This window comes from Sorex fumeus, unplaced genomic scaffold (assembly GCF_029834395.1).
Source record: "Sorex fumeus unplaced genomic scaffold, SorFum_2.1 ptg000001l, whole genome shotgun sequence".
Lineage (NCBI taxonomy): Eukaryota > Metazoa > Chordata > Mammalia > Eulipotyphla > Soricidae > Sorex > Sorex fumeus.
The window spans coordinates 1,120,450-1,258,718 of NW_026606058.1; the positions used below are offsets into that span (position 1 = coordinate 1,120,450).

The 138,269-nt window shown below is 53.0% G+C and overlaps 11 protein-coding genes across 12 annotated transcripts; 5 read left to right on the forward strand and 6 right to left on the reverse strand.

Annotated features, from left to right (window-relative positions):
* Positions 1-5,212: 5,212 nt before the first annotated feature.
* On the reverse strand, positions 5,213-5,646 carry LOC130030012 (histone H2B type 1-C/E/F/G/I-like). Its single transcript, XM_056121119.1, has one exon. It carries the CDS (start codon positions 5,644-5,646, stop codon positions 5,266-5,268), a length of 381 nt encoding a protein of 126 aa, XP_055977094.1. The 3' UTR covers positions 5,213-5,265.
* Positions 5,647-5,993: 347 nt separating this feature from the next.
* On the forward strand, positions 5,994-6,391 carry LOC130019368 (histone H2A type 1). Its single transcript, XM_056110266.1, has one exon. The coding sequence runs from the start codon at positions 5,994-5,996 to the stop codon at positions 6,384-6,386; it is 393 nt and encodes a 130-aa protein (XP_055966241.1). The 3' UTR covers positions 6,387-6,391.
* Positions 6,392-7,162: 771 nt separating this feature from the next.
* Positions 7,163-7,573, forward strand: LOC130043296 (histone H3). The gene has a single exon (XM_056106524.1). It carries the CDS (start codon positions 7,163-7,165, stop codon positions 7,571-7,573), a length of 411 nt encoding a protein of 136 aa, XP_055962499.1.
* Positions 7,574-20,186: 12,613 nt separating this feature from the next.
* LOC130028068 (histone H2B type 2-E-like) lies at positions 20,187-21,931 on the reverse strand. The gene is made up of 2 exons (XM_056118830.1): positions 21,562-21,931; positions 20,187-20,639 (listed from the first exon to the last, which is right to left on the reverse strand). Exons 1-2 carry the CDS (start codon positions 21,923-21,925, stop codon positions 20,269-20,271), a joined length of 735 nt encoding a protein of 244 aa, XP_055974805.1. The 5' UTR covers positions 21,926-21,931; the 3' UTR covers positions 20,187-20,268.
* On the forward strand, positions 20,956-21,360 carry LOC130028177 (histone H2A type 2-C). The gene has a single exon (XM_056118915.1). It carries the CDS (start codon positions 20,971-20,973, stop codon positions 21,358-21,360), a length of 390 nt encoding a protein of 129 aa, XP_055974890.1. The 5' UTR covers positions 20,956-20,970.
* Positions 21,932-33,392: 11,461 nt separating the features above from the next.
* Positions 33,393-34,208, forward strand: BOLA1 (bolA family member 1). The gene is made up of 2 exons (XM_056122588.1): positions 33,393-33,427; positions 33,704-34,208. The coding sequence occupies exon 2, from the start codon at positions 33,709-33,711 to the stop codon at positions 34,102-34,104; it is 396 nt and encodes a 131-aa protein (XP_055978563.1). The 5' UTR covers positions 33,393-33,427; positions 33,704-33,708; the 3' UTR covers positions 34,105-34,208.
* A 2,942-nt stretch (positions 34,209-37,150) lies between these two features.
* SV2A (synaptic vesicle glycoprotein 2A) lies at positions 37,151-45,456 on the reverse strand. Its single transcript, XM_056111201.1, has 12 exons — positions 44,814-45,456; positions 43,489-43,669; positions 42,769-42,920; positions 42,547-42,680; positions 41,928-42,017; positions 41,603-41,713; positions 41,395-41,483; positions 40,870-41,034; positions 40,593-40,726; positions 38,660-38,866; positions 37,623-37,782; positions 37,151-37,460 (listed from the first exon to the last, which is right to left on the reverse strand). The coding sequence occupies exons 1-12, from the start codon at positions 45,433-45,435 to the stop codon at positions 37,277-37,279; spliced, it is 2,229 nt and encodes a 742-aa protein (XP_055967176.1). The 5' UTR covers positions 45,436-45,456; the 3' UTR covers positions 37,151-37,276.
* Positions 45,457-56,153: 10,697 nt separating this feature from the next.
* On the reverse strand, positions 56,154-59,334 carry SF3B4 (splicing factor 3b subunit 4). Its single transcript, XM_056121248.1, is given in 7 exon segments — positions 56,154-56,461; positions 56,794-56,967; positions 57,972-58,062; positions 58,064-58,179; positions 58,307-58,849; positions 58,940-59,068; positions 59,256-59,334. Coding segments are annotated over 7 exon segments (1,275 nt in total). The 5' UTR covers positions 59,290-59,334; the 3' UTR covers positions 56,154-56,273.
* Positions 59,335-60,653: 1,319 nt separating this feature from the next.
* Positions 60,654-68,688, reverse strand: MTMR11 (myotubularin related protein 11). The gene is made up of 17 exons (XM_056112939.1): positions 68,595-68,688; positions 68,282-68,372; positions 67,852-67,973; positions 67,626-67,686; positions 67,333-67,475; positions 66,248-66,326; positions 66,031-66,157; positions 65,781-65,868; positions 65,570-65,658; positions 65,365-65,489; positions 64,336-64,402; positions 64,074-64,144; positions 63,416-63,582; positions 62,760-62,933; positions 61,998-62,180; positions 61,309-61,602; positions 60,654-60,779 (listed from the first exon to the last, which is right to left on the reverse strand). The coding sequence occupies exons 1-17, from the start codon at positions 68,658-68,660 to the stop codon at positions 60,654-60,656; spliced, it is 2,073 nt and encodes a 690-aa protein (XP_055968914.1). The 5' UTR covers positions 68,661-68,688.
* Positions 68,689-70,792: 2,104 nt separating this feature from the next.
* On the reverse strand, positions 70,793-95,212 carry OTUD7B (OTU deubiquitinase 7B). 2 transcript variants are annotated; one of them, XM_056125652.1, is made up of 11 exons: positions 94,919-95,212; positions 90,322-90,513; positions 88,047-88,274; positions 87,298-87,399; positions 85,919-86,046; positions 81,873-81,985; positions 78,627-78,754; positions 78,074-78,223; positions 77,419-77,533; positions 75,842-75,926; positions 70,793-74,374 (listed from the first exon to the last, which is right to left on the reverse strand). In XM_056125652.1, exons 1-11 carry the CDS (start codon positions 95,001-95,003, stop codon positions 73,169-73,171), a joined length of 2,532 nt encoding a protein of 843 aa, XP_055981627.1. In that variant the 5' UTR covers positions 95,004-95,212; the 3' UTR covers positions 70,793-73,168. The 2 variants fall into 2 exon arrangements, with proteins under 2 accessions (XP_055981627.1, XP_055982282.1); XM_056126307.1 differs by lacking the exon at positions 87,298-87,399.
* A 27,869-nt stretch (positions 95,213-123,081) lies between these two features.
* On the forward strand, positions 123,082-127,716 carry LOC130022246 (translation initiation factor IF-2-like). The gene is made up of 4 exons (XM_056113030.1): positions 123,082-123,145; positions 125,646-126,097; positions 126,671-126,908; positions 127,658-127,716. The coding sequence occupies exons 1-4, from the start codon at positions 123,082-123,084 to the stop codon at positions 127,714-127,716; spliced, it is 813 nt and encodes a 270-aa protein (XP_055969005.1).
* The last annotated feature ends 10,553 nt before the right edge of the window (positions 127,717-138,269 follow it).

Here is a 138,269-nt window from a genome sequence, read left to right on the forward strand (position 1 = left end):
TTTTAAAAGGCACAATTCTGGTAGACTTCATACTATCGGGCTGACATCTGAGATTAACCCTCTATTAGCCCTTTACTAAGTAGCTCTAGAAATTTAAGTTACCAAAGATCTCAGAGATCAAATAAAACACTGGCAGGGTGAAAGTTTTGCAACCAATTTTATAACTCTAGAAACTCACGTTTTAAACTAAACCATTATTCTTTAAACATGTTTTTATATATCACAATAATTTCAACTCAGAATTTTTTTAGGTCAGATATTCTAATAAGAAAACCGTTTAACCATCAATTTTTATGAAGAACAAGAAAACCTTCTTTGGCTTAAATGTCAACACATCTTGTACCTTAGGTATTTCAAACCATGAGCTTTCTACAGCTAATCATTTAACAATTCCTTACAGGGGTGAAAAAAACATACTCTTTCAGACACAGAAAAAGGCCCTTGGTTCTTACCAAACTTTTAGATATCAGCATAAGAAGACACTTGAACTGCCAATATTTATGAAAACATGAGAAAATTTTCCTATTCAAGTGTACCACTGATAGACAAACTGATCACAAACATCACATACGTGTGCACACATATACAGTTGATTGATCAATTTGACCCTTAAGGAATGTCAGGGAGAAAACTGAGGGACTGAGAAAGGAAGGGGCAGTCCCCAGGGCCAAATTAGTCCTGTCAGCTGATTTGGAACCTTGTCCCCTGTTTCCCAGCCTGATGAGCCTGTTTTCTGCTTGTTAAAATGGGTCAAGAAAGCACTTTTGTTAATATAAAGCAGGCAAACGCAATCTTGGCAAAGTTGTCAGCTGTACAGAAGCACAACACAAAACACTAAGGACCAACTATTTCCTCATGGGGAGACGAGAGCCGGCACAAAAGACAAGCCCAGGAAAGACAGAAATGTAGAAATTCCCAAGAAAGTTCCAGACACCAGTCTTCTCCTGAGGACCTCCTGGTGTGAGAGGCGTCCCTCACTCACCCCAGCCTTGTGAGAGAGCAATACTGCGTCCAGTTTCTCTCTCTTTAGGCCTACCTAAGGGGCCCCTTCTCAGACAGACAAAGCCTACCTTCAGAGGAATCGAAGACTTCCAACTTGTCGACTGTGATGTGCCCAGACTATTGAATTCTGGAAAACTCTTCGGAACCCAGGATTCTAGAAAATTCTTCGTTCGGAGTCCAAGTAATCTTTCAGGACTCCTGAGACTCTTTGGGGTCCAGGTAATCTTTCGGATCCTGGATGAGCCCCCAAATGTTAGGGTCCGGTGTCTGAAAGACCACATGAAGCAATAAACTCTGGAGTATAAGATTTTATTTGGCACAAGTCAAACAAGTCTGGAGTTTAGAAAGCTGACCAGTCAGGGCCCTCTCCTTTAGTAGGAGAAGGACCCCTCCCCTTGTTTCCAGAGTCTTTTTATGTAGGAGGGGAGTAGGCCTTCACATTCCAATCTTGCTGTGTTTATGCAAAAGAACAAGCCAGGTATGTTAAGCCACTGGGCAAACTTGAGGTGAAAGTGAAGAGAAAACTATGTTTTTGTACCTTGCCCTCTGTAGAAATCAGACTCAGTCCTATAGAGTGATTGAACAAATGTATTCTAATGAGCTCAATTAAAAAAGGGTTTAACAAGCCTAATAGTTGGTTTGTGCCCCATTGGTGGGCCACTAATTTTAATAAGGGTATCTTTTAACTCAGCTTCTGTCTGTTTCACCCTGACACCTGAAATTCTTCCAGGCATGGGTATGGAAAATTTCCAGAACCACCATCAATCAATTGCTCCTCTACCCGTACTCCCAGTGTTTACCTGCCAATGGGTCTTTGCACTTGTTATTTAAATAATTTTCCCACTATATTCTATGACTCATTGTCTCTATTCAAGTCTCTGATTAAATATTAACTGATGAGTCTGTCAATCACTCCTCAAAACCTCACCATACACTTTTCATAGCACTCCTGAAAGATACCATTACAGATCTCTCTCTCTCTCTCTCTCTCTCTCTCTCTCTCTCTCTCTCTCTCTCTCTCACACACACACACACACACACACACACACACACACACACTTTTTTCAAGCAGAATATAGCTTCTTGTGGACAAGGGCTTTCTCTAGTCTACTTAATACTGTATACCCAGCATGTTTTATTTTTACCCTGGAGCAAAATATGACGCTTTGCACAGCTGTACTGAAAAAGTTCATAAATGCTCTAAAGAAGCCCGAGTAAGTTGTCAGTGTTGCTCTAACACCACATTGAAAGTCCTGGTGTGAAGGACCTTCTGTCCAGAACAGTCTTCCCATCTATATCACCTGGGCGTGTTTGATCTGAGGTTCTCTACCGACACCTGTCAGTGACACAGTCCCCAGAATCCTTCTCTGTACTGCTAAACATTGTCACAAGTCAGCCTACTCTCCTGGATACCCAAGTGACGTGGAGATCTTATTTTCTCCTAAAGAGCTGGCAGTAGGCTCAGGTGAAATTGGGTGTTGCTTTGTTTAGTTTCCAGGGGGCACTGAGTGACTTTGGGGGGGGGGGGGCTATAATACCAACTATGCTCAGGGCTTATGCCTGGCTCTGAGCTCAGGGATCATTCCTGGTTGTGCTAGAGGAGGGGGTTATATGGGCTGCTGGAAATCAAATCCAAATCAGTCACATGAAAAACAAGTGACTTTTATCTTGTCACCGATTATTTGCCCCTGAAAAGGGTGTAGGCCAAATCCACATGGAAATCTCATCTCTGTTCCATTTTTTCAGCTTACAAAGAGACTCCTCCAATTTTGTCCGTTTCCCCTACAATGACAGTGATGTAAATTCTACAGAAATATATAACGAAGTTTGTTCCTTTGCTCCTACTCATCTGCCTGATATTAATCTGTTTGCTTCACCAGACTGAGAAGGAATCCAAGGGCTTTATTTCGTACCCTCCAGGGTTCTAAAGAGAACTCAGAGAATAAGTTACTGATGCCTAATTTTTTTTTCTTTTTTGGGGTCACACCCGGCAATGCACAGGAGTTACTCCTGGTTCATGCACTCAGGAATTACTCCTGGCGGTGCTTGGGGGACCTTATGGGATGATGGGAATCGAACCCAGGTCAGCTGTGTGCAAGGCAAACGCCCTACCCGCTGTGCTATTGCTCCAGCCCCATGATGCCTAATGGTTTTAAATCAAGTCACTTTCTCTGCTTTTAAAGATTATCTGGCTTCTTTTTATCCAGCCCTGTTAGTCTGTGTTTAGAATGTTGATCCTGGGACTGACCATTCCTTTCACCATATGTAAGTTTACCCCAAATCCTTAAAGTTTCTTCATCTGGGGGACAGGGAAAGAGAAACGGTGGTAAACATCCAGATTGTTTAGGAATCACTCCTGCTGAATTTCAGAGGACCCTATGGGGTGCTTGCATTCAATTCAGATTGACTGCAAGGCAAATGCTATACCGTCTCTTTGGTCCCAATTCCTAAGATGTTTTATTATTTCACTTCTGTGTAATCCCATCAACGGTCACGACCCAGAGACTATAAAACCCAGCTCCTGGAGAAGAACAACGCAGAGTCTCCTGCCCCCGCGCCCGGCTGTCCTCACCAGGGCCCCTTGGAGGGAGCGGGTTGAGTTTCCCTCCCTGCCCTGACCAGGGCTCCGGCAGCCAAAGACCTCCAGAATCAGCCACCACCATGCTGAGACCACTCTCCGCACACATGAAGGTACCGGCAGAGGAACAAAGGCATGCAGGTCCTGGGGCTGAGATCTCCAAGCCTGCTCGGATCTGAGCATCCTCCACCCAGATCCTCCACCTTCCAGTAGGCAGGGGTCACACCCACCAACTGGCCCCCTGGCGCCGTGTAATCCCATCAACAGCCAAGACCCAGAGACTATAAAACCCAGCTCCTGGACATCTTATTATCTCATTCTTACTTTGGACAAAATGGCAGGCTACCGAATGTAACCTGCCCACACAGCAGAGTCTGGCAAACTCCCCAGGGCGTACCCAATATGCCAAATACCAGTAACAATGATGGGTCTCATTCTCCTAAGCCTGAAAGAGCCTTTAATATGACACTTTTTAAAAAAATCTCAGGGCTAGGACGAAGGAGACGTTACTGGGGCCTGCTCGAGGCAATCAACGAACAACAGGATGGTCATGATCATGATCGTGACTTCTGTGGCCAGAGAGCTAGGACAGGAATTAAGGTGCTTGTCTTGCACACAGCAGAACTTGGTCTGACCCTAAGAACCTCATATGATAGGCTGACCACAACCAGGAGTGATCCGTGAGCAGAATCAGGAGTGAACTACTGGGTGTAGCATACAAACAAAATGAAATTCCTACTGAAAATCACCTTCAGTTTAAGCAACAACTACATATTGATGTGGGGTAACTGAAGAGTACCAAACTAAAGACAATGATCAAAGGATCAACTTCAGAATCAAAGATTCAAAGAAAAGTATACATACACAGGCTGAGCGGGACGATATGTGCACATAGCTTCCCTCTATTACCTAATTCCATTTCCTCATTTTTGTTTTGGCCACACAGGGCAGTACTCGGGGTTTACTCATGGTGCTGAGGGGTCACTCCTGAAAGCACTGGTGGGGGCAACACGGGTGACCGGTGCTCAAGGCAAGAGCCAGACACGCTATACTCTGTGACCCTCTAATGTTTAGAGTTAAGGGTACCAAGTACAAGACAAAAGGCAAATGTGCAATCAACTTTTAAGTTCCTAAAATCCATTCTGTAAGAAAGCTTCTACAATGACAATCTAACAGCATCCATCATTGGAGAACGTGCGCAAGCATATTAATTTCTCTTCTCAAAAGTAAATGAACTGGGCCCAGGATGGAAGATGCATGCTGAAAGTAGACTATAGACTGAGCATGCTTGCCACTCAATTCCTCTTTTGCAAACCACAGCACCCAAAAGGAGAAAGAGAACAAATGGGAGTGCCCTGCCACAGAGGCAGGGTGGGATGGGGGGATGGGAGGTGGGAAGGATACTGGGATTGGTGGGGGTGGAGCATGGGCACTGGTGGAGGGACGGGTACTTGATCGCTGTATAACTGATACCAAAGCACAAAAATTTGTAAGTCTACAACTGTACTTCTGTTTCACTAATAAAAATTTAAAAAAAGAAAAAATAAAAGACTTTAAATATATATATATATAAAAAAATTAAAATAAGCTGGAAACTTTGGCATTTAAGGGTCCCATGCCAGCTCCTTTGAACGCGGGTGGGGTGGCTCTGAAAAGAGCCTTTGGGGCCTCGTCCCCGCAGGGCCTCACTTGGAGCTGGTGTACTTGGTGACGGCCTTGGTGCCCTCGGACACGGCGTGCTTGGCCAGCTCGCCGGGCAGCAGCAGGCGCACGGCCGTCTGGATCTCCCGCGACGTGATGGTCGAGCGCTTGTTGTAGTGCGCCAGGCGGGACGCCTCGCCGGCGATGCGCTCGAAGATGTCGTTGACGAACGAGTTCATGATGCCCATGGCCTTGGACGAGATGCCCGTGTCGGGGTGCACCTGCTTGAGCACCTTGTACACGTAGACGGAGTAGCTCTCCTTGCGGCCGCGCTTGCGCCTCTTGCCGTCCTTCTTCTGCGCCTTGGTCACGGCCTTCTTGGAGCCCTTCTTGGGCGCCGGGGCGGCCTTGGCGGGCTCGGGCATGGCGGGGGCCGCGCGGGCAGCGGGCGGGCAGCGGGCGGGCAGCGGGCGGGCAGCGGGCGGGAGGCGGACGCGAGCGCAGCGCAGGACCGAGGCCGCCCGCCGGGCTCGCGACTTACGGCGGCCGCATGCAAATGAGGGCCTGGCGGCCGCGCGCCGCGATTGGCCGGTTCCCCGCAGCCCGCGCGAGGGGCGGGGTTATGCAAAGGAGCGGCTCGCGGCCGCACCGCCCCATTGGTCGCCGGGGCCGGGCTCAGCGGGCCAATCGCGGCGCTCGGCGGCCGGGCGCGCTCCTGCCTATAAAAGGGCGAAGCGGCGGCGGCCCGCGAGCGGCGAGCGGGGTCGGGGCCATGTCGGGCCGCGGCAAGCAGGGCGGCAAGGCGCGCGCCAAGGCCAAGTCGCGCTCGTCGCGCGCGGGGCTGCAGTTCCCCGTGGGCCGCGTGCACCGGCTGCTGCGCAAGGGCAACTACGCGGAGCGCGTGGGCGCCGGCGCGCCCGTCTACCTGGCGGCCGTGCTCGAGTACCTGACGGCCGAGATCCTGGAGCTGGCGGGCAACGCGGCGCGCGACAACAAGAAGACGCGCATCATCCCGCGCCACCTGCAGCTGGCCATCCGCAACGACGAGGAGCTCAACAAGCTGCTGGGCAAGGTCACCATCGCGCAGGGCGGCGTGCTGCCCAACATCCAGGCCGTGCTGCTGCCCAAGAAGACCGAGAGCCACCACAAGGCCAAGGGCAAGTGAGGCCGCGCGCGCCGCGCGCCAGCCCGCCCGCCCCCAAAGGCTCTTTTCAGAGCCACCCACGGTGCCAGGGAAGGAGCTGTCCGCTCGGGTCGCGTCCGGGGGCGGGTGGGGAAAGGTCAGTCCCGGGGACCGGCCGCCGCGGGCTCTGGTCCCCAGGCACCTCGCGGGGCGGGTGGGGAGGGGTGTCTGCTGCAGACGCCCGCGGCCAGTCTTTGGACAAAGTGGACAAACTCCGGGACCCGGGACTCGGTCCGCTCGGTGGCTCCCCAGGTCTCCGGGGAAGTTGGTCCCGAGGGGTCGTTCTGCTGGGCGAGCCCGCAGCTCCCGGTCGCAGCGTGGAGCGCCGGGGGCGGGGCGTGGCGGGGCCCGAGCGGGTTCCGCGGGTTCGGCCCCTGGTCCAGGCTGCCAACAGCCAGAGCGCCTTAGCAGCGGGCGCGGGGTCCGCACCGGCTTCCGAGATCGGGGTCGCGGCGGCCCATCCGCGCCCCCTCGCCGGGGACTCCGGCACGCCCCGCCGGGCAGAGACGTCCGGGTGGTCGGGGGGCGGGGCAGGGAGGCAGGAGGGAGAGGAAGAGAGACAGAGGCGGGAGGGCGCGCCGCGGGGAGGCGGGTCCGGCGCGTCGGGCGCGGCCAACCGGTGCCCGCGGGCGCGTGACGTCAGGGCCAATGGGCGGCCAGCGCGGGCCCTTCGCTCGCCGCCCGGCTGCCCAATGGGGCGGAGGGCGCCCCTATAAAGCGAGGCGCGGCCGCCCGGGCCTCCCCCTCGCGCCCTCGCCATGGCCCGCACCAAGCAGACCGCGCGCAAGTCCACCGGCGGCAAGGCGCCGCGCAAGCAGCTGGCCACCAAGGCGGCCCGCAAGAGCGCGCCGGCCACGGGCGGCGTCAAGAAGCCGCACCGCTACCGGCCGGGCACCGTGGCGCTGCGCGAGATCCGCCGCTACCAGAAGTCCACGGAGCTGCTGATCCGCAAGCTGCCGTTCCAGCGGCTGGTGCGCGAGATCGCGCAGGACTTCAAGACCGACCTGCGCTTCCAGAGCTCGGCCGTGATGGCGCTGCAGGAGGCCAGCGAGGCCTACCTGGTGGGGCTCTTCGAGGACACCAACCTGTGCGCCATCCACGCCAAGCGCGTCACCATCATGCCCAAGGACATCCAGCTGGCGCGCCGCATCCGCGGGGAGCGGGCCTGAGCGGGCGCGCGCCTCGGCCGCCGCCCGGACCTTCATCGCGGCGCCGCACCCAAAGGCTCTTTTCAGAGCCACCCACCCGTGCACCCGGAGGAGCTGTGCCGCTGGTCCCCGCGCCGGGTCGGGTGGGCTGGGAGGGTCGCTGGCTGGCGCGCCTTCCCGTCCCCTTCCCCGTGGCACAGCGCCACGGAGAGCGGGTGGTCGCTGCTGGCGCTATCTCGGGGTTGTCTCTGCCCACGGCAGGAAGGACGGGCTCCATCGGAGTGGACGCAGCTCTAGGGCTCCTCCACGCGTGATTCGGGAGCTGCCGAGGGGACTGCGCGGGTTTCCGCTCGCTCCCCTCGTGGCTGCAGGGGCCGTCCCTGTCCCCACCCCGCACCCGCGGCAGTGCCTGGCGCTCTCGCGGACGCCAGTGCCCACGTGTTCCCCGGAGCGGAATTCGCGACCTGGGGGCCCTTTCCCGGATGTACCCCGAGCGGACGGTTCCCCAGTCACGACGCAGGGAAAGTAAGGGCTGGCTTTCGGGGGGTGGTTGCAAGGGCGGTGTCCCGTCCTGACATTCGCCTCTAGTTCGGGCGAGCCGTGGTTTCGAGTGGGGGTGGGGAGGGGGCGCTTCGCCCTCGCAGGCGTCGGGGCCCAGGCCTCTAGGTCCAGGCCCCGGGGGACACTGACTGCTCCAGCCGGTGGGGCAGGTCGCCCAGGAAGCGCGTCCAGCGGCCCGCCCGGCTCCCGCTGGAGTGGGACCGTCCGGTCCAGGCGGAATCCGGACTTCCCTGAGTATCCCGTCCGGCGAGCAAGGATGCTGCTCGTGGGGCGTCACGGAAACCAGAGCATGGTCCGTGTGTGGTGGAGGGGGAACGGCGCAGCGAGCACCCCGAGGTTCCGTGACACCCTTCTTGGAGAGACACTTGGGGACGAGTCTCCACCCTGCCAGGCGCTCCCAAACGGGAACCTTCTGCAGGCCCGAGTGCCCAGCGCTGGAAAGACCTGGCCGCTAGGTGCTTCACGGAGGGCCTTGACGGTCCCCAGCCGACCTGGGGGTGGGGGGAACGTCCCCTCATCTGGGAGGACCTTCGGCCAAGTGTCGCCGGTGGGCAGGACCGAGGGTCCCGGGCCGGACGTCTGCCGCTCAGTCCGGGGAGGTCGCGGGGAGCGCGCTGCCCACAGCCGCCCCCAGCGCCCGACCAGGGCAGCCCGCGACTCGGCTCTTGCGGGACCCCGCGGTGGCCCGGGAAGGGCCTTCGGGGGGAGCCACGTCCGCGGAGCCGCGGCTCGGCCCCGAGGCCGTAGAGGGCGCGGCCCTGGCGCACGAGCCCGTACGCCGCGTCCGTGGCCGTGGCCGTGGCCGGCTCGCGCTTGGGTGCTCCGGGCAGGTGCCGCTGTCGCGAGTCACGACCTCCAGGAGCACCTTGAGCACCCGCGGGTGTCCTCGCAGACGCGCCCCGAGATGCGCTTCCCGCCTGATGCCCTGGAGGTGGCCCGGCCACCCACCCCTGGCGGTGCCGCTGGGCGCCGCCCTTGCCCAGCCCCTTCCCGCCCTTGCCCGGGCGACGAGCGCCTGCCCCTGCCCCCGCGGCCCCGCGCACGGACCGGAGTGAGAACCGCGGCGCGCGGGAAACGCCCGCCCGGCCCCGCCCGCCGGGTCCGACTCTTCCGGGACTGGCCGCGGCCGCCCCCGCCGCCCCCCGCCCGCCGGACTGGCCACGCCCGGGCCGCCCCTCTGCCTTGCGCTTGGCGGGGAGGGGGCGGCCTGGTGGCGGAAACCAGGAACCGGGGTGCAGTCCCGCCCCGAGGACCCCGATCCTCGGGCGACCGAGCACCCCGGGTCATCGGGGCAGCCCCACGGGCTCTGCGTGTGTCTTCGTCTTGGGGGAGGAGGGGGGACGTGGCGACGGCGACCCCGGCCCCCGAGGGCAGCCCGACGGGATGTGCGTGTGTCTGCGGGAGAGACGGGACAGCGACACTGGTCCCGCGCCCTGGCCGAGCCTTGTGCAGCCGGGGACCACCCCCAGCCCCCCTCGGTGCTGTCCTCTAGGGCATGAGCAGAAAACCGCTTCAGCGAAAGAGAGGGACCTTACTCTTTGGGGGTCACACCCAGCGCCGTTCAGGGGTTACTCCTGGCTCTTCACTCATTAATTATTCCTGGCGGCTTGGGGGACCCTGTGGGATGCCGGGGATTGAACACGGGTCGGCCACATGCAAGGCAAACGCCCTCCGCACTGTACTATCGCTCCAGCAGGCCCCATTAGTTTTGAGGGTTTTGGACCAGTGTCCAGGTTGTTTCCCCAAAAGACTGGACCGGGTCACATTCCCAAAAGCTGTGAATGAAAGTCCCTTTTCCCCACATCCTCACCAGCATCGGTTGTGGTTGTTCTTTGTGATGTGTGTCAGTCTCTCTGGTGTGAGATGACGTCTCATCATCATTTTGATTTGCATCTCCCTGATGATAAGTGATATGACGCATTTTGCTCTGTGCTTTTTGGCCTCCTGTTTGGCTTTGAACAAGTTTCTGTTCATCTTTGCCCCATTTTTATTAAAGGGATTGTTGTTGGGGGAGGTGGTGGTGTCATGGTGGTGATGTTGGATTCTACTAGTGCATGATATATCTTGGATATTAACCCTTTATAACATGGGTGGTGAGTGAATATTCTCTCCCAGTCTGCGGGTGTCTCTTTTTCTGGCCATTATTTCCTCGGCAATGCAGAAGCTTCTTGGTTTGCTATCGTCCCGTTTCCGTTATCTTGTTTCCGTTAGTCTTGCCAGTGGTTTTGAATCATTGAAGGTAGCTCTAGTTTCAAGTGTTCTACCTATGTTTACTTCGGTATAATGATGGATTCGAGTCTCCATTTTGATTTGGCTTTTGTGAGTAGTGTTCCGATTGATTTCTTTTTCTTTCTTTTTTTCTTTTGTCTTTTGGTCTGTGGCTGACCAGTTCTTCCAGCACCAGGTTGAAGAGGCTTTCTGGCTCCAGTTATGTATTTATTTATTTATTTATTTATTTATTTATTGCTCGGTTATCAAAGATGTATTGTCCATCTACCTATGACTCTATCTCTGGACTAGCAATTCACTTTCCTTGATCTGAGACTGTGGTCTTATTCTCGTACCATACTGCTTTAAGAGGGGCACCTTTTCTCTTGCCCCTTCCCAGGTAGCAAATACAATTCTGCTGCCAATGCCCACTATATATTATTGCCGTTGTCATCACTATTGCGTTTTCACAGTGCCAGTGGATCGAGCTCAGGGCCTCACACTCAGAAGGCATGTGCTCCACCATGGTGTTCCATCTTCAGTCCTCCACTGACTTTTTTTTTTTTGGCCCATTCGTCAGTTTCACTTCCCTATACTGCACACAAGTGAAACCATTCAATATTTGTCTTTCCCTTTCTGACTAGAGCTTCTTATTTATCCAAAATCTGCAAATGGGCGTTTTGGTTGATTCCATGGCTTAACTATTGCAATTAATGCTGCACTAAACACTGGCGGGGATATAATTTTTGGAGTTCAGTTTGTGTTCCTCAGATAGGCTCCCAGAAGTGGGACTCCTGGATCGCAGAGTCCTTCAATTTTTGATTCCTGAGAACCTCCGTACTGATTTCAGACAAGGTTGCATCAGTTGCGCCTCTGCTAATAGTATGGGGAAGCCTCCTGGACAAAGCCTTTTGACTTGACGAGTCTTCCTTGTTCCTATTTTTTTCCAGTTTTCCCTTGACTCGGGGCTGAGCCTCCTGCTCTAAACATCTTGGGCAAGGAGAAAGAGAAGTCGTGTGGCATTGCCTTTCGCATGCAATGTTTTCGATGTGATATGTTTTATAGTTATGTTTCATATGTCATGGGTTTTTGTTTTTAAATCCAAAGTAAGGGGGCTAATTTAAAACACAGACTGGGGAGGCAGAAGGAACTGAGTGTTGAAAGTAGGTGAAAGGAAATACCTGATAACCATTCATTATCTATATTGTAAACCATAATGCCCAAAAGGAAAGAGAGGAGGTAGGGGAGAGGGTGAGACAGAGAGAGACAGAGAGAGAGAGAGAGAGAGGAAAAGTGCCTGCCATAGAGGCAGGCAGGGGGAGGGGGGACGGGAGGGTAACTGGGGACATTGTTGGTGGTGGGAAATGTACACTGGTAAAGGGATGGGCGTTTCAAAATTAAAAATAAAATTAAAAGAATAAAATGCAGTGTGTGTTTAGTCTCAGACATCAAGGGCACCCAGGGTCCACGGATTGGTCAGGTTACGTGCCACGTTCATTGTCAGAGATGAACCCTAACTTCTTTAGGCTTCATCAGTGAATTGCCCCTTTTCCTCCTTCCAGGGAAGCTCACAGTGCTCTTGTGAGCATCCCTAATCCCCTGAGTTTGTCTTGAACCTTTCCTTTGTGTTTTACACCTCATTGTCACAGTTCCCCAAGTCAATCTTGGTTACTAATAAGCCAAAACTTCCTGGTTATTCTGGGGTTTGTATTTGTAGTGAATTACTTGCTTTTCCTGTTTCCCCTACAGCCTTTTCACATTTTACTGTCGAGCAATGTTCTTTGCGTCAACACAGAAAGGCCTTAATGCTGTGCTCCTAGTATTTGGGAGTTGTTTGTCTCTGAAATATATCTACTCCTGGGCATAATTACTTGGTCATCATTACTTGACTCGGGCTTCAGTTGCTGTAGCTCCTAGCACCCCAAAAGGACTGGGATGGACCCGGGGCAAGTTCCAAAGCTATCCCGCATCGAAATGGGACATAAACCCATGATCTTGATGCAAGCTGTTACGACTTAAGGGACAGGACCCCCGCGGGGAAGGACAAGCTGAACTCACCTGAGGACTTAGTCTGGGACTTGTTGTATAAGTCTCACTTGCTCTCAGAGCCCAGAGAACTTAGTTTGGGGATCTTTATCTCTTACTGTGATAAGAGATAAGTATTGGTCAATCAGCTAATCAGTGGCTGAATAAATAGCAGTACTCCTACATAAAAAAAAAAAGAGATAATTATTGGTAAAAAGTGGAAATAATTGTTTGACTTAATTGTTTGATGTATATGTCTAGAAAGAAAGAGAGAAGCAGTATAGATGTCCCTGGGAGACAGTATCTCCTTGAGATTATGTCTCCCCAAGAATTGCCTCTGGTGAAATGTTTTCCCTCTGTAAATCACACAGACACGCAGCACTACACCTCTGACCCTTCTGATGTACTCTAAGTATGCTAGCAGCTCTGCATTAAATGCATCATTTTCACCATCAGGCTGTGGTCCCCGTCAGTCTGTCTCTGCTGGGGAGGCCTGGGGAGGACGGGAGGCGGATCTTGGCCATGGAATGCACATGTGTCGTCTCAGCACCTGCACATCGCTTTGTGAACTCACAGGTGTGCAACCCTTAATGAATCAACGACTCTAAGCATTAAGTATTAATAACTACTGTTATCACAAAAACAGAAGGAACTAAACATTATAAGTCTCCTGATAAGAAAAAAAAAGTAATTGTCATGCCAAAGTGAACAAAGGTAAAGGTAAAGGCCCTCCCGTTGATCGTCGATTTGCTCGAGCGGGCCCAGTAACGTCTCCATTGGAGACTTTGTTGTTACTGTGTCTGGCATATCGAATACTCTCGGTAGCTTGCCGGGCTCTCCGAGAGGGGCGGAGGAATCGAACTCGGGTCGGCCATGTTGGCCGCTTGTAAGGCGAACGCCCTACCCACTGTGCTATAGCAAAGTGAACAAAAAGACCCTAAATCTAATCAAGCCTCTAATCTAATATAAAGGGGGGTGTGGTGTGGGAAGGAAAGGGAGAAATGGAAAACTGTCTGGGAAAAACAAGCTAGTTTCTTCAACAAAGCTATTACAAGAAACCAGATAGCTTAATGGGCTGAGCACCTGGTGGAGGGATGGTTGCTTGATCATTGTATAACTGACTGAAACCCAAGCACAAAAATTTGTAAGTCTATAACTGTACCTTGTGGTGTTTCACTAAAAAATAAATAAATAATTTTTTTTTAAAAATGGGCTGAGCGCCTACTTTGCATGTTGGACGCCAGAACTCAACACCTGCACTGCTTGTCCTGCAAGCACCACTGGATGTGACCCAAAACATAAGAAGGCATTTCACCCAATGTGTATGTATGTTTCGATTCAGATTCAAGATATATAGATATAGATCTTTAGATGTATCTTTTTTTTTCCTTTTTGGGTCACACCCAGCATTACACAGGGGTGGTTACTCATACACTCAGGAATTACTCCTGGCGGTGCTCAGGGAATGCTGGGAATCGAACCCAGGTGGGCTGCATGCAAGGCAAACGCCCTACCCGCTGTGCTATCGCTCCAGTCCCAAGATATATATCATTTTTATTTGATTAAAGAACCATGACTTACAAAGTTATTGATAGTTGAGTTGTTTTAGGCATATAATATTTCAACATCAGTGTCAACTTCCCTCCAGCATTGTTCCCGTATTCCATCTCACCCCCACCCCACCCCCGTTCCCTCCCTCCCGCATCATCTTTGTGTCCCCCTCTCCACACCACCACCCCATCTTTCACCTTGATAGACACATACATTATAAAGTCCCACTGGTTGCAGCTTAGATCTCATGTCGTTGAGTCTGTGTTTGGGGCCTACACCTCTACCACTCTCCCACATCACCGGCATAACTGAAGCCCCAACCCTTGTTTATCCATTACTTCTCTTTCTCTTCTTCCTCCTTCCCTCCTTGATTTCTTTCCTTCTCTCCTCTTCTTCCCTAAACGCTGGGGCCAAGGGTCATCTAGGCATCCCCCCTTCACTATAATACATTTCCTCACCCAATTATTCTATAAACCACAGACAGTGAGATCATCTTATGGTGTTTTTGTTCTTCTTTTTCTTCTGGCTTGCTTCACTCTACATGATACCATCCAGTTCTAACCAGGTTGCAGCCAATTGCATGATTTCATTATTCCTTGCAGCTGCATAGTACTCCATTGTGTGTATATACCATATCTTCATAATCAACTCACCTGTTGTTGGACACCTAGGTTGATTCCATATCTTAGCTACTGTACTGAATGCAGCAATGAATAAGGGTGTGAGATTCAAGGCACTTTCAAGAGATCAGGTAGACTAAAACTGAACATTTGAACACTAGATATTTGATTAAGGAGTTATAATTAATTGAGGATGTGATTTGGTATTGTGGTTTCTATATTCGTGGGATACATAAAGAAATACCAATGGGGGAAATAATGATGTCTGGGATTTGTTTCAAAAAGGTATAGAAGACCAGAGTGATAGCACAGCAGATAGGGTATTTGCCTTGCACGCGACTGATCTGGGTTCAATCCCTGGTGTGTCATATGGTCCCCCTGAGCCAGGAGTGATTCCTGAGTACAGAGCCAGGAGCATCCCCTAAGCAACGCCAGGAGTGAGTCCAAAAGTCAAAAAAGAAAAAAAAAAGGTATAGAATGGTTTTGACTTGGTCATTGATTTCATTAATATGATATATATTTACATTTTAAACAAAAATTAATAATACATTTGTGTTTTGTTTCAGGGCCATACCCAGCTGTGCTCAGGACTTACTCAAGGCTTTGCACCAAGGAATCATTCCTGGTGGGGCTCAGGAGACCATATGGGATTGAACCTGGGTCAGCCACTTTCAATGGGAGCACATTATCCTCTGTACTATCTCTTCAGGCCAACAGTATATTTCTTAAAAGATGAAGAATTTGGTTCAGTAACAGAACATTTCACTCGCATGAGTCAGGTCCTGGGTTAAGACCCTCGCCCTGCTACAAATTGGAGAGTTAAGAGGCAGAGCTCTGTTTATTCACACATGTGAACTCAGCCTGGCTAGTGACAGAAAGGGTTGAGTCTCAAATCCAGTTTATCCAGAGTTTTTTTTTTTTCTTTTTGGGTCTGGGTAGGGCATTTGCCTTGCAGGGGGTAGGGCGTTTGCCTTGCACGAGGCTGACCCGGGTTCAATTCCTCCACCGCCCTCAGAGAGCCCGGCAAGCTACCAACAGTATCCCTCCCATACGGCAAAGCCTGGCAAGCTACCCATGACGTATTCGATATGCCAAAAACAGTCACAAGTCTCACAATGGCGACATTACTGGTGCCTGCTCGAGCAAATTGATGAACAACAGGAGGACAGTACTACAGTGCTTCTTCTTGGGTCACACCCGACAATGTACAGGGGTTACTCCTTACTCATGCACTCAGGAATTACTCCTGGCAGTGCTCAGGAGACCATATGGGATGCTGGGAATCGAACCCGGGCTGGCCATGTGCAAGGCGAATGCCCTACCCCCTGTGCTCTCGCTCCAGCCCCTACCCAGAGTTTAAACACTAGTTACAGGCTACGTGGTTTCTCAGGGGAACATTTTTCATTGAAAATATGCAATGGTTGCAAACATGGTTGCTAACACGTACAATAATTGGTACAATCAGGGATTAATAAATTAAAGTTTCATGTAGACTGTTTCTGTCACTCTGTCGCTGATCAGATTTGCTCACTTGTTCTCTTCTTGTGATAGCTTTGTGGCTTATACCTATTAGAATAGGTCATGCAGGGCTGGAGTGATAGCACAGCGGGTAGGGCGTTTGCCTTGCACGCGGCTGACCCGGGTTCGATTCCCAGCATCCCATATGGCCCCCTGAGCACCGCCAGGGGTAATTCCTGAGCGCAGAGCCAGGAGTGACCCCTGTGCATTGCCGGGTGTGACCCAAAAAGAAAAAAAAATAGAACAGGTCATGCAGAGGCACAACCCACAAAAAATAGTATTTTGTGAGCTGTTTGCCATCCCTGCACAATTATGTCATGGCTTTATGGCTTGTGTGCTTATATAAAAAGGCAATTTTTATATTTATTGTTAAAATGATAAATTTAACAGATAAGTGTACAATACAGTCTTCTCCCACTCATGGTACATAGGAGCACCCTATTTCTCCAACCCTAACCAGCACTGGATACTAGCATACTTTTACTACTGGCTAATGTATAATTTGATTATTATTCTCGGTAACCTTCAAAGTAAAAAGTAAAGACCCTCCCGTTGTTTGTCGATTTGCTCGAGCGGGCCCAGTAACGTCTCCATTGGAGACTTTGTTGTTACTGTGTTTGGCATATCGAATACGTCACGGGGAGCTTGCCAGGCTCTGCCGTGCATTGAGATACTCTCGGTAGCTTGCCGGGCTCTCCGAGAGGGGCGGAGGAATCGAACTCTGGTTGGCCATGCTGGCTGCGTGCAAGGCAAACGCCCTACCGCTGTGCTATCTCAATAACCTCCAAAATCTCTTTTCTGAGCGAACAGTTGTCTCCTGCTTTCTCCCCACTTTGGAATGTAGGGAGGTACTTGTCTCTATATTTGACACCAGTGTGCAGAGGTGGGAAAAAAAGACTTAAGTTCTCACCCAAATCCTCAGGCCTAACTCACTTCATTCCATTTACTTGTCTTTGGCTCTATGGGCTCAAAGTCCATTTGGTGCAAGTTGATGGGTAAGGGCCCATGGCAATGAAATTCCTAGGTAAAGGTAAAGGTAAAGGCCCTCCCGTTGATCGTTGATTTGCTCGAGCGGGCCCAGTAACGTCTCCATTGGAGACTTTGTTGTTACTGTGTCTGGCATATCGAATACTCTCGGTAGCTTGCCAGGCTCTCCGAGAGGGGCGGAGGAATCGAACTCGGGTCGGCCATGTTGGCCGCGTGTAAGGCGAACGCCCTACCCGCTGTGCTATCGCTCCAGCCCTCTCGGAGAGCCCAGCAAGCTCCCCGTGACGTATCCGATATGCCAGACACAGTAAAAACAAAGTCTCCAATGGAGATGTTACTGGGCCCACTCGAGCAAATCGACGATCAATGGGAGGGCCTTTTGAATTAAAATTGAATTAATGAAATTCCTAAAAATAATAAAACCACCTAGCCTTAAGTTCATCAGTACCCACCTTGTGCACATAGGAACTAAAGCCAACGATAGACCCAGAAAAGGCTGGTGGAACCCCCCTCTCTGAGAGAAACTCCAGCCAGAAGAAAAGACCAGGAAGGGAATTTCGAAGAAGGCCACCAAACACTCCCAACTCAACCCCCGGGCAACAGCCCTAGCAAAGGGTTTTTACCTTGCTCAAGTCCCACATAGGGGCAGGTTGGAAAAACCCTATAAAAGCCACCTTGAGCAAAGAAAAGGCGCACACATGCTGCCCAGCTTATGTGCTGCTTGTGCCAAGCACACGTGGCACCCACATCTCCTCTGCTGAGATGTCCACTTTCATATCTACTGCTGGGATGTGTGTAAGGGGCTCTCTACGCCTTTGGAGAAGCTCTCGCTCTCTCTTGAGCACTTTGGTCTGCTCTCTCCCTCCTCCCCTTCCTAAAAATCCTCCTAAGTAAAACCTGTTTTGCTTCACTGCTTGTCTACTCCTGAAATTCTTGTCAGGAAGGCAAAGCAAGAACCTAATAACCCTGGGTAAGGCCTAGCACTGACTTTTCTTTTCTGCAAAGAGCAAATCCTCGCTCCAAATTGAGTCCGTGGCTCTCAGAGAAATCAGGTGGTAGGGATCAACTGCCTTACTTAGAAGACCAAGCGGACATCAGGTATGGATTGAGGGCCACCTAGAGGGGCTGGTGGGGTTCTGGTCCAAGCTGTGCTGACTTTTTCAGCCCTACTCTGCCCAGTTGGTTTGAGGTGGCAGAGGCAGATCTGGGGAAAGTGACTGTTTCTCCTTCCCACCTCAAATAAGCCACCCCTGGGGGCCCACTGACTTCACGTTTTGTGGGGAATCAGGGACAGAGGGCTCTATCTTAATCCCTCTGACCTGGCTCTCAGGAGAGATGACAACCTTCTCAAGTCTTAATCAGGACACCAGGGACATTACCAAGTGCTTGTTTGTGGTGCTTGGACCCTGCATCCTCCCATGAGGCTGGCACAGAGGTACTCTTCGCCCACTTACTGAGCAGTAATGGTGTCTTCAGAACTGGTAAGCTAATATGTGTTAACTTCAATTAGTTGGAAAACATAATAAGAACCCATGGGGCTGGAGGTGCCTGCCTTGCACATGGCGGGTCCAGGTTTGATCTCTAACATCCCAGATTTTTCCCTGAGCACTGCCAGGAGTGATTCCTGAGTGCAAATCCCCCTGAGAATCCCCAGGTGTGACCCCCCCCCCCCAAAAATCCAGCCATTTCAAATGCTGTGGTAATTTTATTAGTCACAACAGCATCTACACACGTTTGAAAACACACCCTAATACCACCCATCATCTGTGATAATGTCACATCCGTTTGGACTCACAAACCACCTGTGACCACAATCCCTTAGCCTAAAGCAGAGCTCTTGGGTCAGGCCATCATTATCTTGATCAACAAGATCATTACCTTGATCCACAAAATCAAGACTTGGACAGAAAGAGTCAACATCCTGTACGTATATAACAAACAAAACGCAAACACAGTATGTCTTGTGGCACGGGGCTAGTTGTTAAGGAGTGTAGGTAGCCCCTGGGGGGTGAGGGGTGGGAGTGTGTGCATAATAGAAAAATGGGACAGTGATGGTGAACGTGTGTGGGAAGACCTTTCCTGTTATCAATCTCTGAATTAATGAAAACCTCACAGGCTTTGTGCTATACTGAGCCCAAAGGGAGGAAAAGGTGCCACTCTGGTGAGAAGGCATCTGAAGGGGGTGGGGGGATAGGGGAGTCTCCTCCTGACTAGTGCCCAGGAGATCCAGCTGGGAAAGCTGAAAGGCAATTTGCGTTTTCATCTCGTATTCACATTCAACTTGAGCAAATGAGCCGCCAAGGGACAGGAGAGAAGTAATTCAACAAATGCTTAAGTAAATGCCTCAGCATCCAGTGTGTCAAGGGCAGATTGGAGCGGAGGATCTAGCGGGGAAAACAGACCCTCACAGTGAAGAGCTCCAAGAAAAAGAGCATTAAAATGAAAAATTAAAAAACAAAACCGAACAAACCAGTTTCTGACAACACCTGTTGGGACGAAGGTAGGAAAATGATGCAGCAGGACCAGAGAAATGCGAGGCGCAGTCCTGAGGTTTCGAATTTGGAAAAGTCTGAAGTGACTTTTGAGCCCAAACTTGAATGACATTAGAATGAGCTGCCGTCAGAACGGTACCAGGGAAAAACCAAATGCAAAACTGGCCCATAAATATTAAGAAACGGGATTTCAAAGCCCGAGAGGCACAGAAAACAGAAGTATTCGTTTAGGAGGGGCGCGGGGTTTTGAAAATTGATGCTGTCCACTCAGGGAAAGCCCCAAGTGCCTGGTGTCCATGGACATCTCCGGAAAGAACTGCGGAGCCAGTGCCCAAGGAGCAGCCTCGCGCCCGGGAATGTTCTGGACAGTGCTCAGGGGACTCAGTCGTTGGGTCCCCAAGTCCTTCCATTCGATGACCAGGACCGGTTTTAGAACTCAAAGCCCGACAAAGCTACTGGGACAGAAGAGCCTGGGATTAAGGCTACCAGTACCCGGACCTAAAAATGACGGGGTCTAAGCAAGACGGCAGAGGTTTAGGATGCCCCTTGGCTCGGAAGCAAAGCCAGTCCCGTGCCAGAACCTTCGCAGGAAGGTTTGCAAGCTACACGTATGTCCCCTCTCCCACACCTCTCACTCTGCAAGGCCTAGAGAGCAAGTGGACAGCGCTTTCCTGGTGATTCGGTGGTGGCTCTAAAAAGAGCCTTTGGAATAAAGCGGCCGGCGCCTGCAACCCCGCCTCGTCCCCGCAGGGCCTCACTTGGAGCTGGTGTACTTGGTGACGGCCTTGGTGCCCTCGGACACGGCGTGCTTGGCCAGCTCGCCGGGCAGCAGCAGGCGCACGGCCGTCTGGATCTCCCGCGACGTGATGGTCGAGCGCTTGTTGTAGTGCGCCAGGCGGGACGCCTCGCCGGCGATGCGCTCGAAGATGTCGTTGACGAACGAGTTCATGATGCCCATGGCCTTGGACGAGATGCCCGTGTCGGGGTGCACCTGCTTGAGCACCTTGTACACGTAGATGGAGTAGCTCTCCTTGCGGCTGCGCTTGCGCTTCTTGCCGTCCTTCTTCTGCGCCTTGGTCACGGCCTTCTTGGAGCCCTTCTTGGGCGCCGGGGCGGACTTGGCGGGCTCGGGCATGGCAGAGGGCAGCGCAGGACAGCGGAGGAAGGAATGACATAACGGGCGAGCCCGCCCTTTTATAACCGCGGTATGCAAACGAGGACTCCAAAAGCCCTTCGTTCTGATTGGGCCGTCCCGGGAACGTGCGTCATCCTCCTGCTTGCGCAACGGCACCGATCCTCTCCTTTCATTGGCTGTTTCTGCAGCCGCTAGAGGACCAGTGAGAGCCTCGCTCCGGACCCCACCCCGAGGGAAGCTTATAAAAGCTTTCCACTTGCGCGCCCCTTAAGCTCGTTCTGGGTTTCCGACCTCCCGAGGGCGGCAGTCTAGTCCCTAGCCATGTCGGGCCGCGGCAAGCAGGGCGGCAAGGCGCGCGCCAAGGCCAAGTCGCGCTCGTCGCGCGCGGGGCTGCAGTTCCCCGTGGGCCGCGTGCACCGGCTGCTGCGCAAGGGCAACTACGCGGAGCGCGTGGGCGCCGGCGCGCCCGTCTACCTGGCGGCCGTGCTCGAGTACCTGACGGCCGAGATCCTGGAGCTGGCGGGCAACGCGGCGCGCGACAACAAGAAGACGCGCATCATCCCGCGCCACCTGCAGCTGGCCATCCGCAACGACGAGGAGCTCAACAAGCTGCTGGGCAAGGTCACCATCGCGCAGGGCGGCGTGCTGCCCAACATCCAGGCCGTGCTGCTGCCCAAGAAGACCGAGAGCCACAAGGCCAAGAGCAAATGAGTCCGGCAGAGGCAAAACCCAAGACCAAACGGCTCTTTTTAGAGCCACCCACGTCCTCAAAAAAAAAGAGCTACCGCGCTGCATCGTGACCAGCCTTTCGCTTGAGACTTTTTGGTGGCTCTGAAAAGAGCCTTTGGGGGGAGCGAGTGCAGGTGTCAAGCCACGCGGTGGTTTATTTGCTCTTGCCAGGCTTGTGGCTCTCGGTCTTCTTGGGCAGCAGCACGGCCTGGATGTTGGGCAGCACGCCGCCCTGCGCGATGGTGACACCCCCGAGCAACTTGTTGAGCTCCTCGTCGTTCCTCACGGCCAGCTGCAGGTGGCGCGGGATGATGCGCGTCTTCTTGTTGTCGCGCGCCGCGTTGCCCGCCAGCTCCAGGATCTCGGCCGTCAGGTACTCGAGCACGGCCGCCAGGTAGACGGGCGCGCCGGCGCCCACGCGCTCCGCGTAGTTGCCCTTGCGCAGCAGCCGGTGCACGCGGCCCACGGGGAACTGCAGCCCCGCGCGCGACGAACGCGACTTGGCCTTGGCGCGCGCCTTGCCGCCCTGCTTGCCGCGTCCGGACATGACGGCCTGGGAAAGGGTCGTTACAGCTTCCTTTTCCAGGAGGATGTGCCGGGACCAGCCACTCGGGGTGATTTATAGGAGCTACCGGGAGGGGTGACGGGAAGGCGTTTCATTGGCTGAGAGCGGGGCCCGGTCGGCCAATAGGAGAGCAGGATACAGGCCTCGTTTGCATCCTCCGGGTCGGGAGGGACCGGCCGGGACGTGTCCGCCAATCGCTGGGAGCCACCTGCGAGCCCCTCGTTTACAGATCGCGGTCTTGGCAGGGAAACGGTTTGCAGACCGAACTTAAAGGGCGCTTTTGTTTCCGAGGCTTCATTTCCGCCCCAAGGTGCAAGGTTAAGCGAACGTGATTACTCCCGCCGACGGGGACGGGACTCTGACGGGCTCCGCAGCCTGCTGTGTCCCCACAGCCGTCGGCCCCTTGCAGGACCTCGGACCGGCTCCCTCCCCGCCGGGCCCCACCCGCCTGCGCGCTCCGAAGCCGCGTGACCCACGACTGGGACGGATTCTTCATCCTCCGCGTCACCTCTGGGAGGCGTCCTTTGCCCCTTTGGCTTTTAAAGTGTCCCCACCGGCTTTGCTGCTCCGGATCGCGCATTTCCCTGCGTCAGTTTCCCCGGAGTCTCTCGTTGGCCGGCTGCCTCCTTACCCATTCGAATTTGTAGTCCGACGTCTCCTATGCTTTCGTTTTTGTTTTTGTTTTTGTTTTTGTTTTTGTTTTGCTTTTTGGGTCACACCTGGCAATGCATAGGGGTTACTCCTGGCTCTGCACTCAGGAATCACCCCTTGCAGGGCTTAGGGGACCATATGGGATGCTGGGAGTCGAACCCGGGTGGGCCGCGTGCAAAGCAAACGCCCTACCCGCTGTGCTATTGCTCCAGTCCCCCACCCCCCCCCTCCCCGTGTTCGTTTTAGAAGCTCAGACCCATAGACTGATTAATTGGCTACATCAATAATCCGTTTGTCCCAACAACTCGACCTCAGCAAATGCAAACTTACCTTACCATCCTTTTTCTTCTCTCTTTTCTGATTCTGAATTGCATCAACCGTCTTTCAAGTAAATCCGGTCATCCAAAAAATACACTTCTGAGAGGCAGACGTTTGGCAGACAGACAAGAGCCTAGGTCATGAGTTTTTGGGATATCATAAAATCAAAATTGCTATCTAAAAAAAAAAAGAAATTGCTCTTTTTGTCAGCCAAAATGTGTGAAGGCTGGACCTCCCCCCAACACACACGCGCACACACCGTTCCCCACCCTCTGGATATGTGGGAACAGAGGGGGGCTTGTTACAACCAGAGAGATAGAGCAGCTAGAACGCTTGCCTTGCATACATTTGACCTGGGTTGGATCCCTAGCACCCCAGAGCCCCTCCAGGCCTCCAGGAGTGATCCCTGAGCGTGGAGCAGTGCCAGGTCTGGATCAAAACCAAAAACAAACAAAATATGGAAACCAGACATTGAACTTGAGAAGCCTGAACTGAGATCAGGATTCACTTTCCTGTTCCTGCAAAGAGCAGCTCTGAAAAGACACCAAACCCAAACGGTCCTGCATGCCTTGGGCTGGGAGCTGATGCCACAATACTCAGATGAAGCGGGTCTCTGGAAGCGAGTGAGACGTGAGTGTCCAGACCCTTGAGGTGTGTGTCCCTGTCCTGATCCCACCCTGCATTTCACTGTGGGGTAGCACTTTGTTTAGCCACAGCTATTCCCCGTTGCTTGACTCCCCACCTACCTGCTTCTCAACAGTCCTCCTCTTCATCCTCCTCCTCCTCCTCTGCCCCTTCTTCCCACATGCTCTTGTTCACCCCTTTATACTTCTTGGACTCAGCAACAGCCCTTGCAAACTCATTTGCTAATCCTCCACTGCCTTCTACAGAAATCTTTAATGCAAGTGATATTCCTTTCTCCTTGTCCCTGGAAATTCGATTTTCATACTCTCCTGAATAACCCATTCAGATAGAAGATGGAATACTATGGAGAAAAGAATAGATTAAAGTTCTATTCTCTGAGCCCTTTTCTGATGTTCTCTCTTATCCTTGCCTCTTCAACTGACAGTCACCTCCTACCTCCCAGGCCCGGGGTACACAGATAGATGGAACTAGTACGAAGGATTCTGGGATGCCATGAGTCTAGGAAAGAGAGGCATCTGGTGAGCTCTGTAAAGTAAGAGATTCCCAATACCTGTCAAGATTCCTTCTGTTAAGAGCACTGCCTAGGATTATGAAATACCCAATTCCAGTCTAAGGTGATAGGGACAGTCACCTCAACAGTGGTTGTAGTTACCCCAATTGATGATATATCATTCTAGAGATAGATCTGCTAATAGAACCATGTGGCTCAGAGCTGGAGAGATAGTACAATGGGAAAGGCCACTTGTCTTTCATGTAGCCGACCCAGATTCCATGCCCAGCACCACCTATGGTCCTCCGTGTATTCAGGAGTAAGCCCTGAATACAAATAACTGGGGATTTGCAGGGGTAAGGTGGGGGGCAGGGATTAAAATTAATTTCAATTTGAAACATTTAAATTTAAAACATTTAAACAAATAAATTTAGAACATTTAAACATTTTTTTCTAAATGTTTAGTGGGGGCGATGTAGGCAGGCAGATGCAGAAGACCCCCTCCCAAGGCAATGGCAGTAAATTTCCGGGAAGTTAGGATGTAGGTGGACCTCACAGGGGGCTCACATGAGTCAGGGAGGAGAGAAAGTCGGGCACCTTCTCCCAATTGCCTCTGCCAACCGGGACCCAGGGCTGCTTGGGTTCTTGTCTTGCCTCCCAGAAAAGAATTTCAGAAGAAGATGAGCAGTGAAGTCTTTTTATTTGGAGGAGAGAGAGAGAGAGTAACACCCTCCAGGGAGAACGTGGGCTTCTCCAAGGGCGGAGAGAGCCTTGAATCGGCTTTTATATGGTTCTTCTCAGGTTGTCTCAGTCTGGACTGTTCTGGAGTCTTCTCTGGGTTGAACTGCTAACGTTAATCGGATTAAGGGAGGTGTCGGAAGGTATTCGAGGAATTTCCTTCCTGGGCAGAGGTCCAATCTCCTCAGGGTCTGCTGCTGAAGGTCTTATCAGGTCTTATTTTCTGTACACACAAGGTGGGTCAACCTTAGAACTTTCCTTCCCAGAAATTTCATTGACCTAGGTTTCATTGCCGAGGGACTCTCCCTGTCTACCTGCCTATATCAGTAATAGCCCTGACCTTGCAGAGAACCCGGAGCTAAGGCATGATAAGACCCCTCCTGGTGCCAGTTCAGTCATGGACTCTGAGGATGTTGGAGCCCTCCTAGGACAGAAGCTCCAGCAGGAACAAAAGACCAGGGAAGAAATTTCAAAGAAGACCATCACCACTCCCAACCCTACCTTAGCAAGGACTTTGACCTAGGTAGAAGCCCCACGTGGGGGGAGGTTGAAGAAACCCTCTAGAAAGGCCACCTTGAACAGAGGAAGGGCATGTATGCTGCCCCAGCCCATGTGCTGCTTGGGCCCACGCGGCCCAGCACTTGTAGTGCCTGAGCACATGTGTTGCCCACATCTCCCCTCTTGAGATGTGGACTCTCATGCTTTCATGCCTAATGCTGCGATGTGTGTAGGGGCTCTCTCTGCCCTCGGAGAACCCTGGGTTCTCTCTTGAGCAAGTTACTCTCCACTCCCTCCCACTTTCTCTTCCTCCTTCTCTTCAAAACCTCCAAATAAAATCTGTTTCACTTCATTGCTCGTCTGTGTACTCCTGAAATTCTTTTCTGCAAAGTGAGACAAGAATCCAGTAACCCTGGGTCCCTGGTGGCAGAGGCGGATGGGGAGAAAGTGACTGTCTTTTTCCTCCCTCCTTCACGTAAGCCACGTGTGGGGCCCACCAATATCAGAGGGATACCTCTTGCAGGAGTCAGAGCGATAGTAAAGCAGTTGCTAGCCTTGTGTGTGACTCACCTCAGTTCAATCCCCGGCACAGTGTGTGGTTCCCCAAGCCAGACCTGAGCATACTAAATGCAGTCCAAAAACCAAAAATTGTTTGTGTTTGGGGGGCAGGGGAGGTGGTACTAGTGCACATGATTTGCATGCAAGAAACCCATCTTCAAACCCTTGTGTTGTGTGAACCCGTGAGTAATGACTGAGCATGGAATTGTCCCTCAGAACCACTGGATATGAACCCCTCAGAAGAAAACAATTAAGAGTCACACAACCACTTTACTGAAACTTGATTCATGGATGCAGAGAAAACATTTCACAAGATCCAAGACCCACGAATGATTTTTAAAAACACTCAATGAAACCTTGATTAGAGGGGCCCGAGTAAGAAGAGGATAGGCTATAAGCTGCTGCATGTGTGCTGTCCACCTGGTTCAACCCCCACACCACATATGGAGACTCTGAACACCACTGGATAAGCAAAACAAATCAACCCAAACTTGGCTAGGGAACTGGAGCGATACGACAGCTGGTAGGGATCTTGCTTGGCATGAGATCGACCAGGTTCCATCCTCAGCACCTCACAGGGTCCCTGGCAGGCCAGGAGTGATCCCTGACCACAGAGCCAGGAGTGATTCCCGAGCGCAGAGCCAGGAGAAGCCCTGACCACCTGCCAGGTGTGCGCCAAAAGAAAAAACAAAATAGTAATACTGGATTGGAACTCAGGTCTGCCCAACTCAAAGATTGCGTTCTTTCTCCTTTCACTCACAGGACTGCACTAACATTACCCAGCATCATTTGTCGAGGAGGGCAGCCGCGGGAGGGAAACAGAGCCTGAACTAGCCTCACTAGATTATATTTCACCATAGTATAAAATATTACGTTAGTTCAGATAGGCTAATAGCCTACAAATTCCATCTGACTAAATTACTCTCTATTGCTCCCCAGAGTTCACTTCCCAAACAGTCTTAGCAGAGCTATTAAAAATAAACACAATCATTCTTAAAAGCACACACGTCCTCAAACAGATCGGATCTTATTTCCTTGAATACCTCAGAGATCTTTAACCAAAGGCAGCGAGAATCTTCCAAAAGACCATCTCAGGTATTCTTTATCTTGCATTGTAGCTCCATGCAGTCATTCCAACCAAGCCCACGTCTTCCCTGTGCCCCCTTCTCTCCCTGTCTCCTCATCAGATACACTCGGTGGGCCCATCACGCCTGCCTGCCCGGGGCAGCGTCACCAGGGCCTTTGGCCAGACCAGTTTATCCTTCTTTCAGGAAAAACGCTCACAGGTCTGGTTCCAGCCCCAGAGTCACCTCCTCCCACACCCGACTCTCATGTCCTACTGCTGGCACTGGACCTGGCTGGAACATTGGTCTCATGCTCTGTGCCCAGCTCAGGGTGAGAACATTCTTCCTTTCTGTGTCAGGTGTGTTTCATTTCTCTTTAGAGAGGCATCAAACTTCTGGAGTGTGAATAAATGAAAACCTCAAAACTTAGTTCCGGTGCGCGTCACACTCCTGTCTGCTTTATCTCACAGCTCAGCTTGTGAGATATCTGAAGTTAGGGTTTGCTCCATTTGGGGCCACCCGCACCCCAACTCTGGCTCTGTCATCTCCATCAGGGCAGCCCGTCTTCTTCTTTGGATCACAAATTTCCAACTTTCTGACTTTCCCCAAACAACCCCCTCTCAATTTGGGGGCCACGCGTGGAGATGCTCAGGGCTTAATAATGGCTCTGCACTCAGGGAGCGAATCCTCCTGGTGGAGCTTGGGAAACCCTATGGGGTGCTGGTGATCCAACCCAACGTGGCTGCATGCTAGGCAAGCCCTCTCCTACATGCAGTGTCTTCTGTCCTAATATGTTCCACTTTAATATATTCCTCCATCCCTCTCGGAGAGCCCGGCAAGCTACCGAGAGTATTTGATATGCCAGACACAGTAACAACAAAGTCTCCAATGGAGACGTTACTGGGCCCGCTCGAGCAAATATATGGGAAGGGAGGGAGAGAATTGTTGGTTTCATTTGCTTTTTTGTCTCATTTTTCATTCATTTTTGGCAGCGCCAAATGGTTTTCCTACTTCCACTCTTACCTTCCCTGTATTTCTCCATGCTGCAGCCAGAGATCTCTGTAAGATACAAATTTAAATTCAGATAAATGATGCTCGAGGTAGAGGCCCTCCCGTTGATCATCGATTTGCTCGAGCGGGCCCAGTAACGTCTCCATTGGAGACTTTGTTGTTACTGTGTTTGGCATCTCGAGTACGTCACGGGGAGCTTGCCAGACTCTGCCGTGCGGGCGAGATACTCTCGGTAGCTTGCCGGGCTCTCCAAGAGGGGCGGAGGAATCGAACCCAGCTTAGCTGGACTGGCTGTGCGCAAGGCAAACGCCCTACCGTTGTGCTATTGCTCCAGCCCATAAATGATGATCCTTGATTGACTTTTTTGTTGGTTTTTGTTTTGATGCCACAGCTGGCAGTGCTCAGGCCTTAGTCCTGATTGTGCTCAGTAATCACTCCTGGCAGAGCTCTGGGGACCATGGAGTGTGTGGTGGGGGGGAGGGGGGGCAGTGTTGTGTGTGTGGGGGTGAGGGTGGGACCAAATCCAGCTTGGCCACGTGTAAGGTAAATGCCCTACCCGCTGTACTATTGCTCTAGCCCTCGATGGGCTTTCTAAAAATAAAAGTAAAGTAAGTAAAGGCCCTCCCGTTGATCATCGATTTGCTCGAGCGGGCCCAGTAACGTCTCCATTGGAGACTTTGTTGTTACTGTGTCTGGCATATCGAATACTCTCGGTAGCTTGCCGGGCTCTCCGAGAGGGGCGGAGGAATCGAACTCGGGTCGGCCATGTTGGCCGCTTGTAAGGCGAACGCCCTACTGCCTTTGGCATATCTAAAAATAAAATTATAAATAAATGAGGCTAGGGGCTGGAGCGATAGCCCCAGTGGGTAGGGTGTTTGCCTTACTCCAGGACGACCAGGATCCCATGTGGTCCCCAAAGCACCGGGGGAGTAATTCCTGAGTGAAGAGCCAGGAGTAACCCCTGTGCATCGCCGGGTGTGACCCAAAAAGCAAAAGAAAGAAAGAAAGAAAGAAAGAAAGGAAGGAAGGAAGGAAGGAAGGAAGGAAGGAAGGAAGGAAGGAAGGAGGCTTTTGGGAAATTTTGAGTCTCACCTTCTATTAGGTCATTTAATCATATGAATGTTGGTGTATGTAGTATGATATATAGAGTCCCTGGGACCACCCCTGATAAACAGTGCTGAAGGGGTGAGGGATTAAGAAAACAAGACAGAAATAAGAGGGAAAAGGATGGGTGGGGTTAGGGGGCAATTCTGGCAAAATGTCAGTGATTCTAGGTTAGGGTTAAGAGAGGTGAAAATTGTACTGATCTTGCAACTTTTCTCAAATTTCAAAAAGTAAGGAGTGGATTGGGCCATGTCCATCAATGCTCCAGGCCTATTCCCAGCTCCTGGAGGTACTGAGGGTACTGTGCAATACTGGGGATGAGCCCCTGGACTCCCGCATGTGCTCAGATATTTGGGCTGTCCTTCAAAGCTTTTAACTTTGTTCTGTTTTGTTTGCAGGCCACCCCCAGCAGTGCTCAGACCTTATTCCTGCACTCAGGGGTCACTCTGGGCAGTGCTAGGGAACCATATGGGCGTCAGGAATTGAAGCTGGGTCAGCTGCATGTAAGGCAAGCACCCGACCCACTGTACTATCACTCTGGGGCCCATCCCTCGAAGTTTTTATCTCTTTTTAAGGGTCAGGATAAATATTGAAGGGGATTGGAGTTCTCTTGGACCCAGGCTCAGAGGGGCTTTGGCAGCAGACTGGTAACGAATGCTTAGACTAGAACAAAGTCAAGGTTGTCTAGAGAGGGCACAGTCAGAGGGGCACAGCACCTCTCTCAAGGGAGTCTGTAGAACATGGCCGTATCTGATGCAAAGGTGACTAAGGTGGCCCTTGTTTGCCACCTGGTGAGCAGGGTGGAAGCAGAGTGGCCAGCAGTGGAGTAGGGGTGCATGGGATCCAAGCATCTCTGGGTTTGTGACTGTTTCCATGACTCAAATTGGAACAGACACAGGGGGGGATTGTTCCCATGGGAGTTAAGTCTGCACTGCACTGTCCTACCATTCGATTTGCTCGAGCGGGCCCAGTAGCGACTCCATTGTGAGGCTTTTTGTTACTGTGTTTGGCATATTTAGTCAAATGGGTAAATGCCATTATGTTAAACTTTTCAAGTGTGGTAAGAGAGTAATGGCTATAAGGGCCTGAGCAATAAAGTAGCAGGTAGGGCACTTGCCTTGCACACAGCTATGTAAGGCAAGTTTGATCCTCAGCATACCTTTGGTCCCCCAGGTGCACCTGGAGTTATCACTGAGCTCAGAGTCAGTAATAAGCCCTGAGATGCATGGGGTGTGGCCCACAAACAAACAAAACAAAAGAGAGTAATATTACATAGGAAAATATTCTTGTTATTAGGAGAGACACGTCAGGATAGTTAGGGGCGAATGTCACGCTACTTATTTTCAAATGCAAATGTTTCAGAAAAAAAAAGTAGATAACTATAGCATAAGAATATACCAAATTTTAAAGTCTATGAATTTATCATAAAAGTATATCAGTATATACATGGAAAGTATCATGCTAAGCGAAATGAGTCAGAAAGAAAGGGATAGACATAGAAAGATTGCATTCATCTGGGGAACATAAAGTAACAAAATAGGAGACTAACACCCAAGAATGGCCGAGATTAGTACCAGGAATTTTACTCCATGGCTTGGAGGCCAGCCACACATGCTAGGGGAAAAGGGAGCTCAGATAGAGAAGGGAGCACCAAATAAAAAGTGTTGAGAGGATCCTCCCAGGCTGGGAGAAGCATGCTGAAAGTAGACTATAGACCAAACATGATTGCCACTCAATGCCTCTTTTGCAAACCACAACACCCACAAGGAGAGAGAGAACAGAGGGGAATGCCCTGTCACAGAGGCAGGGTGGGAGGAGGGAATGGGGGGTGGGAGGGATACTGGGATCCGTGGTGGTGGGAAATGGGCACTGGTGGAGGGATGGATATTTGATCATTGTATAATTGAAACCCAAGCACAAAAATTTGTAAGTCTACAACTGTACCTCATGGTGTCTCACTAATAAAATTTTTTTTTAAATTTTAAAAAAAAGTATATCAGTATAGGTCCTGGAAGATAGCACAAAGGGTGGTATGCATGCTTTGCAGGCAGGACGTATGGTTCTATCTTCAATACTGTATGATCCCCAGGGCTATTGCTTTAGCAGGAAGGGTGCTCACCTTGCACTCAGCCACCCAGGTTCCATCCTTAGCGCTCCATATGGTCTCCAAGCGCCACCAGGAGTGATTCCTGAGCACAGAGCCAGGAGTAAGTCCTGAGAACCGCAGGATGTGGCCCCCAAACATATACTGTATGGTCCCCTCAGCATTTCTAGGACTGACCCTCGAGCACAGAGCCAGAAATAAATCTAGAGCACAAAAAGGCATGGGTACCTCACCCCAAAATATATGAATAAAGGGCTTAAGTATCAGTATGTATCACTGTATCACTACCCTCCCGTTATTCATCGATTTGCTCGAGCGGGCTCCAGTAACGTCTCCATTGTGAGACTTGTTCTGTTTTTGGCATATCGAATATGCCACGGGGATCTTGCCAGGCACTGAAAAGCTACATATCCTTCTAGAAATCATCCCATCACATCCCGACTCAGGGAGCTCCACTGCCTTCCCATTGCCCCTTGGATGCAGACAAACCACCAATCAGGTTTAGAGGCCCAGGACTGCGGGGTCATTGGGCCCTACATCTGGTCGCTCCGGTGTTGTCCCATTTTCTCTCTCCCGGGCTCCAATCATATTTCTTAGGGTCCCCATATTTTCTGTCTTTGTGTACCAGTATTACCTAACTTCTCTTTTTGTTTGTTTTTTGGACCCCACCGGGCTGTGCTCAGGGCTTGTTTCTGGCTCTGTGCTTGGGGGTTGCTCCTGGCAGCGCTCCAGGGACCATAGAGGGTACGGGAGATGGAATCCAGCTGGACCGCTTACAAGGTCTTACTTTCTGTACTTCTGGGACCCCACTCCTCTAACTCTGAGGGACAGAGAAAGAAATTGTCCTATTGCCTCTTCTATACTACTCTAAAACCCCCCAAAAGTTTTCTCCATGGCTCCCAGTTCTGGGTAACATGCCTCTCTGGCTGGCACCCTATTCTTTTTTTTTTTCGTTTTGGGTCACACCTGGCGATGCACAGGGGTTCCTCCTGGCTCTGCACTCAGGAGTTACTTCTAGCAGTGCTCAGGGAGCCATCTGGGATGCTGGGAATCGAACCCGGGTCAGCCATGTGCAAGGCAAAACGCCCTACCCGCTGTGCTATCGCTCCAGCCCCTGGCACCCGATTCTGAGTCACATGAGAGCACTAAGCAGATGATGTTGCCATTCCTCTCCTCCTGCCTCATTTCCCCCCTCCCCCGCTCCCTACACCCTCACTTGTCCATTCTCTGCTTTCTGTCCTGCGAGCACGCCTTGCCTTATTTCCTGGCCTCCAGAATTGGCCTAAGATAACCATACACTCAATAATCTCGTAGAACTTCCGTTTTCTTCTGTCAAATAAAGGATCGGCTAGGTTTCATGCAAAGTTTCTTTGCAATAAAATGGATTGAAGGGGCTGGAGCAATAGCACAGCGGGTAGGGCGTTTGCCTTGCACCTAGCCGACCTAGGTTCGATTCCCAGCATCCCATAGGGTCCCGTGAGCACCGCCAGGAGTGATTCCTGAGTGCATGAACCAGGAGTAACTCCTGAGCATCGCCGGGTGTGACCCACTTAATCACTTAACTTCCCGTTAGTCGTCAATTTGCTCGAGCGGGCGCCAGTAACGTCTCCATCTGTCCCTGTCGCGTGCTAGTGTAGCCCAATGGCATCTCTTCACTCCGGGAACATGAAGGGCCTCAAACCGATCGTTCATGATCTTGACGAAGAAGTCTGACCATCTGGTAGGTGGGCGGCCACGTGGTCTTTTGACATCCCATGGAATCCAGTCAGTAACAGCTCTAGTCCAGCGGTCGTCTTTAAGTCTCATTACGTGACCATCTGGTAGGTGGGCGGCCACGCGGTCTTTTGACATCCCGTGGAATCCAGTCGGTAACAGCTCTAGTCCAGCGGTCGTCTTTAAGTCTCATTAGGTGACCAGCCCATCTGATTTTCGACACCTTGGCAAATGAGACAGCGTCCCTGATCCTCGATCGTCGACGGATGTCAGAACTCCGGATTCGTTCTCTCATTTGAGTGAACCGTGATATTCCAAGCATAGCTCTTTCTATTCTTCTTTGGGAGACCTGAATAGCGTTCTCATCTTGGGTGTGACCCAAAAAGAAAAAAAAAAAAGGATTGAAAACCGTATGATCCGTTGCGCAGGGATTTGCGTTTTCTTGGAATTCCTGCGGCTCAGGGCTCGGGGCCAGCGTCCTGAGACTACAACTCCCGTGAGCCTCCGCGCCGGCGACTACATCTCCCAGGGTGCCTCGCGGCACGGAGCGTCTCCCGCTGCCGCTGCGGCCGCCGAGCGCGTGGTTGCAGGTACGAAGGTTGCCCGCGCCGGGGTTCGGAGGGTCGCGGGGCGGTCTCGTCCGGCCTGGGGGTCCGAGGGTCGCCGGGCTGGCTCGTCCGTGCTGTTGCACGCTTCTGATCGCTCCTCCCCTCGCTGCCCGCGACCCCCCGGCCGCTTGCTTCTGCACGGGCGGGCGTGCAAGGGGACCGGGCAGCTGTGCCCTGGGCTGGGCTCCGGCGGGTGGAGCGGACGGGGCCGGGGCGCGGCGGGCCCGGGCTGACCGCGCCGCCCTCCGGCCCCCGCAGTGCCGATGCTGAGTGGACAGCTGCTGGGCCGCGCGCGCTCCATGGCCAGCGGCGCGTGCGGGCCCCGGGGTGCCGCGGGCCCCGTGGAGGCGACCATCCGCAGGAAGCTCGAGCAGGCCCTGGAGCCCGACGTGCTGGACGTGCGCAACGAGAGCGGCGGCCACTCGGTGCCGCCGGGCAGCGAGACGCATTTCCGCGTGGCCGTGGTGAGCGCCCGCTTCGAGGGCTTGAACCCCGTGCAGCGGCACCGGCTGGTGCACGCGGCGCTGTCCGAGGAGCTGGCGGGGCCGGTGCACGCGCTGGCCATCCAGGCCCGGACCCCGGCGCAGTGGCGGGAGAACCCTCGGCTGGACACGAGCCCTCCCTGCCTGGGCGGCAGCAAGAAACGAGGCGCCCCCTGAGCCCCGGGGAGAGCGAGTCCCGCGGCCCCCCAGCCGGACTGCTGGGAACACTGCCCAGCCGGCTTGGAATTCCATGATCCGATGCATTAAACGAACTGACCCGATGGAGTGCACTGCTGTCCTTTATGGCCACTGCGACAATGTCCCTGGAAGAAAGGCCCCCGTGGGGCCGGCAGGAGGCTTCTGAGAAGGGATCCCGGTGGGTCCTGACACGGAAGCACAGACCTGAGCTGGACAGACAAGCCAGGACGAGCAAAGGCAGGGGCAGGGCAGGGCACAGAGTACGTGAGCCGGACAGGTCACTAGAGTGTGTGCCTGTCTTTACCAGCCAGTCCGTTTCCAACAGGATTTGCTTGATTTGAGAAAAATCTTTGAGGAACGGGCTGGAGCCGTAATACAGCCCAAAAGGTGCTTCCTTGCATGCAGCCAACCCAGGTTTGAGCCCTAGTACCACATGTGGTCCCCCAGTCCCCACCAGAAGTGATCTGAGCACCGGATAGGAAGGAATTGATTGGGGAGCTATCCACAAAAGTCAGCAAACTGATTAGAATGGAGAGCACGAGGACGCCCCTAAGTAGTGGACTGCTGGGCCCCCCAGAAGAAGAGTTCCCAGACTGGGCTGTGGAGGGGTTTATTTAGTTTGGTTGGTTTGGGGGCTACACCCAGCGGTACTCAGGGATTCCACCAGGCTCTGCACCCCTGGCAGTACTCAGGGGACCATACCCAATGCCGGGGATAGAACCCAGGTCAGCCACGGGCCAGGCAAATGCCTGTCACTTGGGCCCCATGTGGGGATGTAAGCACTTGACTCTCTGATCCCCAGGATCACCACTGTGGCCCCCTTCATTTTCTGCTCCCTGTAGCCCCTGGCAACCATTTCTCTGTAAATTTGACTGAACTCTTCCATGGTCTTGTGGCATTTCTCTCTCTGATGAGCTTACTACTCATAGAATATTAATGTCCTCCTACTTCTCCATGTTGTCACATCATGCAGAACTTCCCATTCGAAAGCTGAATAGTCTTCTGTTGTGTGTGTATACCACATTATCTTTGTCTGATAGACACATAGATTGTTTCCATATCTGGATACTCAGAAATGGGACTGCTGAATCCTACAAATTTGTTTTCAAACACACCGAGCAGTGCTCAAGGCTTCCCCTTAGCTTTGTGCTAACAAATCACTCCTGGAGGGCTTGGGGGACCACATGGGGGTGCTGGGGGTCAAATCCTGGTCAGCCACATGCAAGGAAACACCCTACCCACAGTACTATCACTCTGGGCCATAGTATTAACTTTTTGAAGTACCTCATACTCTTCTAAAATAGCCACACCATTTTGCACGCATGGATTTATCAATTCTCTCATCTCTCTTCAACTCTTAATGGTTTTGATTTGAATTCCCCAAACGATCAGTGATAGCTTTGGGTGCTGGGGGAGGTTGCTGGCCACACCCACCCACCAGTGGTCAGGGATCACTTCCGGCAGTACTTGGGAGGCTATATGAGGTGCCAAGGATCGTCGTGGCACCTCACAGTCTCCCGAGGGTCAACCACATGTGCGGCAAACACCAGAACCCCCCTGGCCAAGTACTGGCATTTTACCTAACCCTGATTCATTTCTAATCTTTGAAGAGATAGCTATGCAAATCCTTGGTCCATTTTAAAATCCTATTGTTCACCTTTTTGATACTGAAATGTAGGACGCTGGGAATGAGATTAGACATGGATGTAAGGCATCCGACTGGCCGTCTTTGGGGGAAGAGTTTCCCTGCCACTGACCCATCTTCGGGTCCCTCTACCCCATCGGGCCGTGGACAGCACATGCAGCCATTCTGAATTTGAAGGATGGTTCCTTTTTATTTTTCATCAATACTTTTCATTTTCACATCAACAGTTATATTTAGGGTTCCCCAGGAGAGCAAGGGGCATGGGGGGTTCCCCTGAGGGCTGCAGGAAAAGGCTGCGTCCAGCGGGAAGGGGGCACACGCGTACACAGGGCACTGGGAGCAAGGCTGTCCTGGGAACTGAGGTCAGACAGTCACCACCGGTGGCCACAAAATGGGTGTGGCCATGAGCTCAGGACGCTGGACACAGCAGAGGAAGGTGAATTTGGATTTTCCTTTTGTGTGGTTGTTTGCACTTTTTCCTTTTAACTTTTTTTTTTTTAAACACTTACAAACAGCTAAAAACTACAACACATCACAGCTACAGTGGGGAGGGGGCACCAGAGAAAGCGGCCACGGGGGAGGAGGGGCAGCATGGTGGGCAGCTGAGCCTACAGGGCAGAACTGTGGAGGGGAGCTGGGGGTGCAGGCCTGGCTCCAGCTCCAGGGTCCCTGGCCGACTCCCAACCCGCCCCCTTCCGAGGGGTCTCCAGGGGCCCCTGCCACAGCTCTTGTGCTTCTATCAGCTGATTGGCGCTGGGCCAGCCCCCGCTGGCACAAGGAAAAGACCCTAGGGGGACCCTCTGGCCTTGTCACGGCCGGCCCCGGGCGCCCCCTTCCTAGCTAGGCCTAACACAGAAACAGGCTGTGGGAGCCCCAGGAGGCAGCAGCCTGGGTGTCTGACAGTCCAGTGATACCCTGCCCCTTGGCACATGCACGCAGGCGCGCGTGCACACACACACTTACACACACATCCACACACATTCGCACGGTCCTGCAGAGCTGCCTCAATTCACTTGAGAAACCAAGAGCTGGAACGCTCCTCTCAAAAGTGTGGCCTAGCAGAAAGAGGTGGAGGTCAGAGGGTTATTGCGGCTCCCGGGTCCAGCAGGAGGGGGAGGGTGCCCACCACCAGCCTGACTCCCAAAGTCTTTTGGTCCCTGGGGTCTGCAGGATCTACAGCAAGTGCTGGCCCTCCATAGCCTGAGGTTCAGCAGGGCCCAGAGGGGCAGTTGGACAGAGGAGGCGGGAAGCTGGTCTAGAGCCGAGAAGAGCAAGGGCCCCCTCACTAACGGGAAGAAGCATGGGCCGAGCCTTCTCTTTTGCAAAGGGTGGCAGAAAGTCGGTGAAGAGTGCACCCCAGACCCTGCCCCGGGCCACACACACAGACACACACACGCTCCCATGGCTCAGACACCAACACGGGGGGCTTGGGGGCACAGGGCAGGAGCAGGGAGGAGGAACTGTTGGTCTCACAGTGTGCCCGCCGCCTCGGAGCCCCAGGGCCCCTCACTGCAGCACCTGCCCTCGGGTCTCGGGCAGCTTCAGGGCCAGAGAACTCCCCAGGGCCAGGGCAGCCGAGGCAAAGAGGATGGGGGCAGCCTTGGTGACCCCCACAAAGGAGGTGAAGATGCTAATCCCCAGCACTGCTGCCAGCTTGCACAGAGCGTTCAGGAAGCCGAAGGCAGTCGTCCTGCCGGAGAGTGCGGCGGCGTCCACGGGAGGAGCGCAGGGAAGAGAGACCCGAATCAGGTTAGCAGCAGATACTCACCAGAGGGCCCCCCTTGACCCTAATGCTTTCCAGCCCCCTGCTCCCCGAAATCCTCAGCTCTAGCCCCACCCACACCCCAACTACCTCTTGTCCGAGGGGTAGAGCTCAACGGTCAGCACGTCCAGCGCATTCCAGGAGGCGATGCTGACCCCCCCAAAGAGACAGAGCAAAGCAATCATGGCCGATTCACTGTTCCCAAACGATAGGAAGAAGCAGGAGACGCAGGACATGACGCTGGAGCCAGCTGGAGCCGGGAAGGAGACGAGCACAGCAAGTCACCCAGAGCCCTCCACACCAGCCTGCCCTCAGCCATCTCTGACGCCAGCTCACTTGAGGCTCTTTCTCCAACAGCCTGTGAACGGGAGACTCACCCCGGCCCCTCTGACAACTGTCTTCTCATTCAGGACACCAGGAGCAAGCATGTCAAACTTAAAACCTGCTATGAGCCAAGCTGGCTTGACATTTCACATGCAGTGATCTAACATGTCACCCCCATGAACGGGTATCTCCTCTGTACATGAAACAAGTGGGCTCACAGATTAATCATTTTCCCAGGGCTAGAGAGAGAGTACAGATTCCAGCTGAACCCCCATCACCACACATGGTCCCCAGATGCCCCCAGGAGTCATTCCTGAGTCAGAGCCCAGAGCTCTGAGCAACACCAGTCATAGCCCCCAAAGACCCCAAAAGAGATAAAAGAAAGAAAAGAGAGAATCTGCCCAAGCAGGCAAGGAGCGGAAGTTCCAGGTGTCAACCTCAGGCCAAAGAGGCAGTACAGGAGGAAAGACACTTTGGTGTTGGCTGTGACATGGATCGAATTCCCAGCACCATATATGGTCCCCTGAGCACCACAAGGGGTCACTCCTACTGAGTCCAGAGCCAGGAACAGCCCCTGAACACTGCTGGGTGTGGCCTCGAAACAAAAAACAAAAATTCAGGTGCGTAATTTCAACACCTGTACACTCCACCAGCCTTCCCTCACCGGCACTCCCCAGAAGTCCCATCCCATGTCCCAGCCGGCGCCACCTGCCCCTTACAGGAGTCCTGCATGGAACCTTCTGGGCGAAGCTTCCTTGGACCAGGATGAGCCACCGTCAACAGCCGCCCGTCGGCCCCCTTACCAAGCATCCGGAGCCTGCCGATCTTGTCCATGAGCAGGGCGGACACGATATTCCCCGGGAGCACAGCCAGTGTGCCCAGGAAGCTGACAAAGTAGACCATGTAGGCACCTTCGCCCGTCCCCGTCACATCAAGCTGGCAGCCCTCCTTGCTGTGCAGGAAGGTGCTATTCAACAGGCGGCTCTTCACGAACTTGTATTCGAACAGGTCTGTGCAAAGGCAAGGAGGCGGTCAGGGCCAGGTGTGGGGGGCATGACTCAGGACTCGGCCGCTGAGGGCGCGGATGGGGACCAGAGACCTCTAGTGTAGAAAGTGGCACAGGGTGATGGCACAGCGGGGAGGGCATATTCCTTGCATGCGGCTGACCCAGTTTTATCCTCAACATTCTACAGAGTCCCCTGATTCCTGAGCACAGAGCCAGGAGTGAGGCCTGAGGATTGCCGGCCCAGAAAGAAAAAAAGAAAGTGCCACAGCCTGCAGGGAAACATGGACAGACAGGCCCCTTCCGTGCTTCTCAATGACAGTCTCTGCTGATGGCACCTTCTTTCGTTCTGCCCTAGGCGAATCCCAAGCTGCCCCTGTGTGACGGGTTTGGGAAAAATCACTGAGGAAAATATTTAAAATCATGAAATGTCCTGTCATTCTTTTTCCACTGAGGCGAGGAAGCTCACCATTCGAGGTGAGATGTTCGCAAAATCAGCACTTCCTATGCCCGTAGTTGGCGAACCGCTGTAAAAGAAATTGATTCAGCCGAGAAATAAGACAGGGATTAAAGCACTTGCCTTGCATGGAGCTGGCCCTGGTTTGATTCCCCGAGCACCTCCAGGGGCAAGCCCCGTGCACAAGCTCCTGAGCACTGTTGGCTGTGTCCCAAATGCAAAAACAAACAAAAGAGCAAAAGGATTCAAGGATCCAGGAGAGGGTTCAAAGGCCTGAATGCGGGAGGCCTGGATTTACCCCTGCTGGCACATGGTTCTCCAGCAGTGCCCAGAGCAAACTCCAAGCAGCGAGCCTGGAACAGCCCATGGGACCACTCTGTGTAGCTCAAAAATTAAACAAAAATTCATGTGACAAATCCTAACCTGGGAGCATGATATAGTCGGTAGAGAGCTTGCCTCGCACACAGCTAACCCAGGCTGGATCTCTGGCACCCCATATGATTCCCTGATCACCAGGAGTGATCCCTGAGCACTACCAGGTGTGCTCCCCACTCCCCCCATAAAAATAAAATAAAAAAATTCTCAACTTTTGTCCAGTAAATCCCTTTTACCGTTTTTCTCCACGACCCCACCCCCAAGCTGTGAATTTTCTTAATTTTATTTTTTTCCTTTTTGGGTCACACCTAGTGATGCACAGGGGTTACTCTTGGCTCATGCACTCAGGAATTACTCCTGGCGGTGCTCAGGGGACCATATGGGATGCTGGGAATTGAACCCGGGTCGGCCGCGTGCCAGGCAAACGCCCTACCCGCTGTACTATCACTCCAGCCTTGAATTTTCTTAAGTTTTAGTTTAAAAAAATTTCTTTTATGATTTGTTTTGCTTTTGGGGCCATACCCGGCGATGCTCAGGGGTAATTCCTGGCTCTGCACTCAGGAATTACCCCTGGCAGTGCTCGGGGGACCATATAGGATGCCGGGGATTGAACTTAGGTCTGCTTCCTGTTCTGGCCCCTTCTTGAATGATTTTTGAATGATCTTTATCATCTGAATGATTTTGCTCTTGAGATCAGAGCGCTGAGCTACTTTCATTTCGGCCAGAGGCAAAGAAATGGGATATCTCACTACTCGAGCTCCCAAGGGAAAATACTGTTTCCGTACGACTGAGAACCACTACTGATAGCTGGAAGGTGCACAGGGTCCAGGTAAGAACTAGAGTGAGGGGATAAAGTGTCTTCCCACCACCCAGGTCTGCCCGCCACAGACATCCAGCTCACCAGTGTTGTAAAACACGGTATTGACGAATGTGCAGTTCCGGAAAAATGTGTTGGTGGATGTGACGTCCTCGAAATAACACTCTTCGAAGAAGGAGTCCTCGAAGATGACGGACTTCAGACGCAGCCCGATGAACCTACAAGGCAGGGGTGAGAGGCGCACCCTTCCCAGCTGACCCCGGAAGGAACATGCCAGGAACACGGGGACTTGGTCCCCAGCTCGCAGCCACCGAGTCAAAGGCGAGGGACAGTGCAGGGTGAGGGGTGAGACCCCACATACTTGTCGTTGAAGTACTGGCCCCCACGGTGGATCTGGTTCTCCAGAGTGAAGTTGAACGTCACGTGCTCCACCCGTTCTCCAGGGAACACTTTGGTGCGGGATGCATAGTCCACAGCCTGGAGGTGGCGGATCATGTCAGGGAACCAGACGGTCAGGCCATAGTAGCTGAAGGGTCCGGGAAGATGGAGACAGACAGGGCAGCGAGAGTGAGAGTCCAGAGCCCGGGAGGTGCGGTGAGGCTTAGCCCACCCTCTCCCTTCACCAGCTGTTCTTTTCAGGGGGCCAGTGATGCCCAGGGCTTCCTCCTGGCTCTGTGTTCAGGGATCGTCCCTGGAAGGGCTTGGGGGGCCATTATGGGGTGCTGGGGGTGGAATGCGGTATGCCACCTACAGATCAGCTGCCCTTCCCCCTGCGCTCTCTCTCCAGACCCTTGCCCGTGAGTCAAGGTGGGAAGCCAGAGGAGACAGAGCCCCTTACCTCGGCTCTCACCCTGCTTGTTCCTGTCTCCGTGACCCTGCCCCTCACCTGAAGGACATGGTAAACCACACGCCCATCATCATCAGTGTAATGCGCCGATACTCAGGTCCGAAGCAGGAGAGAAAATTTCCCCAGACCTGGGTGGACAGACGACTGAGCTGGTCAGCTGCTGCACCCACTTCCGTGCCCTACACCCCCACGACACCAGTCCAGCCCTGCTTCATCTCTACCCCCCCTACCACCCGTCCCCCATTACCTGGCCCCCCAAGCTCAAGGCCCGGACACCCCAGCGCTGGTACCAGGTCCCAGTGTCCGACTGGATCTCAATCAACTCATCCTCCTGGTGAATCGTCTTAATGTGGGTCACCTGGGGCCAAGAAGGGGCTGAGTAGCTGGAGGATCTACTTCCTGCCCTTTGGGGTACAGGAGGCCAGGGGTGGGGAGACTGCTCAGAGCCGTCTAGGAAGGAGACCCGGTGTCCAGAGAGGGGCCTCCGGGGCGCCGGGAAATGGCGCAGGGAGGGAGAATCGGGGCCAAGGGACGGGGGCGGGGGCCAGGGTCACGGGCCAGGCCAGACTCACCGAGAAGACGCGCTCAGGGTGCCCCTTGGCGCGCATGTTGGTGTCATGGACCTGCTTCAGCACCATCCAGGCCTCGTCGTGCTTCCCATTCTAGGGCCGCAGACACCCCGTGGGTGAGCCCTGACAGTGGCCAACGGACCCTCCATCCTCCCGCCACCTGCAACCTGGTTTCTGGAGCCACTGGACGCAGGAAAGCCCCCGGAGCCCTGCACCTTTGGGCACCAGCTCTGAGCACTGAGCTGGGGGTAGCGAATGGGACAGCTGGGCAGGGACGGGGTAGGGGCATGCAGGAACGAAGACACATGGGTCCTGGGGCTGCCCTAGCGCTGCAGAGAGGACGGGGGGGTGGGGGCGCAATGGTGAAGGGCATGCAGAGAGGTCCCTGTGCCTCAGGCAGTGACGGGGACTGGGGACGGGGCCGGGGACTGTCAGAGCAGGGTGAGGGCCTGCAGAGTCTCACTCCAATCGACACAGGTGCCCCATGACCCCTGGGAGAAGTGCCACCAGATGACGGGAGCGGGTCCCCAGACGGGGGCGCAGCAGGGAGGAGCCAGCCAAACCCGCGTGGGGGGTCTGAACACACGAGCCTCGGTGCCCCGTGCAGCCCCGCCCCAGTCACCTCCAGGAAGAAGCGGGGACTCTCGGGCTGTGTGGTCAGAGCCCCGATGGCAAAGACAGAGGGGAAGGCGCAGACGAGGACAAAGACCCTCCAGCTGTGGAACTGGTAGGCGGACCCCATCTGAAAGCTCCAGCCTGAGGAGGCAGAAGAGCGTCAGCACAGCATCCAGGCGGCACCTTGGAGGGAGCTCGGCGGGGCCAGGCGGGGGGCCAGGCTGCTCACCGTAGTGGGGGATGATGGCCCAGGCCATGGCAGCCGCATACACCCCACCAATCATCCAGAACATGCAGAGCCAGCTCAAGTGCTCCCCACGCTTCTCCTGGGCCAGAAACTCGGAGAAATAGGAGAAGACAATGGGGATGGAGCCGCCGATCCTGGAGGACAGGGCAAGAGTTCAGTGCGGGCAGGCACAGTCCTCACCCCCACCCCAGCCCCCCGCACTCGAGCCTCCGAGGGAGACTCAACCCAACCTGGAACTCAGGAAGTCAGGGCTCAGGAACACAAAGGAGCCACCAGAGGTCTTGGAAAAGGAAAGGCCCCCAAAGGCAGAGGGCACGAGGGCAGGTTTCTGGAAGCAGGCCCAAGAGGCTGGAGACAGGCAGAGGAGGGCATAGGCAGGGGCGAGGGGCCGCTCAGGGTCCAGGGTCTGGCAGTGGCAGGCATCAGCCAAGTGTGAGGAATGCGGGAAGCAGGGGCTGTGGGAAGGTGTCTGAAGGTCCAGGACACTCCGGCGTGAGGCTGAAAGCTCCTTGGCCCCCTCGTGAACCCGGGCTTTGAGTGGAAGTGGCGGTGCGTGTGGGACAGGAGTGGCCCAGGAGCAAACCGCTCCGGAGACAGCAGGCAGCAGGGCCCTGGTCTGACAGTGGGCAGCTCCGACATCACTGGGGGCCCGGGCCAAGAGCCACATGCTGCCCTCCAGAGGCCGAGGTGGCGGACACTCACCCAACCCCAGAAAGGAGGCGACAGAAGAGGAAAGTGCCATAACCCTGGACAAAAGATGAGAAAAAGGCAAAGACACTGTTGACCGAGAGTGAGATGAGTAGACACTGTCTCCGGCCCAGCCGGTCGGCCAGGCCACCCCAGAAGAAGGCGCCCACCATCATGCCCAGGTAGACGATGAGGCCTGGAGAGAGGGAAAGAGAAGGCGCGTGAGCCGGCAGGGACGCTGCCCAGGCAGGTCACCGTGAGTGGAAATGACAGCAGCACGACCAACGCTCAGGGGAGTGACGGCCACCAGAGACGAAGGTGCGTGAGGGATGATGGATTTTGTGAGCAGAGAGGCAAGGTCACGCCTGCAGGCCCGGGGCTCGGCAGCAGAAGCAGACAGGGGAGAACCCAGTAATCCTACTGTTCCCGTCTCCTCCTCTTGCTTCACTGCCACACCAGCAGTGCTTAGGACCGACTCCTGACTCTGTGCTCAGAGGTCACTCCTGGAAGGCTTGGAGGACCCTATGGGGTGCTGGGCCTCAAACCTGTGTTGACAGCATGCAAGGAAGTGCACTGCCTTCTGTACTCTCACTCCAACACCGCTTCTAACACATGCACACACACACAAACACGCATGCATGCACGCACGCACGCACATGCACACACATGGCATGCCATCGACAGCTTGCAGGAATGAGGACTAGATATATCAGGTCTCCCAGACTCTCCCAGTATCTGCCTGTCCCCCTTCAGATTCTCTGAAGTTCCCTGGGTGAATGGCTCAATTCCTTGAAATGCATTTCCCAACCCCAAAGGAAATCCTGGCCGTAAAAAAAAGTCCTTCTTGGGGCTCTATCACATCTGCTACTGAAACTCCCGTTTCTTCCTCTCCCTTCCTGAAACTGGTTAGAACAAGCTGGAAAATCACCTACTCAGAACTCTGCCTCTGTACCATGTCCATGCCACCCCATGCCACGCCGCACGGGGCCACGTTATCTCAAGGTGAGTCGGGGGGGGGGGGTCCTCCTTCAGGAGGAACGCTCTCTCAACACTCCCAAGGCTTCCTGAGAGCAGGGAACCACGTCTCCAGCTGAGGGCCCGGGATCTCTCCCCAGGTGCAAAAAAACATCCCCCATGAACCCCGGGACCTAGAGACTGACTCCGTGCCCCAAGTCAGGAAGGGGAAGCAGGACCACGGACCACCCAGTCCCCACTGCCCTCTTCCCACTTGGCACTTCACGCCCTGGAGAGCCCCTCCAAGACAGGGATGCTTGCGGAGTGGGTGCCCATGGGCATTTCCGGAGTCGGGCACGGTGGGCGGTGTACCCCGTCTCACTTACCCAGCATGCCTTTGTTGGAGTCCGACAAGCACATGTCCTTCTCGGCACTGGGGAGCACAAACCCCACCACGAAGACCTCAACGCCGTCGGCCATGAGCGCCAGCCCCAGCACAAAGTAGAGTGTCCACTGGAAGCGGCCGTGGCCACATTCGCGCAGGATGGTCTCATACTGTTGGGCCAGCTCTTCCCGTTCCTTCCGCCGCTGCGCTTCTCCGCGGCCTCCGCGGGGACCCTCCCCATCGCCTAGGCCCCCCCTCACACCAGCCAGCGGGGCCCCGTCTGCCATCTGCCCGCCTTTGCCCCCAGATTCTGCGCGGGGGATGCCCTGGTACTCCCCCTCGTAGATCTCGTCATCCTCGTCGTGGCCCTCCGTGGCATCGCTGGAAGCACCCCCTTCCTCCTCGTCCTGGGCCCCTTCCCCGCGGTAGTAGCTGTCGGCGGGGGCTGGGAAGTCATCGTCGTCGTCCTCCTCCTGGAAGCGGGAGTAGGATCTGCGGGAATATTCGTCCTGGACCCGGTCCAGGCCCTTCCCCACCTTCTTGGCTGCGTGCTTCTTCACTTCCTTGGCGATGTCCTTGGCGCCCCGAATGAACGCCGCCCGATCTCGGGAGCCCTCTTCCATGGTGGGCTCAGGGGGTCTCCAAAGCACAGACCCTCTCCTGCTCCCGACTCAGCGCAAAGACTCAGAAAGAACCCCGTCCCCAAGTTACAGCAAACGGGTGCGCATGTCCTTGGGATGGGAGAGGACAGAGAATGGCCAGTGATCGTCCAGGAGGAGGAAGGAAGTGGAGCGCTAGTCTACGCCCAGTTCAGCAGGGTGCATGGGGGGAGGGCTGGGGTCCCAGACAGGAAAGGGGAGCCAGAGGGGGCGCTGAGGCACTGAACTCCAGGACGACAGCACTTTCTCTTCCCTTAGCGCTGGAGATCTAGAAAAGAAAGCAGAAGCAAAAAGAGGGTGTGTGAGGCTTAAGAGGCCAACTCAAACGTCCACCTGGAGGGGTTGGAGTGACAGTACAGCAGGTAGGGCATTTGCTCTGCACGCGGCCGACCTGGTTTCGATTCCCAGCATCCCATATGGTCCCCCGAACACCGCCAGGAGTAATCTCTGAGTGCATGAGCCAGGAGTAACCCCTGTGCATAGCTGGGTGTGATCCAAAAAGGGAAAAAAAGTCAACCTGGAGCCATGCCTAGGACAGTGGCTCTTCCTTGCTTCCAGCTGGTCCGCAGTCCCTCCCACGTCCAGTCCCTTGACCATCAATCTTTGGAGGACAGAGAAGAAATCAAGGAGACCAGGCTCCCTAATCCACTCGAATCTGGGTTCTCTGTCTTGAGGGAGCTCGGGGCATTGGGAAGAATGTGTCGGGGAGGGCCCCGGTTCCGGCCTGTTGCCAACAGTCTGCAGGGGCACCAGAAGGGGGGCTCCATGTTAACAGTCCTCTCAAGGAGGCCGCTGTCCAACATAGCCCAGTGGGCAAAACCGAGGCCAGCCACACAGTGACCATGGACGTGAAACTCCAAGTCATGGAGTGTCCTCAGATTTCCAAAGGGGAAGGAAATTATTAAATGTGATGCTGTAAAGAAGTTCTGGATCACTGGACATGGCACGTGGAAAGGGATGAAGAAGCATAAGCAGTTTCACTCTGTGGCGCTAGTCAGTGAGACGCTATTCGACTTCAGGCAGCTACGATGCCTCCAGGACAAGACCCATAGCAAAAGCCATGGAGGAGGGGGGAGCCGGGTGATAGGGCCACGAGGCGGGCACTGCCTTGCACACAGCCAGCCGAGGTTGGATCCTCAGACCACCTATGTCCCCCTCTGCCTGCCCTGAGCCTGCCAGGAGCGAACCCTGAGTGCAAAGCCAGGAATAAGCGCCGAGCGCCACTGCTGTGGTGGTCCAAAAACCAAACCAAACCAAAAAGCCACCTCTGGATGTGCTTCAGGCTGAGCAGAAGCCAAGGGAGAAAGGCAAGTCCATGCAAAGGCCAACTTGTGGCATGACCTGGAGGGAACCGCTGGCACTTACTAACCTCGGGCAGGTGGGTTTTGGAAGTCCTAGGAAACAAAGATCTTGAACCGGTGACGGGGAATGTGCATTGGTGGAGGGATGGGTGTTTGATCATTGCATCATTGTAACTCAAACATGAAAGCTTGTAACTGTATCTCCCGGTGATTCGATACATTGAAAAATAAAGAAAGAGGGGCTGGAGAGATAGCACAGCGGGTAGGGCGTTTGCCTTGCACGCGGCCGACCCGGGTTCGATTCCCAGCATCCCATGTGGTCCCCTGAGCACCGCCAGGAATAATTCCTGAGTGCAGAGCCAGGAGTAACCCCTTGCATCGCCAGGTGTGACCCCCCAAAAAAATAAAAAAGAAAGAAAGAAAGAGAAAACAACGCTCCATCCCCCAGGTCCAGTGTGAGAGCCTTTACCCACAGACTAAGTGGATTTGTAATTTTCTTCAGTCACATTGAAAACTGAGAAGGAAGCGTGGCAAGGAGCAAGGGAGGGCCACGCGGAGAAGCTGCCATCCAGGACCCCAAGCCCAGTGCCGGCCCCTGCCTGTCCACGCTCAGACTACCCGCAGCAGAGCCCTGGTCAGACAGCAGAGCAGACGCCCCAAATGAGGGAGCCCCAACCAAGGTCAAGAAGAAGAGGCCAGAGCAAAAGCTCAAGAAGGCATGATGAACCCGGCCATCTGCTTCTTCAGGGCACTCCACGGGGGCCCCTCTCACTGCAGGACCGGGACCGGTAAGGACAGCTCAATGAGGCCATTTCCAACATGGAGCTTAGTGCCTCACCCTCCCCTCCTGGTCCTCGGAATCCTCGTGCTCCTTCCCAGAAGCCCAGACTGCAGAGCCTAGGAGGCTGGTGCGGCAGCAGACCTGGGTCTCCCCCAAGGACGCCCTTGGTGGGGGGGGGGGGAGTCAGAGAAGAGCCCCCTCCTGCACTGACACTTGGCCCTGGTCAGGGATCCTGCTTCTCTCTGCTCCCTGCCAGCCAGGCCTTCACCAACAGCCAGTCACACACCTATGCACACAGGCGCGCGCACATCCACAAACACATGTGTGCGCGCACACATACATGCATCATACAAATCCATGGATGTAATAGGTGCACATGCACGCACATTACACGCACACATGCTAGCACCCAGAAGCCTGACCGGCCGCGGGTTCGAGAGCAGCGCTGGTCAGCCGGGCTGGACCCCTCCGGTCAGACGCAAGCAGCGGGCCGTGGAGACCCGGAGTGACCCCGGTACCTAGACCCGCGTGGGCCCAAACCCTCCCCTCCCTCGGGGGGCCCTGCGTCCGTCCTTCCGTGGGCAGTTCTCCTGTCTTTCCCAGCTCGGAATCCCCCCGCCCCCAAACCCAAGAGCCGCATGCGACCCTGGCCAGGAGGGCCAGGAGCCGTGGCCGGCATCTGAGCCCCCGGGTCCAGCCCAGGGGCTCCAGAGCAGCGGCCCCAGGGCCACCAAGCCCGCCAGGTCAGGAGAGAGAAGCACAGATTCGAGGGAGCCGGGCCGGGAGGAGCGCGGCTATTTTTAGCCCCCGAGAGCATCGGCTGGTGCAAAGCGTGAGCGGGAACCGGAGTCGGGGTGGCCGCGGGGGGACGCGGCGCATCTGCAGACGGAGAAGGGGGCTGGGGGGGAGGGGGGCTCGGGAGCTCACGGGGTCCGCACGCGCCCCACGCCCACCCCAGCGCGCGGCACGGGCGTGGGTGACAAGGTCACGAAGCCTCGCCCGAGCAGGAAGGGGGCGGCGATCCCCGGACCCCCGCCCCGGCCGGGGGGCGCCCCCCGAGCCCGGGGAGACCGAGGAGCCACAGCTGCGAGGAGACACGGATGACGGAGTCAGCCGGGGAGGGGGCGGGGGCCGGGGGCGCGGGGGGCCCACCCGCACCCCAGGCCCCGCCCGGCCCCGCCCGGCCCCGCCGCCCCCGCGCCTCCCCTCGCGGGTCCGCGCGCCCGGGCCCCCCCCGCAGCCCCCTCCTCGCCCCCGGGCCCCCCTCGCCGCCCTCCCGCGCCGCGGGTCCTCACGCCCACGTCCCCGCGGACCCCGGATCCGGAGGGAAGGTGAGGCCGCGCTCACCCTCTCCCGCGCCGGCCAAGGTCATCCATCACCCGCGGGGGCGCGGCGAGGCGGGCGGGGGCCCCCCGCACCCCGATCGCGCCGGGGGGACCCAGGGCCGCGCACACATGCACGCGACGCGGACCCGGACACGGACACATACGTGCTCCACGCGTGCGGGGCGCCGGGACCCGCGCGCTCCGGGACCCCCGACCGCCGCCCTCGCCGGAGCGCGCGGGGACCGCCCGGGGGGCGCGGGGGTCTCACCTGGCCCGAGCCCGCGGCGTGGGCTCCGGCGGCGGCGCGGCGGCGTCTGCGCCCGGCCCGCGGCAGCGACACTGCAGACCTGCCCGCGCCGCCCCGCCCCGCCCCGCAGCCTCGCGAGAGACGGGGGAGGGGGGATGCGGGGCGCGCGGCCGCGCCGAGGCGCTGGGGAGGGGGCCCGCGCGGGGCGGGGATCCCGGGAGCGGGGACGCGGGACCAGCGGGGCTGGGCTGGGGGAGCGGAGGTGGGAGGTGGGAGGGGTGGGAGGGGGCGCCCCCCTGGCCTGCCCCCCACCCCACCCCCCAACATTTCCTGGCGTCTCCCAGAAACAGGTGCGGACTGGGCACTTGCGGAAGGAGCCCCCGGCGTGCCCCTGGACTGCCCCCCGGACCCCTCCCCGGACCTGGGGTCTAGGAAGGGCTTCCAGGCCTGATCCTCACACCTGGCCGCGGTCACTGCGCGTTCCTCCTGCTCTTCCTTTGCAGGCGTAGGTCCCCCCACCCCCCGCCCACCCCCCAAGCACATTCCCGTTCGGTCCATTTCGGTGTGTTGTTGTGATGGCCAGGGGACGCCCACATGTGGATACACACCAGACCTGAAAAATAACTTCCCCAGCACACGGGATAAGAACCTTTCACTACTGGGTAGTCCAGCCTGGTGCTTGCTGACTGCTCGGCCTTGATCCCTCCCTTCTTCCTTCCTTCCTTCCTTCCTTCCTTCCTTCCTTCCTTCCCTCCCCCCTCCCTCCCTCCCTCCCTTCCTTTCTTCCCTCCTCCCTTCCTTCCTTCCTTCCTTCCTCCCTTCCTCCCTTTCTTCCTCCCTCCCTTCCTTCCTTCCTTCCTTCCTTCCTTCCTTCCTTCCTTCCTCCCTCCCTCCCTCCCTTTCTCCTTTCTTCCTTCCTTCCTTCCTTCCTCCCTCCCTCCCTTTCTCCTTTCTTCCTTCCTTCCTTCCTTCCTTCCTTCCTTCCCTCCCTCCCTCCCTCCCTTCCTTCCTTCCCTCCTCCCTTCCTTCCTTCCTTCCTTCCTCCCTTCCTCCCTTCCTTCCTTCCTCCCTCCCTTCCTCCCTTCCTTCCTTCCTTCCTTCCTCCCTCCCTCCTTCCTTCCTCCCTCCCTCCCTCCCTTTCTCCTTTTTTCTTCCTTCCTTCCTCCCTTCCTTCCTTCCTTCCTTCCTTCCTTCCTCCCTCCCTCCCTCCCTCCCTTTCTCCTTCCTTCCTTCCTTCCTTCCTTCCTTCCTTCCTTCCTCCCTCCCTTCCTTTTCTTTCTCCTTTTCCCCCCCTTTTTTAAACTACACCAGTGGTGGGCTCAGGGCTTCCTCCTCACGGCAGGCTTGGGGGACCATGAGGGCTGCCAGGGATCAAGCTGGATGGAACTCAGCCAAGCAGGAGCGGCCAGGGCTTAACTCACACCTTACTCTGGCTTCTCCCGGCCGCAAGCTATGGATTCTTCCCTGTACTGTAGACAGGGATATTCTTTTTAATATAGACAGTCAGGCTTGCCAGAGCTGCCACATACAGCTTGCCTTCCAGTCAGCTTCACTCAGTGTGCAGGTGTCCAAGTACTGGCTGAGGCCCTGGAAAGAGCTGACAGGTCCCCAGAGACATCACAAGGGCCCTTGAAGCCTTTTTTTTTTTTTGAAGTAGAACAGATTTTATTCAGAGGCTTTGAGAGAGAGAGAGAGAGAGAGAGAGAGAGAGAGAGAGAGAGAGAGAGAGAGAGAGAGAGAGAGAATAATGCACTCATGGGAGAATGCAGGCTTCTAGGCTTCTCCAAGGGCAGAGAGAGCCCCTACACACACCCCAGCATTAGACATGATAGCAAGAGGGGACATGCAGGGACATGATGCCCAAGCCCAAGTGCTCGGCCATGTGGGCACAAGCAGCACATGGACCTGGGCAACGTATGCGCCGCCCTTGAAGCCTTGAGTCCACCAGGGAGCAGAGCCTGCGTTCACAAACTTAAAAACTCAATCTTGGAAATGGAAAAAAAAAAAAACAACCCACAATTTATTGAAATATAGAAGTCATCACACATAGTATGTTAATTTATCATAAGAAATTTAACTTGGAGTAAAAAGGCTAAAACACTTGCCTAGACATGGCTGGAAGCACACCCGGACTCAGCACCTCCAAGTGTCCCCCTGGCACAAAGAATTGAACCCCTACTACATGAAAATTCATGCCTGCACGGCCAGCACAGGAATCTCTCATGCCCGGTTGGAATTGAATGTGAACATCTAAATGCACAATGGCATGAATGAACGGGACGATTTGTATCTTTAATGGCATTTCGCTGTTTCCAAGGAGGAGCTGTGCCAATGGGTTCAGAAAACTCTTCTTGGCTACAATCTCTTCCCCATCTCTAGACTCTGGAAAGTCTTGCCAAGCTCTGTTTGGCTAGAGCACTTTTTCTTGGATGGTACTTGGAACAGCTATGCTCATGCGGGCCTCAGGGACTCTGTATTTTATTGATAACCCCCGTTTTTTGTTTTTTGATGGGGAGGGGTCACACCTGGCAGTATTCAGGGCTTACTGATGGCTCTGCACTCAGGGATCACTCCTAGTGGGGCTTCGGGGATCATATGCGAGGACAGGGATCAAACCCAGGACAGCCACAGGCAAAGCGAGTGCCCTGCCCACTATTCTGTCTTCAGCCTGATGGCCCCTCTTGAGATCGACAGTATTTAAATCATGTCCTCAATTAGGAGTTAGCCAAGGCCTGCTGGCAGGGAGCCAGTTCTCCTCTGTGACTTTGGACAGTTATTCTGGACTTGCTAAAATAGAAATCTTGTACTCTTAAAAAGAAAGCTGACATGTTCTTTTTTAATTTCTGAGGAAAGATTTCGTTTCTCGTAGAGTGCCAGGGTCCAACGCACCCCACTAACCACTCCTTCCCAGACCCTTGCTGGACCATTAACACTGGGGTTCCCAGGAGCTCAGTCCTGGCTCCTTTCTCCACTTACCCTCCTTTTTGGTCACCCCAGGCAGTCATATGTGTTGGGTATCAACCCTAAGTGCTTTAGGCTTCATCAGTGAGCATCCTGTGAGCATCCCTAATCCCCTGAGTTTATCTTGAACCTTTCCTTTGTGTTTTACACCTCATTGTCACAGTTCCCCAAGTCAACCTTGGTTACTTATAAGTCAAAACTTCCTGGTAATTTTGGGTTTCGTATTTGTAGCGAATTATTTGCTTTTTTTATATCCCCTATAGCCTTTTCGTATTTTACTACAGAGCAATGTTCATTGCTTCAACACAGAAAGACCTTAATACTATGCTCCTAATATCTGGGAGTTGATTGACTGAAATCTATATACTCCTGGGCATAATTACTTGGTCATAATTATTTTACTCAGGTTTCGGTTGCTGTAGTTCCTAACACCCCAAAAGGGAGGTCCCACCGTGGGACTGGGATGGACCCGGGGCGAGTGGCAAAGCTACCCCGGCATCAAAATGGGACATTCTAGAAAGCACGAATGCATGATCTTGATGCAAGCTGTTATGACTTAAGAGACAGGACCCCCGCGGGGATGGACAAGCTGAACTCACCTGAGGACTTAGTCTGGGACTTGTTGTATAGGTCTCGCTTGCTCTCAGAGCCCAGAGAACTAAGTTTTGGGATCTTTATCTCTTACTGTGTTTATCCAGATGACTGCAAGATTGGTAAGAAGCAGAATTGTTTGACAATGCCTCTGATGGAATGTTTTCCCTCTTAAGTCACACGGACATGCAGTCCTACACCTCTGACCCTTCTGATGTTCTACAAGTGAGTATGCTAGCAGCTCTGCATTAAGCGGTCATCTGCACTATCAGGCTGCGGACCCCATCTCTGTCTCTGCTGGGGAGGCCTGGGGAGGGTGGGAGGCAGCTCTCGGCCACGGAATGCACACTCATCGCAGCAGCCCCACACGCTGCTTTGTGAACTCACAATGACCTTATTTTTCAAATTTAATATTTATTTAGACATTATGACCTACAAAGTCATCTGTAATAGAGTTGCATAACTTGAATGCTTGCCAGTAATTCCAAGATGTTTATCTCTACTCTAAGATCAAACTCAAATTTTCCATATATCAATTTGGCATCACCTCGTGAATGTCTCCAATATTTCTGCACTCAGGAATCACTTCTCGAAGAGTTCGGGGACCACATCGGATGCCGAGGACCAAACCCAGGCTGGCTTCATGTAAGGCAAGTACCTGCTGTGCTATTCCAAGCTTCTCAAACTGAACAGATCCAGAAGTAAAATCCTGATCTAGGAATTCCTTAGATCTTCAGCCAAGGTCTGCAGGCCAGAAACCCGGCAGTGATCGATGCTTCCTTCCCTCCTCTCCTCTGCTCTGCCATTCTGATCTGGCCTCTGAAAGATCATCTCTTCTGACTCCTTCTGTCACTGTCTCTCTAGACCAAGACTGGCACCATCTCTTTTCTGGACCACTTCAACAGCTACTTTAACTGGTTTTCCTGATTTCAGTTCATTCCCCTAGGCTTCATTTTCCCCAGAAGTCAAGAGTGACCTTCCAAAAGCAAATCAGGTCTATACAGCCAATCTCCCTGAAGAGAAAGGAGTATCTCCCTGCCTCAGGAAAGAGAGAGAAAGAGGAGAGAGAGAGAGAGAGAGAGAGAGAGAGAGAGAGAGAGAGAGAGAGAGAGAGAGAGAAGTATTTCCTTAGAAATTTATTCACAACATTCAAAAATATCAAATATCTGGAAGCTAAGAGATGGTACAGTGAGTCCCTTGCACACAGCCAACAGCATCCTATATGGTTCTTCTAGCACCGTCAGGAGGATTCCTGAGTGCAGAGACAGAAGTAAGCCCTGAGCACTATCAGGGGTCACTATGAAGCACAAAGCCAGGGTCTTGTTTACTTTTCCTCCTGGAGTTTAGGGAAATTCGGAAGTCAAAAGATGTTTTCAAGAACAGGGGGAGGGGGTGGAGCAATAGCACAGCGGGTAGGGGCATTTGCCTTTTACACAGCCGACTCAAGTTCGATTCCCAGCATCCCATATGGTCCCCCGAGCACCGCCAGGAGTGATTCCTGAGTGCATGAACCAGGAGTAACTTCTGTGCATCGCCGGATGTGACCCAAAAAAGCAAAAATAAATACATAAAAAAGAACAGGGTGAGAGGAAGGAAAGAGCCCAACAGCGGGCTCATGCTGTGTACAAAGGCCCTGGTTCAACCCACCACAGCCCGGGCAACCCTGGGTCTGAGCAGGTATAGGTTCCTGGAACATCACCAGCTATAGCCCCAAAAAAACAAAATCCTGAGATAACAGGGTTAAAAGAAGGCATGAGGTCCTTTGGTTTCATTTACTCAATTTTAGAAGAGATTTTAATGTGATGGAAATCAGATTTGGAGGACAAAAAAAAAACAACCTGGAAATAAATAAGAAGTGGAGGCTTAGGGCTCCTACTGTTTAAATGTTTGTGTAATTATTTAAGACCCGTATATGGTTCCAAGGAAAATCACATTAGCAGAGACTGCTCTGGTAGAGAAGGTTCAGGGGGTCTCAGCACACTTTGTTGGGCCATACCCAGAGGTGCTCAGGGCTTACTCCTGCCTCTGCACTCAGGGCTCGCTCACGGCAGGGCTCAGGGGTCATCTGTGGGCTGGGAATCAAACAAGTGTCTTACCTGCTGTACTAATATTGCTCCAAGTCCAGGAGCCCAGAATATGATCCCAGGTATCCCGTGGAAGCGCTACTGGAACGAACACGGAGCACCCTTGCTAAGTATCCCCCACACCAACGACACTGTGGCCCCAAATCAAAAAAACATAAACATGGGGGCGGAGCAGTAGTTGAGTGGGCAGGGCACTTTCCTTGCACACGGCCAACCCAGGTTTGATTCCCAGCATCCTATATGGTCCCCTGAGCACCGCCAGGATAATTCCTAATGCAAAGCCAAATTCCTGTCCATCGCCGGGTGTGACGACACCCCCCCCCCCAAAAAAAATAAAATAAACATGGTACACTCAGGACTGGCCCTGAATTGCAGGACCCCCAGCCTCCACCGGGGGCAGCCTGGCAGCCCCAGCCCTAGTTCCTGCTGGCACAGCCACATCGCATCACTGGAGTGCCTACGCCCCACAAACATCCGTATGCTTTAAGAAACTTCTTCCACAGCCCTCACTCTACCAGTCTCATCAAGTCCCATCAGATTCAGTCTCTGGGGCCAGAAAACAGTACAGCCGGGTAGTGCTCTTGCCTTGAATGTGGCTGACCCAGGTTCAACCCCTGACAACCCACATAGTCCCTGAACCACCGCCGAAGGCGTAGAGCCAGAAGCAAGCTCTGAGCATCGCCAAGTGCGGCCCCCCAAAATGAAAACAAAAACCCCTAAAACAAACCACGCACCTCAGGGTCCCATTCTGTAGACCCCAGCACCTATCAGGGGGCTGCACTGCAGGTGAGCCCACACAGCTCCGGTGCTACACCTTCTCGCCTACAGACCCCAACATCCCTCAGGAATTTTTCAGTCCTCCCTCTAAGGTAGGGTCACCAACGTCTCCAGCCCCGAGAAACACGTCTCCAGTACACTGTTATTAGGAACGACAAAGAAAACTTCCTATCAGTCCCTATCTCCAACTGCGTCTTCAATTCCCGGACAGTGAACCTTCAGCTCACAACAAATAAAAACAACATACAGAACAACAACTATCCTCAGCAGACCGGCGACGGCAACAGAAAATTGAACAAGCGTTTGAATGAATGCTGGCTACTAGACTGGGAAGAGAATAGCAAGGGTGGAATGTTCCGTTTCTCTCCGTCCTGTCTCGCGCCTTTCCTCTGCCTCTGCCGTCCTGACTTCCCCTTCTCCTTCCCAACAGGGATGTCTTCTCTTTCCAGTAACCGACAGCTCTGACGAGGGGGAAAGAACGAAGTTATTCTGCCAAGGAAAATACCACAAGAATTAAACAAAGAGTCTAGTTTTATTTTCTTTGCGCATTTGCTAAAATGCTTAGGAGCAACATAGAAAAAAAAAAAGAACGGAGGTAAGGATTACACTTAAAAAAAATAAAAATAAAACCCAAAAAGAATGACCTCAGAGGGATTAGTGCCTTAGCCCCAGGGGGCACCAGCAGCTCTGATTGGTCCAAAGGGTTGGAAAGATACTGGGAGGAACAACGAGAGATTACTGAGGGAGAGGGCCTCGAAGCGGGCCACGAGGGGGCACAGGGGGACGGGGAGTGGGTCTGGGTGGCGGCAGAGGGCCCCGCTGGTAGCCGTAGGGCGGGGGTCTCGGAGGGCCCGTGTATCCATGAGGCGGCATCAGCGGAGGAGGCCCACGCATTCCATGTGGTGGCATGGGACCTGGATGACCTGCGGAGACAGGGGACGACTCGGTGAATTTAAGAACCGGAGAGTGGAGCCTGAGACAGCACAGAGGCCAGGCACTGGTCTGTGAAGCTGGCCTTGGCTCGATGCCCAGTCCCCAAGCCCAGCCCGGTCAGGAGTGATCCGCAAACACGGTGGGGTGTGGACCCACCCGCTTCCCTGCCAAACAGGAGGTAGCCGATGTCCGAGAATGGAGGGAGTGGACAGAACGGTGGAGGGAGGAAAACATTAATAAGCAGAAAAAAGCGCAGAGATAAGGGCTGAGACAAAGGAAGGCGGAACCACGCGAGGCCAAGGGCGGTGGTCAGTCTACGCACCCATGGGAGAGCCGAACGGGGGGCCCCGGGGGGGCATGCCCATGGGAGGAGGGCCAGGATGAGGCATTCCAGGCGGCGGGCGGGGCGGCGGCTGTCCCCCGGAGCCAGGGGGCCCTGGGTGCGGATGTCCTAAGCCATGAGGGCCATGGTGGGCCAGCTGCATCTGAGACATTCCTGTGGGGAAAAGAGCCAGGGAAATCACAAGGGCAGAGACAGGCAGCATAAAGGGGCGAGAACAGAGAAAAACGTCACGTCACAAAAGGCACGCAGGAGACAGACAGGGTTACGCGCTCCTATCTGCGACCCGGCAGGTCCCAGCAACCGACCACCCAACCAACTCTTGGGTCACGTCACGTGCTCAGTCCCTGCTACGGGCACTGTGACACGTTGCTAAGGCAAGTGACAGGTGGGACGGCCGTGCTGACAGCAAGCAGGGGAGCAGCCGATCGGCCTGCATGCGGATCGAATTTGGGAAGATGAACGAGGATTTTTCAGGTGGAAAAGAGAGCAAAAGTAAATACCCCGTACAGTCCAGTGTTTTATAGAAGTCCTGTGAGGAAAAGGCTGTGGCGTATGTCTTGAATGCACAAGAACTGGGTTCAAACCCCAACACAGGGTATGTGTGTGTGTGTGTGCGTGTGTGTGTTGGGGGGAGGGGGTGCTTTCTGATCACTCTGTGAAAGCGACTAAAGTGGAGAAAGCCAGCCTTAGAGCCCGGGAATCACTACTGTAAATGAAGTGAGAAATGACAGGACATCGAGGCTCAGAAGTGGGGTACTAGCAATCGAGCTAGCAGCAGCCGCTATATACTGCGTGAAAGGCCACCAGGAGTGATCCTGAGCCCGGAGCCCGGCCCACGGGCACGCTGGCCGTGCTCCCAAACCGCAAAACTCATCAGCAGCAACAAAATGGGCCGGAGAGAAACCTCAACTGGCGGAACACGTACTTCGACAGGGGAGACGCCTGGGTTCGGTCCCACACACCACTCACACGGTGAGAAGGACCTGGGCGCTGCCTGGCCAGAAACCAACCCAGCCAGCAACAAAGGTCGGGTGGCACAGGAGGTGGTTGTTCGGGCGGCCGAGAGCAGCGGAGGGCATGCTTCCCTGTGGGAAGAACACCCCCCCACCACCACCAACCAAGCCCAGCCCACCCCCCTTTTCCTGGCAAGTACCCACCTGGATGCGGCATCCCCCCGGGGGGGAACGGGTGCGGATGCGAGTGGCCGTGTCCGGGATGCCCGGCCCCGGGGGTGCCAGCCGAGGGGGGGGCCGTGTCCTCCGGCCCCAGGTGGCATCGGAGGCGGGGGCATGGCCGGGGGGATGCCAGGTGGAAGTGCTCCGGGAGGCGGCACCGGGGGTGGGAAGGAGCCAGGGGGCGGCATGCCTGCAAGGGAAGCGGAGCAGGTGCAGAGTCTGGTCCAGCCTGGCCATCGCCGGCGACTCTGACACCCCTGCCCCCCCTGTGCCAGCCCCGTCTCCCAGGCCCTCTGCAACATGCCATTCGTTCGTACCCGGCGGCGGGAGCCCGGACCCCAGCGAGGACACCACGGGGTTGGGGGCCGAGGGCGGCGGGGGCGCGTCGGCGAAGAGCTGGTGCGGGCGGTCGGCCTGGGAGAGCGGGTTCTGGGCGGCCAGCAGGCGCTCGGCCGCCGAGCCGTGCCGCTCGCCCTTGGAGTCCTTCTTGAAGGCGTAGGACACGGTGATGGGGCGGTTGCAGAGGTACTGGCCGTTCATGGCCTCGATGGCCGCGTCCGAGGCGTCGAAGGAGGCGAAGTTGATGAAGGCGTAGCCCTTGGAGTTGCCCGTGTCCGGGTCGCGCATGATCTTGGGCGTCTGCAGGATGACCCCGAAGGCGCTGAAGGTGTCGTAGAGCAGCTTCTCGTCGATCTCGGGGTCCAGGTTGCCGATGAAGATGTTGGCGCCCACGTCCAGGTTCTTGTTGTGCGCCGAGGCCTTGTTGACGCGGATGGGCTTGCCGTAGAGCTTGATCATGTTCATGATCTTGATGGCGTAGTCGGCGTCCTCCTCGCTCAGGAACTCCACGAAGCCGTAGCCTGGCACGGGGGGGGGGGGCGCGCACGTGACCCCCGAGGCCCACCCCCGCGGCCCCCGCCCCCCGCGGGCGCGCCCACCCGCCCGCTCACCCTGGTGCTGCCCGGTCACGCGGTCCTTGGGCATGTGCGTGTTGACCACCGGGCCCGCCTGCAGGAACAGCTCCCAGAGCAGCGGCTCGCTGACCTTCTCGTCCAGGCCCCCCACGTACACGGTGGCATCTGGGGGGCGCGGGGCGCGGGGCGCGGGTCACGCGCGGGGCCGGGGACGCGCCGCCGCCGCCGCCGCCGGGGGAAGCCCCGAGCCCGCCCGCCCGCCCGCCCGCGCCGGGCTCAGCGCGTCGCCCCGTCCCCGCCCCCCGTTCCCGCGGGGCCCACCCGGGGCCCACCCGGGGCCCGCTCCGGTCACCCTGGTTCCGCTCCGAGATGGGTCCCGCCGCCATGGCTCGAGCGCTCCCGCCGGCCCGGGCCAGGCGCTCCGCCCTCTGGCTGGCCCCCGGGCGCGGCTTCCGCTTCCGGGGCGCGGGCCGGAGGGCGGGGTAGAGGCGGCCGGGCCGGAAGCGGCCGCGCCGCCATCTTGGGCGCCATCTTGAGCGCGGGCTCGGGGTCCGCGGGGCGACGCGGGTGGGGCACTCGGAGCCCAGACGCGGGCGGGGGCGGGAGGCGCCCGGAGCGGGTCCGAGCGGAAGACGAGGGTTCCCGAAACCTCCCTCGCGCCGCCCGCGCCGGCCGCCGGCGGAGACCGGAAGCGGAAGGGAGAGCGCGCCCGGGCCGCCCGGGAATTGGCGGAGCGACGTCGTCGCCCGGCGCGGGGGGCGCTTTCCTCCGGGGCCCCCCACCCGCCGTCCCCACCCCGAGGGGCCGGTTCCTGACCAGAAACGCGCCAGCCGGGGCTTAAATAACGTGCTTTAATCGGCGTCTTCGGTAGAAACGTCGTCACACAAACAAGCTTGGAAGAGGCTCCCTCAGCCGCTGAGGGGGCGGGGGGCGGGGAGGCCCGAAGGGTGATTAAGCCCCCCCAGCGGAGGAGACGCGGCTGGGAGCTGCCGTCCGTTTTTTTTTTTTTTTTTTAAGACTAACGAAGAGCGTCTCTGATCTCAGAGGATGTCCAGAAGCCGCGAAATTACCCCAAAAGGCGAGATGTGTCTTGTGGTAATTCTGTGGTAATTCTGGTCATTCTCTGGTCATTCTGTGGTAACCCTCAGAGAACCGTGTGTGCTGAGTGACTTCCAGCACTTTGCAGCCCTCAAGCAGTGTTGTTCGTCCGGGGGTCGTTCTTGGCCACGGCGAAATACTGGGGTCCCGGGGTGGCACACGGATGCTCCCCCCAGGAAAAATCTTGCTTCGCACCGGTGCGGGGTTGCGGGGCGCGCCTGGTGATGCTCCGGGCTTGTTCCCGGCTCTGTGCTTAGGGGTCGTGCCTGGCAGCCAGCCAGGGCCAGCTGCTCGCGGGACGAGTGCCTGGCCGGGCCGACGGGCTCGGTCATGGGCATCCACCAGGCCACGGTCAAGTGTGAGGCACCGACTGCGAACCCCAGGACCGGCTCCGGGCACCAGCAGCCCCTTGCCCGCCCCGCCCTGGCTCCTGCACCCGAATCCCAGGAAGCGCGTCTGGAGGCGCCAGACAGGCGTGGAAGACTCGGATGCCCTCGCCTCAGCGAGCGAGAGAGACAGCGTGAAGGGACGAGCACGGGGAAGACTCGGATGTCCTCCGCCTCAGCGAGCGAAAGAGACAGCGTGAAGGGACGAGCACCGAGGACGACGGAGCCCCGAGCCCCGAAGATCCGCCCCAGGATCGGCCACGCTTTCAGCAGGGCCAGGAGAGGGCAGGGTCGGGCTCCTCTGTCACTCTCGGTGCCCACTTCTTTAGTAGCTCTTCAAGACGGGTGAGCTCCTCCCGGAGGACAGAGACGGTGGATGCCAAGAGGCCAGTCTGCACGGGGAAGGGCGATGGGAAGAAGCGGACCAGAGTAACGGGACGCCAGCTCGGCTATTGCAAGCCACTCCCTTTGCCGCCTCCCACTTTTTCTCCTCCTGCTCTGCCCTAGGTTTTTTGTTTTTTTTGGGGGGGGGGTCACACCCAGCAATGCACAGGGGTCACTCCTGATTCATGCACTCAGGAATTACTCCTGGCGGTGCTCAGGGGACCATATGGGATGCTGGGAATCGAACCCGGGTTGGCCGCGTGCAAGGCAAACGCCCTCCCTGCTGTGCTGTTGCTCCAGCCCCTGCCCTAGGTTTTGATAGAAGCTAAGAGTAGCGTTTCCCACACCCTCCCCCACTCCCTTATTCTGTCTCTCTGCCTCTCTCTCCCCTGGCCCCTCCCACCAAACCCACCTTGATGCTGACGGGAATGTCCCTTCACTTCCCAGTCCTCCAGCCCTTACCTTGTTTCACCTGAAATCTGGCCCTGTGGCCATGCCACTGCCCCCACTCACACCTTCCGCGCTGCCCCTTCTCACCTGGCCCTCCGGCCTTCCCCGCAGGTAGCAGCGTCTCCAGAGCCTAATCTGGGGTCCCAGACATCCAGGCAGCAGCAGCCCCTCTGGCAGAGGGCAAGCACCCCAGTGGGAGGGGAATCCCCACTCCTGGTCGGCCAGGCTTTCCGAGGACACTGCGGGTCGAGGGAGCCAACGCGAAGAGACTGCGAGCAAGGACGGACTGTTTCTCCAGGGGCAGAGCTGGTTCAAGGGGGCCAGAGACCCCCTAGAAAAGAGCCACACGGAACTGGGGGTTCCAGGAGCCATGAAGCTTGGCTAAGGAGAAAATGGGAAGCAAATGACATTTCTCAAACCCAGGTCAGGAAGGAAAGGGAGCAGCCAGCAGCACGTCAAGGCTCTGCAGGCATCCCCTGAGAGTCTGTTTCCTTTCGCTGGGCTTCAAGCTGGGACGCAGAATGGATTAAAACGGGTTTTCGGGAGCCTTGTCAAATGTCCATGGCAGATAAGAAAAACCGTGCACAGAAAAGGAGTCCAAAAGTTGCCCTCTGACATGCTAGGGTTTCTCCCTTCCAGGGTCATCATGATCAGGGACAGGCCTGGCAGAGTAGGGTAGCTTTTCCTGGGCACACGGGTTCTGTCTGTCCCTTTCTCTCTATTGTACGGGAAGTGCCCCTGTGAAACAGAAAATTTAGGAAGGTCGGGTACCTCACCTGCTGTCTGGGGAGCCAGGAGTCTGGGTGGTGTTGTGGGTTATACCCAGGATTATGAAATTGTAGAATCTGTTTGTCGTTGTAGCGTAATCTCCAGTCCCAGACTGACAGCTGTGGGTTACCAGAGATCCCGGCTGGAAACTGGGCGTACCCAGGGGTGTAGACTGGTGTATAGGAGTTGAACTGGACAGAGGGAGCAGGAAGAAGGATGGTCAAACAAAAATACAACCTCTCGCTCCAAGTCTAGAGGGAAGTGATGGCCAGGGTGTCTTTTTCCAGGAATGAGATGTAGGGTGAAGGTCTGAGAATGAGCACCCACCTCAGCCCCCCGCAGATGTCCCTTCTCAGTAATGCACCCTGGGGGAGGGGGTAGCAGGGTGAGAAGCCAAGTCCAGAGTGGACATGCAAGACCTGAGAGAGGTTCAAAGGGCAGGGGAGGGGCTGGAGCAATAGCACAGCGGGTAGGGCGTTTGCCTTGTACGCGGCTGACCTGAGTTCGATTCCCAGCATCCCCTATGGTCCCCTGAGCACCGCCAGGAGTGATTCCTGAGTGCAGAGCCAGGAATGACCCCTGTGCATTGCCGGGTGTGACCCAAAAAGCAAAAAAAGGGGGGGGCAGGGGACCTGGGGTTGAGCCCCAGCACCCTATGATGCTGCAGTGCTGTTGAGTTCCAGCCTCAAACATGAGCTGGGAGTGGTCCCAGAGCTCTGATGGCCCAACATGCCCCCTCCACCCCTTGCAAAAACATGGAGGTGACTCACCTGCCCACTGTGCTTTCCACGCTCCCAGGGAGTGTCCCTTAAGAATGTGAGAGTGTCAGGAACCCTCACACTGTCATGAAGAGCAAGAAGGAAGAACTCAGAGAATTCAAACTCAGCTGGAAACTGCTGGAGGAGCTGCCAGACGCAGTCCAGGAAGAGGAGAAACACTGGGGCCTGAGAGAGACAGAATGGTCGGGGGCTGTGGGGACTGAGGGGTAAGACCAGATGGAGAGGGGTCCACAGGAGAACAGCAAGGAGGCGCTCATGGAACCCTGAGTTGATGGCAGAAAGGGGGGCTTGCCTCCAGGGGTCTCCGTGCAAGCTCAGCCGAATCTCAGGTCCTTCTAAACTGATTGATATATGAGTGAATTCGACTGTATTTTTATCGATTGATTGGTTTTGGTTTTGGGGACACACCTGGTAGTGCTCAGGGCTTACTCCCTGTTCTGTGTACTCGGATTACGCCTGGCAAGTGTTTAGGGGAGCATACGGGGTGCCAGGGATTGAACTTGGGTTAGCAGCACGCAAGGCAGGTGCCCCACTGACTGTCCTATTGCTCTGGTATCTACATACTTGTTTTTCAACCCCTTTACTTCTTGGGGAATATAGCCAAGACGCCACCGCCGACAACAAAAACCAAAGCAAAACGTTCTCACCTCTCCACTGGCCGCATTTCCACCAAGTCGGGTCAAGAAGGGATGTCCAGCCACCACCCACTCCCGCTGCACTAGGGTTTGGAAACCAAGCAGAGTCCTGGCTTCAGGGGCTAAGAGCAGCTGGACCAGTGAAGAGAGGAGCCCATTGAAATCTCGATCGCTGCGCTCTGGGCCATAAAGAGAAGGGACAAAGGACAGGCCAAGAAACCAGGGCAGGAACGAAGGAGAAAGGGGGACAGGGCGAGAGGTGAGAGGCGCAGGGAGAAAAGTTGGGGGTCAGGTTGAAGGGCAGAGAGAAATGAAGAGAAAACAAAGACCTTGAGTGATTCACGGCTCGGGCTCCACCTGGCCCGGGCACATACCCCGTTCAGTGCAGAGACAACATCGCCTCAAACCAGCTCCCCTGTCCTCAAGCCCCAGCCCAGCCTGTGCGTGGAAGGAGGGGAACAGAGGACAAATAATCCTGTCACTTGGGATCCCAAGTTGAGTGAGGAAGGGCAGGTAGTTCTAAAGGACGAGAGAAAGCTCACAGGTCGTTCTCAGTGAGTGAGGCGGGGACCACTACTCATGGGGAACAGGTTTGGGGTTCTCTAAGGAGTCCAGTCAGGTGTGCAAGGGCAAAGGCAAGGAACGGAGTGGGCGGACCCCAGATACTCACCTTGAAGCACCACAGAGCGAACCCTGACTGTCACTAATACGGAAATGTCACTGGCCTTCCGGAGACAAGACCTAGAAAGGGTGGTGAGGCGTGATCATTGCTGGGCAGAAAGGAGAGGATGAAGTGTGGAGAGAGGCCCGCCCCCTTTCCTGAGGAGCAGCCCTCAATTCTTGGGAACCATGAAGGAGAGCCCAAGAAAAGTCTTCAAGGAGTCCAAGGTCACAGGCCCGAGAGGGTTCAACGATGAATCAAGAGGGAGTACCTGACCAGGTCCAGCCATCGTGTTCCTTCCAGAGCTGAGAGCCATTTCTTCTCAGCTACCGATGATTCTGGGAGCAAGCAGAGGGGTCAGACGCACAAACTGATCAGGAGAAAGAATTGGGGTTCAGGGTCTATCTTCTGAAGGGTTAAGAATGCGTTGGGTGGGGCTGGAGTGATAGCACAGTGGGTAGGGCATTTGCCTTGCACGTGGTCGGCCCAGGTTCAATTCCCAGCATCCCATAGGGTCCCCTGAGCACCGCCAGGAGTAATTCCTGAGTGCATGAGCCAGGAGTAACCCCTGTGCATCGGCAGGTGTGACCCAAAAAGAAAAAAACGGATCGGGTGCTAGTTGACTAGGAATTGGACGGCCACATACATGATCATGAATTTTCGAAAACCAATGAGTGAGGTTTGTATAAGACTGTAACTGTAATGAAACTCTGAATCATGCATGTAAAGTGGGTAAAGGGTGACTTTATGGCAGGAGACTATGTAAGAACTTTAAGTCTTGGGGCCGGAGCGATAGCACAATGGGTAGGGCGTTTGCCTTGCACGTGGCCGACCCAGGTTCAATCCCCAGCATCCCATATGGTCCCCCAGCACCGCCAGGAGTAATCCCTGAGCATTGCTCGGTGGACCCAAAAAGCAAAAAAAAAAAAAAAAAAACACTTAAAAAATCTGTTGAGGGGGCTGAAGCCATAGCACAGCGGGTAAGGCATTTGCCTTGCAAGAGGCTGACCTGGGTTCGATTCCCAGCATCCCATATGGCCCCCCGAGCACTGCCAGGGGTGATTCCTGAGTGCATGAGCCAGGAGTAACCCCTGTGCATCGCTGGGTGTGACCCAAAAAGAAAAAAGAAAGTCTGTTGCAGTAAGGAAGAGAGGAAATAAGTGTGTCTATGGAAAATGTGAGTTGAGGAAAACTAAGGGCTCTGGGTCCAAAAGGATGACTTTTAGAGCAGGCAAAAGGTAAACGAGCCATAATCGGAGCAGACGTGGGGAGGGGGTGAGGGACTGAAGGTCATTCTCACCAGGTAGACACAAGGACCTCAGCTGCAAGTGGGCAAGATGGACATCTGCGAGACTGGGTAGCTCGTCCACTGTGTCCACCAGGACGACATCTGTGTGCCCCGCCTGGAGCATGGCCTCCACTGCTCTGGAGGGGAGGGTCACCAAGTAAGGGCCCGAGTCCTATGTGAGCAGCAAACTCTTGTTTCACTCCCAAACCTCCCTCACCTGACATCATCCTTGTTAGGGTCACTTGCTGAACAGAAGCCACCACAGCGGAGAAGGTCACTGCCTCCAGGGTGATGCCAGGACAGGCGCTGCCAGGGAAAGCAGCAGAAGGGCCAGCGTGGGGCAGCACTCTCGCACTGTCCTCGTGGGGCGGGCCCCGGCCTCCCGTGACCCTCTGGCTCCCCACTGGGATTCCCACCCTCACACTGACCGGTCCACGGCCATCACAGAAGTGGCCAAATGCTCTCCTGACTTCACTGTCCAGGATTCTTTTTGGAACCCAGAAGTATTGGGGGAGGCTGTGGAACAGAGAGTGGGTCCTGCTCAAGAGCAAAGCTGGGAGATGAGGGAGCTGGGGGAGGGGATCGGTTCAAGGAGAGTCGGATTCGGAGGGTCTTGGGCAAGGGGGAAGCTGTGGACGTGCCCGAGACTGGATCTGAGAGGACACAAGGAGTGACCACCTGGTAGCAACGTCGAACCTCTCGTTGACAGCGCTGACCCTCCAGCTGCTGGCCCGCAATTTTTCCCGCTCCGTCTCCCAGTCTTCTGCTGTCTCCAGGAGGGGCACAGGCTTCTGGGAACTCTGGCCTGGAGCAGGCAGGAGGGGCAGGGACAGCCTCTTACTCCTCTGTCTTCACAGCCGCTGCCACCCTGAGCCCTGCAGAGGCCCTCGCTCACCAGCCTGGCTGGGACTCGGGCCCGGATACTGTCGGCCTTGACTGTTCTGAGCTTGGGCTCGGACAATGGCCACGGCCACCTGTGAGGGAAAGGACGTCTTTTGCTTTGGTTTCACTGAACTGAAAAGGCCACCTGTCATTCCCCTCTTTGCTGGCTGAGACCAACTGAGAACCCTGAACACCGATGCAGGGAGCTTCGTGAAGGCCTGGGGCCAGGAGGCACATCAGGGGCCAGAGGACCTTCATTCTGGGAGGCTTCTTGGGAATCTTCTCATTTCTCCGTTTGCTTTTGAAAGGGACTCGCTTCTGTGCTGGTGCTCATAATGGGTGGAATCCTTATTCCCATTAAGCTGCCATTTATTGCAACCTTGGGGCCTGAGCTAGAGGTCTGAAGGGAGGGTGGGTGTTTGCCTTGCATGGGGTCACCAGGATCCCATAGGACCAGATCTGACCAGTCCCCAAGCACTGCCAAGAGTGATCTGGAAGAGCCGGGAGGAATCCCCGAGTATCACCAGGTATGACCCAAAAGACAAAAATAATATTATTAATAATAAATCATATAATATTATAAAATTATATTTTATATAATATTTATATTATAAAATATTATAAAAATATAGATTATATTATAAAATTATAGAATATTATAAGATATTATAAAATAAAATATTAATAATAATAAAGGGCGTTCGCCTTGCACGCGGCCAACCTTGCCGACTGGAGTTTGATTCCTCCGCCCCTGTCCGAGAGCCCGGCAAGCTACCGAGAGTATCGCGCCTGCACAGCAGAGCCTAGCAAGCTCCCCATGGCGTATTCGATATGCCAAACACAGTAACAACAAGTCTCACAATGGAGACGTTATTGGACCCGCTTGAACAAATCGATGAACAACGGGATGACAGTGCTACAATAATAAATAATTTTTGTGTCCTTTTGGCCACTCCTTGGAGGGACTGCAAGGTGGGAGGAGGGGTAGAGAGAAGGGAGAACTGTCAGGTAAAGGGTTCCTGGTCCTGAGGTCCAGGTAAGGGGAGGACGTCTCCCTGAGTGGTGTGGGGGTGAGGTTGGGTGCAGGGGGACTCTTACCTGAAATGCCTGGGGCTCCAGCCCTCCAGTCTCAAAACCAACTCTGAGCAGCCGGAAGTCTCGGCCGTGGATCAAAATCTCCTCGGGTATGAATTTAAGCAGGGACCCCGGATGGAGGAGCTGGACTCGGGATGGGCCCCTCACTGAAGCCAAGAGGCAGAGAGAAGTGGAAGCCCCATCAGGTCCCTGCACGAGAAAGTCTGCCTGCCCAGCCCAGCCTGTCCTGGGGAGTCTGAGAACAGAGAAAGGGGAGGCCCCCACAGCCTCCAGGGCCCAGGCCAGCCCACACTTACCAGCCTCTAACTGCCCGATGTTGACCAGCGAAAAGGCGTACTCACTGCTCAGCGGGGTGTCCTAGAGGAAGCCACACTTCTGAACATCTGCACTTTCTGCCTTCCCTGTTTCAGTAGCCCCAAACCTGCTACCGGCAGTGCTCACTGAGTCTTCCAGATCTTCCCAGGCCTGGCCCCCTCTGCCTTTCCCTACCTGCTGTTCTTCCCTGGACTCTGGGCCTCTCACCTGACCCCGCTGCCATCCATAGGGCTGGAAGATGACCCGGAAGTTGGTACAGATCAGGACTCCAGGCAGTTCAGGTTCTAGCCCCTTCCTCAGTCCTGGGGCCCGTGCCAGGACCTGCTCCCCTGGGGGGAGGAAGGGAAGGGGACCGTGACTGCCGGTGCTGCCCGCCCAGCATCCCCCAGAGGGGAGAGCCCAGCCGGGTCCTGTAACAGTACCTAGCTCATAGGAGGCATTCACACAGTCACAGGACAGGGACATGGCAAAAAGGGACACTGCCAAGAAAGCAGAGAGCAGCTAGATCCAAGCTCCCAGAGCAGAGGAGAGGAAGCGCCAAGCTGTCTGGCAGGAGCAGGAAACCTGTGCCTCGGCCAGGCCGTGGGGAAGGCCGAGGTTGCAAGGGGTCTGCAGAGCCGTGGGAAGACCTGATTACCTGGGAGGCATCCAGAGACCACGCATGTGCCCGGCAGATGAGTCCCTGGCTCTGGCATCCCGTGCCCCTGGACAGACTTTAGTCCAGAGAGCTGAGAAGGGCAGATGGTTAATCCCAGGGCACCCTGGAACCACGCTGGGATTCCTGGGTGGGGTGGGGGTTACTGAGACTGAGCGGTAGGGAGCTCAGGACAGGCCGGCAGGAAGTGGCGGGAAGGGCTGGTTAATGGATAATGAGACGATGAACTTGAGACTGGGACAGACAGACCCAGCTCCGTGGGCACCCCCCTCCCCACCACCAGGTCTCTCCTTACCCCCATCTCTGGCTCCTCCTTCTGGGGGGCAATGTTGAAACTCTGGGCCCGGCACCCCCACCACATTTCTCTGGCTCCATCCGAGGAAAGAGCTGCGGGGGGGGGGGGGGGGCACTGACACGTCCTGGAGGATGCCCGAGTCCCTGGCACAGGTGGACTCTCGCAGCCAGAGAGAGATGCCAGGAGAGGTGCAGGGGGACGCAGTACCAGGGGGCTCTCGAGGGCCACAAGTGGGGTCTTCAGGAAGGCGTGTCCTCCCCGGCTGGGGCAGGAAGAGGCTCCAGGAAACTTGGGCGACTCAAGCCTCGGGGAGGGAGGCCCGGCCCCTTAAAGGAGAACACACGCAAGACGTGGATGGGCGAGGACCAGCAGAAGGGGGAGACCCAGCTTCCTTCTCACACCCTATCCCGATCCTACCCTCTTCGGGGCCGGTTGGCACCGACTATTACATTGGAACCCCGTGAATTCCTTCTCTGGATGGCTGATCTGTGGGAAGATTTTTTTTTTGGTTTTTAGCTTGGGGGCCACACCCAGTTGTGCTCAGGAATCTTTCCCGAAGGGCTTCAGGGGACCCTGTATGATGCGGAGGATGGAACTCTGGCCAGATGCTCCCCGATGTTGTACCGCTCTGGCCCCAAGTGCAGTTTTTCCAAGATTTCTCCTTAAAGGAGGTGCCAGTGATGGGGAACCAGGCCTTGCAGCATCCCCCAGAAGGGGCTCAGATACAGGAGAAACGGGATCTCGGGGAGTTTCTCGCCTGGGAGACCAGGGGTAAGGTCGGCAAGATAGACGTTTATGCTCACTCCCGCCGAGAGCAATGTTTGTTCACTGCAGCACTCTCTAGAATAGCCAGAATCTGGAAGAAACCTGAGTGCCCAAGCACAGAGATGCCCCATCCCGGGCCCCTGGGAAGCGCGCCCTCCTCCCGCCCACCGCCTGGAAACTGGACCCCGCAGACACCCGAGCCCCGATGAAAGATTCATGCTCCGACCCCTCCCCGGCCGGCCGCAGCCAGGGTAGCAGGGAGGGTGGGGCGGCGTGGCAGGGGAGCACTGCGGGGACAAAGACGGGAAATGAGGCACCGAGGGAGCACTCGGAGAGCTGCCGTGTTGGGTGCGGGGACGCCGCGCGGGCGGGCGGGGTGGCAGTGCCCGCTGCCTCCCCGGGAGCCTCGTTCTAGTCTGCGCGCTCGGCGGGGCCGGAGCACCAAGGGGGTGTCCGAGTCCAGAAGGGTCATCAGAGGAAGGGGGAGACGTCGTTGGGCGACCTGGCGCAGTGTCCAACCGGGGTGGGACAGGGAGGCGCGCGCGGGGGCGGGGGCGGGGACCACCTCTCAGCCCCGCACCCTGCACCCTGCGCGCTTCGGGCGGGCTCCTGGCAGAAAGGGAGGGCGGAGGGGCCGCGGCTGCATCCAAGTTTTCCATTTTCAGAATTCCGCTTGGAGCCGGAGCCAAAGCTGCCGGGTGACTCAGGGGTTAGTCAGCGCCTGCTCGGAGCACCGACGCCCCCCACCCACGTGCCCAGTGACAGGGTGGCACGGAGCGCGCCCACACCGGGGAGGCGGTCATTCTTTTCAAGGGCCAGCGGGCCCAGCCTCCCCCTCCCCCATCCCTTAAACGAAGGAATTCCCCCCCACCTCGGGGTCAAGCCATGGGCACCTTCTCCCCAACGTGGCGATGACACCGGCCGGCCTCTTCCGTCCCGATCACCCCAATATTTCCAATCTACCCAACTGTTTCCATTTAGCGGGAATCACTCCTTGGCCCCCCACCCCAAGCCCCCCTTAATGAGCGAGGCAAACTACCCTCACTCGACAAAAGTACCCAGATGGCAGCGAGCGAGCTAGCACAGGGCCGAGTGTTCGCCTTGCGCTGGCCAACACTGGTTTGACCCACACTGCAGATGGTCCCTTGGGCGCTGCCAGGCGTGGCGAAGTCCCCTCCACCCCCGCACATCCAAAAGAAACCCCCACTGACTTAAGGTCTTTCGGGTTAGAACAAAGTTTTTCAATGAACCATAATTACCTTTTCCAAATTAAAAACGGTTTCTTAGAAAGCGGAGGCCGAGACAAGCCCCATTTGACTCGTGTCACCCCTAAGTCGCCACCCCTACGGTAATTTCCACCTTTTTATTTGAAAAGAGGTCAAAAGGAATTGGGATTAGCTGATGTACAAAACAACAGGCAACAGGACACAAAACAAGTGTGACACAGTTTTTGTTTGTTCATTTGTCCTCAGTTTTTAAAAACAGACCTACCAGCTAGAATCTGTAACAGATGAGATTCAAACACTGCAGTCCAGTGGGGAGTCAACACCATCCTGCTTTAACTCTGGAGTGCTCTTGTTCCTAGTCCAGGCCAGGAACCCCCTAATACGGAGGTTGGAGGTGGGCCTGGAGCTGGCTCTGGAGGTCTGGGTGCAGGCCTGGGAACAGATGGTGATGGGCGCTGGTCTCAGCAGCAGTAGGTGAGCAAGGCACTCACTGTGGGCACGCTCAAGGTCGAAGGGATGGCGAGGGTTCAGTAACAGACACTACTATAATGCACTATCTTTTGAAAACCATGAGCATCACGTTTTCACAATGAACAAAAATCTCAACATGTTTTGGTTTCACCTGATTACTCGCTCAAGTCCACACTTTTCCCCTCACCCTAATCCTTGTCTACTGGAGCCAGCGTTCAAGATTGCTAATCTGTGCATTACTGATTCATTCTTTGAATTGACTGCACTGAGTCAGTCCTTATGTTGATGGTGCGATTTGGGGGCTCCCAGAAGCTCTGCACCCGAGGGAGAGCACCTCTCTCCCACCAGGCACCCCTGCCCCCAAACGCTCATCCCGTGACCCCGCTCCATGAACCCGAGATCTCATCTCGGTAGGAACGGACTGAATCAACAATGATCGGATTGGGAAGGAAGAAGCTGCAAGTTGGAGAAGAAAGGAATCTGCCTAGACTGTGAGCTGGCTGTGGTGGCCAGGGGCTGAGTTCCGGGGGAGCAGTGAGCAGCGAGCGGGGCTAACAGCTCCCATCGGGCAGAAGCGACAGACACGCGTCTCTCCCACACCCGGTCCAGTCTACGCTGGACTTCATAGGAGGAAAACCCAGACAAAGGGCCCAGCTACCACTCCAGGCACCGAAGTAACATCGGCTCCTCTTCTCCATACACGCCGAGGAGTCTAGACAATTGCATAGTTATTTTTTTCCCCAGGGTGGAAGAAATATAGGTCCTCTGGTTTAAAGCTCTAAGAAATGGCACTGGCCAGGCCATAAGCTGTCCAGACTTGTGCTTTGTGCAAAATGCAAAGGGGTTCCCCTGACTACATGCAGGCCCACTGCCACCCCCAGAGACCCCAAAGACAGATCAGCTCACTGGGATTGATCTGTGATCTGTGGTTACAGCTCACTAAAATATATTGCTCTAGCTACCTTTTTATAAATTGCCCTTAATCCCTTTCCTGTTTCAATGTCAGACTGTTATCAAAAATATCTTTTCTTACAAAGTATTTTCTATTATTTTAATAAACTAACCACAGATTAAGGTCAGCTAACTATGGCTTAACAAAAGAAGCCGGGATGTTAAATTCATTCTCCATAAAGTAGGGGAGAAAGAATCACTTAAATATGATAAAAATAAAAAATCACTTTCTAAAATGTTTTTGCTTGCTGGGGTTGTTCTGTTTCTTTTTCTTAAAAAAAGAAAAGAAAAAAAAAAAGAGTCCAAAAATTTGCTTCTCTGGAAATGTAGCAGCAGAGGATAGCAGTGCTAAGAGTTTGGTTTTTGGTTTTGGTTGAAACAGTCTGGCCGAAAATCTGCCTCCCCCCCCCTCGCCAAGACACTCCTGGCTCCCTCTGTGCCAGTTCACCCGGAGCGAACTTTCTTCTTTTAATACAATCAGAGTCCTAAAACACAGTCACAATACCCTTCCTAATTCCGTTAGCTCAGTCTTCAGAAGGAATGAGGAGACGCAGAGTGTGGCCGGGAGGTCCCATCACAGCCGAGCAGACGAGAGGTGGGAGGCGTCGCGTCTTGGGAGATGGACCCCCCTTCGCCCTCTTCCCTTCCCGGCGAGGGGCCCGTGAGTTCCTGCCCGCCTCTCCCAGCCCTCGAGGATTCAGCTGGCCCGACTTCTTCCTTCAACAGCAAATGTGTCCCGCCTCCAGTTCCCTCCTACGCTCCCCGGTTCTACCCCCCTGTACTTTTCCCCACCTGGAGGCACTCTGCTCTCTCATTATTAGCCGGGAACCCCTACTGCCTACCTTTCTCCGGACTCTTGCCCGGCGCCCCAGCCCACCCGCCAAACCTCCCGCTGCTGCCTTCCCCGGTGCTGGGGAAGCCCACAGGACTGGTGAGACACAGTTATCGTTTGCACAGTCCAGTGCCTCCTCATTCCTGTTGAGTCCAGGTCTCCAGGTGGGCGGCGTGGCCTGCAGCTGGCAGCCCTCCATCCGACACACACCCAGTTTCCGCTCGGGACTGCCTGCCCCAGCTGCGCCTGGGCGCACGGGACTGGACGCTGCCGAGCCCGCAATGCGGTCACTTTCCTCAACGCGCCCCTTGCCGCCCAGTGCGGGAGGGTCAGAACCGGTGCACCAGGAGCTCCCCGCCCGGCTCCTGTTCCCGCCGCCGCAGCTCGTCCCGGTAACAGCAGGAGCAGAAGTTGTTGGTCTCGGGGTGTCCGTAGAAGCTGCAGTTGGGCTGCTTACATTTGGTCTGGGTGGGCGGGAGCCCCTGGGCCCCCCCGGCCCACCCGTCAGGCTCGGGGGGCTCCCTGTAGCCGTTGCTGTAGGAGTCAGCCACACGGAAGGGCTGCGGCAACAAGGCGCCCTGGTGAGTGCCATCCTTGGGGTGACTGGCCGGCTCCGAGGAAGAGGCGTCGTGCGTGGGGCAGGCTCGGCCTGGGGGGCACTGTCTGGGGAAGGTGGCGTAGGGAGGGAGGCCACCCCCACAGGGGCCCCCTGCCAGCTGCCTCCGCGGTTCCTGGCAGTGGACCCCGCCCCCAGAGGACCGGGGGATGGTGTAGCCCCCCGGGTAGCTGGCGGAGAAGGCCCCGGCCTTGGCCTCGGCCGAGGGCGCCGCCAGCAGCCCGTCCCCGCCGTCGGGCTCCGGCTTCTTGGCCGGCGGGGGGCCGCCCGCCACGCTCCCGTTGGCGAGCTTCCTCTCGGCCTCCTTCTGCCTCTGCTCGGCCAGGAACCGCTCCTCGGCGTCGGCCAGGTAGCGCTGGATCATCTCCTCCTGGTACTGGTGGCGGAGGCCCATGCGCAGGGTGCCCACGAAGATGAACTTGCCCTCGCCCTGCATGGCCATCCGCAGCAGGCCCAGGCTCTGCGTCACCTCCTGGCTGTACTTACTCCCGCCGTTGCTGGCCGCGTCGGCCGGGGGCTTCTCTGCCGGCGGCCCGTCCCCAGCCGCCTCCTCCTTGGCGCCCTTCCAGCTCTTCAGGGCGTTCTTCTTCTTCTTGTCCAGGGTCTCGGTGCCACCGCCGGGCCCCACGCCCGCGCCCAGCCCCGCGGGCTTGGCTACCTTGCCCGGCATGAGGCCGCCCATGTTCTTCTTGAGTTTACTGCCCAGGGTCTTGCCGAAGCTCCCCAGTTTGTTGGCCACAGAGTCGGCCCGTTTCTTCTCCTTCTCCCGTTCTCGCTTCGACTTTTCCTTCCGCCTGCTGCCGTCGGCACCGGCAGAGCTGCTGCCCACCGACTCCTTGTCGGAGTCACCAGACTCTGGCGTGGAGCGCGGCTCGTCTCCGGCTGAAGCGGTAGGGGACTCGGGCTGCGCGAGGGGAGCCTGCGAGACAAAGACAAGGTTCATCGGCCCCGGGCCCAGCTGGCTCGACGTTCCCATTCGTCTGGCTCACGGGGCACCCACTACCCTGGGAGTCAGCATGGGAAGGAGTGTGGGAACGGCCCGAGTGGTGGGCGGGGGCAGCCTCACTCCAAAGAACGGGTGCCGGCCTGCCCCTCCCCTAGCCACTCTTGGGCTCTGTCTGACCCACTGCCACGGGGCACGCCTCTGAGTGGTTTGGAATGACACCAGGCACCTGGGAAGGCTGCAGCCGAGTCCCGCACGTACTGGGTGACCTGCAGGGGACGGCCTTTATCCAAACTCAGCCCCGGCAGTCCCGCAGGGGACAGCCTTCTATCCTAACGGTCACGAAAGGCGGTCAGGATAGAGAAGGCAGCAGTATGACCGCGATAGCTGGAAATGATCACTCTGGACACGAACTGAGTGTGGAACGTGGGGGAAGGGATAGCCAGGGCCCCTCAGTCAGTATCTGCATTGCGAACCGTAATGCCCAAAAGAAATGAGAGAGAGGAGAGGGGGGCTGGAGGAGGAAGGAAGAAGGGAGAGAGGAGGAGGAAGAGGAAGAGAAGAAGAGGGACAAGAAGAAGAGGAGGAAGAGGAAGAAAAAAAAGGTGGGGGTGGGGTGAGGGAGGGAAACTGGGGACACTGGTGGTGGGAAGTGTACATGGTCAAGAGACCGGGATGAAACGCCACACAACTAAAATCCAATCATGAATAACTCTGTAACTGTGTCTCTTACTGTGTTCAATTAAAAACGTGAGTATTTTTTTTATTTGAAACGAACCCCAAAATTACTCAGCCCGGTCAGCCCCACAGGGAACAGTCTTCGTCCAAACTTGGCCAGTCAGCCCTGAAGAAGACTCCACAACCACACGTGATCCCTCTGTGCTCTCCCGCGTGTCCGTCCCCTTACACACTGGCACCCAGTCAGGCCAAAACTCAGTTCTCACAGCGCTCAGAGTTGGAGCAGGAGCCCAGCAAGCTCCTTTCGGAAGTCCAACATGGAGGCGTGCGCAGGGGTGGAGAACTTTGGGGCGATCATGACAGACTCAGTATCTCCTAAGAATATGCAGGAGCTGGGGCTTGGAGCGATAGCACAGCGGGTAGGACGTTTGCCTTGCATGCAGCCAGCCCGGGTTCGATTCCCAGCATCCCAGATGGTTCCCCGAGTACCGCCAGGAGTAATTCCTGAGTGCAGAGCCAGGAGGAACCCCTGTGCATCGTCGGGTGTGACCCAAAAAGCAAAAAAAAAAAAAAAAAAAAAAAAGAATACGCGGGAGTGTGCTGGAGCTGAAAGTGGCAGGAAGGGAGGAGGGTGCCAGGTGGAGGAGGACTGAAGGCCCGCTGAAATTCACTGGGGCTCCCCAGTTCCTCCCCTTCAGAGGAGCTCCCTCCCCTGCCCCACCGCCCACAATGTGACACAGTCCCAGGTGGAGGAAAAGGCCTCACCTGGGCATCCGAGGACACAGGAATCCACTTCACATTCATGTAGCCATGCAGCAGATGCAATTTGACCTCGAGGGACAGAATAACACTGGGAAGACAAGAAACGGTCAAAAAGGAACTGTGACTTTGGCAAAGTCTGGATCCTGACAGGTGGTGTGGGCAGGGCAACAGGGCCTGAGCACTGCCCTGGTGCCGGTGAGCTCCAGGGATCTCTCCTGGGACAGGTGAGCCCCGGAATTCTGTTGTGGGGTGGGTGAGCCCTGGGATTCTCTCCTTGAGTGGGTGACCCCAGGCTCCATTCCTGGCACACAATAGGCAGCCAAGCACCGAGCCACGAACAGCCTCAAGAACTGCTGGGTGTGACACCAAGACACTGCCCAATTTAAATCAATATTAAATGAACTTTAGCTACTCTCTAATCACTGAGCTAGAGAGTAAGTCACTGGGCCCCCTGCGGGACTGGCAACAAGGATAAAAAGGCCCAGCACAGTGTCAGGAAAACTGAAATAATAAAGTGTAGCCTTTATTGTTCTGGGAGATATTTAAGAAGTAATTTTTGGTAACGGAGGACCTACTTAAAAATTGAAAAATTCTGGTGTTTTATTTTATTCTTGGGGATGATACGCAGCAGTGCTCAGGGCTTACTCCTGGTGGGGCTGGCAGGGGACGAGGCGGAATCCTGTTGGGTTCTGGGACCGAATCCTGGCTGGCTGCATGCAAGGCAAGTGCTAGCCCCTTTACTTTTATTTTCTGGGGTTTCCTCGGGCATGCTCAGATGCCTTGAGGTCACTCCAGCTCAGCTAGTGGAAGTGCTGGCCTGACATCAGGGCTCAAGGACCAGCCCTCGCTGCAGCGTTGGGGCCGCCATGGCCACGCCTGGAGCACTGGGGGTGCAGACTGGGCTCGTGCACATGGTTCCAGGCAGACCGCGACAGTGTGCCCCACTCCCCGGAACCACCTCCCTGGTTCCAATTCTCAGCTCTGCTTTTGCTCTCCTTGGGGGCTGGGGCCAGGCAGGGTTATACTGGCAGCGCTCAAATGCCTCTCCTGGCTGCGAATCAAATGGGCGGGGGGCTCGGAGACTCACGGATTCTTCCCGGGGCGAGGTTGCAGCAGCACAGGGAGGAGGCCTGGGAGTGGGGAGGCTCCCGTTCACCTTTCAGAAAGGTGAAAACCCAGAGAGAACGATTCCAGCGAGGTGAGTTCTGTGGCGCAAGGGATGGGATCCAGGGCCTGGCAGACGGGCCGGGGTGGGGCGGGGGGCGGGGGGAAGCTGCCCCTGTCCAACCATCTGAAACTCCCATGCCACTGGTTCTGGGAGACAGCGTGACCTGACGCTCTTGAATAACAGGAAATTCTTTCCTGACGGTTGTTTTGGGGATTCTAGGATGCAAGATTCCAGCTAGGTGCAAGGTTCACTAAGAAAAGAACCACGTGAGAGAGACCAGGAGAAAAAGCAACTGCGAACGCCGGGACTGCCCTGTCCTCCGCACCTGCCTGAAGACGGGCCCCCTGGCCTGGCCCCAAGAACACTGCCCGAGAGCGTCTGGGCAGCGCAGAGGTGCTCACAGAGGCCTCACCTGGCCAATCGGACGTTGTCACTGTCATCCCGGCCCCACTCCCAGCTCTTCCCAGGGTCCACCGCAAAGTGTAAGGGCAGCAGCTTGTGCTCGGAATCAGTCAGTGGGATCACAGCTGTGGAGGAAAGACACAGCGTCAAGGTCCTCATGAGGCGACAGGAAGCGACTGGACACAGACTGACCCTGCTAAAGGGAGCTGAACCCCTGAATCCTGCCACGGGTCCCGACAATGCTTCTCAGTTCTTACACACCCATGACCCCCCGCTGAAACTACCCCACGGGTTTTCCTTCTTCCCCAGAAGACGGCTCAGGCCCCCGACCTTCAGACCTCCGTATCAGCCAGCCCACTGACACCCGGGACGCTTCTGCCAGTCAACACGGATATGGGAACTGCAGCACTGTTAGCACAAATGCAGCAGGCGTGCTCTGGAAGGTTTTACCGCCTTCATCCGCAAGCCGAGGGCTCAGGGAGCAGAGCCTAGAGGAGGCTCTTCCCGCCAATACGCAACAAAACCAAACCCTCCGGTCTGTCGTGAAGGCAACGAACCACACCCCGGCACCGTCTGTGTGGCCGGGTGCTCGGTCCTGCTCTGCATGCGCTCCCCCTGGGATTAAAGCAGACCCGCGCAGCTGGACACGGCAGGGAGCTCGGCACCTTGGTCCTTGGTGTTCTCCTTCCGCTCCATGGACACAAGCGCCGAGAAGTGGGCTTGATCGTAGGCGAGCACCAACGGGGAGCGGTGACACTGGCTGGCCGGGACCTCCAAAGGCAGGTAGATACCCCCAAAGGGAATGGGGGCGAAGGCTGTTGGAAGGCACGAGGACAGCTCAGCCTACGTTCCGGCTCATCAAGCGTCCTGTTTCCCACCTGTGCACCTCACTCCCGTTGATGGTGATTCTCACTTTTGTGTTTGCTTTGGGGCCACACCCAGCAGAGCTCAGGACTCACTCGTGGTGGGGCTCAGGGAACTGAATGGGGCAATGGCCAGGCTGGCCATGGACAAGGCAAGCACCTTGCCTGCAGAGCTCTCGCCTGGCCATTTGACTAATTCATTCGTCACTAAGAAGCTTTAGCAGTTATCCTGGCTGCTCTGTGTGGACTCTGGAGGGTTCTGCTCCGTTCTGGGCCTCCTCTTCCCCCACGGACCCCCCTTCCTCGTCTTCTTCCCAGCACTCTGCTCAGGGTGGCCGAGGATGGACGGACTCACCTTCTCCGCCCGAGTCCCTCAGCATCGTGTCAGCCACCACCACGATGGGCCTCCGGAGCACGTGGGCGAGGACGAAGACGTGGAACTCTTCCAGGCTCTCGTACACGGGCTCCTCGGAACTCTCCAGCCTGCAGCGGGCAGGAGGAGCGGTAAGACACGAGAGACCAGGAGGCCAGCAACCCAGGGAGACCACAGCGCACACCTCTCGGCCGAGCTCTTCCACTCCCAGACAGAGCCCAAGGCTCCAGAGACAGCAGCATGCGAGGAACGCGAGGGGAGCCACTCACCTTCCTGTCCTCCCCCGATTCACGGTGACTCGATCTACAGCCCTGCAGTCTGGCCCCCCACAACCACCTGCCTGTAACACTACCCTCCAGGTGCTACCAGAGAACAAGGAAATAAGGGGAACCGGAGGGAAAGAGCCAAGGCCGAGGCGCTTGCTGGTGGGTGGCTGTAGTTCCAGCCCAGGTTCGAATCTCAGCACCGCAAATGTCCCCTGAGCACAAGCTCGGGTGTACCCCCAAGTTTCCTCCCCACAAAAGAAAGGAGGGCAGAGCGAAAGTCTAGCAGGTGAGGCACTTGCCTTGCATGCAGCTGACCTGGGCTTTAGCCCCAGCACCCCACAAGGATCTCCTGAGCCTGCCAGGAGTTAACCCTGAGCACCACCTGGTGTAGGTCCCCAAGGCCCCCCACAATTCTTAAAACAGGAAAAAAAAGGCTGAAATTCCTCTTCTGCATTCCTGCGTTGCCACTCTTAGGGCAGCTTCCCAAGGGCGAGGCCTACGGCACAGCCTGCTGGGATCCTGAGTCCATTCACTGCTCACCCACTCGCCTGAGCCCGCATTGATCAGCCTTATGCACAATAAAGTCTGGGCTGGCTTTAATTTTAAATATTTTCTTGGGAAATTTTCGAATTTTAAAACACATTCAAACTAGAAAATCAGACTCAACGTTCAGCAATCTATCATCCTGCTTTATTCAGTGTAACATGTGGTCCATCAGTTTAATGGCTAACCAGAGCTCTGTTAAGTTCTGTTTTGAGGGCCACACCTGGAGATGCTCAGGGCCTCCTTGTGGTAGGGTGTGGAGGACCATATGGGCCGCTGGTGACTAACCCTGGGGCGGCAACTGCCCTCCTACTGGCTGTGCTGTCATTCCAGCCCCTAGACCTATTCTCTCAACCCCACTTCCACCCTAGTAGGTAATTTTGAAGCAAATCCTAAATATCATTTCAACCATATGTCTCTAGTTCTAAGAAAAAAAAGAACTCCTTTTAAAAGCAAAATACCATTAATATCACTTTCAAAATATAACACTAATCAGGCATGTAGAAATTGTTCACATTTCCCCAAACATCTTCTGTCACCGTCAAGTTAGTCCTTGGGGATATTTATTTCAATTTCATTTTATTTGAGGGGGAAATTATTCATCTCATTTTGAGGGGGCTTCCAATGGGGGTGGGGGGTGGGGACAGAGGAGCAGCAGTGCTTAGGAATCCACGTGGTGCCTGGAACGATGCCCAGAGGCCACGCATGCCCACCAAGGGCCATCAGGTGCGCTAGTCCTTAAGTCAGTCTTTATTATTGTCTTTTTTTTTTAACTTAAGAAGATTACAGTTGAGGTGATGCACTTACAAAAGTACTGACACCTACGCTGCTCCTTCAGCATCACCAGGGCCCGAGACACTCCACCACTGTCCTTACACATATTTACTTCCAGGCCCCTCCACTGTCCCCTCAAAGCCTCCTCCCACCCCAACTTGGTCACCTCAGCTCTGTGGTCCAAGCCCAAGCCTGATGTCCAAGGTCTGGACATTAGATACCGTCTACTCCCGTTTTTCCTTTCTTAGTGCAGATGGTCATCCCATATTTCTCCTTCTCCTTCTGACTTATTTAACGTGGCACGTCCCAGTTCCATCCCCATGGTGACAAAAGGTAAATTTCACTTTTTCTCAAAACTTAGCAGCATTCTATTGTGTATATACACCACAGGTTTTTTTTTTCCTTTTCCTTTTTTTTTTTTTGCTTTTTGGGTCACACCCGGCAATGCTCAGGGGTTATTCCTGGTTCATGCACTCAGGAACTACTCCTGGCCGTGCTCAGGGGACCATATGGAATGCTGGGGATCGAACCCGGGTCGGGCCGCGTGCAAGGCAAACGCCCTACCCGCTGTGCTATCACTCCAGCCCCATATACACCACAATTTCCTGATCCACCCATCTGCCATTAGACATCTGGGATGTTTCCAAGACCTTGGCTAGTATACGTGTACTTAGCATTGCTGTGAACACAGATGGCATAGATCTTTCAGAGTTAATGCTTTTGTGTACCAAGCCTAACTCAAGTCTTCAAAATTGTAGGTTTCCTTTTTAAATGTTCCTCCCAATATCTTGAAGAATTTGGATCATCTGTCCCGGGGTTTCCAGACGTCTACCTTTTTAAAAATTTCCCCAAGAAATTGCTTTATTTCAAAAAGTATCTTAAAAAAAAATAAAAGTATCTAAGGTGCCCGAAGAGTATCCTTCAGCAGGATGCAGAGACAGACCCTACAGCAGGGGTCTGCCACACTGCCTTGCAGCGGGCCGGGGGCAGGAACACAGAAACCTCTCGAGGTCATTTGCCACTCATCCCTGCTTCCTAACTCACTGTCCGTGTGGAGACATCTCACCTTGTCCCCTGGCTGGGCCTTTACCCGAGCACCGCCAACAGAGATGTCAGCCAGGGTCAAGGTGCAGGACCCGGAACCTGTGCTGCGGGGCCACGATGGGTCCCCAGAGGGCTGGTCCGGGAGCCCGCTTCTCTACGTGTTTCTGGTGCTCACCCCAACCTCGACTCTGGTCAGTGGGCCCAGGGGGAGAAGGTCCCTGGCCTGGATGTGGGGACAATCCATGGGCCGATGTCAGTACCTGTCAAACCTCTGCAACCCCCCACGTTAATATAATTATTATTTCTTCGCATGCTGCTGCTTCTTTTATATTTTTGGGATCAAACCAAGGTCGGTCACATACAAGGCGAATGTCTGAGAGAAACCTTTAATGACACAGAAATCCGGATTGCCCAGCCCAACTCTCGTTCTGCATCATGTCCTCTAGATTCCAGTGGCATTGAAGCACCTAGAGTTCCAGAACACTCCCTGCTGCTAGCCCCGTGGTGCCTTGCCAGGACCCCTTTCTCCTCTCCCAGCCCCACCCCAAACAGGGAGGCTCAGGAAAGGGGGTTCCGGGGTCCTCCACTGCGGCGCACTTACCCGGAACAGCTGGCTCCGTTGGTCCCGAGGTGCATCCGGGGCTCGCTCGAGGCGAGCTTGGTCAGTTCATTCCATTCTTTCTGCCACTCGTCCTCTGTGTACACCAGTCCTGACTGGAAGAGAGTGGACAGGAGAGTGCCAAGCTTGGCTACGAAGCCAGACCAGAGGGCACGGCCACAGGGCCCCCCTCCCTGCTCTCAGTGTACCCGGCTAACAATCTGTATGACCAAGTCAAATCTCTTCTCCCTTTCTTTCCCTTTTTTTGGCCTCCCAAACATCGCTCGGTAGGTCATTCCTAGAAATCCTGAGCCAACTGGGTCAAAGTCCAGAGCCAGGGCCTGAGGCTGTGTAGCTGCCTGGGCGGGAGTCTCCAGGAAGCCCTGCAGTGGTGCTGACATGCCCTCCGGGGTCTCTTTCTGACATCCTTCTCCCTTGTCTTCGTTACAGAGTCAGAGCTTGCTCACAAGAGGGGCCTGGCGCCTGCTGCCTGGCTCCAACCCCAGTCGGAATTCACTTTCCACCTTGTCCAAACCCACTCTTCTTCCTCCAGTTCTACCTAGCAAAGGACACCACTATCACCCAAATACCCGTTTCAACAAACCAGGGAGGTACCTCGGTTCTCCTTTCATAGGCCCATATCTGAGTCCCTTGGATCAGCAGTTATTAAATATGAAGCACCCCAGGGCCAGAGAGAGTGCCAGAGCACTGCTCCGTGAACCGGGTTTCAGCCCCCACCTCCTGAATCCTGTGGGGTGTTCCCAGGTGACCGCAGCACTGCAAAGCAGGCCCCAAATAAGCAAAAATAGCAACAGCTCCCTAACTGGTTTTTACTACTTTCGATCACACACTCTTATGGTCCATTTTATTTATTTATTTTGTTTTGGGGCTTCATTCAACAGTGTTCAGGGGTAGCTCCTGGTGGGGTTTGGAGGACCCCATGGGGCAATGGTGATCAAATCCTCCCCAAGTATTTCTAAAATTCAACCCAAACATTTGAGCCCTGTTACACGTTTTTCAAAAGGACCATCACTGCGGGTCAGAGGGTTCTCAAATGGTGGGGTACAAGCTTTGCACGTGGGTGCCTCAGGCTATTCAGATGGTGTCCAGATTCCTCAGGTAGCTCACTGAGCGCTCACCTGGCCCGCTCTGACTGAACCCAGGTTCTCACACATGCAAAACCTGACCCCATTCGCTGGGGTCCCTGGAATGGAGTTCCTTGCTGTTTGAACTCAGCTTCTGTTGAGACTGGGGAATCGTCCTCCCATCTACCCGGTGACTCTCAACTCCGAGAGTCGCAAGACCCCTCTCCAAGCCTTTCTTCCACGTCCCAGTGTGATGACCATTCCCACCCATGCTCCACCCATGCTCCGGTGCTCTGCTGCAGTCATGTGTGTGCCCGTGTGCACACACATGGGTCGGAGGACTGAACCCAGGTTCTCACACATGCAAAACCAAGTGCTCTACACTGGGCTACACCTACTGCAGCAGCTAAGGCCAGTGCAATGTTTGTTTTGGAAATACGCCCACTACTACCGTGAAGAGAGTCAATAAACAACACTGAGTGAAACTACCAGTTTCTGTTATTGTTCTATTTGGTTTTGGAACCACAACCAGCAGTGCTCAGGACTCCTGGATCTGTGCTTAGGGATCACTCCGGGTAGGTTCCGGGGACCATGTAGGATGGTGAAGATTGGGCTGGGTCCGTCATTTGCAAGGCAAGCGTTCTCACCACTGTCCTATCTCTCTGGGCCACTACGTTTTCACTAAGAGGGAAAGGCGACACAAGCATTCCACAATCTACTGGCTTCAGAATACGGTGCCAGAACACAGGTCTCCTGCCTCAGGGCGAAACGAGTATCAGAGCTTAAATCCACACTGATAATAGAGAATCACAGTGGAAACGGGAGGGGCATTAAGAACATATTTAAGGGGAACTAAAGAGGCACTTTATTTTCAGTTCATAAAATGTCATCTCAAGAGTATTTTTTGTAATGATAGGGTACGGCCAGCAGTGAGGTGTCAAACAGGCAAGGCATGTGTCAACCACTGACAAGTCCCCATCACAAAACTTGCAGCAGAGAAATAAAAATAACAGCATACAATTCAGACGTGGAGGTACCCTAGTGACACATCAGGTCATGGATTTGTTTCCTGTTTTTCTACAAACAGCCACTAGATGGTGTGCCCACCTAGCCTGCAGGGTTCACAGGCCATCCGGAAGACAAGGCCTAATACATTGCTTGCCATTGGCCCAAGTCCCAGAGTCCGTCAGTGCCCTCGCTCACTCTCTATGCCCAGGTGGAACAGTTCTGTGCTGGTCAGTGCTGAATGGTCAGTGCTGAAACAACGATCAAGGCCCCATTTCCAAAAGGGAACTAATCATGAGCTGAGTACCAGAAAAGAACACCCCTCTCCTGACCAGCCGCTACTCCTACCCAGGCTATCCACAGGGTCTGGCACGGAACAGTTAGCTGATCACGAAGAGAGCCTGAGTATCTCTGCCTCTCTGAGCTAAAGAACACCGAACTCTAACCCAACTGTAACAGCTGGAACTGGGAAGCCTATTCTCACACTTGCCTTACGTCTATGTCACAGTGCACATGCTGTGTCTTGCGTGGTCTAATCTTGTCTCTGGAGTGGTCAAGTCTATGGCTTAGGGAAGGTACGATTTTAATGGGTAAGGGAAACTCTAGCCTCCTCTAGCTCAGTAAACCGATCCTTCACTCGGTGGAACCCAGTTCCACCAGGAGTCAGGCACCTGGTGGTACTGGGACACTGTTCCGGGAGACCTCTCTGGGCAATTCCTCAGTGACCTTCCCAGGCCAACCAGGCAAATAGGAGTGTGACCTGAATGGATCTGACAATCAGGTTCTTTGGTTTTGAGAAGAAAACGAAGACATATTCTACTTGTATATTTCAAGTCTTCAGAACTTAAAATTCTAAATTATGTTCTGAACTTATTTCTACATTACGGCCAGTCTGGAAAGAGCAATAAATGGAGAAAATTAAGAAGATGGAAAAGAAAAGGAAATCTTCTGAAGAGATAGTTCCACATTCCAGCATGTCCCACCGAGGGCCTTGTAGGCCTCTGTGGACCCAAGGACATTTCAAGAGGGCCACAGGTGAAAACATGTACCTGGGGGCAGGGATCACGGCACAAAACTAAGGGGTCCCAAGGTCACACGGGGAGGCGGAACCATAGGAAGGAAACAAGGTCGGGAAACAGTTAAGAAACCCTGACATAATCCAGTCAGTACCAGAATATACCCTGCCATGAGCATACAAAAATAGACACACAGGAAGGGCAGGAGATAAACAGAGAAGACAAGCGGAGTCGGGGGAGGAGGCGGGGAGGCGGCCCAGGATCTTCCTCTGAGTGTCTGGTGTGATCATTAGGTGGGCTGGACGAGCGACCCTCGAAGGCCAGTGACCCTCTCAGGTTTCCCATAATACAAACATCTGTTCTTACGGACCTGCAAAGAACAGGCAAAACTATGTTCCAATAAACGCTATTTGGGGGTGGGGGACGGTGGCAGTGTCACACCTGGCAGTGCTCAGAGCTAACACCTGGCATGGCTCGGGGGACCCTATGCGGTACTGGGGATGGAACCCGGTTTCAGGTGAAAGCCACGCCTCCTATTCACTGGAACTGCCTGTCACCCCTGTTTAAACATTTTTTCAGTGAACAAAAGGAGTATGAAAAGCGAATGTACAGGGACAGGGAGGTGCTACCAGGACCGACAGGCCTGGCACGTAAGGGAGCAGGGCTGACCCCTGCGCACAACTAGAAGTGACCACGTCCTCCCGGCCACCCGTACCCAGCCCAGGAGCAACCCCAACTCCACGAGGTGTGGCCACAAGACCCGAACCAACACAAAAGTGACCCCCCAGGATATTCAAGCACTTCCTCTCTTGTGTCCTTCAACGGAGATCCGGCCACACTGGAAGCAGACAAGCCGGTCACTCACGGGACACACCCACAGGTGCGGGCAGGTGCGGCTGCCCTGCGTCCCAGGACGATGCCCAACCTCCCCGCCGCCCTTCACCTCTTTGTTCTGCTGCGTCTGCTGCCACCTCCAGCGCCGCCTCAGCGCCTCCTTCTCCGAGCCCTTCTCCATGAGCGAGTGCAGCGCCTTCCGCAGGATCAGGTCCCGATCGTGGAAGCCCCACATGCCTGCAGAAGGACACAGCTGTGAGGCCCCGCACAACTCGGCTCCGTGCACGGAGTGACACAAGGCCGCCTGAAGGGCTCAGGCTGACGCCGGGGCGCACAAAGGTCCCCGAGGGAGGGAGACGCACCTGATGGAAAAGAACAGCCCTGCTCAGGTGACAAGGAACCTGCCAGATCTCACCGCACAGGCGCCGCTCGTCGATTTGGACAAGCTACACCAGGCAGGCGGGCAAGCCAGGCCTGCTCACGGGGCTGAAGTCTGAAGACGCCGAACCACCAGGCCTCCTGCTACGGGTGAACAAGCCCCACAAAGGTCTCATGAAAATGAGTCTTTTAATCCACTGAGCAACAGGCAGCACTGTAGCCCTGTCCTCACGTTGTTCATCTAGTTGCTTGAGCGGGCACCAGTAACGTCTCCATTGTGAGACCTGTTACTGTGTTTGGCATACTGAATACGCCACGGGGAGCTTGCCAGGCTGTGCAGGGCTAAGCCAAGCCTCACCAGGTACCAACGCTACAGCACAGCGTGTGCGTTAAGCCCAGTCACAGATGGTAGCCAAGAGCGAGAAGAGGGTGTTCAGGGAAGTCCACGCTGGACCCTAAACCTGTTCAGACTCACGTGGGACCTCCCAGACAGCAGTGAGCAGGCCAGGAATGCAGAACTCCCAGGCAGGGCTGGCATGTACACACAGAGACACGCCCTGGCCCCTGCTCCCGCTCTTAGCCATGACTTCTCGAGACTCGGCCAGAGCACTGCAGCCTCTGCCCAGGTGCTGAGGACCAGGGAAGCCCCTGCTGCTGGCTCTGGAGCCCAGGACCCACCCTAGCGACCTGTGGACTGGTGGGTCAAGACGGACACTTGCACTGACATATATTCATTGTCTTCTCTCGCGCACTGAGTCATTATTTTTCATTTACTTTGGGCCACCCCTCGTGGCGTTCAGGACTTACTCTTGGTTCTGTGCTCCCCCCGGCAGGGCTCTGAGGACCATACGTGGGGCCCAGCAAATACCTTCTCTTCTGTACTAGCTCTCCAGTTCTGAACTTGAGATTTTGTTGGCAGGATCAAAATCTGCACGTCAGATTTAACTTTAATGCTGCCTTTACTCCTTTTTGGGAGTCCGTTTTGTCTCTGTTTCGGGGCCACAGCTAGGAGTGCTCTGGGGTTACTCCTGAAATGGTGCTCAGAGCGTGAGCTCTCCCCTGCCCCGCTAACACTACCTCCCACGGGAACGGAGGGCCATGCACACTTACCAAGGGAGGCTGCATGCAGGAGGCAGTTCCCGTCTCCAGTCGTTGCCAAAGGGAGCAGCCTCTGACAAGTGGGGTCCATGCTCACCCACCAGTTCAAGCGGCCTACGGCAACAGGAGAGAAAAGCTTTTGTGGAACACCGCCCACTGCTCTTTGCTTGCCTTCCTTTTGTCTTGGTCCCGCCTGGCCGGGATCAGAAGTTACTCCTGGCTCTGCACTCAGAAATCAGAAATCACTCCTAGAGGTGCTTGAGGGACCATCTAGGGTTTCAGGAAGCAAACCAGGGTCGGCCGGACCCGCTCTACAATTGCGCTGGCTCCAACTTCATTCACTTGAGCAATCATTTAGGATCGACCCAACGCGAAAGTGAAATCTTCCGAGAAAGGTTCAGGTAAGCGGGCCTGACTTTCGGATGACTTTCCACTAAGCCTCCTTCGGAGTGTTGGTCCGCTGCTTTCAAAAGCACTCCAGAGGAACACAAAGTGGATCTGTACGATTTCTCTGGGCTGGTTTTCGGGTACCGATTCCCACTCCCGCCACATTTCTGGTTTCCCTGCAAAGCAGACATCTCCGGGGGAGAGCGTCTGTCACCTGCTCTAACCGGCTCACTCTCCGCGTGAAGCAGCAGCAACCAGACTGCCGCGCTCTGCCCTGGCCAGCTGCTAACTCTGAGCCCGACGGGGGGCGCTCGCGCCAGTCGCCTCTCCTGGGAGAAGCCCCGGCAGCACGGCAAGCGGACGCACTCACGGACCTGCCTGCTCCAAGGCCACGAGCATCGACTGTTCAATGAGGTCTCTCTCGATGAAGCTGCGGAAGTCGTCGGGGTACAGGGTGAGGTCTGGGAGCTGGAAGGCACAGATGGGCATTTCCAGGGGGTGCTCACTGCTCCCCCCACCCCCACCATTGGAGGAGACATGGGAGCGGGCCAGGGAGATGATGCTGGAGCTGGCGTGGGAGATACCCCTAGACAGGCGTTTCTCTGCAATGAGAAATGGAGTCACTGAGAACATGCACGGCCCATCTGGGAACTCCCACAGCGACCGTTTGCCCTGAGGGTGCCCAGCACGATACGCTCTGGCCTCAGTGGTTCCAGAGCTCACAAGCTTCTTTCTCAAACATAAGAGAGCGGAGGCAGCGGAGGTCCTGCAGACATGGCACTGACACATGACAGGCACACACGCCACCTTCTGCCCTTCTTGGACAATGTCCCCTCATCCCTCCCCCCCCCCGCAGGGGCCCATTCATGGGACCTGCTCACTAGGAGGACAAAGGATTTTACAGAAAGGGGTTTCGGTTCAGTCAAATTAGTTCTTCAATACTTTTCAGTTTTGGTGAATGCAGAAAGAAATTTCCATAAGAGAAAACACAGGACAAGTCTTAAATATTCAAGAGAATCTTTTTTGCAATCATATTTCTTTCTACATTATTTACTAGCATTTTTCATGGTATTCGCGTTTATCAGCGATGTATAGGTATAGTTAATTCCTGCTACAGATGAAGACAGCAATGCGGACAGTGCCCCCAGTCACTGCATCTGTTCAGGACATGCGCCACTTGTAACTTCCTAGTGGCAATCCACATGATCATGATTTGTTCAACAGGGTACTGTGATTCATCTGCATGCCCTCCACCACGTCAAGATCATCCAAAATGAGAAAAGGTAGTTCTCAAACCAGTGTCCGTCAAGCTGTCTCAAATTACTTTATAGTGATGATATACATAAACATAAACACACACACACACACACACACCCCACCCCCCTTATTTTCTGGTTTCTGGTGGCAGGGATTGAACACAGGATTATCTACGTGAAAAGCATGTGCTCTCTATCACCGTGCTACATGCTTGAACCCTGTGATGCTATCTGTGAACATCATATTCTCTTTCAATAAAAAAGTTAACGAGGGCACCATGATTTACGAAGTTATTCACGGAAAAGTTTCAGGCCTAATCCTCCAGCCCCGATCGCACCACCAGTGTCAGCCTCCCTGCAGTGCCGCCAGGTTCGCCCCTGGCCCTGCCTGCCGCCTCATGACACGTGTTCCCACACGGCAGGATGCTCAGGCTCATATGCAGAGATGGGATTCGAGTGAGGGCCGTGGCCAAGGCGGCAGCAAGGCAAGCCCCAGTTTACATACCGTCTCTCTGGCCCCTAAAGCGTTTTAAAATTATAGATAAAGTACCATGGGCTCATGGTGAAAAAAAAACAAAACAGGGGCTGGAGAGAGTATAGCGGGTAAGGTGCTTGCCTTGCCCGGGCCAACGCAGGTTTGATCCCTGGCACCTCACACGGTTCCCAGAACCCCACCAGCAGTGATCCCTGAGCACAGAACCAGGAGTAAGCCCTGAGCAGAGCCAGATGTAGCCCCAAAAACAAAGCAACAATAAAATCAAAATAATACCAGAAAGTATTAAATATTACAGAGGAATGTCCCTTTTATTCAAAGTTTCTGATCCTGTTTTCAGAGGCAAGCTTAGTATTTTTCTAGAATTTTTTATATATATATATATGTACAACAATTAATATTTTAATACGGTAAATAGGAGGACACGAAATACACTATACTGTGTCTTTCTCTTCATGTTCTGATTCTTTCTAATGGTTACAAAGTACTCCGCAACATGAATGATTACACTTTATGTAACCACTATTCCACATACAAATACTAAGTCTCTTTTTTTTTTGGCCACACTGGTGGTGCTCAGTGGCCCCCCAAAGGGACGGAGAAGTCTGCCCTCGGGCTTCCTGGGCCAAAGCAGCAGCGCTCGGAGCCCGCCGGTGCCTAGACCAAGCCCGGGGCCTGTGCCCACGGCTCAGGCGCCCAGTCCCGGACACACGTGCATTTCGGATTTCTGACAGATCCTGGGGAGTCGTACAGCTCACCCCATTGCGAACCCTACCTCAGTACATACACGACCTCTCAGAACATCTCCCCGCTCCACAAACACACAGCCCCCAGGACGCAGACCCAGGAATGTGGCACCCCTAAGATCGTCTTCAGCCGTCCCCCAAATGCCCCCGGTACCTTGAACGATGTCATCCTGTCGCTGGAGGGTGGGCCGGGGAGGGCGCACGGCAGGCTCTCTCTCGGGAAACCCCTTACCAGGGGTCCTGGCACCCCCACTGCCCTCACTAAAAGGCAGGGGCAGGTTCCCGGCGTGGACCTGACGGAGCTGCTGAAAATCACTGAAGGCGGCGCTCACGTCCCAGTTCTTCCCTGGAGGGGCGAAGCAGAGGCAGAGGGCTGAGTGTGCAGCTGCAGCCGAAGGCGGAGCGCGGTCACCGCGCACCTCCACGCTCGGCAAGGGTTCGAGGAACCGCCGAGCCGTGCCCTGACCCTTCCTCCTTACCTCCTACTGTGACTGGAAGCAGCAGTGCACCGGTCTACTGGTCTATTTCCCAAGCATGCCCCAGGAGCACGAAAACGGTCTCCCTTCAGGGAAAGGGCCTGGGGCTCTCGAACCCATGACCTCGTGGCTCAGACCAAGGGAACCAAATGACAGCAGGACGGGGACCTGCCTGAGGCCGCCGCAGTCCACACAGGGACCAGAGAGGCAAGCGCCCTATGCACGGAGTAACTCTCCAGGTCCCTAAGTGCCTTTTCGGAAACACACAGATGGGGCATTTTCTGTGTACTTCCTGTTGCTGCTCTCATGTTTTTCCTTCCACAAGTTCAATACTACTAGTATCAGACCACAGCTGAAGGCTTTTTTCTCAACGATTTACTTCGCCTCCCTTTGTTCACTGCTTCAGCTCACACTGGCACCTCTGTAGTCCCTGGGCCGGCAAAGACTTAAGTATTCCCACTGCCCGAAAGGCTGAGGTGCTTCTGTTCTGCTTTGCTTTGGAGGCCACGGCGGCTATGCTAAGGGTCCCATGCAGGGTTAGGGACTGACCCGGGCGCGTACACAGCCTTTTGAGTTAGCTCTCGGTCCCTCACAGGAGGGACTGGGGCTACACCTGGCAGTACTCAGGCACTCCAGGCTCTGTGCTCAAAGGCCTCTAGGTGGTGCTCTGGAGACCCCGTGTGGTGCCAGGGCTGAACTGGGGCTGGACAAAACGCAAGGTAAGAGTCTTAACACCGATAGCATCTCTCCAGCCCGCTGTGACACTCTACATATGTCCTGGTTCTCCAGAAGTCACAACCTGGGCTGGAATGATAGCAGGTAGTAGGAAGGGCTTTTGCCTTGCTTGTGGCTGAGCCATATTCGATACTTGGTACCCCACATGGTCCCCTGAGCCCCACCAGGAGGGAACCTTTAGTGCAGAGAGAAACCCCTGAGCGCTGGTGGCTGGGGCCCAACTGTCCCCATCCCCCAAAACAAAACCCAAACAGAAACAAAGAAAAAAAATCCACAACCTGTTCCTGAGCGATAGTACAGTGGGCAGGGTGCTCACCCTGCACACCCCCGACACCCCAGATGGTCCCAAGTACTGCCAAGCATGAAAACTGCCGTCTCCCTCACCAATCCCCCTCTCTGGTCTCACAGTACTTACACACTTCATAAACGCACTGAAGCTACTATAGTTATCACTTATCAACTGTCTTTCCCAACAGAATGCCAAGGGCAGGGATTTCGGTCTGTTCCAAAGACAGTCCATGTCACCGAAGAGGGGAGGCCCGATGAAACATGAACGCGTGGTGTGTGCCCTGAGCACTGTGCATCTGTGTTTTCAATCGTCTGCTGCGCTCCTTACAACCGGGTTTCTGACCACCCAAACTGCATCGTCACCATCTTTTGTCCCTAACAGCTTCTTTCCCCTGTTCCAAGCCAGCCGGTCCTCCCCATCCTTCCAGGTCCGAAACCTAAGTGAACCCCCCACCCCCCGTGACTTCACTCTCTTCTCCACATCCCAGATCCTGCTCCTCCTCTTCTCTCAGCAGCGAGTCTTTACCCGAAACATACCTCAAACCTGGTCCCTTTTTATTGCCTCCACCCCAATCAGGGATAATACACGGTCCCTGTCTTTTGAGAGGGACCCTAATCTACTCAGTCTATTCTTGGAAATCAGGGTTAACTTTTAAAGCACCCTAGCGAGATACAGAGAGAAGCTAGAAGAGCAGGAGCAGGTCCTCTGACTTCCCTTGTAAATTCTATTTTAACTTTATCCACCTCTTTTGTTTTGGGGCTACATCCGGCGATGCTCAGGGCTTACACCTGGCTCTGCGTTCAAGAATCACGCTGATGAGCTCCGAGGACCACATGGGGTGCTGGGGGTCAGGTCAGCTTCGTGCAAGACAACAAGTGCCCTCCCCTGTCCGATTACGCCAATCCTACCTGCCTATAGTCCACATCATCATCTCATTTCAAGCTGGCAATTTTCCTTTTTTCGTTCTCCTCCCTGCAGTGTTGGGGATCAAATCCAGGCTTCACACATACAAGGCAAGAGCTCTACCACTAAGCCACAATCTCGACCCTGACTTAAACTTAGCAATATTACTTGGGGGCCACATCTGGTAGTGTTCAGGGGTTCCTGGACGATGCCCAGTCGTCACGCCTGGCAGGGTCAGGGATGCAACTGGGGTTGGCAGCATGCAAGACAGGTGCCTTAAGCCCTGTACCATCTCTCTCGCCTACTAAATTAACAGCATTCTTCGCTGATTTGACCACTTCTCTGGCCATTCATTATGCCACAACCTTCAACACTAAGAACCCAAATTTTACTATGTCACTTCCCTGATTAGCATCTTTCACTACTTTTCCAGTGACCACCACTTGAAATGTAATGACACAGAAGGGCCCCTATTCTGTGCAGAGTCCACTTGCTAGGCCCCGTCCCCTCTTCTACCTCACGACAGCTTCTCCGGTGTGTCACACAATCTCTGACCCTTAGACCAGCTGTAAGCCAACGTTTTCTACAGAGACACCTGCTTCTGCTTTCTCAAGGTTCCCCGCACTCTTCACGTCCATCAGCACGAAGGTCCTTCTGCACTAGGTCAGCCTTCTCTTGCATCTTTTCGAAGTGCCTAACGCTTTCTTTCATGTCAGTACAAGTATGTGTCTATACACGGGTACATGTTCAAGTCCTGCAAGCATTCATCTGTAATGTGACTGCCAAGAGCCGTCTAGATCTGCACCCGCACTGCCTAGTTCAAGTACTACTGAGTCTCATATTAAGAAGTGCAAAACTCACATTTAAAAAGTGGATAGAGGGCTGGAGCGATAGCACAGCGGGCAGGGCGTTTGCCTTGCACACGGCCGACCCGAGGTCAATCCCCAGCATCCCATATGGTCCCCCGAGTACCGCCAGGAACCCCTGTGCATCGCCAGGTGTGACCCAAAAATAAATAAATAAATAAATAAATAAAAAGTGGATAGATAGCACAGTGGGCAGAGTGCTTAACTTGCATATATGTGGTCAACCCTCATTCCCCAGCACCCTATATGGTCCCCTGGGCATCACCAGGAGAGAACCCTAAATGATCCAAAGAAAAAAATTCTTTGGATATAATTTCAATCCTTAAGAAACTCAAATCTAGAACATTTGGGGGCTGTAGAGACAGTTAATGGGCATGAGGCCCAGATTCAATCCCTTGAGCACTGCTAGGAATGATCCCTGAGCACACAAAATTCCCTCAGCACTGTTAGTAGCAATCCCTGAGTACCACACGCTGGAGGTGGCCCCTGAAAGCACTTGGTGTGATCTGAAAACAAAGCAAACAAATAAAGACAAACCCCAGGACATTCATACTTATGTATAAATAGAAATAAAGAAAAATGGGAGCAAAATAAAGCCATTAAGTTTACTCAACATAGACATACCCACTCAAACTATAAAGAAACCAGACCACAAAGCAGGGAACACACACTGTCAAGCACTGTCCTCCCGTTGTTCATCGATTTTCTCGAGCAGGCCCAGTAACGTCTCCATCGTGAGACTTGTTGTTACTGTGTCTGGCATATCGAATACGTCACGGGGAGCTTGCCAGGCTCTGCCGTGCGGGCGAGATACCCTTGGTAGCTTGTCAGGCTCTCCGAGAAGGGCGGAGGAATCGAACCTTGAACCTGGCTCGGCCAGGCTGGCTGCACGCAAGGCAAACGCCCTACTGCTGTGCTATCTCTCCGGCCCCTCCCCCAAGACTCTTAGCAGGAAACACATAATGTCTAATTAAAACAAGCCCATGGACTTGGACCACAGAATTCAATTTATCAAGATGGGGGAGGGGTGGGGCTGAAGCAGGGTGCCACTGGGGCAACTTAGTAGAGTGACACTGTGTCCCCTTAAAACATATCAACATTCCACTCTTGTAAATCAATGTTACTTCATAATAAAAATTAATTAATTCTAAAAACTAAAACAAAACCACTGATGATCCCAAACACAAAAACCCAAACAGCATCTTTATAAAAGAGAAAAGCTTACAGATCTAGAATGAAATCTCCAGTAGGCTAATATTAAAGTTCATTTCCGAAACCTGAGTGTGAACAGTGAAGAAAGCAACCCCCAAATTTGAGGTAAAACGGGGATTTTTTTAATAGAAAAATTGAATTTTCTCAAAATTAAAAATCATGTCTAAAGGAGATCAAGAAGTAAGCTAACGTCCACTGGATCCCTCCACAGTCCATTCCAGGTCAACGGAGATGGGAAAAGTCTTCTCTCTCCCCCTGCACAGCCCCTACCTTCCAGAAGATCGCGGGCCAGCCCTGGCTCTGCCCCTGTAGAACGGACAAACTCCGAGAGGACAGCGTCCATGTCCACGGTCATGTGATCATGAAGCACTTTCAGGCAGCGGATGGATGGGGGACATAGATCAAGATTCAGGCCTCCACCTGAGAAGGAAACAAACACGTCAGACTCCAACTTGCACTGGACGAGCCAAAGATTGTCTGATTTCGGCGTCCTCCAAACCCACTGAGGAAATGAAATCCTACCTCACTCGTCTCAGCTCAAGTTATTGTAAAGTGGCACCACGGAGGTTCCTGATACCTCGTTAATTTATCTACATCAACCACAAAACCGTAACGCCACCCCCGAGAATGCTTTTATCCTACCCTTTCTGGAGTATTTCATCTTAACTACCTGCTTCATGAACGAAAGCACACAGCTGCCAGCCCAATGAACACCCTCCCACCTGCAGTTCTTTTTTTTCCCTTTTTGGGTCACACCCGGCGATGCTCAGGGGCTAGTCCTGGCTCTGCACTCAGGAGTCACTCCTGGCGGTGCTGGGGGACCCATATGGGATGCCGGGAATCAAACCCGGGTCGGCTGTGTGCAAGGCCAACGCCCCACCCAGCGTACCACTGCTCCGGCCCCCACCTGCACTTCTCACACAGCCCCGAGATCATCTCCTTCCTGTCACCACACACACGCTGGAATTACGTTTCATGGCTCGTCTCTGGTTCTCTGTGTATGTCAAAGCAGGATGTGTGTGTCTTGTCCGCTCGGGCGTTCCCAGCATGTGTTGCTGGGTGCTAAGCACAGGAGGCTCTTCGGTAAATGTTTGCCGAATGAAAGAACGCGTGAGCACTATGGGTGGAACAACCAGAACTGGTTAGTGTTCTGGGGCTGAGGATACAGGAGGATCAAACTGATAAAAGAACTCAAGGAAGACGGAACAAAACAACACGCTACTGTACAAAGCCGTGAGCCCAACGGTCCCCGTCAGAAGCCCAGCTCTGCCCACCAACCCCCGGAGCTCTGGAAGCGCATCTCTCTCTTTGGGACTCTTGAATCTGCGCCCCAACCTCTCACCAGACGCTGGGGAGGTTCTCGGCTATTCTTTCTTCCTCCAGTCATTCTTCCCCTTTCCCTTCTCCTCTTTTCTGCTATCCCTATAACTGGGAGATGATTTCTCTGAAGACGCTTGTCCTTCTCCACCCACAGCACGTGACTCTTCGGGACGCTCCCTGCAGAAGACCGTATTTCACAGTCCCCATTCTGACAGAGACGAAGTCCCCCACGGGGAGCAGGGCAAAATCCACACTCCGCTCCGGCGGTCAACTGAGAAGCGAGGAGTGAAGGCCAATCTCGAACCCGAGCTGCACTTCAAACAGGCTCCCAGTTAGCTCTCCGCCCTTCCACGTCATCCCGCATTTGGGGGCGCCTCACGAGAAGTCTGGGGACTGGAATCGTAGTACAGCGGGTAGGGCACCCCGGCATCCCATATGGCCCCTCAAGTCCTGCCAGGAGCGACCCCTGAGCAGAGTCAGGTGCAAACCCTGAGCATCCCTGGGCGTGGTCCAATCCTCCCCTCAAAAACAGAAGCCTAGAGCTACGTAACGGAGCCTTTCCAAGAACACCTACTCCAAATGTCTTGCGTGTGCTCTATCTACAACGGTTCTTAGACACTTCGCCTTCACATCTGTTCCCTACTCCAGGGTACAGTCTGTTCAGATACATGATCAGCTCCTGATACCCGGTATTCCTTAGAAACAACAGTAATAGGTGGATCATAAAACCATGTCATTGACTTGGAAACAAAATTTTTTTTCTTCTTGTTTAGTTTTTGGCTCACACTCAGCAGTGTTCAGGGCTTAGTCCTGGCTCTGAGTTTAGGGATCATTCCTGGTGGTGCTCGGGGAACCCTGTGGGGTGCTGGGGATTGAACCCAGGCCAGCCATGTGGAAGGCAAGTGTCCAGCCCACTGTCCTAGCTGATATCCCAGCAGCGAATTCTTTTTGAGGAAAAAATAATGTGCCATCATCACATACCACCTACAATTACTGTTCCAGCAGTCCAAGAGACCCAGAGAGAATACATGTTTTATTCATATATGTAGCCCTACAAGTAGCTTAGCTCCTGCAGTACAGTAGGGTGTCAGCAAAGGGCTAGCGAAGGAATACAGCCCCAAATCTCCAAACTGACCAGCCTGAGAGCTAACTAGGGGGCTTCATAATCCGTATCACTCTGCTACTTCTGAGGGTCGATCCGTCTGCAAGGCTTCGAAACTCCTCTCTGCAACCGTCACTTCAACGTTACGGTGGGATTCTTACGAACTGGACTTTGGTCTCATTCGCCTCCTGGGGACCCTAGACGGCTTGGATTCTGGGTCTCCTGAGGTCCCTGTCAAGTTTATAAAGTGCACTTCATGTCTCTAGCATTTCAGAAGCATCGATCCTTATATTCTCTTTGATCCAAATATTATCAGTATCTAATTTATTTACATTTCGGTATCATAGGAATTAGAAAAATGTTGCCAACACATGAAGTTTTGACCAAAAATATCCCAGATTTGGGGCCCGAGCACATGGCCAGCCCTGGCACAGAGGTGGAAGTTATCCCTGACTCCTGAATACTGCCAGGCATGGGCCCCCTGTCCCCCAAAAAAGTGTAGGAGCAAAATGAATTTCAATCTTCTCTCCCTCCAAAATAAAAAGGAATTTAGCAGTTACTTTTAAAACTTCCTTTGAAGTTACTCTCATAATTCTCTTTAAACAATGTGGTAAACATACAACAAACACACAAAACAGAATCAGATAAAAGGTGCTCGGAGACAAGAGTTGAGGTGCCCTTCTCCAACCCCCCATGGGTTATTCCCCGGCCAGATACGGGATTCCGAGCTGAGAAGTCAGTGAAAAACATTACTATCATATGAATAGTTTTCTGCATGCCAACACAGTCATTCGTTTACATACACACATTGGTTTTTGGGTCACACCCAGTGATGCTTGGGGCTTACTCAGGAACAGAGGCGACTGGGGGACCATATGGGGATGCTGAGGTTCGAACCTGGGTGGGTCACATACAAGGCAAATGCTGTCCCCACTGTGGTTTGGCTCCAGCCCATAAACAAAGCATTTTTTAAAAAGTTGTTCACACACACCCATCCCACCACTATTACCCCTTACTTACCAGCGTTATTTCAAATTTTCCGAACTACCACCCAAACCCGCCCCAGTAGCAGCCCTACATAATTTATTATGTATTGCTTGTTATAAGTAATTCTCTAAAAATGATCAAAAAACGTTTCCCTAGAAGAAAGTGTGTTAAGATCGTTATAGCTCACCCTGGAGCCACCAAACCCTTCCTACAAGAGATCACTAACACGCTGTTACAGGTTGGGCCTTGTGTGCGAATTTTTTTTTCTTTTTAACTCATACTGGTTGTTTTCTACCTTACAGCCTATTCAATGCGCCTTACTCCTGGTACATCGGTGGCACAGGGTATGAGATGTCACGGTCGCGTGCTCCAGGAATTCTCAAATGTTAAATAAGGTGATGCAGCTGCAGTTAAATTTTTAACTGGACGGTGGCTTTGGGGTCTGGGGCACCTGTGCAGCTTCCTGCTCTCTTCCAAGACGTCCTTGTGAGTCTCTGATTCACGGCTGGTTACTGAGCTTATACGACTCCAAAGACAGTTTGTGGGTGTGACCGCCAGGCTCCTGGAAGAACAGGGAGATTGGGGGGCGGTTGCTCATCCCCAACTCTGCGAGAGCCTGGAGATTTCAGTCACAAAACCTACGTAACTGAGTTTTCCAGCAGATTCACTCGTGGATGAAGCTAGTCCGAACCTCCAGAGACCAGCTGTGAGCATGGCAGCAACTAGGTTCTGGAGATTTTCCTCTGCTGGTCTGTGGGACTCACCCATCCCCTCCGGAGTGCCTTGGATATAAGGTTCAGCCTGACGAGGACTTTAGAGGCATCTCCAACAAAGCAGTTCTGAAATTAAGAACTGCTGGAGAGCAATACTGCACAATACTGCAACACTAACACGACCCAGCCAGCGTTACAAAATCCTTCCTTACATCAAGACTGGCTTTACCCGTATTCATTTGGGAATGTTTCCTACCTACACATTAGCCATAGGCTCAACACGGGGAGTGAATTAAGTCTTACACCTTGTGCACTTTTTACTTTTGCTTCTGTCTTTGCCTCTGGTCCTTACTTCCACTTACATGCCCTCCTGAAGAGATGACAGCAATCAAGAATGAGTAGTAACAAGTGAGTTTTCACCCAGCACTTTCCCAAAAGCAACGAAACAGCAATACTAATTTCAAATACGGCAGCAGTTCACTGCCTAGAGAAACGAATAAGGCTTGAAAGGGCAGATGCCCAGCGACTTTAACTTAAATGCTCACGCTCTCTTTACTATGACAGACAAAGAAGTCGGAGCAATAGTACAGAGGGCACTTGCTTGCATGCAGCCAGACCAGGGTTTAATCCCCAGCATGTCATGCAGTCCCCTGCGCCCTGCCAGGACTCCGTGCAGAGCCGGGAGTGAGCTCTGAGCACCACCAGGCGTAGCTCCAAAGCCAAAATCGGAAATGAGCACATTATTGATTTCTGGACTGAATGGATTCTTACCCACTTATTGTTTCATCCTGGGAAAAGGCTGTTTACCTTTCCTATTGAAACGCGTGCCTTAACTTGTTCACTTTCACCATTTCTGCCTGAGTTCCGGGGCCTCACCATCAGCGAGACCCTCTACCTTCACCCCAGCAAGTGCTGCCGGCTCTACAACCCGACTCCTCGACCTGCTGCACAACAGCTTGGCAGCTTCATCTCACACTGAACCACTTTATTCTTTTTGCCGGGTTCTGGAGGCTACATCCACAGCTGGCAGTGCCAGGGATCTAATCCTGGGCGCCAGCAAGCCAGCCCCAGCCCTTCTGGGTCCTCTCCCCGGGCCGAAGCCTGCCTGTGCCTTACCTACCTTCCCAGGACCAAAATCCACTCTGTTCCTCATCTCAAGCACTTAGGTCAGGGCTAGGTCAACAATGGTGCCCAAGAAACAATCTCCCGCCCCACAAGGCTGCTAGGACACAGGAGAGGTGGGCTGCACTTACAGTGATCGACTTTAAGTGGGGAGATTTTTTCCTATGGTGAGTCAGGAAAAGACTTCCCAAGGAAGTGAAGCTACCAAGGAAGTGTTTGACCCAGAGAGTAAGTCAGAATTGAAAAGTGACATTGAAAATTGGAAAGTGAAAGAATACCCTGAGAAGATGAAGTATGAATCAAAGTTCTGTTGTGGCAGGAAGGAGGAAGGAGGGCCCTAAGAATGATGTGAGACGAAGATGAAGAGAGGGGCCAGTAGATCCCACCCACCCAGTTTGATCCTGAAAGAAGAGAGAAGCAGGAGCCGGGTACGATCAGATCTTGAAACACAGCACGAGGAGCACTGAGAAGAGCTAAGAGGGAGCAGAAGAGAACTCAGGGGACTGCTGAGGGTTCCTGAGGGAGTCTCTGTGCACAAGCTGATGGTGATGTGCTCGTGGCACCCTGGACAGACCTGGGAGGTACGTTCCGGGCCAAGCAGAAGGCCAACGTCTGCACGGACAGACACACAGCAGAGGAGAAACAGAGGCCCGAGGGAACAGAAACAAGCCAATGACGCGGCAGAGCTGGCCTGGCTAGCGGTGAGGACTCAGGACAGAGAGGACCCTACCTCGCCCCTTCTCCTACTACACAGGCATGACCCCAGAGACCGCCTGCTTCGTTTCCTCTTCTGCGAAAGCTTCACTCTGCTTCCTCTGGTGAACCCCGCACTCAATTTCCCAACTGACGGAACAAAGCAAGAACATTCTTTCCAGTTAAGCTCCCCCACCCCCCTCTGCAAAGCGGTCAACTGTGCTGGCATCAGCTCTGTCCGACCCTCGGTCTGCTACGGAGGCTTCTACAAAGGCGTCACCTCCTCACGGCTCTTGGTCGTCTCCGGCCTGTCTGGCTCCTGTGCTCAGGCCACGCGCTCAGCTGGCCTCTGGCCTCTGTCCCGCTGAGCTCTTCTCACCCTGTGTCGTGCACGGCGACCTGTAACCCCAGGTCTTCCTCTCTGCGCTTTTCGGCAAGCCCGTGAGAAATGTCACTCACGCCCGAGTGCCCAGATGCTAGGCCCAAAGGTGTTCACAGCCCCAATCTAACTTTTCCTGCCTCCCCCAGAAGCCCCAGAAGCGTATACACAGGGACCCATTCTCTCAGCCCTGAACCCGAGTATCAGCATACACAGAGCCCCATTCGCTCACACACCCCCCACCTCTGCAAACAATCTTCCAGTATGCTTGTTCTAACAGACATCACCCAAGTCCAAGACCAGACTGTTCTCTTGCCTAACCCTTAGTCACGTTATTTACAAAGTTTTACGAATTTCTCCAATCTTCTTTTCTCTGCAGCTCTTACTCGCAATGGTTACTCCTGCAGGTTGATCAACCTAAATGCAAACATGACGGCATTATAACCCACTGTTTAATTCGTCAATGGATCCTTTATGACTAACGCTTAAAGGTTCAAATTCCCAAGGTGGCTCCCCAGCCCAAGAGAACCCCAGCAGTCAACAGCCTCCAGAACTCAATCGCCGCCAGGCTGATGGCCATTCTCCAATGAGTGAATCTGCAGAAAACCCAGGTAGGGGGGACTTGTGACTGAAATCTTCAGGCTCGCACGGAGTCGGGAATGGGTGACCTCTCCCGTGTCTCCGATGACTTGGCAATCAAACCCACGGCAACCACGATCCAAAGACTCAGAAACAAAGCTCTTACAAGAGAGCAACACAGAACAGCACGTCGCAGAGACGCTTCCAGACCCGGCACCAGGCTGTCTCCTCCGGGCAACCTGGAGGGAGGCGTGTGAGTCCCCCTTCCCGCTCCCACTGAGCCCTGACAGCTGAAACCCTCCAGAACTCAATTGCCGCCACGCTCATAGCCACTCTTCACGGGCTCAGACAAGCCTCTTCACCCCTGAATGAATCTGCTGAAGAACCGTATTTTAAATTGTAGAATTCCTGGAGCATCTCGTACGTTGTACCACTGATGTACCAAGAGCAGCAAACCACATTTGATGGGTTTTAAAGTAGAAGTTTAGTTTTAAAGTAGAAGGCAATCATTGCAGGGGTGGAGGCGGAAAAAAAAAATATATCTATATCTATACACACACACACACACACACAAGCACCCAAGACTCAACCTTTAACAATATGTTAGTAATCAATCTCTTAAAGACTTAATGGCTCCAGCGTGAAATACAAGAATTTTCATACATTTTCCTCTAAGGAAATTTTCTTGAATATTTTTAACAGATTATTTATAATAAGCAAGCACTGTAGCACTGTCCTCCCGCTGTTCATCGATTTGCTCGAGCGGGCCCAGTAACGTCTCCATTTTCGAGACTTGGTGTTACTGTGTTTGGCATATTGAATATGTCATGGGGAACGTGTCAGGCTTTGCCGTGCGGGTGAGATACTCTCAGTAGTTTTCTGGGCTCTCGAAGAGGGGCGGAGGAATCGAACCCGGCTAGGCCAGGCTGGCTGCGTGCAAGGCAAACGCCCTACCGCTGTGCTATCGCTCCGGCCCAACAAGCAATACAAAATAAATTATTTTGGTTCTGCTTTGGGGGCAAGGTTTGGGGTTCGGGGCGGAAACATTCAAAATAAGGGGGTGGGAAGGTGTAACAGGAGTGAGACTGGTGTTTGAATATTAAATGTAACAAGTTGTTGTGAATGATTTTATAAAATAAAATTTTAAAAAATTCCTAAATTTCTGTGGGCAAACAGGCAGTACGGAGGTTATGGCACCTGCCCTGCATGTGGCCAACACTGGTTCGATCAGCGCGTCACTCCCCCACCGCCTTGGGTGAAGCCCCAACTCCACCCTCCGTCTCCCCAAAAGATGAAACTCTCTCTCCTCCATGGTACGAAAATTGACAAATGAACTAAATATAGTAAAAATGAACTTGTAAAAATTAAGTTCAATTCCCAAAGGGTGTGGAGTCAATTGGGACAAAGGGAACAAACGTATTTTCAGGGACGGAACTGGGCTCTCAGTGGTGGGCTTAATGTAGCATGTGTGTACATACGTCCATACAAATGCACACACAGGTATCTCGGTGGTGCACATTTGAAAATTGTTATGTGATGCAGTATTATTTTAACAAAAGAGTAATAGATTAACTTTGAAAACGATCTGAATTCTAACACGTGACAAATGAAGCCCTTCATGAGTTGGTTCTACCTTAGTTTTTCTGGGAGTACGGGTGGCAGGGCCATGTTTGTCTCAGGGATCCTTCCTGGGGGTGCGCCGGGTGGGGCCAGGGTTACGAGCCTTACCAGCTGGATTCATCCGCTAGGTGAGCTTTACTGAATTTGTACAATCCCACACACTCACACACACAAAAAATGGTAGTATTCTGTGTTGTAACTACTTGTGTGGGGGGTTTTTTTTTTTGCTTTTTTGGGGGTCACACCCGGCGATGCACAGGGGTTACTCCTGGCTCTGCGCTCAGGAATCACCCCTGGCGGTGCTCAGGGGACCATACGGGATGCTGGGAATTGAACCCAGGTCGGCCGCGTACAGGACAAATGCCCTACCCGCTGTGCTATTGCTCCAGCCCCACTATTTGTGTTTTAACCAGGCAAGTTAGTGGCCCAGCTCAGACATTTATTTTCTGCAGGTTTACATGATCATATCTACAACAGACTTCTTTTCCTAAACATTTTTAGTTCAATCAGGTATTAAAATCAGCCTGACTCCAAATGACTGCAAATTCAATGTAGATACCAGAGCTACGTGAAGACCGGAAAAACCACTGAGCCTCCACTCTGTCCAGCATCCCTGCTGACACCGTCCTGCTGCTTCCTTTGTGAGAAGGAGAACACGACCAATTCCATACCAAAGAGACCGATGTGTTAGCCCAAACTGGGAGATGTTTTAGAGAAAACTCTTTTGTGAACTGGCATTTTTCTTTCCATTGGTACTGATAAGATCCCTTAGAACTGTTACATGGAAAATTTAGTAATTTGGAAGACTTGTATAATGGAAGTGATCGGTGAAAAAATCAGAGCAGAGTCCAGAGGAAGCCTACTGCTATAGTGTGGCCCAACTGGAACAGAACAGAAACCATATTGGTGTGTATTTTTAAGATTTAGAGCAATCTGTCCATTTGCCAGATACGATAAATCTTCTCTTACTCCTTCCAGTCAAAGCCCAGCAGAGTTTAAAGGGTTGATCCTCAATAAATTCAACTTTTAAAATGAGTTCGTAAAAACAAAAGTTCTATGCGAGCCCTTGAAAAGATTCTCACTATTGCATGTAAGACACGAAAAAATAAGTATTAAAATCAACAAAGGCAAAACACACACTGCCCCTTAATCCACCCTAATCATCAGTAATTGGTAATCTCTCCTTTTCATTCCAACAGCTGGCCATTCTGCTGCCACTTAAACGATTTCTATTCACTTAGAGAAATGGGAAGGCCAATTTTCTAGGACAATTCTATCCACAATCAGTAATCCAGAGAAAATGAACTCACTTTGTACATTTCTTTCAGTAAATTCCTCAGAACACTAGTATTTTGAAAGTCTCACACCATTAGAAAAAGAAATCTGCTTTTCACAAATTATATAATTCAAGGATACTTTGGGGGTCAGAGTGATACCTCAGAGGACTGGAGTGTGTTGCTGGTGTGAATTCAGTCCCCAGCAACCACATGTCCACCCATGCAATGCTAGGTTACAGCCCGAGTTCACTCCAGCATTGCTGGGGAATCCCCCGCCCCTGAAATCAAAGATATTTTCTATTACTTCTATTAATTTTTTTTTTTTGGCTTTTTGGGTCACACCCAGCGTTGCACAGGGGTTACTCCTGGTTCATGCACTCAGTAATTACTCCTGGAGGTGCTCGGGGGATGTTGGGATCCATAGGGGATGTTGGGAATCGAACCCGGGTTGGCCACGTGCAAGGCAAACGCCCTATCCGCTGTGCTATCGCTCCAGCCCCTACTTTTAAATTCTTCATCTTCAAATCCCACAATTCTATCTTTTGTTTTGCAGGGAGGGGAGAGGGACTTTTTTGTTGGGCTGTTTCGTTTTGGGGCTACAACCGACGACCCCACTCTTGGTTCTGTGCTCAGGGATCAAAAATCCCAGCGGGGCTCAGAGACCCATACGTGATGTCAGGGATGAAACCCACGTTGGCCATGTGCAAGGCAAGAACTCTGCCCAATGTATGGCTCTGGCCCCCACAATTCTATCTTTCTTGGTCACATCAAAACTTCATGAAATGGGCCTAAGAAATCTTGGCTGGCATGCCTGCCGTCACCCACGGCCTTCTGATGCCAGTCACCTTCCTAGGGCTCACATCTCTCCAAACCGACTGAGCCCGTCACTTCAAATCTCCCCCGCTGGGTCTCTGAGCAGCAGACAGGGGCTGCATGGGGCCCAAGGATATACAGAAGACGAGTCACATTCTCCCCTAACAGGCACTTGAACCCGGTGCAAGAAATCTAACAGGTCATTAGTTTGCTGCATGGCAGGAAGCGGAAGAAGGAGCATCTCACTGGGATGGGCTCAGGAAGTTTCTCAAGCAGACAGAGCCTTTGGGACGGGTGAGAACGCAGTAGGCCGGAGACTACAGCAGGAGGACAGAACCAAGTCTCTGAAACTGACAACTTTCTTTGGCTTGGAAAAAATTCTACACCAGGGGGCTGGAGAAACAGCTCCAAGGACTGGAGTTCCCGCTTGCAAGCAGGGGGCATGGGTTCAATCTCCAATACCGCAAGGTCCCCCAAGCACGGCCGGGCGTGACCTCAAGGCACAGAGCTGAGAGCAGCTCCTTCCCCTCCCCTCCCCCAATCTTCCCCCACACCTGCCCACCCACAAAAAAACACTCAGGAACTCACATGTGCCCAAGAAGTACTGGCAGTTCTGCTACCCACAGCAGAGCACTAAGGCCACAGCGCTAAGACTAAAGGGGGGAGGGGCAAGCACTGTGGAAGGAGCACAGCCCCCTGGGAGCAGGCTTAAGAGCCCCAGAAGCAGACACCCCCAGCGAGGAGGGATGTGACCCCAGAATGGGCTGTGGGCCCCACCACGGGCCACAACCAGATGCAGCAGCGACCCTGGGTCAGCCCCTCACTGGCACCATCAGCAGAGAGGAGGGGATGGAAGAACATTCTAACGGGCCTAACCCACTGCTTGGCACACTACTGTGCCCAGCAAGTATCCGCGATTCTCCTCATTTATGGGGAACTGAGAGCTAATGTGGATCAAAAATGGGCTTCGACTGTCATCATTTAATTGCTCCCTGCTGAGAAATGTACAATTAAGGTCTAGATGAACAAATATATTTGTGCATGCAGCTGTCTGAGAACGAGGTTTCCATTTTACTGTCACTTTTTTTGGGGGGAGGGGGTCACACCCGGTGATGCACAGGAGTTACTCCTGGCTCTGCACTCAGGAATTACTCTTGGTGGTGCTCAGGGGACCATATGGGATGCTGGGAATCGAACCCGGGTCGGCTGCGTGCAAGGCAGACGCCCTACCTGCTGTGCTATCGCTCAAGCCCCTACTGTCACCTTTTTTGACTGCAAAAGCATTTTCACAAACATGCCCTGATTCAGTGAAAGTTAAACCCCTTGAGGGTTTTCTCATCTCTTTTCGTGCAGTTCTCAAAGCACAAATAATACTCTGACAGCAAGTATCTTAGACCCAAGTATTCTGAATATGTCACTGTCCTCCCGTTGTTCATCGGTTTGCTCGAGCAAACCCAGTAACGTCCAGTAACGTCTCCATCATGAGACTTGTTGTTACTGTGTCTGGCATATCGAATACGTCACGGGGAGCTTGCCAGGCTCTGCCGTGCGGGCGAGATACTCTCGGTAGCTTGCCTGGCTCTCGGAGAGGGGCGGAGGAATCGAACCCGGCTCAGCCGCGCTGGCTGAGCACGAGGCAAATGCCCTACCACTATGCTATGGCTCCAGTCCATTCATTCTGAATATGAAACAGGCTTATCTTTGTTGTCTAGGGCATGATCAACTTAGAACAGCCAAAGAGACACAACAGGCTAAAAAATACTCAGTATTTTGCTCTGAAAAGTGATCTCCATGTTTGCCACACAGTCAGTCAGTCACAAGCTTCCTCCTGCCCACACCGACCCCACACCAGATTTCTCCTCCAAGGTTGCAAATGGAGTTAAGGTGGCTGTGCACGGGGGAGGGGCCTGGACTTGGTCTTCAGCACTGACCACACGACCGACCCGCAGTCTTCCCAGGTGACACAACCAAGACATCAATCTCCAGCATGGCCACCACAGCCACGCACAGGTAGCCAGGAAAGCAACAACTCAAAGGTGTGCAAGCAAAGCGGGCGTTTGGACCTGGAGCCCCTTCCCTGGCCCCAGAATTATGAACTGAACATTTTATGGAGGCATGAAATAAAGCAGGCCGGGCTGGAGAGGAGGTACAGCAGGTAAGGTGCTTCCACACAGTCAGCGTGGGTTCGATCCTCAGCACCACACACACTCTTCCAAGTACCACCAGGAGTGATCGCCAAGCACGGCAGCAGGAGTAAGTCCTGAGCACCACCAGATATATGACTCAAAAAATAGCCACAGAACCCCAAAACCACACACACACACACACACACACACACACACACACGATAACTCTGAAATTTAAAAAACTTGAAAAAACAAGGGAGCAACATAGGACACGCCTCAGAGATGCCTCCAGACCCAGCGTCAGGCTGTCTCTGTGGGGGCGGGTTTCCCTCCCCCCCCAACTTCCCTCCCCGCCCCAACAGAGCCCCTGCCACCGAAAACCTCCAGAACTCGATTGCTGCCAATGCTCACAGCCATTCCCCACAGGCTTGGACGGGCCTCACCCGTGAGTGAATCTGCTGTATAAGCATTCTAAATTTGAGAATTCCCGGAGCATCTCATACCACTGAGGTACCAAGAGTAGCACACAACATTTGATGGGAGTTAACTGACGTGTTATAATCTCTTATACACGGGCCTACTGGCCCCAGGATGAAACACAACAATCTTCACACACTTTCCTCTAAGGAAACTTAATTGGACCATTTTTAGGGGATTATTCATAACAAGCAATAATTAACACAAAATTGTTTCCGTTCTGCTTCGGGGGGGGGCACGGTTTGGGATTTAGGGTGGAAACATTCGAAATACGGTGGTGGAAGGTGCAGCGGTGGTGGGATTGGTGTTCAAATATTAAATGTAAATGAATCATTGTGAACAACTTTATAAAAATTAAAAAAAATTTAAAGTAAACAAGCATTTTCAATTTTATTAAAAATAATCGTGTTCATAGGACCAGAGCAACAGCATAGCGGGTAGGGCGTTTGCTTTGCCCGTGGCCGACCCAGGTTCTATTCTTCCGCCCCTCTCAGAGAGGCTGGCAAGCTACCAAGAGTATCCTGCCCGCACGGCAGAGCCTGGCATGCTCCCTGTGGCGTATTCGATATGCCAAAAACGGTAACAGCAAGTCACACAATGGAGACGTTACTGGTGCTCACTCGAGCAAACTGATGAACAACGGGAGGACATTCCACCGACAGTGGAATTGTGTCCATTAACAAAAGCAGAGGATCTACAATCATACCTCATGGTGTTTCACTAATTAAAAAAAAAAGCAGAGGAAGGCACTTAAGTGCCTTTTATATTCAGTGAACACTTACTACTCACAGAATGAGCATCGGGCTCTGCTCAAACACATTCGCATAAACCGTCTCATTTGCGTCATGAGCCATTCCCCAGTACTAAAAAGTTCTAACATTTGCAACCTTGATCCCACCTAATTCCTGAAATCGGATTCCTACTGGAACCCAGCTCCTTCCACCTTAAGCATGTTCTACTGTTCTTTCTGAGGCGATGCTGGCATCCAGGAGGTGGCTTCAAGAGCTGGAGATTTCGCATGGAGTCCTGGGTTTGACTTCCTGCACTCAGATTCTCAGCACTGACAGATGTTGCCATGGCTCCCCCCAAAATAAATTCTTTTGTCCATCTTTAAGTTCCTTTTGGGGGTTAGCAGGAGGCTGGGGATGTTAACAGGGTGGCGGTGCTCAGGGTTTGCCCCTCTGAGATCAGGATCACTCTGAGAGGTGCTCAGAGAGCAAATGGTCTGCCCGGGATTGAGCCTGGGTTGGTTGCCTATAAGACAAGCACCTCCCCACTGTACTATCGCTCTCATCCCTGTTTTTAAGTTCTTAACTCCAAAATAAACACTGCTTATCCCTAATGACACAAAGTGATAATACCCATAAAATTAACCAAATAATGCCTTGGATCACATCAGCTAAAAAAAAAAAAAGACCAAAAAACTAGAATGGTAACAAACGTCTATCTTAACTGAGCAAAAGACATTGGATTTTCATATTCCTGCCAATCTCAGGACTATTTTCCACTCCCTTTGTACACGGAAAGCATTCTTGATTTGAATGGACTGCAGACAGCAAGTCTGACCCTAGAGTCACCAGAGAGAACTAGGGAATGGGAAAAAAATTCCAACTGGTATGATTACATTACAATGTTAACAACACATTACTCATCACTGTGCTACAAGAAAGAACTTGCAAGTGGGCAAGGAACATGCAGGAAGCCAAGGACACAAACAAGACGGTCTCAGTCCTCAGAGCACACAGCCAAATGCCACAGCAGGCCCCTGCGCAGGCCATGTCCAGGTAGAAGTGGCAGAGAGAGAGGAGGAAGAAGGGAGGGGACGAGGAAGATCTGCCTGCGCCAAGGTGGATTCTTTCTGGAACTCATGAAAAGAAACACTGGGGTTCCACCTATTTTTCTAATGTGATGTAATTACAAAGGACACACAATAATGAAGTGAATGGTTTCAGACACTTTCCTGGAACACACCAGATGTGCCTCTCTCTACATCCGAGCTCTCCTGCTTTCTTGTTTGATGACTCTGGGCAAATTATTCTACTCCTCTGTGTCTTAGTAGGGACTTCATTTGACAGGTACTATAACAACCTAAGAACTTTATTTTTCTATTTGTTTGTTTTTTGGGTCACACTTGGTAGTGCTCAGGGGCTGAGTTCTGCACCCTGACTCTGCACTCAGGGATCACTCCTGGTGGGCTCGGGGAACCATATGGGATGCCCATGGGGATCAAATTTGGGTTGGCCACATGCAAGACAAGTGCCCTACCCACTGTGCTATTGCTCTGGCCCCTGTCCTTAGCACCTGAAATACTGCCTAAATATTTTGAGTGGATTCATCTATAAATAGGCATAAGACTGTCTCATGGAATTGTTACGAGTATTAAAGTGCTCAGTATAAATCAGGGTAGGATACAAGTGGTCCTACATGGAAAGTATCATGCTAAGCGAAATGAGTCAGAAAGAGAGGGACAGACATAGAAAGATTGCATTCATCTGGGGAACATGAAGTAACAAAATAGGAGACTAAGTCTGGTATACCTAAGAATAGCCGAGATAAGGACCAGGAGGTTTACTCCATGGCTCGGAGGCCAGCTGCACATGCTAGGGGAAAAGGCAGCTCAGATAGAGAAGGGAGCACCAAACAAAGGGTGTTGGGAGGATCCTCCCAGGATGGGAGATGCATGCTGAAAGCAGACTATAGACCAAACATGACTGCCACTCAATGCCTCTTTTGCAAACGATAGCACCCAAAAGGAGAGAGAGAACAAAAGGGAATGCCCTGCCACAGAGGCGGGGTGGGATGGATACTGGGATCCGTGGTGGTGGGAAATGGGCACTGGTGGAGGGAAGGGTATTCGATCATTGTATAACTGAAACCCAAGCACAAAAATTTCTAAGTCTACAACTGTACCTCAAGGTCTCACTAATAAAAATTAAAAATAATAATAAATAAATCAATCAGGGTCGGTTTTCACTGCTAAGTCGTTTTCAGACCACAGAGGTGAACACAGAGCCTGAGCACATGCTGTGTGCATGCAGGATACCCGGCCCAATGGCCGGCACCACATGGTCGGCCAAGCCAGCAGAATCCCTGAGCATTACCTCATGTGGCCCCCAAACCGAAACATCAGTCACTGAAATCTAAAACTAGGAAAGCTTTCTTCTCTTTAGTTTTCAGCCAGGTCAGAGGTTTTAGCAGAAAAGTCCCAGAAAGGATGAAGAGGAATTAAGTAGCCCAGACGCCAAGCATTATCAGATGTTTATTGACTCGGGAACTCGTCGTCAAATCCAGGAGATTTCATCCTGGCAGCAAAATGAAATGCCAGTGCCAGACCCTTACAGTAGGTGGAGAGTAAGTGTCAGTTGGGCCAGAAAAAGCTATTTTGGGTCTTCAAGTATGTTACCAGATAAAAGCCTGGTAGACATGAAAAAGAGAATCAGTTCCATCTTAAATATACCTCGCTACATGTTTTAAAACCAAAGAGAAAGGATTTTTTAGAGGGCTATTCTCGAAAAAGAATTTCCCGTTAGCAAAACCACTTTATTGATCGGCAGCATTTATGCCCTTTCAAGCAATATGATCTCCATAAGTAAACGTGACTGCTGATGGGGTTGCGGGCGGGGTGGGGGGAGGAGATGCTTGAAAATTGGGGGCTTCAAAGACAAACGGGGTTTCCAGGACTAACTCACCCACAGCACCCACCCGCAGCCTATCCCCTGGAAGAGGACTGCTTCATCTTCAACACTGGGGGTGGGGAGAGGAAAGGGCATATTCATTCGGACCCAAAACATAAAGTGATCCCTTGACTATGAAGAACTGAATCGCAAATGAAGACATCTCTAGAGGTCTTGGGCGCTCTGATGGTGGTGAGGGAAGGTGTACCAAGACCACAAATGCCAGCACCAGTAGGAACAACTCATTACTTTACTACTTTATTTTTTTAGGTAGCTGAAAGGGCCCAGAGAGACGGAACAGCAGGTGAGCTCTGCCCTGCACCTGGGTTCAATCCCTGGCACCCATAGGGTCGCTCAAACTCACCAGGACCTATCCCTGAATGCGAAGCCGGCAGTAAGTCCTGCGCGCCACTGGGGGTGCTCCCTCTCACCCTCACCAAGGACAGCTCTAAACTACTGAGATCTCTTGCATTAGGAACAGGGTACGCAGAAATACACACATTCCGTGTCTAAGTCATAAATGGAAAGAGCAGGTGGTCGAATCTCGGCATCACGTGTTCCTCAGAGTCCCATTTCACTCCCCAGGCATCTGCTTGTGTTACTTAGCCACTTAATCAGCAGTACCTCCAGTAAAGCGGAAGGGTATAAAAGAAAGAGCACTGACGAAATCAGAAGACTAGGCTGGACCCAAGTTCTGCCGTCTTATACTAGTTGATACTCTACATTCAGTACTCACGGAGAATGCTGAACTACCCTCGGTGCTCTTCGGATTTCTACCACAAGCCCTTGGAGCAAAGGTATCAAAACCAACCAATCCAGGGGCCAAAGCGATAGTACAATTGGTAGAGTGTTTTGCCCTGCACATGGCCGACCCTGGTTCAATCCCGAACACCTCATACGTATGAGTAAAAGGCCTGCCAGCAGTAATTCCTGAGCACAGAACAGTTGTGGCCCCCCAAAAACCAAAAACCCAACCATCTCAATCCCCAAGTCCCATAACCGAGACTGGTCATCTGTGTATTATCCTTTCCTATTTTAGTTGACTGTTTTCCGAAGCTCCCCTTCTCTATCACCATCGTCCTAAAGTGATTCTGTTCCCGAATTACCTAAAATATAAACCTACGTATACAATCCCAAGTTTACGAATTAGTGTAGTTTTAGACTAAAACCTCGGCATGAAATGCAACCGCCTAACTTCATCTTTCTAGCGCCAACACCATGCTTCAGACTGGCAGCTGGTGGGTTCTGTTCTAAACCAGCTGGGCTCCGTTCAATACTCTTGCTCAATGGTTTCCTCACAACACTGACCTGGCTTAAGGCCTAGGTCAAGGCAAACAACCTTAACCACTTTATCTTTTCTCCAGCCTGGCAGTAAATATTTGCTTTGTTTATTTATTTTATGATACCATTTCACCAAAACTCTTCAGTGCCACCCTCGAGAACATCATGCGACGACTGGAATGGGAAGGAATGGGAGTGAAGATAGATGGTTGGCAACTACACCACTTCCGCTTTGCTGATGACATTGTTTTAATAACACCAAACATCAGCCAAGCGGCACAAATGCTGGCCGACTTTGACCGTGAGTGTGGAAAGGTAGGACTACAGCTGAATCTTACGAAGACAATGTTTATGAGAAACGGCCTTGTTCCTGACGCCCCATTCGCTCTCAATGGAACGACCATCTCCGAATGCAACAGCTATGTGTACCTAGGTCGAGAGGTCAACATGACAAATGACCTGGCACCCGAGCTGCGCAGGAGGAAGAGAGCGGCTTGGAACGCCTTCAAGAACGTCGAAGAAATAGCTAAGAGGACGAAGAACCTCCGGCTCCGGGCACATCTCTTTGATTCCACTGTTCTTCCTGCATTAACATATGCCTCAGAGACCTGGGCCCTACGCAAACAAGATGAGAACGCCATTCAGGTCTCCCAAAGAAGAATAGAAAGAGCTATGCTTGGAATATCACGTTTCACTCAAATGAGAGAAAGAATCTGGAGTTCTGACATCCGTCGACGATCAAGGATCAGGGACGCTGTCTCGTTTGCCAAGGTGTCAAAAATCAGATGGGCTGGTCACGTAATGAGATTTAAAGACGACCGCTGGACTAGAGCTGTTACCGACTGGATCCCACGGGATGTCAAAAGACCGCGTGGCCGCCCACCTACCAGATGGTCAGACTTCTTCGTGAAGATCATGAACGATCGGTTTGAGGCCCTCCATGTTCCCGGAGCGAAGAGATGCCATTGGGCTACACTAGCACGCGACAGGGACAAATGGAGACGTTACTGGCGCCCGCTCGAGCAAATCGACGACTAACGGGAAGTTAAGTGATAAGTGATTTATTTTATACAACTATATACTCAGGTGGCATAAAAATTTCTTGGGCAGCAGCTGGAGCAATAGTAAGCAGGGCTGACAGGGCATTTTCCTTGCACACAGCTCACCCAGGTTGAATTCCTGGCACCCCGTACAGTCCACTCACACCCGAGCCAAGCTGAGCCAAGAATAAGTCCCAAGCACTGCTGGGTGTGACCCTCCCCAGGCCCCCCCAAAAAAAGATTTCTTGTGCAACAAGAAGCTGCATGAGGAAAGCCTAAGAAGCCATGCTCTTTCTGTATGTCCTCACCTGACAGGTCTTCTGAGTGTGTAACTATTACTCTTTCTGTGGCTTCCTATTTGTTATTCAAATACTCTATCTGCACAACTAATTATTAAGACTTTTATGACTAACTATACAGCTGAAACCTCACCATATCACTGTCCTCCGTTGTTCATTGATTTGCTTGAGCGGGCACCAGTAAAGTCTCCATCGTGAGATTTGTTGTTACTGTTTTTGGCATACTGAATGCACCACGGGGAGCTTGCCAGGCTCTGCCGTGCGGGTGGGATACTCTCAGAAGCTTGCCGGGCTCTGCAAGAGGGGCGGAGGAATCGAACCCAGGTCGGCGGTGTGCAAGGCAAACGCTCTACCCGTTGTGCTATCGCTCCAGCCCACTGCTGAAGCCTACAGAGAATAATATTCACTAAGACATGTGCTGCCAATGCCTGTAACTACAACCTTTGGAAAATGGTTAAAAAAATTCCAGATCTCATCCCTCTTAAAACGAACATATGTGTTTAGTTTTAAAATGCTGTAAGGTGGTACATACATAATACTACATATCCTATTACTATTATTATTATTATAATAATGCTCTGGCCCCTGGGCTCACACAAACCCAACTATCTCCCATTAACTCAGACGGCAAATTCCAAGTTGTCAAATTCTCCTCCTACATGTTTAGTTTATTTATTGGTAACACAGCCTTAGCATATCCTGTAAAACCTTTTTTTTTGTTTGTTTCTGGGCGGGTGATGCTCAGGGCTTACTCCTGGCTCTCCTACCTCTGCTCTCTGAAATCACTCCTGGCAGCTGGGGGCCCACGTGGGATACCAAGGATTGAACCCATGTGGCCACATTTGCAAGGCAAGTGCCTTCCTTTTTTAGAGCATCTTGTCCAAATTCCAGAACAAAATGGGTAGTTTTCAATACAGATAAATATACAGCCTCAACCAGAGAGCACACAAACTGGGAAATGTGCATGGATTTTTTTTTTTAAATCATAATTTCCGGGACCATAGCTATAGTACAATGGGTAGGGTGTTTGCTTTGTATGTGGTCAACCCAGGTTCAATACCCAGCACCAAGTATCTCGAGACCATCAGGAATAAGCCCTGAGCACAGAGCCAAGAGTAAGTCCTGAGAACCGTCAAGTGTGCTCCCCCCCAAAAAAAATAATGAACTAGAATATTTTCATAATGAACTAGCATATTACCACAAAAAAGGACTAATATAAAAGAGAAGGAATTCAATTTTGTTAAAAGAAAAGGTCATTTTCACCACACTGCTACAAATTTAAGATGCAACAAATAATTAACTTCAACTTTTCAGAATTCTGAAGCCAGTGGAAAGTCTCTGGTTCCTGGTCACTACATAGCGACGACCAAGTATTCGTCATGTGAGATAATCTCATCCTTTGTGCTGAACATTCCAGAAAATAGAGTCTGACACTCAAGCAGGTGAGCTTCCTGTTCAAAGCCACAAATGCTCACAAAGGAACCCCAAAGAGAGGTGAACTCTGACAACAGATGAGAGGCCGCTGCCACAAATGTTTCTGTTACGTGCATTATGTGCCAGGTCTCATCTCAATCCCTCACACTAGACAATCTTCATGTAAATACCAAGCCTTGCTAACAAGGAAGCCTCTGAAGAATTCTCTTTTCCTTTGATGTCAGTGATTAATGATTCCAAAGGCACTCGTTTAAAATGACCCTGACTTTTCAATGAACTGTTTCAGAACGTAAGACCGATCCTTTCGAAGCTGAGTTCTATACATGATGTTTTCCAAGGAGCGCTGTGCCCCGACACGGTTAACGTTCAAGGTTTACACACTCTGAAAGGATGAGACAAACAGAGCAGAGCTTCCAGAGCTGTGAATCCCCACCCCCAACCCCCGCCCTTGCCCCATTCCTGTGTCTCAGTCTTACTCTGCAGCATCTGCTGACTCGTCTTCCGCTTCCCGACTCTTTCCCCTGACTCTGGCCTCCCCGACGACCCCCTATCCTGTGTGCAGGGAACCACACAGTAAGAATCTGGGTCTTTCACAGGAACGAGGGTTCTCACCTCACTCCTGTGACGTCACCAAATGAAATGAAGAGCCAGATCCCTCTGATCCAGACTCAGGAGGAGACACGGGGGTGGCAGGTGGTGGGGGGAGGGCGCATTCACTCAAAAATATTGTAACCTCATGAAAGCCAACTGGCCCGGTTACTTGTGGTTAAGGCTTATTCCCCGGACGGGACTGGTCAACTTACAACCCTCGCGCCTTCCTCCACCACCGCCCCCAACATCCTAAATGCGAAGAAATAAAAACTAAGTTTTTTAACCAAAATCCGGGCTAAAGATAATTATGGTGTGCAACTTCAAGTTCAGACACGCATTCTACAATTAATGGATTCGCAACGATCCACTTTCAAAAGGTCCCTCACGGTGTTCTTCAGAGCCCCAAGAGGAAATCACAAGCTGATGTACGAAGGTTTAACTATAAGAAACTGCTGACACTTGACTACAACGAAATGGTAATTTCATAGAGTTCGACTTAATATTTAATTTCTTTTTGGCAGGAAGGGAAGCAAGTCCAGGAGGCTGAAGTGATATCATGTCATAGTCTAACATTCCAGAATTAAAAGTCCTGAAATATTCTGCTGAGAATGGTCCAATTAAAATGGGGAGTGTCATGGGGAGTTTGAGTGTGTGTGTGTGTGTGTGTGTGTGTGTGTGTGTGTTTGTGTAGTGCCACAAGGCTTTTCGGAGGCATCCGTGTATAGGAGGCAGTCTCTACTATGTCCTTGCACCAAACATGGCTCCAGGGAAGGTGACAAGACAAGACCTTGAAGATGGCGGCCATGGCATGGTGGCACCTAATCCCTAGTGAACGAAGGATGGCCCGGGCACACCCGGCCTCGCTGGGAGGAGATCACCAAACAATGCCCGTTCCCTTTGCTCAGGGAGGACTTGCAACTTCTCCTGCAGGACACAAGTCCCGACCGCCTTCACCAGGACCTGTCCTGACAGTGCTGAATGCTGCTGCACACAGTTTACTTCTCAGGGATCCGTTATCAGGCTCAAACCTAACTGCAGAGAAACATAAAGCTGAGTCTTGCACTGGACGGAGTAACCTGACTGAGCATTTGGTCGCCCTGGATAGGCAGCGGGGTGAGTCTCGGCAGGAGCAATCTCGTCCACTTTCCAGGAGCGGACAGGACAGCAGAGAAGGCGTGCCGAGGAGGAAACCACCGAAACAGAAGAATATGCACCTGCCACCACACAAACCCGAATAAAATGACAGCGGGTTCAGAAATGGAAAAGTTCATATCCTACAGGAGAAAGAAGATCAAGAAAAAGTCTTAGTGAACGATCTGGTTTAACTAGGACTTCGATACACTGCATTTTTTTTCTTTCGGGTTTGGGGCAACACCTGGCGATGCTCAGGGGACCATATGGGATCCTGGGGGTTGAATCAGGGTCAGCCGCGTGCAAGGCAAGTACCTTACTTGTGGTACTATCTATCGCTCCAGTCCCTGATGGGTCAGCTCTTTTTATTAATTAATTTATTTTTTTTTTGCTTTTTTGGGTCACACCCAGTGATGCTCAGGGGTTACTCCTGGCTCTGCACTCAGGAATTACTCCTGGTGGTGCTTGGGGGACCATATGGGATGCCGGAGATCGAACCGAACCCAGGTCGACAGCGGGCAAGGCAAACGCCCTACCCACTGTGCTATCGCTCCGGCCCCCAGGGTCAGCTCTTTTAAACAGGACAAGCTGAAAGGAGAAAGGCTGAAATGGGCTGAAAGATGAGGTGATTAGATAATGGATCTGTGCAGCACACATAGAGGAAAAACCATGTTGAGAGAAAACTACAAACGTGTCACTGACAGGAGCCAGAGAGATAAGACGGCAGGAGGGCGCGTGCCTGCGGACAACACAGATTCAATCTCCAGGATCCCATAATGTCTCCTAAGTCCAAAAGGAGTGATTTCTGAGTACAGAACCAGGAGGACCGCCTGGCTCTCCGGGTGTGGCCCCAAACCAAAAGCAAAGGGGGAAAAAAAAAGAACACTGACAGCATGGGTTTACAGAGGACTTCAAAACAAAACTACATTATCAGTATCATGTGTTAAAAAAAAAAAAGGAAATTTTAAGTGTAAAACATGACATGGATTGATACATAAAAATTTAGACCAGAAATCATTTCTCTAGGAAGAAGACAGGGGAATGGACTAAGGCTTTAGTGCTCTGTTTACAAGCACAGTTTAGAGAGCAAGAGATGTCATAGGCAAGGCAAAACAGAGACAGCTGGGGCCAGAGACGTAGGAGAGTGGGCAAGATGCTCGCCTTGCACGTACGTGTCCAGCCTGGGTTCAATCCCTGAGACCCCAGCCCTGCCGAGAGTAAGCCCTGGGCACTGCCAGTGTGGTGTCAAAACAACCCAACAAACAAAAAGCAAGCAACAAAATACTGATGGCTACTGAAAATCTTGTTTACAGACCCCAAATTGGGTTTACACCCCGAACTTTTCTAATAATTCACGCTTCAAATTCTTAACTGAAGAAAGGGGCAGGTCCCCAGAAGAACAGTCACTTCAAAAACACGGAGAAAAAAGTGAGGGGCAGGAAGTCTCCCCAGAAAGGTCGGGGAAGACTGGAATAATTCAGCTTCAGATGTACAATTCTTTAGCTCTGACTTCCTCAACACGGTGATTCAAACGGCCAAGAACGGGGTAGGGTGGGAGGCCGCGAAGAGGACAAGAAGGAAGATTTTATTGCCACCCAAAATCAGATACGAGGGCAATGAAAACCACCTTCCCACATAACACAAATGCCACTGGAACCAAGTCATCGCTGCTCAAACAAAGCCAAGGAAACGTCCAGCCACGCAGGAATTCAGATGTGAGTAGGTCTGTTGTGCCTCCTCCCTTCCCCCACTCACAAACAAAAACAAAATGTACCCTTGCCCACTTAAGAAAGAATGAAGAATTGGCAGCTGCCAGCAGCGGACAGTCTGCAAACCCCGGCCTGCTCTGGAGAAGATGCTGACAGGAGAAAGGAGAAAGGAGAGAAGAAATCAGCGCCCGGGGAAATTTTGAGGAAAGCTTAACAGTGGGGGGATCCATCCTTGCAGGTTTCTTGTGCCCCAACTTCCCCCCGGGGAGTTTAAGAACCTTAAAGGCTTTCTCTTAAACTGTTCTGTTTTTCTCCAGAAAAGTGACTGTAAAAAAAAAAATCCAAATTCTCATTCAGCATTTTATTGGATTTTTTTGTTTTGGGGGGTTTTATGGTCTTTGGGACCACAGCCAGTGGTGCTCAGGGATCATTCCTGGCCAAATCCAGGGAACCTGTGTCTTTGCCGGGATTGAACCCAGGCCCGCAAGTGCCCTACCCACTGTCCTATGATCTCTCCGGTGCTCAGCACTCTGTTCCCCACGCCCCAGCACTTTAACTCCAAAGCAATTCCCCTTCATAAAAATCCAACAAGACTCAGAACAACAGACATGAACATTTAGAATGCAGGTAGAATGATAATTCTTGCGCTCTTTCTTAAAGAGAATTTTTTTTTCTGTGCCCAATTATCAAAGCCTATTTCTTTGAACAACAGTTCTGCTGGGACTGGGAAAAGGGCTTCTTGGGCTGGAGCTCCGAACAGGTGTGCACAAATTCCTGGCACCTCCCGGCCTCCTGAGCACCACCCAGGAGAGCCCTGGTGGCACTTAGCACCGCGGTAGAGTCCCAACAGAAAAACAAAAGTTGTTCACTTGCAGAACTTAAAATGCAGTTGAAAAGAAAACAACTCAAAGAGAAGAGCTGGAAAGACAAATATATCTTGACACTCAATACAACAAATACCTGGACATACTTCTACCACTGAATCATCACAGCTAAAGAATCCAACAGGCCCTTCACACCACTCCAGGGCACTTATCAGCGAACCTAGGAGGACGGGGCTGCTCAGTCTAGACTAGCCACAGGGAACAAGAGGACGGAATGACAGAAGTCAGTGTGTCCAAGCACAGCAGTGTGGCAACACAGAACCAACATGCCAGGGAGTCAGAGAGGTGACTCAACTTTATTAATCACTTCCCATTATAGCCGCTTCAGACTCAAGTCCAGAGCATGCTACCACACTAAGTCATGCTGGGATCGGGGGAAATATCCTACAGTTCGTGGGGAAATGACGAGGGAGCTAAGAGAGCCAACAATCCCTCGAGTTCTCCGCTTCCACAATCCTATAGTCAGAATCACCCGATACATGTCTTGTTTACTGCGAAAGGTAACGAAGGTGTTCCTTTTCTTCTTCTTCTTCTTCTTTTTGCAAAGTCATCTTCTTTGTTCCTCTCCAGTCCACCCTACACACCACTGACAAAATCTTTCTGGGAAACAGAACTACCGACCAGCCAGGGCTTAAAACCCCTTCCAGGGTGCGTCTGTCTACGCAGCACGGAATATAACTGCCCGGCGCCGCCTCCTGCCTTACCTACTTCTCCTGTCTTCGGAACACAATCATCACATCAAGGTTACCTGCACCAGTTGGGCGATTTTGCTCCTTCGTGCTTTTGTCCATGCTGTTTTCTCGGCCTGTGATGCACTTCTTCCTGTCATCCGGACGGTACACCCTTAACTCATCTTTCAAGACTCAGCTCTAATTTCACGTCCTCCGGGAGGCCCTTTCCAAATCTCTGCATTTCCAAGGCAGAAGTGACCTTTAAGCCCTCCTGCGACACCCGGATTGTAGCATCGACCACACTGTGCTCCATCCCGACTGCATACTGACATGCGGGGCCGCCTGCTGCATCACAGCCTCGTACTAGCACCCAGGTACAACTCACGGACCCTCAATGCTCAGAAGAGGGGTCACAGGGAGGAGATCTTTCGCAGGAGACCTGAAGGCAGAGGCAGCAGAGGAAAGAAACAGGCGCAGAGGGCAGAAGGGAAGAACTGAGCGAAAAGTGGACGTTCGCCTGACTTTTTCTCTCTGTCTTCTGCATCTTGAACATCTGTAAACCTCCAGGACAGACTGACACAACTGTGGGGAGGGCACTCGCCTTGCACGTGGTCAACCAGGGTTTGATCCCTTCCGAGAGTCCCAGATGGTCCCCCGAGCCCACCAGGAGTGATCCCTGAGCACAGAGCTAGGAGTAAGCCCTGAGCACTCTCAGGCCCCAAAATAGAAACCAAAACAAACCAAATCAAACCTCACCTCCAAACCCAGGGTACCCACTTGGATCCACACCACCAGGAATGATCCCTGAGCGCAGAGCCAGAAGCCCTGAGCACCATCAGGTTGGTCCAAAGCCCAAAAAGAAAGAAAACAGCGAAGTTACACTGACAAAGGACTGCCCCCACCCCCCACAGCCTTCACAGTAAGGTCGATGTCTCTCTCCCAGTCTTCTCCCTTCCCCTCCTGATCCCACCCCTCCCATGCCAGCTCATCACCTCACGTCTCTCCACCTAGGACCCGTACCCCAAGGTATCTGATTCCTGCCCTAGTCAAAATTCCTCAGTGATCCACTATTTCCCATCATCTTAAGTGAGATCCCGCCAAGCCCAGCTCCGGCCCAACAGGGCAACCGTCCACTTGTTCCCCTATCCCGCTCAGCACCACCTCAAAACCATCGTTAAGAATATTCTTTTCAAGGTCCTGGCTATCCCTCAGCTCCACGATGCAGTGACTTTGTTGTTTTCTCTTCATCCATCATTACTAAATCCATCACAATCACTTAGAAGTAGCACTGTCCTCCCGTTGTTCATCCATTTGCTTGAGCGGGCACCAGTAACATCTTACAACAAATTGTGAGACTTGTTGTTACTGCTTTTGGCATATCGAATACATCACGGGGAGCTTGCCAGGCTTTGCCGTGCGGGTGAGATACTCTCGGTAGCTTGCCGGGCTCTCCGGGAGGGACGGAGGAATCGAACGTGGGTCGGCCTCATGCAAGGCAAAAAAACGCCTTACCCGCTGTGCTATTGTTCCAGCCCCACTTAGAAGTGACATCTCAAAAAATCTGAATTCCCAAGGTGTTTTTCTCAAGTGATTTCCTATCCAAATTCATTTCCTAAAGAAAAATTAAAGGGTAAGACATAAGCCCAAACTACACCGTTGAAAATAATCCTGTGGAAATTAAGATTTCTGACAGCCCACGTTACTGGAGGCTCAGAAAAACCAACTACTCCTGACATAAGAGGTGGGGAATAATCCTGAGACCATGATGTCATAAGTACACAGTCTGGGGATGAGGAGTTGGGAAACAACAAGAAAGCAATGAAAAGCTATGGTAAATGGTAAATGTGTTAAACATTAACTAGTTAAACATGGACACTTCTCCATTAAAATTTTTTTTTGATTAGCCATATTTTCAAACAAGTTTACTTTAAAAAGAAAAATCTGATTTTCAGTAGAATGCATATTGGGACAAGCCCCTCCAAAGCTCAATAGGATTTCTACAGATGGTGGGTTTTTTTTTTTTTTTTAACGTGCTAGGGATCAAACCAAGGAATTCACAGGTTTGGGGCAAAAATGTCTCATCACTGAGTCATATCCCCAGCCCTCATCCTGAGTTTTCGAGTGAAGACTCATTCAAGTCATGACACAGGCGTCAACTGCCAATGGCTCTCACACAACTCAGAAGCCACATTAGCCCCACACAGTCCTTGAAGTTTGGGTTTCATGACTATACTTAATAGTCCATCCACAAGCTGATTATTCATATTTTATGGGTTTCTAAAGCAAAATCCTTAATCCAAGATGCCTTCGGTACCCTCGCCTTACCACCTCGTATGACAACTAAAAACACAGATTCACTCGAGTTCAGTATTGAGTTCCTAAACAACAAAATTCATCTGGTTTTTAAAAAGTAACATCTTTAAGCCAAGAACTTACTAGCTTCTGATTCACCAAATGGATGCCTGTAACAGCAGAGATAAATGAAAATCTACTGCATGGATATTCCTCACCATGAATCCTACAGGAGAATCCGGCGAGAGTCTGGACACGTCCCCAGGGGAGCAGGTACAGTCGAGTAGGGGCACAGGCCGAACTCAGAAGAGCGAGTCAGGTGTATGCCCGTATCAACCGCACCAAAGCATCTTGTTTTCTGTTTGACCCCTGGAGCTCAGGAGGACCCAGAGTGAAGCAGAAGAACCCAACACACTTGTGCCTGCTACCTCTGGTCCAGAGTTCCTGGAGCAGAGGGCTCATGCCTCTCATGAAATCCAGCCTTTGTTCCAGGACCTACAATACTCCACTGACATTTGCATCAACACCCAGCAAAGTTTGGCCTCCAAGTGCCCTCTGCCCGCCTGCCTGGTCTGCCCATGACTTGACCGACCCACAATCAGTGTGACCGCCAGTGATTCCCCTCACCGGCACAACCTCAGTTGTTCACGGGACCACAGTGCCTGCACGCTCCACACTTTTGCTGGGTGAGGAGCTTTTCCTTTATGGCTGTCCCAGTTCTCTGGACAGCTCGCAGATTTGACAGAGAGATGGAGAAGGAAATTGTTCAAGGTCACGGCGTAAAAAGCAGAGCCGTGATTTGAACCGAGTACCACTAAGCCCACAGCCCAGGTCTCTATAACTAACTCTGATCCAGTCTCCCAAGTCCACCTGAAAGTTCATGGAATCATAAATCTTCCCTACATTACCCCAGTGGGGTTTTGCTTTTCTAGCCTTTATGTAATTCCATTTATAGCACATTAGACAGTTTTGTGTCTATTCCTAAATGTCAAAGCTTGTTATAATATTAAAAATGAGAGAGAGAGAGAGAGAGAGAGAGAGAGAGAGAGAGAGAGAGAGAGAGAAGAAAAGCGTTCGCCAAAGAGGCAGGCAGGAGGAAAGGGGTTGGGGGGGGTGATGGGAGGGAACCTGGGGACACGGGTGCTGGGAAGTGTCCACTGGCGGAGGGACGGGTGTTGGAATACTGTATGGCTGAAATCCAATCTTGAACGGCTCTGTAATGCTCTAAAAGTTTTTTAAAAAAATAATAAATCTTTATCTGCTTTATCTGCTTTGCCATTTATTTATAATTCTACCCGTTCTAAGATCAAGAACACCTGTTTTCACACCTCGCATATCCCCTAAAAGCCTGCTACTGGCGTATGGAGGCTTCTTTTAGTCACAGGAATGTTGAATCATTTGTCCAGCAGGTAAGTCTTGATTTAAAAACTCAACTCCCTTCTAGCATATTAAAAAAAAAAACAACTCAACAAAATCCAGGCATCAACTAAAATCACGCCAAAACTCCCTCTGCTTATAGCTGTCCACTACACAGGCTTGCGGCCTCTGAGTGTACGAGGCGCTGTGGAAAAGCTTCCCCCCATTCACTAGTGCCATAGCACTGAAGTCCCCAGAGGGCGGCCACTTCAAAGCACTGTTTCGGGATTTGGCCCCTGCTGGGGTGAATGGTGGTAGAAAGGGGGGCCCCTCAGTGTCTTCTGCCAGCATCCTTAGCAGGCTCCAGGCCAGTGCTCCAATACATTATTACCAAGTGACAGGGTCCCAGAGCATTCTGGAAACTTAGCATTCTAGTCACCGAGTTACTCCATCCTAATTCACTTGGTTAATCGCACTGCATCTCGGAATTCCAAACAAAGCCTCCTGAAAACTGATATAAGTGCAGGCTTTGAGGTACACACCCTTAACTTGAGGCTTATTCAACCTGTTTCAATCCCCACTAACAATGAATTATACGTGCACAACTCAACTAGGAAGGCTGGTTTCTGCAAAGAGAATGAGACTATACCAGGTATCATCATTAATACCCACACCAACCAATTCGCACGTGGAAACAATTAGAGATTCTGGGAAGGTCTGATTTTTTTTTTTAAGTTAGATCTTTTATCCTCCAAATCAAGTCTTCTTTCAGTACGGTCCCCCAAAAAAAGCGATGAAGGAACTTCAGGCAAACTTCCAAACTACTAGTGACACAATTCCATCGAAGTTCAATGCACAATGAGCCTTTATTGCTGATCAAGTGGCCTACCAGCAGACAACTGTTTGCTCAAGGAGTTGTCTGCTGATAACGCAAACCCCAGCCACCCAAGAGAACATCTGCATTACGTGAACCGGTAAGTCAGGCAACAACAAAATAAGTCAGTTTGGGGACACCGCCTCCCTCCCATCTTCCCTTCCTGCTTGAATGCAGAATGCCTAAAGTGGCTGTTTGATTCTAAATTATTCATGATAGTGGATAGCTGCCGAAGGAAGGTGCTAGAGAATCTAGAAATGGAAAAAGAAAATTGAAAACGAACCTATTTTCCTTCGGGTCTATCTTTTCAGCACCTTTACATTTTCAATGATCAGCAGCGTGAGCGAATACGGGTATCCATTTGCCACCTCTTAAGTACGGAGTAACCGGCCACGGAGGGAAGCACCCTAGGAGGTGGCCCAGTCCGGGGCTGGTTGGTGTTCAGCCCCCAGGGGCGCCCCAGGGACCCCGCTGATCGCACAGAGTCGCGCATCCTGCCAGGGAGCCGCACCGGCCCCCGGGGGCGCCCCAGGGACCCCCGCTGGTCGCACAGAGTCGCGCATCCTGCCAGGGAGCCGCACCGGCCCCCAGGGGCGCCCCAGGGACCCCGCTGACCGCACAGAGTCGCGCATCCTGCCGGGGAGCCGCACCGGCCCCCAGGGGCGCCCCAGGGACCCCGCTGACCGCACAGAGTCGCGCATCCTGCCCGGGAGCCGCACCGGCCCCCAGGGGCGCCCCAGGGACCCCGCTGACCGCACAGAGTCGCGCATCCTGCCCGGGAGCCGCACCGGCCCCCAGGGGCGCCCCAGGGACCCCGCTGACCGCACAGAGTCGCGCATCCTGCCAGGGAGCCGCACCGGCCCCCAGGGGCGCCCCAGGGACCCCGCTGACCGCACAGAGTCGCGCATCCTGCCAGGGAGCCGCACCGGCCCCCAGGGGCGCCCCGGGGACCCCGCTGACCGCACAGAGTCGCGCATCCTGCCCCGGAGCCGCACCGGCCCGCGGGTTGCCCGGCTTTAAAAAGCAACGAGGATGGAGCGCGCAACTTGGCGCACCCTGGACGGCAAACGCTCGATCCGAACTCGGATTCCTGGACCACCCGCCCCAAGCCCCTGCGACCTCCTTTGCTGGCTGGCGTGGAAACGCCTGGAAGTTCTTGAAGTCGGGCAGGACCGCGCGCGCTCCTCGGGGCCGGCCCGGGCGCCAGCTGCCCCCCGCCCCCCGTGCCACCCGAGAAGCGGGCACCGCGCGCCAGGGCAGGGCCGCCACCCCCGGGAGGGGCGCGGCGGAGGCGGAGTGCGGGGTCCGGCCCTGCCCTGCCCCGACGCCCCTCCCGCCAGGCCCGAGACCCGCGGGGCCACCAACCTCGGCCGCCGAGAACTTTCGCCCCGAAAGTGGCCCCGGCCCGCGCCCCCACGTGCGCGCGCGCCCCCCGCCCGCCCCTCCCCGACGGGTGGCGGCGCCGGGGCGGGGGCGGGGGCGGGCGCGGCCGCTCGGGCGCGGGGAAAGTTCGCGAGCGCGCGGGGGGCGGGGCAGGGCGGGGGCTCCGTTACCCGCGCGACTCCCGGGGGGCGCTAGGCCCGGCCGCGGCTCCTCATCCCGCTGCGTGACCCCGGCCCGGGCCGGACGCTGCCCGGACGCGCTGGCGGCCGCTCCGCGCGGGGCCGGGACGCGGGGCCAGGCGGGGCCGAGGCGGGCGGGCGCGCTCGTTGCCCCGGGGCTGCCGCCGGCGCCTTCCACGCGCGGCCGCCGCCCCGACTCCGGCCGCAGCTCCTGGATCGGCGGCTCTCGGCCGGCCGGCCGGAAACTAACTCACGCCAGTTTCCGGCCGGAGCGGGTTGGCGGTAACACAACGGGCGGGCGCCCTCCCCCACCCACCCCCGCCCTGCTCCGCCGGCCCCGCCCCGCCCCGTGGAGGCCCCGCCCCGCCCCGTGGAGGCCCCGCCCCGCCCCGTAGAGGCCCCGCCCCGCCCCGTAGAGGCCCAGCTCCGCCCCGCGGAGGCCCCGCCCCACAGAGGCCCCGCCACGCCCCGTAGAGGCCCCGCCCCACCCCGCGGAGGCCCCGCCCCGTAGAGGCCCCGCCCCACCCAGTGAAAGCCCCGCCCCTGCAGGCCCCGCCCCGCCCCGTGCCGGCCCCGCACCACCCCGCGGAGGCCCCGCCCCGTGGAAGCCCCGCCCCTGCCGGCCCCGCCCGGCCCCGCCCAGCCCCGCGGAGGCCCCGCCCCGCCCCGCCCCGCCCCGCCCCACTGCGCCGCCGCTTCCCCGGCCGCCGGGAGTTGGGGGCTCTGTCCTAGACCCCTGGTCCCGGGAGTTCTCGAACTCGCGCTCTAAGGGCCCACGGCGGACTCTTGGGACTTTCAGGTCGAACCGGTTGGCTCCGCTTTTGCGGGGAGAAGCGGAAAAGGGAGGGAGAGTTGGAGACTGCGTGGGGGTGGGGGGGCGGGGGGAAAAGGCTTCCGAAAAACGTTGGGATCCTGGGGACCCCCGCACGGTCGTTCGGACCCACCCACCCACCGGGAACCTGCAACTCCCGGACCGGTCCCCGCCGCCTGTGCGCTCCTGCAGGGAACGTGCCCTGCGCCGCGATCGATTGTGAGATCGTGTTGCTGCCACCGTTGCCTTAGGTGGCCAGAAGAGCCCTCGTGGAGGGAGCATTTCAGTGACGTCTTTCAACGGCCTTGCAGGGTAATTTAACAGGCACAAAGCCCCTACTGTGTGCAAGACGCTGTGCTCACGGGCACTGGAGGCACGGAAGTGGAAATGACTTAAGGCGTTGCATGCAACTTAGCAGGGTTTGAGCCCCTGGGGGGTTTGGTCTGCATCTCATGTAGTCTTCTGAGCACTGCCGGGAGTCATTGCTTAATGCTCCTGAGCATCAACCGAAAACAAACAAAAAAACCCCAAAACAACCCTCCCCCCCCATGAAACTCCCGAGATTAAAGAATCTTACTTTTTAGGCTGGAGCAATAGCACAGCGGTAGGACGTTTGCCTTGCACGCAGCCAGCCCTGCCGGGTTCTGTTCCTCAGCCCAAGCTATGACAGTATCTCTCCGGTGAAGTATTCCATATGCCAAACACAGTAACAAGTCTCACAATGGAAACATTACTGGGCCTGCTGGGGCAAATGGGTGAACAACAGGAGGACAGTGCTACAGTGCTACATTTTAGTAAAATAGGTGGAACAATTCTATAGGGCAAAGAACTCATATATACTGTATATATATATGAGTTACAGTGAGTTATGACTATCAAAACATTAAGCTCTTAAGCCGGAGTCTGGTGTAGGATGTTAGCTCTAAGCGTTTAAGGCTTCATCAATGAACTGCCCCTTTCCCTCCTCCCAGAGAAGCTTACTAAGCTCTTGATAGCATCCCTAAGTGAGTTAAAGTTTATCTTTAACCTTTCCTTTGTGCTTTACCTCTCTCATGGTCACAGTTCCCCAAGTCAGTCTTAGTTACTCACAAGCCAAGACTTCCTGGTAAAAGGTAAGATAAAGGTAAAGGCCCTCCCGTTGATCGTCGATTTGCTCGAGCGGGCCCAGTAACGTCTCCATTGGAGACTTTGTTGTTACTGTGTCTGGCATATCGAATACTCTCGGTAGCTTGCCGGGCTCTCCGAGAGGGGCGGAGGAATCGAACTCGGGTCGACCATGTTGGCTGCGTGCAAGGCAGACGCCCTACCCGCTGTGCTATCGCTCCAGCCCAAGACTTCCTGGTAATTCTGTATTTTGCATTTGTAGTTGATTACTTCTTTTCTATTTCCCCTCTGGCCTTTTTAGATTTTACTATGGAGCAATGCTCTTTGGTTAAACACAGAAAGACCATTAATGCTATGCTCCTAATACTTGGGAGTTGATTGACTGAAATATATCTGCTCTTGGGCATAATTACTTCATCATAATTACTCGACTCAGGCTTCAGTTGCTGTAGTTTCCTAACACCCCAAAAGGGAGGTCCCACGGTGGGATTGGGATGGACCCAAGGCGAGTGTTGCAAGTATTGATAAGAAGTAAACTTAATTGTTTAACAAATACAACTAGAGGGAAAGACGATAGCAATGTGAATGTCCCTGAGAGACCGGTGTCTCCTTAAATTAATCTCCCCAAGAGAACGGCCTCTGCCAAAGGTTTTATCTCTGTAAATGCCAATTATACCTATGTACTATATCTCAACTCCCCTTAGATGTTCTGTAAGTATGTTGGAAGCTCTGCGTTAAACGGGCCATTTTCACAATCAGTCTGTGGTCCCCTGTCTCTTTGTGTCTCTGCTGGGGAGGCCTCGGGAGGACAGGAGGCAGCTCTCGGCCAGGCCACCAAGTGCAGGCCACCGAAAGCAAGGGATACGCAGCACCCTCACAGTCTGGAACTTAGCAAACCCTCTTTCCAGCTTGTTGACGGAATAAATAAGGAGACTGATTTAGATTTATACATTTATAAATCTATGATTTGCATTTATAAAGAAGAATGACTGATTTAGATTTATAGATGAGGCGCTTCAAAAACCTTCCACCTATCTTAGGTTTCAGATCCAAGGCCCTGTCAGGATGACTTTATGCTCATCTCTTAACTGTCTTTTCGGGTTTTTTTTTTTTTTGAACTTGCTATCAAGATGTAGCAAGACCAGGCCCAGTGCTCACAGGCACACTCCAGGCTTGGTACAAAGCAGACTTTTTCTTTTACTTTTTGGCCATGATCACAAGAAGGTGCCCAATTTGAAAGCTGGCCCAAGTTGCCAGTCAAATGCATCTGGATGACCACGTTTTCCAGGCTTGCCTGGACACTGAGGGACCAGAACGTGGCAGGGCCTCTGTGGCTTTGCCCCTGTTTTCTTGCTGTGGCCATCCATCTTGCTGTTAGTTATGCAGTTGCTCAACGAGCTGTTTGTTTTGGGGGCAACCCCGCTGTGTGGGTGACACTGTGGTCAGCTGGGCTGAGAGCCAGGTCACCTGGGTTCTGCATCCAGCTCGTGGCCCCTTGCCCACAGAGTGGCTTCTGTTCCTGTGTGGCCGTCTTTCTGCCTAGAAACCAAGGGCTTTGGTGACATGCAGCCAGGCATGTGGGCTGTCACACTGCCCGTGCTCAGGAGCAGCTGTCAGATGTGTTCTCCGAAGTCAGACATGGCTGAGGATTCTTGGCTGGCCTGCCAGAGAGGAATAGTCACGAAGCAAAGTGAAAGCATCAGAGAAAACCCTCACCACGGGGCCAGGGCCACAGACCTGACGGTGGTTCAGCACAAAGTTCTTTCGCCTCAGAGATCTGTTTTGCTCTCCTTTCAGCAATTCTGAGAGCTGCTCAGGGAACTTCCTAAACTTTCACTCTTACACAAGAGCACAAAAAACAAACTTAAGATAAACATTTCTGCACTGGACAATAGACTGAATAGGGGGAAATCTTCAGATAACATTTTCTGCTAAACCAGGAAAAAATGGTAAATTTATGCATTTGTTATAGAAAATCAAACCAAAATAATTTCTGTTCCACTATTACAGTATAATTCACGCCAATAGCTCTGTAAAGATGGCTGTTGGTTTGTTTGTTTTGCTTTGGGGCCCCACCTGGGAGAGCTAAAAGCTTATTCCTGGCTCTGTGCTCAGGGATCACTTCTGGTGGGTTCAGGAAACCATATGGGGTATTGGAGATCAAACTTGGGTCAGCCAATTGCAAGGCAAATGCCCTACCTGCTGTACTATCACTCCAGTCCCAGGTTGGCTATTTTTAATTAAATTACATACTAAATGTGTGTAGAAATCCCAGATTGACTAACTCAGAATTTTTGAAAGTGGTGACCAAGAATCTCTACATTTTCCAAAATATTGACAACTGTTATAGTGTAAATACATTTCTACTCTCTGACCCACTCCTAGGTACTTGCCCTCTAGGAATGAAAACATATCCACACAATGATAAATACATGCATCATAACAGCTTTATTCCTAAAAAACTGACCTGGAGACACCTCGACTATTACCAGCTGAAAGAAACAGCATAAATGCACTGTTCACATAGCAGAATATATTTCTTTAGTTAGTTTGGTCCACGCCTAGCAAGACTCAGGCACTGTAGCACTGTCCTCCCCTTGTTCATCGATTGGCTCAAGCGGACACCAGTAATGTTTTCATTGTGAGACCTGTTGTTACTGTTTTTGTCATATTATTTAATATTTAATAGCTTGCCAGTCTCTGCCATGTGGGCGGAATACTCTTAATAGCTTGCTGGGCTCTCCAAGTGGGGCGGAGTAATCGAACCCAGGTCCGCGGCGTGCAAGGCAAACGTCCTACCCACTGTGCTATCGCTCCAGCCCGTACTCACTCTGGTTTCTCTTCAGATCGCATAAATCTCACCCACCAGTTGAGGGGTGAGAGCAGAATGAAAGAGAAATGGGTGAAACACTTATGAAAATAAGCTCCTGGTTTACAGCGTAGATTTCTTAGCTCAGTACAATGTTACTACACAACATTCCTGTCTTGTCCTAACTTCAGGATAAGGCTTGCTAATTTCCGTCTCCAGATTTGTGTTTTCCTTCTTTCTGGTCATTTGTTTACTTTCTTCTGTTTCAGGTGCCAGGCCTGACCATGCTCGGGGAATGTTCCTGGCTTTGTGCTCAGGACTGACCCCTGGTAGTGACCACATGTGGTGCTGGGGATCGAACCAGGACAGCCATGTACAAGACACAGACTTCTCTCTTGTGCTTATGTCTCTGCACTTGTGTATTTTTCTTTTTTTTCTCTCTGGCGCCGGAGCGATAGCACAGCGGTAGGGCGTTTGCCTACGCAGCCGGCCCAGGCTAGCCGGGTTCGATTCCTCCGCCCCTCTCGAAGAGCCTGGCAAGCTACCAAGAGTATCTACCAAGTGTATGTTGCCCGCATAAGCCTGGCAAGCTCCCCGTGACGTATTCGATATGCCAAACACAGTAACAACAAATCTCACAAAAGAGACGTTACTGGGCCCGTTGGAGCAGCTCGATGAACAACGGGAGGACAGTGCGACAGTGCTACATCTCTCTCTGAACCAGTATTTATTTTTATTTTTTAATTTTCAGCATTTTTATTGAGGTACTGGGATTTACAATGCTGCTAATTATATTTTTTATGCATACACCCTTCCAATACGACACCCATCTCCAGAAAGCCTGCCTCCCTTGGGGCTCCAGAGGGCCCCTTCCAATTCCCAACCCCATGAAAGCTCAGTTCTATAGATAAAACCTTCAGTTCCGGTGACCGACAATTTGTTGTCCTCTTACTACATTCATTTCTTTCTTTCTCTCTCTTTCTCTTTCTTTCTCTCATTTTTAGGCCACACCCAGTGGTGCTCAGGACACCATATGTGGGGATTATCCTTAACCCTATACTATCTCTCTGGCCTCAGTATGTTCCTTTTTTATTCCACATATGGGAAATATTTGTGTGTGTATGTATATGTGTGTGTGGACATAGTGACACCTACACACAGAGATGAATAGAGCTAAAACCCAGAAATTACGCAAAATTGTAACTCAAGTTGAAAAAGTAAGTTTCTTTCAAAAACTTTTATATTTTAAAAACATAAATTTTGTCATATTTATACATTTAAAAATAACGTTATGAGTGATTCTGTGCTCATAAATTTTTAATTTTACATAAAGAGATAAATGTTACGAATGTAAAATTTTGAAAAGTGAAGAGAATTAAGAATATTTTAAGGGGAAATCTGACAGGACCTATGAAGGTATAAAAGTGTGTTTTATTGTAAGGGAATATTGCCTTTATGTTAGAAAATATTATAGATACTGCTTAAGTACTTGTGTTAATAAGTAAAATATTTGGGGGAACACAGTGGTACTCAGGGGTTACTCCTGACTCTACACTCAGGAACCACTTCGTATGGCTTGGAGAGCCATATGGGACACCGGGAACTGAACCCAGGTCCACATGCAAGACCAGTGCCCTACCCAATGTACTATCACTCTGCCCAATAAGTGAAATATTTTATTTTATTTATTTATTTATTGCTTTTTTTGGGGTCACACCCGGCGATGCTCAGGGGTTACTCCTGGCTCATGCACTCAGGAATTGCTCTTGGCGGTGCTCGGGGGACCTGGGAATCGAACCTGTATTGGTCATGTTGGCTGCGTGCAAGGCAAACGCCCTACCCGCTGTGCTATCATTCCAGCCCCTGGTGAAATATTTTAATTAAAATATCCATGAATGTTAAAAATAAAAGACCTGTTCAGACTTAGAATAGTCAATATAAGCGAAAAACTAATTCATCACTGGAAACATAAAATACTGTAGTAATTTTGAAATGAAGAGCGCTGGGTGTTAGGTGCTGAATTCAGGAGCCGTGTTTGGGCCTGTTCATATGGTGGCAGTCTGGCGTGGAGGTTGCAAGGACCAAGGACCAGTTCCACAAAGGCCCAGAGATGTCAGTCTGGTGAGTGATCTCAGCTGGATAGGCCAGGAGCAAGCACACATCGGGAGGTGGCCGAGCCTGTCGGTGTGACCTGTGTGTTTTCCTTTCTTTACTATCAGTGCGGGCTGGAGCGATAGCACAGCGGGTAGGGTGTTTGCCTTGCATACAGCCAACATGGCCAACGCGAGTTCAATTCCTCCGCCCCTCTCAGAGAGCCCCGCAAGCTACCCAGAGCATCTCTCCTGCACGCCAAAGCCTGGCAAGCTCCCCTTGGCGTATTCAATATGCCAAACACAGTAACAACAAAGTCTCACGATGGAGATGTTATTGGGCCCGCTCGAGAAAATCGATGAACAACGGGAGGACAGTGACAGCGACTATCAGTGCCATCCTAGTAAATTCTAATTTCTCATTTTACAAAAATTTAATTTCTCTTTTACTAAAAACGGGCAGATTTCTCTACCTGGGAAAAGCTCTGACCTGTGTAGCATTTAATAATCTCCACCCTGACAGTTTCAGGTCCACTCTGATGCCCTGAGCAGGACCTGGGAACTTACCCATCAGCGCTCGGCCACCAGCTAGGCACATCACCGCAGCACACCCCACTTGCTCTTCTGTCCATAAGGATTGTCCCTGCAGTCCAAGGCCCGACTGCATCACCACCATCCCCACCCCTTTAAAGAATTCCTATAAATTCCGAACCATGAATAACCAATCAACTGAAATCTAACCATTACCTTGAATTACTCGTTTCTCAAATATTTGCTCATAAACCAACTATTTAATCAAGGAAAAATAAATCTAGAAAAAGTTGAGATAGCAATAGAGAGGAAAATAACTTAAAACCAGGGAAATAGCTTAAAACGTGTGGAGGCTGAGGCGGCGTGGCGCAACACACCCCCTCCCAACACACACACAACACATGCTGGGAGTTGCATTTAGCCCCTCCTGCTGTGGTCCCTCCCCACTCTACACACACACACACACACACACACACACACACACACACACACACACAAACAAATAAGTAGCAGGAGAGAAGAGCTTTAGGACACCATTTCCATTCTCACCGGTTTTGGTGGATTGGCAGGAGAGGAGAGGGGAGCCGCTGAATAGTGAGCTCTGGAGATCACCAAGGGCTTTAATGTGAACAGAACTTGTCAGCTCCCAATTCCTGCCAGTGCTGGGCCCCTGCAGAGCTCTGTGAGGACACTAGAGGACTCTTGGGTAAGAATGGACCAGTTCCTACTCAGGTCTTGACGAATCCCCTGTCAGAGCAGGTTCCTACAGCCGTCAGAGGCCTAGTGGTGATGAGGAAGGTCAAGGAGCCCATTTCTGAAGTGCTGAAGAGATCACGAGCTACTTACCCCGCCAGAATGTCAGCCAGAGAGGTCGACTGCCTCCCCTTCCAGGTGGCAGACCCTCAGGTTTGGGGGAAAAGCAAATCATTTAGCTGTTAACACATTGCGACGATGAGGAAAGGTGGAGAGTGGTGTGATTGACTCACTCCATCCCTCGAGGAGGTCAGAGGAGGAGGCAGACCAAGTTCAGGCTGCCAGACAGAGTGTTCAAGCTGAAGTAGAGAAGATTGCACAAAATTCCTCATTTTGTGTGGCCAATGGTCCGTATTGAACTGTATATGTACTACACACTAAGAATGTTTCTTTTAATGGCCAAGATTAGTACCAGGAATTTTACTTCATGGCTTGGAGGCCAACAACACATGCTAGGGGAAAAGGGAGCTCAGATAGAGAAGAGAACACCAAATAAAGGGTGTTGGGAGGATCCTCCCAGGATGGGAGAAGCGTGCTGAAAGTAGACTATAGGCCAAACATGATTGTCACCCATTGCCTCTTTTGCAAACCACAGGACCCAAAAGGAGAGAGAGAACAAAAGGGAATGCCCTGCCACAGAGGCAGGGGGGAATGGGGGGAATGGGGGTGGGAGGGATACTGGGATCCGTGGTGGTGGGAAATGGGCACTGGTGGAGGGATGGGTTTTTGATCATTGTATAATTGAAACTCAAGCACAAAAAATTGTAAGTCTACAACTGTACCTCATGATGTCTCATTAATAAAAATTTTAAAAAAAAAGAATGTTGCTTTTGTTTCTTAAATGATGAACACGTGTCTCTTTCACCACATTGCAAAGTTCTGGGTTGAGTGATTTTGGAGTTGGCATGAATGAGACTCTCCCCGGTGCTACAGCCTTTGATTACTGGACTGAACACTCAGCCTGTTGCCATGTTCACATGATCTTGGGAAAGCCAGGAGACCATCGCAACTTCTCAGAAGTCCAGGATATTATTGTGGCTAGAAAGAATATGAAGTTGAAAGCTGTCATCTGTCAACTTCAGTTGCTTTGGGTTGTATTTACTCTAGAGTATTGGGTAACCTTCCTAGTCTGAGAAGAGAAGGAAGGAGTAGAGCTCAGAAGAAAGGAGTAGAAAAAGTCCAACGAAGAAAGGATTCACTAAAAGGACCTAAAAGAAACATCTAAGAGCAGAGTGATGTTTAAAAAATCGCATTGACTATGGAAATAGAGCCACGTTTTAAAAAACTCACTGACTATGGAAAGAGAGAGAAAGGACAGTTGAGGGACCAGATCATGCTGACTCAGAGACGCTCTCACGGTGCCGTTTTCATGGGCTTTTGCCCCAGCAGTGCCCTTCCTGCTTTCCCTTTGGATGGAGTTCACTCACCGAAGGAACTCTGCCCTGACTTGCGAGTCAGTGCTCCTAATGCCAGTCAACAGTCTGCCTGCTTGAAGGAGCTTTCATGAGCAAAACTCTGCTTAGAGTCCAGATCCTCTGCAGAGACATGTGCCCTTTCCCTTACCCAGGAAGAAAATTGAAGGTGACCCAGACAAATAGGACAAAGCGGCCTTTGACGAGACATTCATGACTGAGAGCAGCATAAAGAGCTGATTCTCGCCACCCATACGGCACATTCTCTCGTGGGTTTCCTACTTTCTGTAAGATTTTTCTTTTGATCTTTAATTTCCTCCTCCCCTTCTTTAGGCGAATACTATTTTCAGGCTGTTGTGCAGCAAATAACTTCGATTCTTCCGCCCCTCTTGGAGAGCCCGGCAAGCTACCGAGAGTATCTCAACCGCACGGCAAAGCCTGGCAAGCTCCCCGTGACGTATTCAATATGACAAAAACAGTAACAACAAGTGTCACAATTTGTTGTGAGACGTTACTGGTGCCCACTTGAGCAAATGGATGAACAACGGGAGGACAGTGCTACAGTGCTACTGGACACGAGAACGTGACGGTTACTTCTTAACAGAGAAGCACAGCCCAACTAATTAATATTCCATGGTGGGGTCTATTCCCGTGTAATACCTCCCTACATACACGCATGTGTGTGCACATGTGCACACACACATGCTGGCACACACGTACATATACATATATATGCATGTACTCACAGTCTCAGTGTGTCACTAGTGTCTGATTAAACCTCAGCTGGTTGGGCTCAATTGTGTGACAGTGATTCATCATATCCATTGATTCATCGTATTTAGTCCTCCCAATTCTTTTTTCTTTTGGATTTTGGGCCTCACCTGGCAGTGCTCAGGGGTTACTCCTGGCTCTGTGCTCAAAATCACTCCTGGTGGTGCTTAGGGGACCATATGGGATGCCAAAGATCAAATCTGGGCTGGTCACATACAAGACAAGGACCCTCCCTGCTATACTATGGCTCCGGCCTATCCTTCCAATTCTTAAAACTGTAGACACATCTCATTACCCTCCAACCAAGGCTTCTGTAAAGTAACTCACAGCAAATCTCCTGTCTTTGATCTCTCTCTTCTCCTTCTACCCTTCTTGCTTTGCCTAAAATTCAGATCTGCTCTCATCATTCCCAGTTTGTTTTCAATTGTAGCAGAAGAGAAATTACTAATACTACTAATAATAGCTATAGAATATTATTATGTTTTTGTAGGAGTATTACTATTTGAACCCGACTCCCCGCGCCTGGGTGTTCCTTCCCGGAGTCCCTTGGAGGGGAGCGGGTTGAGCTTTCCTCCCCGCCCCGACCAGGGCTACGGCAGCTGAAGACCTCCAGGACCAGCCACCAGCATGCTGAGACCACTCTCCGCACACATGAAGGTACTGGCAGAGGGACAAAGCCACGCGGGTTCCGGGGCCGAGACCTCCAAGCCTACTCGAATTGGAGTCGAGCATCCTCCACCCAGATCCTCCAAATTCCAGTAGGCGGGGGTCACACCCACCACCTGGCCCCCTGGCGCCGTGTAATCCCATCAGCGGCCAAGACTCAGAGACTATAAAATCCAGATCCCAGACGAGAACAGTGCAGTCTCTGCCCCCACGCCTGGGTGTTCCTTCCCGGAGTCCCTTGGAGGGGAGCGGGTTGAGCTTCCCTCCCCGCCCCAACCAGGGCTACGGCAGCTGAAGACCTCCAGGACCAGCCACCAGCATGCTGAGACCACTCTCCGCACACATGAAGGTACTGGCAGAGGGACAAAGCCACGCGGATTCCGGGGCCGAGACCTCCAAGCCTACTCGAATTGGAGTCGAGCATCTTCCACCCAGATCCTCCAAATTCCAGTAGGCGGGGGTCACACCCACCACCTGGCCCCCTGGCGCCGTGTAATCCCATCAGCGGCCAAGACTCAGAGACTATAAAATCCAGATCCCGGACGAGAACAGTGCAGTCTCTGCCCCCGCGCCTGGGTGTTCCTTCCCGGAGTCCCTTGGAGGGGAGCGGGTTGAGCTTTCCTCCCCGCCCCAACCAGGGCTACGGCAGCTGAAGACCTCCAGGACCA

What these genes read in the sequence shown, in the direction of transcription:
- LOC130022246 (XM_056113030.1), top strand. Translation starts at nt 123,082, where the DNA reads ATGAATCCTACAGGAGAATCCGGCGAGAGTCTGGACACGTCCCCAGGG. An exon ending in AGGGGAGCAGGTACAGTCGA is followed by an intron (nt 123,146 to 125,645) that starts GTAGGGGCACAG and finishes CTGGTCGCACAG; the next exon opens with AGTCGCGCATCCTGCCAGGG. An exon ending in CCGGCCGGAAACTAACTCAC is followed by an intron (nt 126,909 to 127,657) that starts GCCAGTTTCCGG and finishes GCGCTCCTGCAG; the next exon opens with GGAACGTGCCCTGCGCCGCG.
- LOC130019368 (XM_056110266.1), top strand. Translation starts at nt 5,994, where the DNA reads ATGTCGGGCCGCGGCAAGCAGGGCGGCAAGGCGCGCGCCAAGGCCAAG.
- SV2A (XM_056111201.1), bottom strand. Translation starts at nt 45,435, where the DNA reads ATGGAAGAGGGCTCCCGAGATCGGGCGGCGTTCATTCGGGGCGCCAAG. An exon ending in GGCCAGTACTTCAACGACAA is followed by an intron (nt 40,727 to 40,869) that starts GTATGTGGGGTC and finishes CCTGCCTTGTAG; the next exon opens with GTTCATCGGGCTGCGTCTGA. An exon ending in TACCGTGTTTTACAACACTG is followed by an intron (nt 38,867 to 40,592) that starts GTGAGCTGGATG and finishes GCCTTTGCACAG; the next exon opens with ACCTGTTCGAATACAAGTTC.
- LOC130028177 (XM_056118915.1), top strand. Translation starts at nt 20,971, where the DNA reads ATGTCGGGCCGCGGCAAGCAGGGCGGCAAGGCGCGCGCCAAGGCCAAG.
- LOC130043296 (XM_056106524.1), top strand. Translation starts at nt 7,163, where the DNA reads ATGGCCCGCACCAAGCAGACCGCGCGCAAGTCCACCGGCGGCAAGGCG.
- LOC130030012 (XM_056121119.1), bottom strand. Translation starts at nt 5,646, where the DNA reads ATGCCCGAGCCCGCCAAGGCCGCCCCGGCGCCCAAGAAGGGCTCCAAG.
- MTMR11 (XM_056112939.1), bottom strand. Translation starts at nt 68,660, where the DNA reads ATGTGGTGGGGGTGCCGGGCCCAGAGTTTCAACATTGCCCCCCAGAAG. An exon ending in CCTAACAAGGATGATGTCAG is followed by an intron (nt 65,490 to 65,569) that starts GTGAGGGAGGTT and finishes CCTCCCCTCCAG; the next exon opens with AGCAGTGGAGGCCATGCTCC. An exon ending in TCGCTCTGTGGTGCTTCAAG is followed by an intron (nt 63,583 to 64,073) that starts GTGAGTATCTGG and finishes TTTATGGCCCAG; the next exon opens with AGCGCAGCGATCGAGATTTC.
- BOLA1 (XM_056122588.1), top strand. Translation starts at nt 33,709, where the DNA reads ATGCTGAGTGGACAGCTGCTGGGCCGCGCGCGCTCCATGGCCAGCGGC.
- OTUD7B (XM_056125652.1), bottom strand. Translation starts at nt 95,003, where the DNA reads ATGACCGTGGACATGGACGCTGTCCTCTCGGAGTTTGTCCGTTCTACA. An exon ending in GGCCCGCGATCTTCTGGAAG is followed by an intron (nt 90,514 to 94,918) that starts GTAGGGGCTGTG and finishes TCGCCCCTCCAG; the next exon opens with GGAAGAACTGGGACGTGAGC. An exon ending in AACGGAGCCAGCTGTTCCGG is followed by an intron (nt 78,755 to 81,872) that starts GTAAGTGCGCCG and finishes TGCCCGCTGCAG; the next exon opens with GCTGGAGAGTTCCGAGGAGC.
- LOC130028068 (XM_056118830.1), bottom strand. Translation starts at nt 21,925, where the DNA reads ATGTCCGGACGCGGCAAGCAGGGCGGCAAGGCGCGCGCCAAGGCCAAG. An exon ending in GCTGCTGCCCAAGAAGACCG is followed by an intron (nt 20,640 to 21,561) that starts AGAGCCACAAGC and finishes CCATGCCCGAGC; the next exon opens with CCGCCAAGTCCGCCCCGGCG.